The 121,896-nt window shown below is 35.3% G+C and overlaps 2 protein-coding genes across 2 annotated transcripts; both read left to right on the forward strand.

Moving 5' to 3' along the window:
• Positions 1-23,267: 23,267 nt before the first annotated feature.
• INTU (inturned planar cell polarity protein) lies at positions 23,268-79,321 on the forward strand. Its single transcript, XM_069493429.1, has 16 exons — positions 23,268-23,413; positions 28,508-29,046; positions 32,006-32,091; positions 36,994-37,197; positions 44,934-45,052; positions 47,665-47,754; positions 51,690-51,767; positions 54,996-55,185; positions 62,684-62,737; positions 66,582-66,644; positions 67,846-68,067; positions 68,705-69,184; positions 70,550-70,647; positions 74,147-74,336; positions 76,720-76,877; positions 79,210-79,321. The coding sequence occupies exons 1-16, from the start codon at positions 23,268-23,270 to the stop codon at positions 79,319-79,321; spliced, it is 2,829 nt and encodes a 942-aa protein (XP_069349530.1).
• A 5,762-nt stretch (positions 79,322-85,083) lies between these two features.
• SLC25A31 (solute carrier family 25 member 31) lies at positions 85,084-117,718 on the forward strand. Its single transcript, XM_069493348.1, has 6 exons — positions 85,084-85,327; positions 98,047-98,174; positions 107,405-107,522; positions 110,049-110,203; positions 111,624-111,749; positions 117,518-117,718. The coding sequence occupies exons 1-6, from the start codon at positions 85,084-85,086 to the stop codon at positions 117,716-117,718; spliced, it is 972 nt and encodes a 323-aa protein (XP_069349449.1).
• The last annotated feature ends 4,178 nt before the right edge of the window (positions 117,719-121,896 follow it).

The following is a 121,896-nucleotide window of genomic DNA, read 5'->3' on the forward strand; positions in this document are numbered from 1 at the left end:
GCCCTATGACCCACTTAGCTATTTTTGGTTATTTGGTTTTTTTAGTATTTAGTAATAGGCTGAAATATTTTAGAAAATGAAAATTTTCATATTTAATTTTTCAAACACATGAACAAATTGGGTTGCATATGAACAATTGCATGTAAAAATGGTGTACCAATGTCTTTGAACAGAGCAGTGAATGCCCTCTAGTGTTCCTTGCTAGAATATGTTTTAATAACAAAGATAAATTATATATTTAAATGGTATTTTCATAACTATTTTAAAAATAAACTCATTAAAAAATAGAATCTGAATGTGTAAAATGTTTTAAATGTTACTAAAAACTGAAAGTAGCAAGACACATTGTCCTAACTACATAATAGATATTATTGTAACATATACACAATAGTGTTAGAAATCAGAGCTGTTGTGAGAATTTTCCAGACGTAAAACACACATCTTGCCTCAAGCAGTTATAGAAGTCATTCTTAAAATAGCAATATGCACATAATTTGTCCCAGAAGCCTATGCTCTTTCCATGGGCACGCATACACAGGCCTTCTATCTCTGGAAGATAAAACACTATTCCCATGGGCACCTGCTGCCTCTGCCCAAGTCCTCCTGTCATAAAGGGCTATGGGGAAAAGAGAAAGCAGTAAAGAACACAACTTACCTGGACACAAGCCAAACCTGCAGTGTTCCAGTGTTCCTTGCCTTAACTTTACACAGTAGCAATCATTCCAAGAATATATAATACCAAGAATTTAAAAATATCAATGCCACAGTGGTCAAGAACCAATGCCTGGTTTATCTAATGCAGCATGTGCTTCGAGAGAAGAAACAAGGACATCAAAAAGCATACTGGTGAATATCTGAACTTGTCATGACTTAACAGATTATTGCATGTCATCTCAGTAACAAGGAAAATGATTGTAACTGTAACAAACAAAAAACATCACTGGAAAAAATCTGAGTTGAATACATATCTGTTATTTTTTCCTGCCCAGCAGCTCTTCACCTTCTTTTGGGGGACCAGCCTTCTTCTATTTCATGGAATTGGTATTGCATGGAAGGTATTTTTTTTACCTTCTCAGGACTGAGAGATGGGCCCAGAGTGCAATGTTAGCCAAATCTTAAGGAATATGAATCTTGGGCAGAGCAAAGATAAGATGAAAAGTTGCTCCTCAGACCTCCAGAGCTATCTGTTCCTGCATTTCCCAAAGCCTAGAGATGTTCGATTTTTCCTTAGAATCTGTGTGAGATATTAGTATATTCTTTTTTCTCTTTTTGCTTAAGTTAACCAGAATAAGGGTGCCTAATTAAACTACTTCATAATAATAATGTTATACCTATCACAGTTATGGTTGCATAAAGCATGAAGAACAAAATTAAGTGGTATAATTATTTTGTGTTTTAATTATAAATGAATACTTTATGGAGACTATAATATAATAACATTGTCAGTGACAGTTTTAAAACAGAATTGGTAGCAATAAGTTACATTATTAATGTCCTTTCATAAAAACCTACAAAAGAACACAATAAAAAAAGTATTAAAGCAAAAATATTATTCATTGCTCAGGTTTATGAATAAGCAAAGATGTCTTCTTTCATTCTTTACTTTGTCAGATGGTGTAAAAATGTCTCCCCTCCACCACTGCCCCAAAAATTGAAGGGAGAGAATTGATTCTCTGTCTTTTCCAGATCTTTCATTCAATTGAAATGTATGCTTATTTTTATTCCTTTTTTTCTGAGACAGAGTCTCGTTCTGTCACACCACTAGAATGCAGTGGCCTCACTCACTGCAACCTCAAACTCCTGTGCTTACATGATCCTGCTGCCTCAGCCTCCTCTGGAGTAGCCACCATGCTAATTTTTCTATTTTTAGTAGAGTAAGGTCTTGCTCTTGCTCAGGCTGGTCTCAAACTCCTGACCTCAAGTGATCCTCCTGCCTCGGACTCACAGAGTGCTAGGATTACAGGCCTGAGCCACCTGCCCCGTCTTGTTCTCATTTTTAACATATCAAAGGGTAGTTAAATGATAAAATATTTTTCGTTATAATCTATATATTTTACATCAGAGAAGCAAAGCAAAATAAGGCCTATTTAAAATCATATTTGTTTATTTAAATAGCTGTTTTCAGAAAAATGTTTATTTAAGAAATATCTTAGGCCAGGTCCAGTGGCTCATGCCTGTAATCTCAGCACTTTGGGAGGCTGAGGCAGAAGGATTGCTTGAGGTCAGTAGTTCAAGACCAGCCTGGTCAATATAGCAAGACCCTTCTACAAAAAATTAAAAATTAGCCAGGCATTCTACCTCCCAGGATATGGTTCTTTCCACTCTATCACACTACAAAGTAATGTGAAGTTTATTTTCCTAGAGTTGTATTACCTTTTAGTGTAAGTATCAATGAGATAGAAGCAAACCAAGAGCCTTAGGCAGTTTCCAGAAGGTGTAGGTTACTGATGATGTTCATAGCCTTTCTATCAAGAACTGCAAAATGTCTTTCATTACACATTGATAATCTCTAGGATATTCCAATAATGTATATCCCATTTCAATGATAAAGTCAAACAAATTTGAATTTGCCCTTGAATCATCACCAGCACTTAATATTGAAATATAAAGCTCAACATAAGTTGTTGTGTGAATACAAAGGTGACACAGAAGTCCCTCCTTTCCTAAGTAAAAAAAGTCATGCAGGTATTTTTCTAGAAGAGGTGTAGGATTTGCGTTGATTCATCATCACTCTTGCCCAAATGCCTCTGTGACTGTTACAAACAATAACACAATTGTATAAGTCCAACCTGTGTCCCTGGAGCATCAAAGAGCCAAGTGGTCCCACAAGACACGGGCCCTTTTCCACACCATGCACTAGTCAGCAAAGCTAGAAAAGCCTCAGATCTGAGTTTAATATGTCAAAATCTAATTTAACACATAAGAACCAGATATTAGACCACCCAGATATTGGAAAATAAAACCAATGTTTCCACTTTATCATTTTTCATAAAACTTCTGGGAAGGAAATTGTATTAGTCCAGGATCTCAGAGAAACAGAAACAAAGAATCAAATATGCAAGGACTTTATAGGAGGAAAATGCCTGTGTAAAAAGAAATAGAGAGGGAGCCACGGAAGGCTGGGAGAACTGTCAGACTGCATCCACATCTAACCCCAGAGTAGGAGAGAAGGAGAGAAGGTTGAATGGAAGCATACACACTGCTGTGAAATCTGAGAGTGGTTTATTGAAACCATGGAAAAGTCCACCAGCCTAAGTGGGCAGACAAAGGAGCCTCACCTGTCTTCCAGAACAGAATTGGCCTCAGTATCTCCCCTGTACTCATGGGGGCAAACCAAAAAATGGATGGATTTCAAAGCACAGCAGCTAGGCCCTCAGTCTGTGAGATACATTCTCATACCCGCCAAAGATAGTATAAAAGGAAGGTGTAGGAAAAAAATTTGTCTAAAACCCTTTAAAATGTTAAAGGAAAGGCCTATTTCTATCAGAAATACGTTAGTTATTTCATAAAAAACCAATTCCATATAATTTGGAAATAATATTAATAACATTACTGTAAATAGAATAGAATACCGAGAAAAATATTTTGAATTATAATTTTTAGAATAAATTATAGTCAAATAAAAATCAGTCAATTGTTTTGTTCAACACCAGGTGGAGCTCTTTTGCTTTTTTAAAAACAGTGAAAGAATTTTTTTTCTTAATTTAATATAGTTTGAAGCTAATTATTTCATAGCTCTTAAGTCATCTTTCAAAATCATTTTAGGACTTTCACACCATATTTATTGCCATTATAAACCTGATATTATTTTCAAATGCTATGGACTAGATAAAACTGCAATATTAATATAAAGCCACCATTCTAAAAGTATTGTTAAATCTCTAGAAAAAAGTTTTAAATACTACTTTAGATGTCTACATTCTTCTAAAGGAAAGAGCTAAAATCTAATTTAAATTTCATATTTAATTCTTAAGCAAATAAATAACTACTGAAAATGCTCTCTCAAATCCCCAATTTGTTAATCATTCTCTTTTTATCCAAATTACCTTTTCTATAGGAAATGTATTGCTTTAAAGCAGATTTCAGTCTGTAAAGTATAATATTTTTAATGATTTTTCTATGCCAATCCCCAGAGAAGGTACAAGATAAAATTAACAATGTTTATAATGTAGACATTTTTTTAATAAGTAAATTGTGACCACAAGGAGGCATTATTTATTCTGTACTTATGCTTCAGAATTTTTTCATTCTCATTGCAGGGAAATAGATACACATACAAAGAAATATTTTTTTTTAATAAAAAAGGCTTTTTTAATGATATGGTTGACAAACCCTTTAATGATAGGGTTAAAAGCCCACATTTTTTAAAATGGTAGAGTTGACAAAAAATATATTAAAATATATACTTAATGGAATAGTTTGTATATCCAAAACCACATCAGGGAAATAATACATTGTGCTCAAATGAAATTTAGTAACACAAGAATAATTCAACATTAGGAAACCCATTATTGTAATTTACCATAGTGATGTAACTAAGGACAAAAATTATTGTCTCCATCAATGCTAAAAAAGCTTCTGACAAAATTTTAGACCCATTCCTGATATCCTCCTTTTATGGGCTAAATTGTGTTCCCTCCCCAAAAATCCATATGTTGAAGTCCTAATCTGTAGGACCTCAAAACATGATGGAGTAAAATTCATGGAGAGGAGAGGCCTAGGCAGTTAGAGTATACCAGAGAACTGAAGAGGATCCTCTGGAGTCTTAGCTAAGTACCCATAAGCACACACACGTGAATAGGAACCTAAATACCCATTTATAGGAATCTGGTTGAATAAACTATTAAAGTTCACGTGATGGAGTATGATGCAGCTCTAAAACTGAATTTTAATAAAAACAAATGAATCTAACTATGTATCAAACTGGTAACATAATCAAAGAAAAAGAGAATTAAAGCATCTTTATGGTACATTAATTGACTGTATCTTTAGTACGATATACTCTAAGGACAAAAAGAACTACAAACATATATTGAAATTTACTTAGAAGATTTGGCTTTGATAGTGGCCTTGGCATAATAATCATAATCCTAATTTGTATGAAATTCAGGAAAGAACAAATGAGTGAATTCATTGATATTTTTAGGAACTGGGTTCTCTCTGTGGGAGAAGGGAGGTGTAAATATGGATTAGGGGAAGGGGAGGAAGAACCTAGTGACGTTGCTTTGAAATAGGTGTTAGTATGAATTCATGATTTTTAAAAAATATATTTCCTAGTTCTCGCCATTTAAAAAGCATAGAAGCAATGACACATCAGCAGCAGTAAACATTTCTATTCTCCAGTGTCAAGAAACTGTACAGAGTCTGAGATGTTATCCTATTTGCAACCTAACAAGCTAGCTTGCCACAGTTTCACGAATGCTGGCAGAACGCAAGGAACTCCTAGGTCAGCAACAAAGGACTTTGTTAGTCATGGAAATAGAGTTGCCAGAGTATTAGCGTTTGCTCCAGTTCCCCAATCTCAATTTCCACAGAACAACGTGAAAAGGGCCAGGTGACGTCTGCACACACAATGGGTTCTATTACAGGACACAAACCCTGAACTTAGCTGAACCTTGTAGAATAGGAAGGCTATCTGACATTTTCCCCGGAGAGAGACATTATCTTTATTACACTGGACAGTAAACAAACCTGCCCTTTGCTCTGGAGGAAAACATTATCTCTCTCTTCCAAGGCTATTCACTACACAGACATCCTTGAAAAAAGAGTCCAAAACAAAAGGCAGTTACTGCCTCACTCACAAGATGTACAGAAACATGAGAGATTCAAAGAGAATTGTCTCCCAGCACCCAGATCTTAGTGTCTAAATACTATTCCCGACTTTTAAATAAATAATTTTTAAAGTGGACTCCTTTGTAAATGGTTGATTATAAATTTAGGACAGAAAAAGTTCAAGACAAGTTTGGAATTTCTTGTGTCAGAAAGCAAGGAAATCCTGAAAAATTGATGGAGATGTTCAGAAGAACACAGGAGTCAGAATAATTTGAGCATCAAAAAGAATAATTATGGAATGGATTATAACACATTAAATATAAAAAGAATCCACAAGGCCATAGTGATCCTTTAAAAAGGTAGAAAGAGCCCATCCTTAGAGAAGAATTGCCAGCTAGTAAGTGTAAAAGCAATGAAAGAATGAGAAAATAGGTATGAATCATCAGTGGACACCAAAACTGTTGGTTAAAAAGTTGTTGAAGAATACAGCCTCAAAGTATCACTGCAAAGATTGTTTATTGCTTATAAATGGAAAAAGTTACTTTTACAGCAGAGAAATCTGGCAGGTTCCACTTTAATAAAATGATTAAACTTAGCATCACCAGTGATAAGGCAAATTGACATTGGATGCCTCCTGGTGGGACCCACTGTAAGCAATATCACTGTGCATGCAGTACTGATGTCAAAAAATGTTTAACCTGAAACCAAACAGCTGGCCTGGACTCTTCATAAATGTCAATGCTAAGACCTAAAGAAAAAAAACCTTAGTAAGTTCATGTGCAAGATGAAAGATTAGAGACATGGCAACTAAATGCACAAATAATTGTTGATTGGCTTCTATTTTTTTTTAAATGACTGAAATATTATTGAAAAATTTGGAAATTTGAAAAGATAGACCATTTATTAGATAGCACTAGTGTATTAGTAATATTGTGATAATGGTATTGTGGTTATGTAAGAAAATGTCCTTTTTCTTTGGAAACACATGCTAAAGTATTAGGAATAAAACAATGTTATCTACAACTTGCCTTCAAATGATTTGGAAAAACAAAGAGTATGACTGTAGAAAAATGCTAATTGATGAATTCCAGGTGAAGTTGAAAGAACAGTACATGGGTGTTCGTTGTACTGTTCTTTCAATTTCTGTATAGGTTTGCAAGTTTTCAAAATAAAAAATTAAGAAAAAATTAATAAATCACATTCCCTGGCCGTAGTCCTGATCTCTTACAAACTTTCAATTCACCCATTTTTTGGGATCATTTAAATTGCTTTTTGGAAACACTTTCTGATTTATTTATGATTTTATTATGCTAAGCAAAACTGTGCATGGAATTCTACTATAAGAGTGCCATGACTTTGACATAGGGTAGATAACCCCTTTATTTTGAATCCAGTATCAACATTTTGTTTAAAATCTTGAATTTCTAGACTACACACATTGAGATTATACCTTAATTGACTCTCAGGTTCTTGGCCTGGTTTGTAACTGATACACATAGGTATATCTAATTTATATTAATTTTTCATGCATTTTCCATCACTGAAATTAATATGCCTTTTTCGTCTGTTCATATAATTATCAGTTTATTCCATAGTCATTAGAATTTCCAAAATAGCTTAGTGACAGGTGATATCTTCAAATATGTCTCTGCCTACACCTGCTTTCTATCATTAATAAATTGTTAAACCTATTCAGCTCTACCTTTGCTTTTGGAGGCCCTTACTGATCACAATTCTCTTCCCAAAGACTTTTTGTTTTGTATCTCTAAGACTTTTTATGCCTATGAAATTGTCTACCCCCCACATCTTCTTTTTCTATAGTCCCATTGATGGGAACTTTCATGAAAGGCTCTTCAAATGATAAACAAATGATGTCTATTATGTCTGTGTATCCTCATTCATATGTCTCCCAAAAAATTAATATATGAGCCAGACATGATAACCTTAAGTAAACTATGCTGACTTTCCCTCATAAAAAGCATTTGCTTAAGTGTTTTAAAATTCCATTTAGTCCACTAAAAGTCAGAACACTAACATTTTGTGCAGTCATTGGTTTATTTCCTTTTAGATTTCCTCTCATTTCCTTAATTCTCAGTTATGTGAATACCTCATACTTATTTTTGCCACTTCACTTTGCCATTAATTATATTTGGACCATGACAGAATAAAAGATACTTAACAAAAACTCAGCATCTTTGCAGCACTTCTCTGTCTGTTCCCACCTTCCACACAAGTTCTTATGGCTCACCTCACTTTCATCTGTGTGAGGCCCTTATAAGTAGAGTGAAGGGTGGTACAGTCTATAATGAAACAGCATTACTGTTAGCAGCTCACAAAAACACACAGATTCCAAGAGAGTGTTCAAAACACATTCCTGTATTCTAAGACTGAGTTGTATCTTCCAACACAAGAAGTTAGACATGTTGCCATTGGTGTCCTATGCCCCAGCCTCTGAAGGGGGAGGTACATGCCAGGCCCCAGAGAGGAGAAGGCAAAGAGCGAGCCCTTTGTACCTATTTTGTTTTAAGGGTTTGCACAAAGAAAGGATTTGGATCTCGGCAAATAAAACTTTATTCACCTATATGGCTATCATGCTATTTATCACTCCACACACATATTAAATGTTTAGGATGAAAAAGCCTGAATATGGGTTTAGTGATGCAGAAAATGGCATAGATGTATCAATAGGATATCAGATGGTGTCGATATAGATGCTCCTGCTATGTTCCAGTGTGACAGTAGTGGGAACAGCCTGAGACACAGCAGAGCTTGGTGTGTCAGAACTGAAAGCCAACTCCCAAGGAAGTGACCAGGATCCCTAGCCCTGTGAGGGGCTGGTAATCAAAGAAGATGCCTTCTCTGGTTAGGAAGATAGAACAGGAACCAAGTGATAGAGGGTGAATTTTTAAAGAATAATACAGTGATTTGCACTTAAGAATATTCATTAAATATTTGTTAAATTATATGCATGAGAAAAAGTCAGAAATGCTAAATTGTTATACTTTGCCATTATGCCTTTCAATGTCTGGAAGAGTATACAGGTACAATACAATACATTAGCAGAAAGGGCAGTATTACCAGAAACCAATCATGAACACTCTTTTGGTTCAGAAGATATAAAACATTTCTTTACTGTCTACATGACATAGACTGGCATATACCTGGAAGCTCTGTCTATCGTCTTTATTCCTTCTCAGCCTCCCACTTATTCCATCCTAGATCAAGATTTCTCTATAATTTTTAAAATCTGGGCATCCTATGTGAAAAGCAGATTACTGTGCACTAGTAATATTACTTCAGCCCACCGCATCTTGGGCTGCGCTCCTACTACTTGCTGGAGAGCAGCGAGACAGAACACTCATATACACAACAAGTTACATGAAGTTGGTTTATTACTTACAGATAGGCAGCAAGGGACAACAGAAGCCTAGGATTCACGATAAGCAAGTCTCCCAAGGCTCAAGAAAACTGCCCACAGCTGCTGGAGTCTCCTTTGCATGTTGCCTCATTGAAGCCCCATATCACCCCAGAAAGCAACCCACCCTGGGTTTTATACCCTGGTAGCTTCAGGACTCACTGTGCTAAAGTGTTAGAGGACATCCTGCTTTTATGGGGGACTTGACCAGAGGCTGAACTCTTCCAGCCAATTCCTCCTTATCTCAGGATGTTGCATTCCCAGCAAATTCTTCAGCTATTCTTGAGAACTACAAGTAAAAACGCATGGAGAACTGGGCAAGTCCAAGGCCACCTGGAGAACTGATCTGCTCTATGTATGTATTGTCCTGAGGGTAGAAGAACACAATTATGTTTAATGTGTCGAGGGTAGTCAATTATTAATACTGCACTCCATACTTTGACCCATGTTGTGTGTTCTGCCTCAGGCACAGCATACCCGAATGGTCACTACATTAAAGCTGCAAAGGTGAGACAGTGTTGGCATGAACAACTGAAGCAACCAGAAATGCCAGAGAATAGGAAGATTTTTAGAAATTCTCCAAGAACTCACACTCCACTTGACTTTTCTGTTGATTACTAGATTCCACTTTGCAACATTCTTGCCAGGGGTCCTACAACCTCTGTTGATAAACCCCTCCAGTGATATAGAGCCCTATCACACTAGTGAGTCTTTTATATTGTATTAGATGCTGTGAAGCATCACGTTTATTTCCACCCCTCCCACTTCCACTTTTAGGAGGGAAGCATTCATTCTTCTACCCTTCTGGGAATGTTGATAGCTGAGATTCCCAGCTGAGTACCTCTCCAGTAACTGCCTTCAGCTGAAGATAGTCACCTTGCCCAGGTTATGCCACTTTTCTGGTTTGAATGATAGGCTAAGAGGCTATAGAGATCAGTCCCTCTTGCCTCAGTTCAGGACAATTCTGCAGGGCCATTTCATCGGGAATTCACAGGATCAGCTGAGGCCTTTGTTGAGACTGTATTACAACTCAACCTGCTCCTTCTGCCCATGCCTTCCTTCACTCTCCCAAGTTTATTGGGATCAATAAACTTCCCAATAAATTTATCATATGGAAATCTCCATCTCAGAGTCAGCCTCTAAAAAAACCCAACTTATAGTATATAAGTATAAATCTGCCTTCATATAAAGTCTACTTGTCCTAATTCTAACTTCTAATTCAGAAGGTATACTGAATAAGACAATCTCTGTTCCACATGATGATCTTTCAGACATTTGAAGTCAGCTGTTATATATGTGTCTTGAGGGGATAGCTCCAACTTTTAGAGTTTGGGAGAAGGAAGAAGAACCAGGCAATGCAAAAGGACTGAATTCAGGAGACTGTAGTGTCTTGGAAACCATGTCTGCATCAGAGCCGCCAAGCACTGCTAGAGATACTCCCACCCACAAGGCCTACTGGTTGGGAATTGTTCCATAGACCATTTGCTATCACCATTCCTGAAAACACCCTGTATTCACTTTCCATTGCTACATTAAAATAATTGCCACAAACTTAGCCATCTTAACACTCATTTACTAGCACACAGTACTGTAGATCAGAAATCCAGTCAAGCTCGATGAGGTCCTCTGCTTATGGTCTCACAGAACAAAATCAAAGTCTCAGAAGGACTAAGCTCTTATTTGAAGGGTCTGGGGAAAAATCCTCCTCCAAGCTCATTCAACTTGTTGGCAGAATGTAGTTCCTTATAGTTGAAGGACTAAGGTCCCTGTTTCCTTGCTGGTAGTCAGCCAGAGTGCACTCTCTCTGCTTCTAGAAGCCACCCACATTCCTTCTCCTGTACCCCTCCATCTCCAAACCAACAATGCCCCGTAGAACGGTGGTTCCCACCCTTTTTGGCACCAGGGGCCAATTTCACAGAAGACAATTTTCAGGAAGGGGATGGTTTGGAGATGATTCAAGCACATTACATTTATTGTGCACTTTATTTATATTATTATTACATTGTCATTTGCCACTCACTGATTGGGTTTTGATATGAGTCTTCAAGCAATTGATTTATTATGGTCTCTGTGGAGTCAAACCTCTCTGCTAATGATAATCTGTATTTGCACCCTCTCCCCAGCACTAGCATCACTGCCTCAGCTCCACTTCAGATCACCAGGCTTTAGGTTCTCACAAAGAGCCTGCAACCTAGCTCCCTAACATGTGCAGTTCAGTTTGCATTCTAAATGCTGCTGCTAATCTGACAGCAGGGGGAGCTCAGGCAGTGATGTACCCAGCAATGGGGAGAGGCTGTAAATACACACGAAGCTTCCCTGGCTTGTGTGCCACTCACCTCTTGCTGTACCTAACAGCCCACAGATGGGTATCATGTGGGTTGGGGACCACAGCTGTAGAGTTCTTCTCATGAGCATCTCTCTAACTTCCTCTTTTTCCATCAGCAAGAGAAAGCTCTCTGCTTTTCAGGGCTCATGTGATTAGATCTTTCCCACCCAGATATTCTCCCTATCTTGCTATCAACTGTGCCATATAACATAATCGTGAGAGTGATATCTCATCACATTCTCAGGTTCCCAGGATTAGGGTAGAATGTCTTTAGGCGGCCATTTTAGAAATTCTGCCTACCATAACCCTCAACATGCCAGGGAAGCTCTCTACATTCATTATTCTGGTCAACCCCATCTTCCTTGCACCTGCCCTCTCCTGTTCGGTGAATGATCTTATCTCCCACAAAAAAATAGAAGCCAGCTGTCTTAGTTTCCCAGGGTTGCCATACCAAATTACTATAAACTGGGTAGCTTAAAACAACTGAAATTTATCTTTTCACAGTTTAGGGAGGGTAGAAGCCCAAATCAAGGTGTTGGAAGGGTCATGCTCTCTCTCTGGGGGTTTTAGGGAACAATGTGTTCTATACCCTTCTCCTAGCCTCTGTTGACAGCAATCTTTGGCATTCCTTGGCTTATAGATGCATCACTTCAATATCTGTCTCTGCTATCTTATGATGCTCTCTCTGTGTCTTCACATCAACTTCCCCCGTGTGTCTTCTTCTCTTCTTACGAGGACACCAATTATATTGGATTAGGGACTACCCTAATTCAGTGTGATCTCATCTTAACTTGATTACCTCTGCCAAGACCCTATTTCCAAAAAAGGTCACAACTGGGTACCAGGGTTTAGGACTTCCACATATATTTTGGGGGGACAGAAACCAACCCATAACACCCCTGACTAGAAGACCTCATTTTCTACTTTTTAACTTACAAACCCTCTCATCTGCCCTAACTTCTTTCCCTCCTGATATCGGAGAGCAGCATCTCATCTTCTCTATAAGGCAACTCATTTTCCTCTTTTATGTTTAGACTCTTCTGAGTCTGAAAAGATTATTCTTATTATCTTTTTAAACTTGCTCAAATCTCTGATATTATTAACATAACTAAGGAAGGGAGGGAGGGATGGGAGAAGGAAAGAAGAAAACTGTGTCAATGCACATCCACTTCTAACTAATTCTCTTCTGAGGCAAACTTTGCAAAAGAGCTATCTCTGCTGTCTGCCTCTATTTCCTCCCCTCCCACTCACTCTTCTAGCTGTCTCAGTTTATCTCCCCAACACCCCTATGCCATATAATCAATGCTATAACTAATGACCATCCTGTGCCTAAATTCAAAAGATGTATTTTAGTCTTAATTCTCCTTGATTTTCCAGCAGAAACATTAGGTTCCCTTTGCTTCCACGATTTAAGTCTTTAATTTCACTGGTCACTTGTTTGTTTGCTTTGCAGGTATACTTTCCTCTATTCTACCATTAAATATTGCTGCTCTTCAAGACTCACTCCATTCAGAAAGGCAACAACAACTAAGACTCATTCTTGGCCATCTATTCTTTATAGAGCAAACCAGTGTGAATTTTTCAAAATAATATCTCATTATGTCATCATGTCAGTTCCCTACTTAAAACTCTTCAATGTCTTTGTACCATTGTGCTTAGGGTTAGGGCCATAATCCTTAAGATGGTGTGTATTATTTCACCCCTGCTTGCCACATGTATACTTAGAGATGGAAGTGGGGTGCAAAGAATTTTTAAAGATGTGCCAGGAATTCTTAGACAATCCTGCTGAAACAGTTCCTTTTTTCTTAACCACCTTTTATGAGGCAATGCTTGAGTATTTGCAAGATGGTGATGGACCATGAAAGAAAGTAAAAACAGGAGATGGAAGAGATATTGGTGATATTTTAAGAATATAATAAAGAATGCTATAATGGTTACAACTGAAACATTAATCCAATTAATATGTAAACATAAAGATGTGGCAAGAATTTTTTAATGGTAAAAGTTTCCATGTGAACTCAGTTATTCTGTTATGAGGTATAAATTTTTATTGTCTAGAATAAATCTGAACCTATAGAATATTTTCTTGCTAACAAGTAGCTATAGAGAAGTTTCTCTTTAAGAAAAGATGATATATGTAAACTTAGATTTATTTTGAACACATAATTGATAGTAATCTATAACATCATGGACTTTTCACAAAATTTAAAGTCAGAAGGAAAAGTTATCTAATAGTTTCAAACAAAAGATAAATTAGTAAAAAACTTAAAGTAGCAATTTTCTAATTTACAAAATAACTATTCCCTATATGAAAGATTTGTGATGGCCTCTCTCTAAAATGCAGGCTACCCATATACCCTTAAATAATACAATATTTTGTAAAACTAGTTATGTATATCTGATAATGGTAATATAACATAGATAATAATTGGAAATTTTCACCTGTGAATTCAGTTGTCAGCTACTCTTCAAATCAACCATTTTTTTTCTTTAGAAGCAGGGTCTCCCTATATTGCCCAGGCTGGCCTCAAACTCGTGTCCTCAAGGGATCCACCCACCTCAGCCTCAGGAGTAGCTGGGATTACAGGCACACCCTACTTCAAAGGGCCGAAATCATTCTTTTTACATATTTACATTTGAATACATTCTGATTCTAAAAATAACAAATGCTTATTGCAAAAACAATTAAATGTAGACAAGTATAAGGAAGAAAATAAAAATCACTCATAATTCTACTTCTAGATACAATCATTTTTAAGATTCGGTGAATGTTCATCCAATCAATTTCCTAATTTTTACATAGTAACAAAGGACTGGATATACTGTTTTGTCTCCTAAATATTTGCTAAAGTTTAAATCATAAATATTTTCTCGTGCCAGTAAGCTTTATATTTAAATTTCCTTTAATAAATATATACTAGTTCATTGTATGAATGAATCTTAACCTATTTAAGTATTATACCAATTTTGGATATTTATACTTTTCATATTTTTGCCATGATAACATACTTCAATAAACATCATGAGCTTCATTTTGTATCATTTCCTTAGGATTAATTTCTGAATCAAAAGATGTGAACATTTTCAGATTCTTGATGCATTGGACTCAAGAAACACATGGAGAATGTTGGTCAGAGGTAAGGCAACTTACTGAAAACAGAGGAAGTAAAAGTCTATATACTAAGAGATGAGGCCTCCATCATTCACCCTCTTCACCACCTGCAGCCAGGAAGCCATTCCTGATTGGAGAAACTGACCCAAGAGAAAAGATCTACAGCTAATGACATTTGGAGGCCCTACAGTGAATACTCCAGTCCAAACTAATTAATCTATTATAGTTTATAAATAAACTGTAATCTATAATCAGTAGTATCTCCCATTTAAAACTACCAGTTTCCAGTTTCTCCCTTTATTCTCCTTCAACAGCTTCCCTTACCATTCTGGCTGATTCTGACTTGAGATCAGTTCAGGGCCAGAAGTCACACATGGGCCATTGTTCCACGATGGATTGTCCTCCTCTATCCCTCCCCCATCCTCCCCCTACCACAGGAGATATATATATATATATATATATATATATATTAGTCCATTGAAACAGCTAATGCCCTGAAGTGAAGAGTCAAGTATATTTTAAAGCAAATAGATCCCCCCAAAAAGAATAAAGAGTCCACACTAGACAAGTTCGAGAACACCTTTTATTCATTCTTGTATTTACAAGGGACTAGAACTCAGCCTGGCACATAGCAGGTGATCAGTATACGTTTACATGTAAGGATGAACGCATATGGCTTCTTTAGGCTGAGTTTAAATTCCCACCAAGAAACATCTAATTTGTCTCTTTCCCATTCGTTTTCGGATCTTCTGCAGTGCAACCAGAGCCTCCTCGGAGGCCATTCAGAGCTTCCTCCATTCCTCCCTAGTTCTTGGCCCTCAACACTGCAGGTGGTAGCTTCCTTCGCTGGGGGCGGCGCCTGGACACCGGTCCCTCGCAGGGAGCAGCGTTGCTGTCCAGGAAGGGAGGGTGAAAAGCTGAATCCCGCACTAGGCGGCGAAAGAGCGCAGCTCTGCGCCGCCGCTTCCCGAGGCGCTGGACGGCTCGCCCCCGGAGCAAGCGACCTGCCGTGCGGCTGGGCAAGTGAAGAGACCCAGGAGCCCAGGCGTGGAAGAGGGGGCACCCCGGGCTTGGCGAGCTCTGGTGGAGGTGGCAGCCAACACAGTGCCCACCTGCCCCACTTTCCCCAGAGTGAGGAGCGGCCGCGCCACCCGCTCGCGGGGCTCCAAGATCCGCGTGGGTTAGCAAGCGGGCGAAGGAGGGGACAGCCGTCGCTTACACCGCTGCCTTCAGCCCCAGGTTTCGGTGCTTCAGAAGTCTGTCAGCCTTTTCCCTCAGCCCTCGGTTTCCCGGCGGCGGCCGGAACTGTGCGGGAGACAGGCGGCGCCGCGAGTGCAGAGTGCGAGCCCTCGCCGCCCCCTCAGCCTTCGCTCTGTTACCTGTTGTACGTCCTCGCAGCGAGTGTCGAGTGGGCATGTTTCAGGTGGGCAGGTCCAGCATCCCCAAACCTGTTCCCCGGAACCTGGAGGACCTGGACTCTGTGCAGCGCGTCCTGTTACACAGGTCAGTGCGGGGCCAGGGATGGGGGGAGACTGCCCTCGGTCCCCGGGGATTACAGCGAGGGGAGGAGCAACTCTTCTTTCAGGGGTCTTTCAGGCGGCGTCTACTTGGGGTCCTCCTTAGTGCGGCGCTCGCGGCGGGAGGGACGTTGGCACCCGCACCCCACCTTTCCAGAATCAGATGCTAGCGATCCACCCGGTCCCGCCGCTCAGACGGGCCCCGCGCGGGTCCGGGTTACACAAGTCCTCCAGAAAACACTATCTTGTAAAGAAGCGAAAGAACAATTAAGCGAAGTTGCCCTTTCATCACCTCTAGACTTCCTGCGGGAAGCTGAGAGTTTTGTTTGGACTTTGGTTGTGACTGGAATTAGCAGGAGCCTCTTTTTTAATAAATCTAATTCTACCCCCACCTCACCCCTCACACGCACGCGCATGCGCTTGCGCCCACACACGAACAACTACACAAAAGAAATTTAAGAGTTTCTCTAGGAAGGATGAGAACCCGAACTTTCCGTTAACTGTTAGGGTATTAATTAACTGCCGGTGCCTTTATCCTGCCTTATCCTTTATGCCAAATAGACTAACAAATATTAACTCCCATGGTAATGGAGACGAGTTTTTAGAAGAGACAGAAATAAGAATCTACAAGGATAGCAAATTCACTTTCCGTTGTAAGAGGGGACAGATGAAATGTTAGGCGGTTAATGCTGCTTTAACTCTAGGAAGGCCTGGCCTTCATAAAACATGATATGGAAAAAACTCTTTTAAAATATATCGGAAGTATCTCTTGAATACATTTGTGGTGAGAAAGAGTAAGTGGTGCTTAGTAAATATCTGCTGGGAGAGATTTATGTGCGTTCTCTCATCTGTAAACGTTTCCAGTGACCCTTTTAAGTCTTTGTACGAAACCATATGAGGGGTAGAAATCCTGTTCTATTGGTGTGAGTAAAAAAGAAAAGACATTGTGCAAAAGAGAAACCGGGTTTCTTGGACTTAAGAGCTGTCTTTTGAAACCCGCAATTTTCTACAGTTGGTTTCCTCCTCCCTCCCCCCAAGAGAACCCCTGCCATATAAAATAAAATATTATCAAATGAGCAGCGAAAAGGGTATTCTGCTAAATTCCCAACGACAATTCCCCCTGCATTTGATAAAATTACAGTCCAGGAATAATCCCAAGAATCCTTAACTAAAAACCCATTCACAGCATGATTTTGGTAAAGGTGGGACGGGTGTTAGTTTTAAATGCTTAAGACGCTGCTACAACAGAATTTCTTCATACCTTTCATATTTTAAATGTCAACTGCCAAAAAATTCCGAAGTGATTAACACTACAGAGTTTCAGATCCAAAGCACAAACCTGTCTGAATGAAGCAGAGCAAAAGAATATGTTTAAACTATAGTCATCAAGACTGAGATGATTATTTCAGAAGTAAGTAGTGGACTATTTCTGGAATAAACCTGCTCAATATTAGAATGAAAAGCTACTTCATCTGAATTACAAATAACTGCTCCCATATGCTGGAGGAACTGATGGAATCTGAAACCATAAATGTGTTTGTGAGTATCATGGCTAACAGTGCTTTCTAATATTATATGAAAATCTTTTTGCTTTTGCAAGGCATTATTTTTATTAGTGGTTATTTATTATTTAATGTTTTCAAACACATGTATTAAAAAAGCTTGAGACATCTGTGGAGGTTTCTCTTTCATTTAATGAAGCTATATTTCACACAAGTTCATATTTAATCAAATGGTTTTGCTTATACAGCATATCTAAATATTTGTTTAGACATAATGTAATAGAAATTAGAGAGATCAGATATCCTTTAGATCATACTCATCTACTTATAGTTTTCATAAACTATTAATATACCAGTGCATGGCCTATTTTTAAAATATCAGTTGTATAAAATTTTTATGTTTTCCCTTTAAATAAAACATCCCTTGAAAATTATCCACAAAATATCAGCAATTGCATTAAAGAGACCAGTAGCCTTGGGCCATAGAAAATTCATAAATAAGAGAAAATAGCAGACTATGCTATTTTATTTTTACATCTTACTTTAAGGGGTAAGTCTTCTGAGTGTTTATTTTTTTAATTACTTGTATATTTTCCATTGCAAATATAGTTTTCAAAATGTAAAGCATTAAATTGCTGTGCTTTTGAAAAAGATACTTCAGCCAAACCAAAACTGAAGCAGAGTTACAAACTTTTCTCAGCATGAGGTGTCAACTTCAAAATGTCAATACTAAAATAACAAATAGCTCAGCAAAAAATATTTAGCTAGTCTGCTTTTTGAAAAAAGTTGCATATAGGTTGTCTGAGTCAGGGAAAAGCTTCAGATGTGCATTTCTCCGTAACTTTTACTTAAGTAAGTTAACATATTTTTGTGTCATCTTGATTATAAGAAGTAACCAAATATATTAATGCTCACTAGTATTTTGCAAAGATGTTTTTTTTTTAAAGCACAAGGCTATTGCAAATTAATCATTCCCTTGGAGTCCTATTTCTGTTGCATGCTAGTTGAGTTGTGTGACTTGGCAAGACTTTTAACTTGTCTATGTTTTCCCCTGTTCTTTCTGTAATATAAGAGGTAGCATACAATCCACAGTGTGGTGGTGTGAATTCCTGATGATATGGAAGTGCTTTATAAAACTACAGTTGTGTCAAATATAATGGATTTTGTTAACGATTGTCCTAATAAAACTAAAAACACGAAAAGATTAGCTATTCTTAAAGGCTCTAAGAAGATTCAGCTAAGTGACTTTGCCCAAGGCCTAACGTAACGGCCAATGAATGGCGCTAGTCCAGACTAGAGGCAAGTCCTTGAAAATGTTTGATGACCCAAATTTCATACTTGTGCCAACAGTGAAAATATGCACATTCAAAACCTCAAATATCCAGAATTCTCAAGGGTAAAGGTGTGTCCAATTAAGTAATATTTTTGTTATTAAAAGAGTATATAATATTTTTTAAACTCTAAAAATAAAAACTAAAATAAATAATAATATCAATAGCTTTTTAAAATATAGCATAAAACACACACTGCTCTATTTCTTAAAGCATAAGGCATTGGATTTCAAGGGTTATCTCATTTGATTTTCAACAACCCTGTAGAGGAAGCAGGGATTATTATTGCTGCTTGCAGACGAGGAAACTGATTTTGTCTATGTTCACCTGGTTATTAATGCCAAAATCAGGATGAGAACTTGGATCCTCTGGGGAATGCATGGCACTTACGGATTATCAAGAATTTTCACAGTTCATATCAAATTATTGTAGGGTCTGACAAGGCTGTGTTTTTTTTTAATTATTGTTACTTAGGGCATTTGGCACTCATTTATAAGCTTTGGTTTTTTTCTAATTCTTTTGTCTGCTTTTTGTTTCTACTTTCCTCTTCATCAGCAGGTTATCTCAGCCATCAACAATTTCTGGGGCTGTTATATTCCTGCTTTAAAGAGGACCTCTTTTCCTTCTGGTTGGCAACTACTGACCTATGGTGGTAAACAGTTCACCAAATTTGTTATAATTTGTAAATGAAGATATAAAATGAAGATAAGTAGGAGTAAATGAATTGAATTTTGGGCTTGAGCTTTGTGCCATCTACTGTAGTTATGTTTCCTCCTGGATACTCATCTGTATTCTATTATTATTTAAATGTAGAATACATAATCTTACAACAGGTAAGTTCCATATATTTTAACAAGTAATTCAATTTTTACATAGGAAAATTACAATTTTGGACCATAATGCAATTTTATAAATTTTAAGGTTGCTGAAATGTTATTTTTATATATTATGACTCTATCTTAAATTTGAAAAATTCTACATTATGAAGTGTCAATTTTGAAAATGCTATTTTGTTGGTCTACCAAGTTATCTATTCATGATTTTAAAAATAATTATAGTTTTCATTGTTAACGCACAGTTTATAAAGTAGTATTTCTATGTTAACAATTAAGGCAATATTAATTAGCTCTTAACAAGACTCCATTACATGAATTTTTACCTTGCAGTTTAAAATTTTTTGATATACATGACTTCCCATGGCCCTATTTTCATTTACTTCTCATTGCTAGCTTCTGTTACTACTAGGGAAAGAGCTCCTGAACCTGCTAAAGATACTAAATGTTTAATTATGTTCTTATCTGTTGTATTTTATATCAGAATTGTATTGTTTGTCTAAGATGGTAATCTATGGAAATAAAGACCTTATGACCAAACATATTTGGGCCTCAGAAGATGGCTGGCCATTTGTGTGATAGAAAGTAGGAAATGAAAATATACCCCAGTCTAAATCTTTGAAGTCTTCTTGCAATTGCTAATTATGAAACAGACGAAGAGTATTCTTACAAAGGCCTTTAAAAATAGGCCTATAAAAAATGGCATCTTATTATTTTCCTTTCTTAATCTTTTCTACTATATCTAAAATTATTAAATATTAGTAAGTTTAGTAGAGATATAATACATAAAGTTAGAAATATGACTAGCTGATGCCACAACCTGGAAATTAAAATAAGAATAAAAAATGATTGCTATTTATTTCTTCTTTTATGGAAGATCAAGCAAGGTGGTAACGTTTTTGTTATTTTTTGTTCATTAAACTAACACAAGGAAGTAAGTTAGCCAGGAAAGTTGACATAAGCCAGGGACATATCTAGTGGAAGGAACATTTCTTAGAAGATATACTTTTATATATTATTACTATTATTTGCGCTCCACTTCAACCCTGTGAAAGGTAAAAGATAGAAGAAGAAAAACAGACCCGGTCATGTCCTCCAGGAGATTGTCATTTGGTGGCAAAGATAGATATTTTCCTAAATAATTTAGATGTAAGACAGATTGATATTAGTTTTAACAGAACTTTATGGAATATATTATGAGGAGAAGGTAGTAAAAGGAATTCTTACTAAAGTAAGAGAGGTATCGGTCGAGGAAGGCTTTACGGAAAAGGTGCTGTTTGAACTGAGTCTTAAAGGAAGATGTAATATTTCAAGTAAATTTTGGATAAATATCATTCCACAGTAAGAGAACTGTGTGAGTAAATAATATAAAATAGCTAAGTTTTATTGACACTTTATGCGCTAAGTATTTCACATGCATTAACTCCTTGCATTTCAAACAGTCCTGTGAAGTACCACAATCTGAATTTACAGATAGGGAAAGTGAAGCTTGGAGAGGTTGGTTTGCTCAAGGCTATATAGATTATGGATTCTGGAGCAGGGATTCTGGAAAAGTCTTCCAGGCTCAAAATCAGGAGGTAGGAGAGTGGGTTTCATCCTATGCAGGAAATGGCAGAGGGACTGCAGGTATGAAGTACAGAACTTAGGGCAGTTTCCCAAGTTTATCCAATCACTGGGGGCACTTTTTTTTTTTTAAATAGAGAGTTCCAGGGGCCCTCCCTGGAGATTCTGATCCTGTTGATGTGGAGCAGGGCCTCAAAAATCTGTATATTTAACAAGCTCCAGGTGATTCTTTTGATCAGGCAAGTTGATCAACTTGATTAACTTGATTAAAATATACCAGCAAATAAAGCATCTAACTCCTAAATCATGCTCAATTGTTTGTAGAATTGGAAAAAACTTTTAAAAAGAGTTTATACAGTTTGGATTTTATTCTCTATTTAAGGAAGTGCCATTGAAGGTTTATGAAGCAGGGTAGGAAATTATTGGATGTTTATAGAAAAAAATGGAGGAAAACTTTGTAGGAAGAAAATGGTATTTTAATAAAATTTAAAATGTCCTTTTCTTTTTTTCTACTTTTGATAAGCTGCTTTAAAATGAGGAAAGGCTAATTTATTAAAGATGTGCCTAAAGCATTTTTTATTTTGGAATGGGATATTAAGTAATTTTAATGTTTGAGATTATGGTGAGAGTAAGTGCATATGTTTTACCGTAAAACATAAAATAAGTATTGTAGTGACTCCAACTTTTAAAAATAATATTGTTTCTCTGATTTTAATAGTAATACATTTTTATTGGATCTCAATGCTGATGGAAATATTTGTTTCCCTTCCTTCCTGGCTCCAATCTCTTCAAACTGCTGACCTCATTACTTCCTCCATCACTTTCAGCTGGCAAGGGCTGGCAAGGGCCAAAGACAATAAACACCATCACATGGAGACTGCCTCAGCTTCCTGCCTAAAACTGGCAAGCCAGGATCCACACCAGCATCCTCCTTTGGCCCTTCTCTCTCGCTTTAAGGAAGAGGTGTCCAGGGAGGTCATCTCCCACCATCTGTGCCTTGGGTGCTATCCCCTCCTGCCATTCAGGGACCTTCCTTTGCCCATTATCCCTTTATTAACTAATCTCCTGTTCTCCAATTTGAGTAATATATATCTTTTAAGGAAAAAACTCTTGTAGATTTCCAGGAATGACTTAAACTATTTATTATTTATTTATTTCTTCATTCATTTATTTATGGTGTAGCTCAGTGCAACTCCCAACTCCTGGGCTCAAGTGATCCTCCTGTCTGAGCTTCCCAAGCAGCTGGGATTATAGATGTGTACCACCATACCAGCTAGTTTTTTTTATTTTTTTGTAGAGATGGGGGTCTTGCTACATTGCCCAGGCTGGTCTCAAACTCCTAGGCTCAAGAGATCCTCCTGCCGTGGCCTCCCAAAGTGCTGGGATTATTGGTATGAGTTATCACACCTAGCCCCTATTATAATTTTTAGTAAATGAAGTGTAAACTGTACTTTGTATCTCTTGTATAAGATAAAAATTTTATGAATACAAATAAACTAAAAAGTAAAAGTCAAAAGCTCCTATAAAACTAAAGCGCAAAGTGGAAAATATCCATCACCAGAAGACAAAGGGAAAAAAACAGTGGTTCTCCGCCTGTTATAGTAAATTATGCTGCTCTAAGGTAGAGCGTTTAGGGAAACGTAAGCGCTGAAGTTTAAGCGGCTTCCATTCTTCCAACTGAGACGCCCTCATCAAAGTTTCATCTCATTGGCTCCTTTCCGTTCTCTCTGGGAAGCTTCCCCGTCTCCCTGGCAACCCGGGCTGCCACCAATTGCAGCTAAGGATTGGTGGTCTCGTGGCCTCTGTCTCTTCCCAAGCAGAGGCAATATGGCGGCCCTGGCTTGCCGGCCCTGCGAGATTTGAGTTACTGGAGTTGTAGCTGCTGTTTCCCTAACGATGGCTTCTCCGGCTTTGTGCGATTCACATCCGAGCCCAGAAGAGCTTCCTGGAGACCCTTCTTCACAAGAAGAAGATCAGTATTGTGATTCTGAAGATCGGGCCAGCCACTCGGATTCATACTCCTCAGCGAGTAGCGATTATGAGTAAGGTTCTCAAAGAGGGACAATTGAATACATCCCTTCAATCTGGAGTGTATACACGTGGGCTGGAGGGACTGTAAGGGTGTTGGCGGTTGGAATTGAGTATTGGAGGTTCTATAAAAGGGGTTTATTTACACCACGTTTCAGATGTATGGTGTTGTGAGAAGTAACGATGCCATTCTTTGCATAAAAAAACTAGTTTTTTTATTTTTCTCGGATGAGAAAGGTCTCTTCCTTGTGATGGGCTCTATACTATATGAGGATCTATTTGTTAGGTTGTTCATAAACTCTTTCTTCCTATTGCAGTGTCTTCTTGCTTCTCTGGTGTTATGATCTTTGTGACTTAACCTCCTTAATATTGAGTGGAGGGACACTCCATACATTTTATAAGGCCATTATAAAAATTATGTAGATTTTTTTACTATTATGGAAATGAATAGCTATATAACAGAAAGAATGTCCACCCATAGTCTTACCATCAGGGACAACCTCTCAGCATTTTTGGATATTTCTGCTATATTTTTCTGTAAATCCCCATGGCTTTCTTTTTTTCTATTTTATGTCATAATTTAATTTTTAAAATACAAATATCTAAGTGTTATTTCCATTTTGTAGAAACCTGCTTCATACATGCCAGGAACTTAATTGTATTTTTGAAGACTTGAACAAATTTAAGAATATCAAATATTTTTTGTAATCTGCTGTGGTCATTTAAAAAATAATTTAAAAATTCATGATTATTTAAAAAAAACTGCTGGAAGGAAATATGAGTTACATAGAACCTTATTTGGTCTTGATATGGGAAGTCACACGCAGTATAAAACTCAAACTCTTGGCTTCTCACATGTTTGAGTAATACACTTTCGCCCAGAGAGAATCTATAATGTGCACATGGTCACACAACTGAGTGTTGTCAGTGTAGAAATTCAAGATACCTGATTTCTAATGGAGCACCCTAATTTTGATGAGATGAAAATAAATGAGCTAATTCTGTTTCGTAGGACCAGTATGAGGACTTTGGTGATAGAAAAACTTGTTGCTTCAAATATTTCATAATCCACAATATGTGTATGTATGTATGTTTTAATTTTTAAAAAATAATCATTAAGCTTTCTACATCAGTCACTCACTAATCACTCCAAGTACCTTTATCCTCCTAAAAGTAAAAGTATGGTAAATCCCTGTTGTAAAATGTTTTACTGGTCTAAATTTCAAGTCTTCTCATGATTCAGATTTTATGTCCACCCCTTCTTGATTTGTAGAACATGAGGGTTGATTTGTTGATCTGACTAGGAAGGCTTAAATTGTGTTCCTCCCTTATGGTATTAGGTGTTTACCTCGCTAAGCTGCAGTCACCAATGCAAAAGGTGGCCTTCCTGGCTTGGAGAGAATCACTCTTTAATCAAATACTTAAGGATGTGAACCTTAATCTTTCTCATCAAAGCAAAGAGATAAGAATTATCTGTTATATTTCATGGCTTACATGAAGCTTACTAAGGAAGTTATACTACATATCAATTCATATGAAATACCCTGAACTTTTAAGGTTCTAGTTAGTTAACTATCTGCATGTTCTTTTTTCAAAGTTATTGTTTCATACATGCTTCATAACTGAACTGCATGTGGTTGTTAGTACAGAATTTAAAAGTTTATCATTTTTGAGGTAAACTTACATTAGGGTACGTTCTGGTAGAGCTGTTTTAATAGTTTGTTTTAGGTTTGTTAAAGGTTTTAGATTGGTGCAGAATGTCTTAACCTGGCACGTGGAATCATCCCCTGGGAGGCTTCAGAGCTAATACTGGTGAGTGGGTTGGGTTGAAGGAGCCATTGATTAGCATTTTAGCTATTTGATTAGCTCTCTGTCTGATCCGACATCTTTAAAGGTACAATAAAGCCCTATCACAAAATATTTCGCTAGTCTATGATTTTTGTTCTGCCAGGGTTAGATCGTATGCCTAACTTAGTGATGTATAAGAATGCCCCAATTAGCTGAGGGGGCTGGGGGTGGGAAATGTGGTCCAGTGAATGAGATCATTTTTAGCATAGTGCCAGTGAAGATAGATGTGTCCTACATCAGGAACACATCTTGAATGATTTTGATACATGTGTACCTTGTGTAGTGATCAAATCAGGATATTTAATATATTCATCACCTCATACATTTATCATTTTTTAGTGCTGAAAACATCTAAAATCCTCTCTTTTAGTTATGTTGAAATATACAATACAGTATTATTAACTATAGTCTCTCCTGCTGTGCAACAGAACAAAAGAGCTTATGTCTCGTATCTAACTGTAACTTTGTACCCATTGACCAATGTCTTGTGCTTATCTAACTAAGAATTAATCTTCTGGAGTAGGAATAAGGAACCTTCCAGGAATACTGAACTGTAGGGGCCTTAAAGGCAGTGCCTAGTTTTGCTTCTTGGGTCACTAGCACCTAGCCTGGAACCTGGCAAACTGTCTTTAGAGACATCTTCGTTTAATGCCAGTTAGAAAAATGCAGAAACACAAGAGCTGCATCTAATAAAGGCAGGAAGAAGAGAACTGACATTTATTTGGCAATACCATGCCAGGACTCAACATTATTTTATTTGCTGTTGGTAACCCTGTGAGGTAGCTATAATCTGTTTTCGAGCAGAGGAAAACTCAAGCTTAGAATCAATCAATCTTAGAAAGCTTAAAACATGATAGAACAGAATATGAATCCAACTCTTCCTTGAATCTTCATTTTTTTTCAGGATACATGTAGTTTCTCTGTGTGGGATCTCTTTTGTACATTCCCTTGTCTTTATTTCTGTCTTTCTTATCTTCCTTTTAATTTCTTCTTAAAGTGAAATATTTTAAAAAATCTAGATGTTAAGAAAGTGGATCTATACATTGATAGTGAAAATATGAATTAGTATAATCTTTTGGGTAAAGACCTACATAAGCAAATGTATATTAGGATGGTTCTTAAAACTTTGTAGGGGAAAAAAAAACAAAAAACTGAACACAAAGCTTATCAGTAGGTGAATGACCGAATGTGCTGTATCCCTGATAGGGAATATTATATAGCCATTAGATATTTCTAAACTGTATTGTTAAGTGAGAAATTATAAAGTTAAGTATATGCCTTTAAGTAATATATATAAAATTCTGTTTTTTCAAAACAATGACAGAATAACCATATATATGTTTTTATATGATTATAAAAGCATAGATTTTTAACAGTGTTTATGTCAGAGAGAGGTAAGAAGGGAAAATGACTTGTATGGATAATTATGTTCCTATTTATATAAAATGAGTCTGTGCACGTGTATGCATAAAAGGCATGAAAGTATGGTCACCAACTAGAAATATAATCAACATTAATCTCTTCCTCTCTGTCTCATCTTCTCACCTAATCATTCTCAAAATCCTGGTGTTTTTTTAAGTGTTTCTCAAATATTTTTCCTACACATTCAAAGTTTAGACATTGGGATGAACCATCTTCGTGTTTAGCAAGTGGGAAAAGTTTCTTTGGGGTCACATAACTAATACAAATAACATACCAGATTAAAGGGGTAAGATTAAAAAACAGATAAACTTTATTCATTGTTTAAATCCATAATATCGATCTTGATAAGTAACTTATGTATAGTCATGTTATTTATATTGTGACAATTAAAATTAGGGTACTTTTGTTATCTAAATGTTTATGGTGGGGACACACTTATTTAGACTTTCAAGAGTAAAACTGCAGAGTTATATAAATATTGATCTATCTGGGTGCAGATAGGTATGGTTGAAACAACTATTACATGGTTAATAATCTGCAGTAAGTGGTACTTATTGCCTAAAATGAAGCCATGCACTGGGAACCAGTAAAGCCCCCCAAAAATGTTAGTTTTGATTTTTGAGCTTGCTATGCCTTTTTTTAAAAAAGTGACTCATATGTAGTTGAAAATTCTATATTAATGACCAGCGACAGACCAGGGCAGTGGTTAGTTTTCAGAGTTGAGTAATAGAATAGTACGTTTTGGTGACTAATTTTCAAAGTATTCAGAAAGAGACATTTGACTTGTAAATCAAAAGAACTGGAGTTGCTAATAAACATGTAGAAAACAGAAATTTCTCTAATCATGATTGAATGATTAGAATACAAATTATACCCTTTTGGGCCAGGACATTACAGCTCATGTTTCTGAAAAGATTCCCCACATGTTAATTTTTCCACTGTAACCAGTTTCGCTTTAAAGAATAGCAGTTTGAAAGGTAAACTGTTCATAACATGGGTAGAGTTTGTGATTAGTTTTGTCACCATGAGTATTTTTGTTTTTTAAGCTATTTCAATCCTTTTAATAGCAGTAATTTTGGTTTTTTTCAATGGCCTACTTCCCAGTTAAAACTTTTTTTTTACAATCACATGATGAATTATGTAATATGTGATTTACTTGTCCTACTATAATTATTCATAAAAGGAAGTTTTACAGAAATTATAGACTATAGAAGTGATCATTACTATATTAGCTGCAATCTTAAACAGGTTGTTTTCAGCAAAGATTTTAGTTCATGGTGAGGTGAATGTTTCTTTTTTGAAAATTTATTATATAAACAAAGTCTATTAATAGTGGTAGGCATTAACTTTCATTTTAACCTGACAGCCATGCTGAATAATTTCTATGCAAATAGTATGTTTTCATGTATAATTTCCATATGGCTTGCTTCTGTAGATATAATTGCATAATCAACTGCTAATGTAAATTATTGTCCAATATAAAAATGTCTAAAGTGAACAATAGCCACACAGTGGCTGGATTAATTTTTTTTTTTTAAAAACTCATAGATTCCAGAAGGAGACCCTCTCCTTTTTTACTGGTTTTTCTTTATATCACTGTGCCTTTTTGATTCCCTCTTCCCCAGCTCCCATTCTTCAAGGCTCAACAAAAACCATCCTATGGAAATAATGTTGATGCTCATAGTAAATTAGAAATAGTAAGGAGAATTTGAAATAAAGAAATTTCATTCCCTTTCACCTCCCTTCCCCTTAGCTTCCACCTTTACCCTCCTGCTGGGAAGACAAACATTTTTCTTATGTTGAGCTGCTATTCAGATTATGTTTTCTCTCTTTCATAGTGACCTTGAGCCTGAATGGCTGGACAGTGTGCAGAAAAATGGAGAGCTGTTTTATTTGGAACTGAGTGAAGATGAAGAGGAAAGCCTCCTTCCTGAGACACCAACTGTGAACCATGTCAGGTTCAGTGAAAATGAGATTATCATTGAAGAGGACAATTACAAAGAACGAAAAAAATATGAACCCAAACTCAAGCGTTTTACCAAAATTTTAAAAAGTAAAAGACTTTTACCCAAGCGCTACAATAAAAAAAATAGCAACGACAGTGGGCCAGTATCCATTCTAAAGCATCAATCCGATCAGAAGACAGGAGTCATTGTCCAACAGCGGTATAAAGATGTGAATGTTTATGTAAACCCCAAAAAGCTAACTGCCACCAAAGCCAAAGAGCAACTCAAACTTCTGGAAGTACTGGTTGGAATTATTCATCAGACCAAGTGGAGCTGGCGAAGAACAGGAAAGCAGGGTGATGGAGAGAGGCTTGTGGTCCACGGCCTACTGCCAGGAGGGTCTGCTATGAAGAGTGGTCAGATACTAGTTGGTAAGTGTTGCTGGTGAACATTGGTCCTTGTTTACAGAGATGCATGATTAATGATGATGCTTTGTGAGGGATGTGATAAAAAAACAGAATTATATATAGAGTCTCCACAGATTGATGACTGATTAATGATATTTGGTATGGTAGTGAAATGGTACAAAGGGTATACTGCAAGGCATGGCGTCCTTAAAAGAACCACTTCAGTGTATTGAATACATATCTGCCTTGTTCAGGCCAGGGAATAGCTTAACTAATCCTCAGGTTTTGAATTATGTAATTTTATTTCATCTTGGTTATATTTGCTGACAAGAAAAAGAAAATAAGTTGGTTATACGTTGATAATTTAGGTTTTAATAGCTATATTCAACAACATATAAAAATATATAATTTATGAATAAAAATACTTCTAAATTGTATGTTTGCACTTGAGAACACTAAATTCTTAGAGTGGTTTTAAATTGTTTCATTTGACATATTTAGCAACAGTAGTGTTTTACATAAATTTCCTTTTAAGGGTGCTTGTCATAAAATATCCCACCAATTTTGGGGGAAAAAAATTCACAAATTATTCTTAATATATATTAAGATGAGCATTTTGTGTTGCTAATAAATTATAAGCTGTTAGATACAATGTTTGAGTTAGTAGCAACCTTCTTAGTTAAATAAGATAAATTAATCAAATGTTAGGATATATTATTAATGAAACTTAAAAGTTATAACAAGTTATAAAAGCTGACAGTCCATTAAGTTGACCCAGCTTAAAGTGATTTAGATAGAGTAACTTTTATAGATACTTTACAAACATTTAAAAATATTTCTTTTTTTTTTTTAGACAGAGTCTCATTCTGTTGCCCGGGCTAGAGTGCTGTGGTTGTCAGCCTAGCTCACAGCAACCTCAAACTCCTGGGTTCAAGTGATCCTCCTGCCTCAGCCTCCCAAGTAGCTGGGACTACAGGCATGCATCACCATGCCCGGCTAATTTTTTCTATATATTTTTAGTTGTCTGGCTAATTTCCTTCTATTTTTTTAGTAGAGATGGGGTCTCACTCTTGCTCAGGCTGGTCTTGAACTCCTGACCTAGAGTGATCCTCCCGCCTCGGCCTCCCGGAGTACTAGGATTACAGGCGTGAGCCACCACGCCCTGCCGAAAATATTTCTGATTTAAATCTAAATTTCATTTATTTGTTCATTGATTCAACAGATTTTTTTTTTTTTTGAGCATCTACGAAGTACCAGGAATACAAAGATTACGCTAATGATGCGATTATTCCTCAAAAGGAGCTCGTACTATAGTGGAAGAGATGAGTCACACATAGGCAGTTTCTTACCACGTGATAAGTGTCATGATAGGGGTTTACAAGGAGGATCCTGTGGAATGGCACCTGTGGCAAAGTATGTGTTCCAAAATGGTCTTAACAAGATCACATTCTCTTCTTACAATGTAGTGTTCATACTCTTCCCATGGAGACTTAATGATCTGTGTCATTGAATCTGGGTGGGATAGTGACTACAGTTTAAATGGTGCTCTGTGACATAAGAGTTGAATCACAAAAGGTCATGCAGCTTCTGCCTGAGTCTTTTGGGGATGATACTCTTGGAACCCAGGTACCATTCTGAGGAAGGCTACCTGGAGAGGCCATGAGTAGTGAGTGATCTGGCTATTAGCCACCAGACATGATTGAAGAAGCCTTGGAGATAAATCCAGCCGCAACTCCCATCTGGCTGTAATTGCATGAGCAACCCCAAGTGAGAACCTCAGCAGAGCCCGGTTAACCCCAGAATTAGGAGAGATAATAAATGATTGATATTGTTTTAAGCCACTGAATTTTTTGGATGATTTGTTATGCAGCAATAGATAAGTGGAACAGGAGCTAATGCATACTTACATTCTGTTAGGTCCTCAGCTTTCTTTCATGTAAAATAATAGGACTGAACTGAAATATCCCTAAAAACCAAAAATCCAAAATGCTCTAATGAGCATTTCCTTTGAGCATCAGGTCGGCACTCAAAAAGTTTTGGATGTTGGGGCATTTCAGATTTGGGATTTTGGGATTTGGGATGCTCAGCCTGTATATATGTTTATTATCCATTTCCCCCAAACAATGTTGAGCTCCATGAGGATAGAGATTTTGCCTGTTTTGTTCAATTCTCTATCTGCAGTGCTTAGAACAGTGCTTGGTGCTCAGTAGATACTCAATAAATATTTGCTGAATGAATGAATTAATGAATATGAGTTATTTGATGAATTTCCTGATGACATTTAGGGATGATGAAAAGAATAACTTTGGTATGTTTATATTTCTATTACTATAGCTCATTGGTATTTTGACATTATCTTTAATTATGTTCTAAAAGTAAATTTCCATTCTAACACTGATTTCTATTTTATTATCAAATTTGATAAACATACATATTTTTTTAAAAGCCATGGAATAAGAGTTTTTACCGAAACATGCTGTGTATTTTGATATGGTTGGGGCCTTTGAAGCAAAGAACTATGTGTAAACACAGATCAGTTATAGCAGTGAATACCACAGCATATTGAGTTATGATGTACCACGTGGATTTAATTAAAATTTCAGCTGAATATTTTTACTGTGAGTCTAGGTGGTTAGATTGGATTTTGTTAAGTGCAAACCCAAAATTTCCATTTGACCTTTGAGTTTACATAATTCTTTCAGTTGTATCAAGAATGAGAATATTTGTCTCTGAAAATATACATAGGTTGTATTTAGTTATGGTGCAATGTTGGGTAGTATTATAGATTACAAAGAGTAAAGTTGGCAGATTAGCTCTGCCACCAATGAGCTGTATAGCCTTGGACAAGTCCCTGAATGTCTCTACCACATTTTTAATCGTACTTTGAGAAAGTCAGAATAGATAATTTTTAATTTTCCAATCCTAGAACTCTTAAGCTTTTGGATATTCACACGACTATCTTTTATTGTTATTCTGTTTTTAGGTGATGTCCTTGTTGCTGTGAATGATGTTGATGTGACCTCTGAAAACATAGAGAGAGTTCTGTCTTGCATTCCTGGACCTATGCAGGTATAAACATTCTTTTTCTATATTTTATGATGTTACATAAAATAAATATATCTTGTACAGACATATATAATTACCACCTTGCCATTAAAACTGCCATATGTGTTGATGACAATCTAGTTCCTAGAAGAGTCATTGTAAATAGTCATGGAATTTTCTGTTCTCTGACTTACTAAAATTACTATTGTTATAAAGTTTTTTTAATGTAATTTTATTTATTTAAAAACTATATTAAAATAAAGACTGGATAAAAATAAATTTCTTTTATAAGAAGTCATTTTGATACCATAAACATTGACATTTTTAATCATAGGTGACATTTTTAGGTTATTAGATGTCTTTTGAAAGTGCTATACCTTTTATTTATGAATAATCTGTTCTCGTTAGCATCAAGAATTAGCCTTTTCTTTTGGGGGATAGGGAATATGATATGCTTTAGATAGGTTCGAGGATCCAATAGGCAGTAAGAAGATGAAGTAATTTTTGTATTGGTCAGGATGAAGAACAGAATCCCTAATAAATCAAAATCTTTCCTGCATCTGATTTGAGATTCAGAAATAAGACCAATGATGAAATTCCTTCTTTTCTAGGAAATAAAATTTTCTTTATACCCACTTTTTTCTCTAACACACCCACATGTATGCACATGCACGTATGCTCTATAACTTTAGCTATCTTTGGAAATGTAAAATGAAAGAGGAGCAATGACTGTGGTAGCCAAGAACAGCAATGCCTAGGTATAGATAGAGAGATGTAGAGGGAGTGGTGTTCAAAATATTAACAATCAGGTGGGCACCAGCCAGCCATAGTGTTAGAGTAGGGAATGCTATTGTCCCCTTTAGTCACTAGGTGAGAGGAGGTCCTAGGGTGGGTGCTAGGGTGGGTGCTAGGGTACCTCAGGGGCTAAGACAGCAGCTACTTGTCAATCAATAATGAAGAATTGCAGTATTTTAACAATTGAACCAGCTTCCCCCAAATACAGTGGCTGTGTATCAGCCCTGAGTGAGGGCTCCCCTTTTCGTGCCTGTGTCGATTGCAGGTATTACTGCCAATATTGCCAGAGTTCAACCATGTCTCTTCTGTCTCTAAAAATAGAAAAGTTACATATACAGTGGAGTCACATTATATTTAATTAACATTTGCAAATTCAGCTGTACACACTTGGCAGAAGAAAGGAGAGAAAGAAATGATTTAAATATTTTGGACCAATTTGACCCACAATTAACATATCCTCACTAAACATGCAATAGGAGTCACGTATCTGCCATTTGCCCAATTTGCCTCTGCAGCATGAGCATCTTGCTGCATTAAGTGTGGTTCTGAGTTTAAAGAGACATATTTTTTTAATACAGCATGGCTCTTAAGTGCCAATACTTACATCTGGTGCCAGAATGAAGAACTAGAAGCTTGTTTTGAAGATGGAAGAACAACTGTGTGAGTTAGATTTATGATATTGAGAGAGTATGTTGTACTCCAACATGGCATTGCCTTCCTAATGTAATTTCAAGGGAATTTTGACAATATGCACTTTAGAATATAATCCTTTCATAAGTGTATATTATTAAATTCTTTTTATTATTTTAGAAAATAAGTGTAACTGTTTTTCTTATTATGAATAGGCCGGGCACAGTGGCTCACGCTTGAGGCCAAGGCAGGAGGATTGCTTGAGGCCAGGAGTTCAAGACCAGCCTGGGCAACATAACGAGACCCTATCTCTACAAAAAAAATTTTTTTTAATTTGCTGGGCATGGCGGTGCATACCTGTAGTCCTAGCGACTGGGGAGGCAGAGGCAGGAGGATCACTTAAGGAGTTTGAGGCTGTGGTGATCGGGCCGCTGCACTCCAGCCTACGTGACAGAGTGAGACCCTGTCTTTTTTAAAAAAAAATAAAAGCACTTAACTCTTAATTTGACTATCTGTCTTACTCTTTATCATTTTATCAAGGTAACCAGATTTCCTGACATTTATGGCTACTTAACATGTAAGCTTTTAAAAATGGCTTTCTAAATTATAATTTTCTTTGTGTTATGGAGCCAGCTTTACTTAAATCAGAAGAATGGTGGCTAAAATAACTCCTTAAAGAATTTTAATGGATGGTTCTGTGGTGTGTGTTTTTGTTTGGGTTTTGTCATGGCGAAGGGAAAAGGTCCTTGCACCATAGAAAAAAAGTGTTGTTATTTCCCAAGTATGACATTAAAAGTTAGTTTTCAAGTATGTCATTTTTTACCAAGCATAGTAAACCAATCTTAAATTTTTGGTTGTCGTTGCCACCTAAAGTAAATTTAGTGTATTTTTAAGTCTACCACCCATTTCCTTTTGTCATTTTTTGGTGAGTCACACCTTGTCTTTTGACCTCTCTACCCACAAGAATGCGAGCGGGAAGAGATGCCCTCCCTGTTCTGAGATGTGTTTCTTTCTCTGAGGACCCACCTTTTTGTCACCACTGGTTATGCACAGCTCTTACAGACTCTCCAACAGACCCAGGCTGTCCCTGTGACCCCTGCTTCCCTAGGCTGTCACTCATCTCATGCTCCCCCCCTCCCATCAGATTTTTCTACTCCACTCATACACCTCCACTCCTAGCTTCTCTCCAAAGCCCAGTGCCAGGGGACAATCTTCAAAGTTCCTGTCTATTTTGTCACAAAGTCTATACTGAGGAATTCCCCAAATTCTAAAGATTTCTCACATTTCTAGGAAGCACTACCGAAGGCTTCTATGTATTTGCTTTTGGATACTCCCAAATCCTCATTCTTAGATAAAAGGCCCTCTGATCACCAAGCCATTCATCAGACCCCATTCAAGGATTTATATATTTATGCTTATGTTTATATATATAGTTGTATTTATATTTGTCTATACATATACTGAGCCATCCCCACTAGAACAGGTGCCACCCTCAGAACATAGTTTTTCAGGCCACATAATGCTTATGTAGCTTGCTTTCTCACCTTAACCTTATATTAATTTTCATCAGATGATAACCCTTGATTGTTCACACATAAGTTGTCTAATTTTTTATGTTTTTGTTTAATTTGCTTAGTATTTTTCCCCCAAAGTATACTAATTTTATGCCCAGCCCTTTTTGATATACTGCTCTAATAACCAAGGGCCCATTTTTCAACATCAGGTTTCCAGAAAACATAAAAAGTTCAGAAAACGTTTATCTTTTCCATTTGAAATTATATTAAGTATTTTATAAAGTACCCGGATCATCAGGCCTCAGAAAAATTTCATGAAGAACTTCTTCCCTCTGTTCTCTATACAGATTACTGCTAGTCTTGACCTATTTCATCTTTACCTTGATATATACGTATACATAAATTGAGACCCCATGTCTCTTTTCTTTTTACTGATTTATTAAATAAAATCTAAGACTTAGAAAAGATGTGCATTTAACTTAATTCACTGTAGGTAGACAAAACTAACTTATGCCCCTGACATGCCTCAGGCAGCTACAGATAAGCAAAACTGAGTACAACCACAGTCACTCGTTGCCAACAAAAAAGGAGTATCTAGATTTTTTTCCTTTTTGAAGGTTTATTCATCAAGACAGATTTATTTTACAGTGAAATACTAACAGTAGTTGGATGGGCAAGTGAGGCTATGGGTGATCTTTTTTTAATATACTTAACATTTTTTTATGAAAATATATTAGTATGAATATGTAAAGCTTATTTTTAAAAAAAGCGACTGTACTGTGTTAGTATTTATCATATATTTAAAGTTGCCCTTGAAAATGATACCTCTTGTAATAAATTATCAAAAATAGGGATTGTTTATTATTGGGTCTTGATAATTTTAAAATATTTTCTGCCAAAACATAACTTACTACATATAAACAATTTTGTCTACTTTTAAATATTGGCTATGTTTATTTATTCATGATCAAGCATAAATTTATTTTTTAACTTTTAAAATGTAATCTTATTTTAAAAGAATCATTGGGCTTTAATGTTTAAATTTAAAACTTTATGGATTATTACCATTAGAATGTCCATTTTACTCATGTATTCTTATAAGATTTTAAACATTAGGAATACTTTGTACTTAGGTAGCTTATGATGATGTCCTCACTATACAAAATTAACTATATTTAGTGAAAACATCTTATAGTCAAGATATACACTGGTGTTTCTTCTAAACGAGTGAGTTGTCTTTGGCCAGCTGGCATCTAGATGAATATCTCCTTTTTCAAGGAAAGGTAAGTGAGAAGTAGAAGCTACCTTTCAATAACTGGAAAATGGCCACATTCCAGACTCTTACCAGTCTTGCCATCAGGCCATGAAATTAAAACTATCTTGATAAAACTCACAGATAATCTTCTTAGAGCCATGATCCAAGATCCAGCATGTTGATAGTTTTTACTGTCCTTGCCCTTGGTTTTAAAGAACGAGAAAGAATGTCTGAGAGAAGAATATTTTAAATATGACCTTATTTGGAAGGAGAGCTAACTCTGATTTACGTGAGGTCACTTGTAATGCTGAATCTCCTCCATTTATCTTCCTCAGATGAGTTAGTGCTATTAGCATTTATAATAGTGTTGCTCTTTCTTTATACTCTCAGATCATACTAATTTCTGTTTTTTTAATGGCATTTCTTGTTTTTGTACTCAGTAATTTAGGATGCAGTGATCAAGATTAAATAAGTGAATTTTTGTACAGTGCATTATACATGCTTGCTCAATAAATATTTGTAATGATATGTGTCAGACATTCTGCTAGGAGCTGGAGATACAAATATAAAAAGAATACACAGCCCCCGCCATCAGGAAGGAGCCCTTGCTCTAGGATGATTTAAACGTACCGTATGTGCCTGAGTATATGCGCATGCACATATCCTTCTTTGTGAAAATTGCAGGTGATTTTCCCTTGTTGAAAAATTAACACATTGTTTTAATTTTTAAAGGTAAAACTGACACTTGAAAATGCATATGCTGTGAAAAAGGAGACAAGCCAACCAAGACAAAAAAAGACACAGTCAAACACGAGTGATTTAGTCAAACTTCTATGGGGAGAAGAGGTTGAAGGTATCCAGCAGAATATCCTAAACACTCCTCATATCATTATGTATCTCACCCTACAGCTCGACTCAGAAACATCAAAAGAAGAGGTGAGTGTCTTCTCGAAAGTGCAAAGGAAAGAGTAAGGACCTTTTATTTTATCGTCTTGTCAGTGAGTAGTAAGCCTTTTTGATTTAAGGAAGAAACAAAAGTGAATTAATCATGTTCTATTGTTATTCTTTAAAATTATCTGTATATTTTATACTCTATCATAAATATGAATATTTCATACTACAAATGCCTTAAAAATAAAAGCAATTTAACTATTCACTTATTTTAAGCAGTAGGAAAAGGAGAAAGGGGAGGAAGGTATTATTGCAATATCTTCTAACTTAGAAGCTAAGGTCCTGTTAGTGTTTTTTTTTAAGTAAGCTTTATTGAGTTGTTGTTTATATATAATAAAATTCAGCAGTTTGAAGTATACAATTTGATGAGTTTTGACAAAGACATATAGTGGTGTAGCCATTATCACAATCATAATACTGAACATTTTTGTCACCCCAAAAAAGTTCCTTTGTGCCCTGTTTTAATCAATATCCTCCTGCTAGCTTTTAATTCAAGGAGATGTATTAATAGCATTAATAGATGGTAAATAGTTTTTATTTTTTACATATTCTTTTTTCATTCACTCATTTTTCAGTGTTTATTGAGTACCTGTTTTATGCCTGGCATAGTATTAGACATTGGGTATTTTTATTTGCAGGTAAGGAAATAATCCTAGTAAAGGTAAATAAAATGCTCAAGTTCACATAGCTAGTAACTGACAGAATTTCTACTTAAACCAAGGTGGTTTGCTTTCCAAATTCTGTGTCTGTTCTAAACCAGTTTGCTTTTCAGCATAGATGTTTTCAGGCTGTTAATTGTTTTGTTCCAGTTTTCTTTATCTTTTACCAATTTTTTGTCAGCTTGTCCTTTTCATAATTAAGAGAGGTATGGGGCCGGGAGCGGTGGCTCACGCCTGTAATCCTAGCACTCTGGGAGGCCGAGACAGGTGGATCGCTCGAGGTCAGGAGTTCGAGACCAGCCTGAGCAAGAGTGAGACCCCCGTCTCTACTAAAAAAAATAGAAAGAAATTATCTGGCCAACTAAAAATATATATAGAAAAAAATTAGCCGGGCATGGTGGTGCATGCCTGTAGTCCCAGCTACTCGGGAGGCTGAGGCAGGAGGATTGCTTGAGCCCAGGAGTTTGAGGTTGCTATGAGCTAGGCTGACGCCACGGCACTCACTCTAGCCCAGACAACAGAGTGAGACTCTGTCTCAAAAAACAAAAGAGGTATGGAAACCTCCTACTCTGATGGGGATTTATGCATTTTTCCCTCTGGTTCTGAATATTTTTGGTTTGTGTATTTTGAAACAATTTTATTAGATGCATTAAGGTTTAGAATTACTAAATCTTCTTGGAGAATTGAATCTTTTATCATTATGATGTAACACTCCCTACCCTAATAATGCTTTTGTTGTTGTCTTTTTAAGATTAGCATTTAAAAATATTTTTTACTATTTAATATTAGTAGAACTTTATTATATAAGTATTTGAATATTTTTTTTTCTTTCTTTTTCTGACTCTGTGTCTATGTTTTTGATACATCTCTTACAAGCAGCATATTTCCCATCTGGAAATCTCTATATTCTGACTGACAAACTAAATGAGTCCATATATAGAGATTACTGATATATTTAAATTTGTTTCTGCCATCTTTAGAAATTTCTATTTGAACTGCTTTCTCTGTGATGTTTTTCTTACCTGTTTTTGGTTGCTTATCAATCATTATTATTCTTGCTATAAACTCTGTTTCTTCAGTAATTACTCTTAAAATTTTATCATGAAAAATTTATCTTAACAAATTCTAAAGTTAAACACTATCTTAACCCCTTTTCAAATAATTCAAGGCCCTTACTACACCTTAACTCCAATTACCCCCTCTTCACCTACATATTGTTGACATTAATATTTTAGTGCTATTCTTCTTCCATAAGTTGTGCATAATTATACTATAACTACTAATTATTTATTATATTATAAAATGTATAAATTATAACTATGTGTTATAAATGTACAAATTATATATTATAAAATGATACAAAATATATAATATGATTATATATTATATATAATCATGATTTAATTTGTATTATATAATTTATATAATAATAAAATATATTTCATACAGATGAACCTAGTTTAAATTTACAATTATGCTTAATATTTCCTTTATTCACCATTCTTTCTTACATCTCAAACTGTCCTTACCAGATTTATTTTTTCTTCCTAAAAATATATTTAAGTAGGACCTCTCTTTTTAGTTAAAGTTTGTTGGTGATAAATTCTTTTTGTTGTTATTTTCTGATGATTTTTTCTTACCCTTCTTGAAAGGTAGCTTTATAATTTTAGATTGTATTAATCAGGGTAGACTGTCTTAATCTGGGCAGGCTGATTGCTATAACAAACAACCCTAACATCTCAGTGGTATAGGATGATGAAAGTTTATTTCTCATTTCATGTAAATGTTTCTGGTCATGTGGCTCAGTGACTGTAGCCCCATTATTCCAAAGAGCTTCAGAGTCCTCTGTTGGATCTTTTGCATCTAGCTGGCCAATGAGAGAAAAGAGAAAGCATGCAATATCACATGGGACATTTTGGAGGCCTGGCTTGAAAGTAGAAATAAAATTCTGTTGGCTAGAACTAGTTTCTTGGTCTCTCCAGGTACAAGGAGGTGACAAATGTAGTCTTCGTGTGTGGCCAGAAAGAAGATAAACTGAATGTATGGCATTGCTTATGCCACCTAAGTAGATAGTTATTTTCTCTAATGTGTTTGAAGATAGTATTCCTTTGTCCTCTGACCTCTGAAGTCTACTGTCAGTCATTTGTTCCTTTGTAAGGAATGTGCCTTTTCTTTTGTTCTGTTTCTTACTTCTGCTATGTCCAGACTGTTGTTTAACCTCTCCATTGTGTTTTTGATTCAAACAATTATATATATTTTTTAAATTTTCTACTTTTTAATCTATTTTTTAAATTTTTAATTCTTATGGATACATATTAACTGTACATATTTCTAGGGTACATGTGATATTTTGATACAAGCATAAAATGTGTAATAATTAAATCAGAATAATTAAAATATCTATCACCTTAGCCATTTATAATTTCTCTGTGTTAGGAACATTCTAATTTTACTCTTTCCTTATTTTGAAATAGACAATAAATTATTGTTAACTATAGTTGCCCTATTGTGCTATTGAACACTAGATCTTTTTCCTTCTATCTAACTTTATTTTTGTACCTATCAGCTATCCCTACTTCCACCACCCCCCAATACCCTTACCAGCCTCTGGTAACCCATTCTACTCTCTTATCTTCATGAGTTCAATTTTTTTGAAACTCCCACATATGAGTAAGATCATGAAATATTTGTCTTTCTGTGCCTGGCTTATTTCACTTAACATAACGTCCATCCACATTGTTGTAAATGACAGGATTTCATTCCTTTTATGGCTTAATAATATTCCATTTTATATATATATATATATATATATATACACACACACACCACATATATATACATATACACACACACACACACAAATATCCCACATACATATATACATATATACATACACAACGTTTTCTTTATCCATTTTATCCATTGATGAACACTTAGGTTGATTCCATATCTTGGCTGTTGTGAATAGTGCTGCCAAAAACATGGGAGTGCAGGCATCACTTATGTATATTGATCTCCTTTCTTTTAAATATATACCCAGCAGTGGAATTGCTGGATCATATGGTAGTTCTATTTTAGTATTTTGAGGAACCTCCATACTATTCTCCATAGTGACTGTACATTCCAACTAACAGTGTATGAGCATATTCTGACCAGCATTCATTATTTCCTGTCTTTTTGATAAGAGCCATTTTAGCTAGGGTGAGTTGATTATCTCATTGTAGTGTTGATTTGCATTTCTCTGATGATTAGTGATGTTGAGCATTTTTTTAAATACATATTGGCCATTTGTATGTCTTCTTCTGAGAAATGTCTATTCAGATTTTTTGCCCATTTTTTTAAATTTAAAAAATGTTAGATGGTACATGTGTTTTTTCTTACTTGGGTGACTTGTATCATGCTGAAATCTGGGCTTTCATCACCAGAATAATGTACATTGTACCTAATGGGTAGATTGATTTTTATTCCTCACCTCCTCCTATTCTCCTCCCTTCTTAGTTTCCAGTGTCCATTACACCTCTTTATGACCATATATATCCCCGGTTTAGCTCCCACTTAAAAATGAGAACATGTGGTATTTGTTTTTGCTTTCCTGAGACACTTCACTTGGGCACCCCAAGTTTACTGCCTCTGAGACCAGGGCAGCACCGGGGCTTGCCCAAGAACTGTAGTCCTTGTAGCCTGACTACCAGAGCCCCAGGCTACTTTAGTCAGCTGGTGGTGAATCCAGCTGGGACTTGGGTTCCTCCTGCTGGATCTAAGTATTCCCCTCTGGCTGGGGCTGGTCTAAATGCAGCCTTTGTGGGCACTGGCAGAATTCTGCCCTGCGTTGTGTCTGTTGTGATAGGGCAGCACTGAATTCCATTGCGAAGTCTCACACTCACTTCACTCTCCCTCCCCCAAGCACACAGATTCTTTCTTTATGCTGGACTTCCTGGGGTTAGGGAAGTGTAGTGTAGACAATGCAAGACTATTTTCTACCCTGTTCAATGCTCACTTCTTTGTTATGTTAAAACTAGGTACTGTGGTCACTCACCTCCTTTTTTGGTTCATATTATGTGCTTTCTTGTGTGGATAGATGTTCAATTTGGTGTTCCTGCAGGGGGATGATTGCTGGAGGGTTCTATTTGGCCATCTTACACCATTTCCTCCCCTAAACAATTACATTTTTGTTTTTAGAAGTTCCTGAAAATTGTTTAACTAATATACATTTCAAATCTGCCATGATATTTTTAGTGGTCTCTTTCGCTTGCTTGTTTTGATTCTATACTTTATTTCTCTAAGTGTTTCGCATATATCTCTTCTCTGTTCTGTACCTGCCCTTTCTACTTATCTCTAGTCCTGAGGGAACTCTCATGTGTTGTGGCTTGCCTTCTTACGTGCTTGGGGATCTTTGACTAAACTTATTGCTTGATTTTATTTTTGAGAAAGCTTCCTCTAGAAAGAATTTGCTGCTACCTCTTCTGCCACTGACTGACTTAGGGCACTTCAGCCTTACTTGAGGGTCTGAGCTTAACAAGGTTGTTCTGGACTCAGCTCACCTACCTTGTTATTAGCCCAGTGCTCAGTGTCCTGATTGAAGCTGTTGGAGGCATCAGCCCTCAGAACAACCCTGCCTGTTCTACTCATCACTCACCATGCCTAGCTCAGGCCCCAGCTTGCTTTGCAGCAATGGGGAAGGAGGTGGAAAGGAGGATGTCCTTGGAAACCTCTCTACTTCTTGCATGCCAAGAATTCAACAAGTATATTTTGGCCATGCATCTAGTTTTACAGCATGAGTTTCTCAAAGCATCTAGTCTGCCATAATGCTTTCAGCAGAAGTGAGATCTCAAAAATTATTTAACTGATCTACATTTCTTTGTTTTTGAAATCCTTTCAGACTGTGTTCTCAATGCTGAAGCCATTTTTATCCAAGTGACAAATTTCCTTGTGTTGCTTCCTATATTAAAATTTAGTAAACAATTAAAATGACAAAGCAGGGATTTACTTTACATATTTTTGTTATTTTCTGTGTTCAGAAAAATACATAGAGGCCTAGAGTTAATAATTCTAATTTCTTATGTATGTTACTAGTCCCTTGTATCTTTACAACAAATGAGATGCTTAAGCATTTATTATATGTAACACACAACAAATTTTTGTTGTGTGTTATGTAACATCCTGAATCTTTCTAGGTCATTTTGGAGTAGGTTACCACTTTTGTCATCTTTGCCTTTCTTTCCATGGGAAAGTATGTAGATGTTTCTCAAGTGAACAGGTTTCTATCTGTTGCCAGCCGTGTATCAACACTGTAATTAGGAGAGGCTTTTTACTCTTCTTGAACAGAGTAGAAGCTGCTGCAAATGTGTGCTACTAACAAGTGCTTAAAAATACAGCTAATTATAATAAATTGGTCAGGAACTGTAGAGCTTGCCTGGTCTTTAATCGTGAGCCTTTATGACTGGAATAGAGACTTTCTCAAATGAACTTTTTTTTCGTGCTGTTATGACTTATTTTATAATAAAATGTCATAGGGTCATTTTGTTTTCTTTGAGTTAGGTATTTAATGAAAGCTTCTCTTCTTCAAGTTACAAGATTTGAAAATGTAAAGACCATAAACTGGGAGATTTAAAAAAACTAATCAAAGAGTATTTAGTTATTTATTTAAAGTAGTGTTTGGTATTTTGGCTAAATATAATGAAATTTTTTTGGCAAAGGTTTAAATTTATTAAGTGTAGACATAATAAGATCTTAACTAATGTTTGATTTAATCTCTAGAGATAAGATATTTCAAAACTGTTTTTACACTAGAAATATTGCAAGAAAATTTGAGTTGTTAGGCAGAGTATATTTGACTAGCATATTCTATTGCAATTTGCATACATTGAATGTGCTTAGTAAGTATTAATATAAAAAGCAGATGTGTCCAGTTTATCATTATTTATATTTGTCATAATGTAGAAGTTCGCAAGACAAGCACTCTATATCACGTAATTATTTATTGTATGGGGAGACCAAAGCAAGGTATATAACACTCTTTAGAGACAGAAAGAGCCAGAGAAAAGATATGATAATATTTAGGGGGTTTGGGCTTTCAATAGAGGTTCTATTAATATTTATGAATACAGTCATTAAACAGCTACTCTGAATGCGTCATGGTTTCTATCTTGACATTGTTACTTTGCCTGCTTTTAATTTGCCTTGTGAGAAAAATAGATGTTGCTTTAAGTAACAACAAAAAAGTAAGGTACAGAATGGTTTGTCTCTTTGTATAAAAGTATTAGTGCACATCCTGATTTTAAAATTTCTTATTTTATTTTGTGTAAACTGTTTCTTAGGAGTATGCTCTTCTTAAAAATAGAAAAATATTAAGCATTTGGTAAATTATCTTATAGATCTGGTATTTTCCATAATTTAAAATAAAATGTGCTTTCTTTTAAAGTATGAATTCAGATTAATTTATGGTATGCAAACCCTTTCAAATTTAAGACAATAAGATTTTATATTGTCATGATACTTTTTTCTTCGTGTCTGTACTACTTTAATTTTGTATTCTCACTTTATAAGTTTAATTGCAATCTTGTCTTGAGTTTAAATAAATGTTTACTGATTTCGCCAAATATGATGAAGATTATCTTTTAAAAGTCAGTATGAAAGTGACTTAAAGATTTTGAAAAGTTACATGTAACCACAGGGTACAAGGACAAGAATATCTCTAGAGTGTAATTAAATATAATAAAATATTACTATTTACAATTATCATTAAGGAGATTAAAGTTTAAAACAACATTTGAAATTAATTGTAATTCAATCAATATCCTACTTAGTATATTATTTGGTATCATGACCAGTATTGACAGTCTCTAACTTATTTTCAAGTATAGTATTTTAAATGCTAATGAGTTAAAAATTCCAGACTTAGTTCTCTCCTTGTGTTTGAATAAAATTCCTGAAACTGAAAGGTTTCACTTTTTTTTGTTGTTGTTGTTCTTTTCTTAATACAAACTTTGAACTTTCCATGACAAAAATAATGGTTGGAAAATTTGGGCATTTTGATGGTTTCTGTTTCTTTTCATTTAACAGCAGGAAATTCTTTATCATTATCCAATGTCTGAAGCTTCTCAGAAACTTAAAAGTGTGAGAGGAATTTTTCTCACACTCTGTGACATGCTAGAAAATGTAACTGGGACACAAGTTACTAGGTAATAACTTTTATTTTGCTTTAACTCTGTTTCTTTTAAGTCCTTTTCAGTTATGGATATCCACCCTGACTTTGAAATGCAAAAGTTAACTTTTGGGAGGAGGATGCTCAAAGCTTTTAATTTGTTTTTGTTTTTTTCATAAAATAAATCTAAGAATTATAATGTGTGTGTGTGTGATATATATATATAATTATAAACAAATTTTCTTTCTTAATATTTCAACAATTTTAGAGTCTCCAAAGAAATTTTATCTCAAATTTTAAGAACCCCCATAAATACTGGTAAAATATCGAGTTGGGTTTTTTAAGCTTTAACTTTTTTCCACCCATCTTCTGGTAAAAATGACACTTCTAGTATTTTAAAAGATGTAAGATCTGCAAGACAACAGAAGAATTTCCTTAATTAACTGGGTAAAAGTCATGTTTAACTCTGTGACTGTTAATATAGTATATATAGAAAATATTGATTCATTTTCAAGACAAGAGTACCTGAGGTTCCATTTAGGGTATAAATTTACATTCATAATGGAAATATTGCAGGCCTCTTTTTATTTTTTAACAGCTTTACTGAGATACATAGTTCATAAATAATGCAAACATAAATTCACCCATTTAAAGTGTACGTGTAGGCCGGGCGTGGTGGCTCACGCCTGTAATCCTAGCACTCTGGGAGGCCGAGGCGGGTGGATTGCTCAAGGTCAGGAGTTCGAGACCAGCCTGAGCGAGACCCCCGTCTCTACTAATAATAGAAAGACATTATATGGACACCTAAAAATCTATATAGAAAAAATTAGCCGGGCATAGTGGCGCATGCCTGTAGTCCCAGCTACTCGGGAGGCTGAGGCAGTAGGATCGCTTGAGCCCAGGAGTTTGAGGTTGCTGTGAGCTAAGCTGACGCCACGGCACTCACTCTAGCCTGGGCAACAAAGTGAGACTCTGTCTCAACAAAAAAAAAAAATAATAAATAAAGTGTACGTGTAAATGTACAACCACCTAGAGATGTGCAACCATCATCAAAATCAATTTTAAAACATTTTTCTCATCTCAAAAAGAAATCCTGTACCCTTTAGCTATCAACCCAGCCCAAGCCCTAGGCAGCTACTAATCTATTTTCCATCCCTGTAGATTCCCTGTTCTGGACATTTCATATGAATAGAATAATATAATATATGGCTATTTGTCATGAATTCTTTCATTTAGCATAATATTTTCATGGTTCAGGCCCCCTTTTAGTGTTACTAGAGAAAATGTTTCTCTTCAAATGTGGATTTGCTTTTTTTACCTTTTTTTTTTTTTACTGTAAAGGATAAGTGTTATTTAATATTTAGATCTTGTTACTACTAAGAAGGTATGGGTCAAACATGTAGGAAGTAGTAAATACAGTTAGAAAAACTTTTTTGAGGAAGAAGTAAATATGAAAATTATTATTTTGGGAGTTCCTTAGCAATGTATATATCTTTTGTTGCATATATACCATTTAAATTATAGTAATATAGTATAGTATTAAAAAGGCTGATATTATCTAAAAGTATGTGATTTTTAAACTTTACTAAGACAAAAGTATGTTCTTTTTGAAAAAAGTCTGTTTAATAATTCACATTTAAAATTCCACATACTTATATACTCTATATTTTTGTAGTTCACTATTATATCTCTTTTTAAAACATTTAATTTTTTTCAACTTCATTGAAGTATAATTGAAGTACAGTAAACTGTACATAACTAAAATGTACAATTTGATCAGTTTTCACATAGGTGTATACCCTGAAACCATCACTGCAATGAATATATTTATTGCCCCAAAAGTTTCCTTGAGAACACATTTAAATCTGATTTATGTTTTAGTTACTTGTTTATATATTTGTGTCATGTATTGAATTGTCATCTTCTGAACTGAAACCACATCATCCTTTCTTTGTAATCTCGTTAGCAAATCATGTTCATAGGTAGGCAATCACAAAACATTTGTTAAATTAACCAACTGGGATGGATGCTTTGTTTAAAAAAGAAATTATATATATTCACTTAGCAAAAGAATTTCAAGTTTTTTTTCTTTTGTTGTTTTGTTTTTTTAGAGATAGGGTCTGGCTCTGTTGCCCAGGCTGGAGTGCAGTGCAGTGGCACATTCATAGCTCACTGTTACCTCAAATTCCTGAGCTCAAATGACTCTTCCACCTCAGCCTCCTGAGTAGCTAGGACTACAGGCACACACCACCAGGCTCAGCTAACTTTTTTTTCCATCTTTTGTAGAGACAGGGTTTTGCAATGTTGCCCAAACTTGTCTTAAACTCTTAGCCTCAAGCAGTCCTCCTACCTCAGCCTCCCAAAGTGCTATGAGCCACTGTGCCTGGTCTACATGTATTTTTCTATAATGGGTCTACTTTTATTTGGCTGGGTTTTTTTGGATTGTTTTTGTTTTTTTAATATTTTAGAATATATTTTAATTGTGCAATTCCTTGCCTTTTCTGTGTGGCAGTTAGGTATATGAAAAGAAATTTGCTTATTGAGTATTCAGTTCTTAAGCATATTATATGCAATCTTTTATGAATGATTTTTATAAATTTATGACATTTAAATGTATTCTAATCTTATTTTTAATTTATTTTTTCTTAGCTCATCCCTCCTTTTAAATGGGAAACAAGTTCATGTGGCTTACTGGAAAGAATCTGACAAGTTATTGTTAATTGGCCTGCCTGCTGAAGAGTAAGCTGATTTTTGTAAGCTTAAAATCATTTCTCAAATAATGTTAACAAAGTCTGTTTCATTAAAATTATAATATTTTGGTCAAAAGGCAAACTCCTTAACTTTTTACAATTCAAAGGCCTGTTGCACTAGTGAAATAGTTACCTTTGTTTATTGTTATGAATCATGCAGAAAGGTGCCACCAAGGCTCAGCTGGACCAATTAGTAAGGGTGGAGGCTGTCAACACACTTTCCTTTTTTGTGGAAAGTACAGAGGTAGCTGAGAGATGAGCTTGTCCTCTGCTTAAACTTGACAATACTGTGATTTGGATTTTGCGTCTTTACAGTTTTTTTTGAATTTTTACTATTGGAAATTTTGGAGAGTTAAGGGTCAGCAGAAGGGTATTTTGTCCTGATGTTGAGCACTTTTAATGAAATAAGGAATATGTAACCCTAAAGTGACTCTTCTAATGGTACATCTTATATTATCATGGTCTCCCATTTAACTTATTTGCAAATATTTTGAAATATATCTTATTTTAATCATTGAATGTAAAAGCAGTATTGTCATTTATAATGAACTGACCTTGAGGCCAGGAACTGTAGTAGGTACTTTACATTCATTTAAGCTCATTTAATCTTCAAAATCAGCTCCAGGTGTACTTAATGATTACCAGCTCCATTTTACAGATAAGGAAAGTAAAACCAAAAGAGGGTTAAATAACTTGCCAAAGATCACATAATCAGCAGGAGGCAGAATTAGAAATTCAATGAGGGTCTGTCTGAATTCTTTCTACTACATTGCTTCCCTAACATCATAGGACATTAAAAACTAGGGGAAAATAGAGTATATATATTGCGAATGATCCCAAGGAGATGGATTTAACTACCGTTAGAATAGTCTTCTGTCCCTGTTCATTGATTTTTAATACTTGTAATTTAGACTCTTCTACTTTAAAAAGTATTCGGGTAACTTTTATTAAACTATTAGATATTCTTTAGTTTTCCTCTTTGGTCCATAGAACCATGGCATATGGTCTACTGAATCATAGTCAAATATCAAAATAAATACTATAGTATGTGACTGACACAACTTTAGAGAATACTAGTTGAGATAAATTTTCTCTTGGCATTGCTTTAAGCTTCCTAAGAGAGAAAATGGTAGACCAGAAAAATGCATTATCCAGACAATGCAAACACAAATATGACTATTTTCTATTCCTAACGACTTTGTTTACCAGATTTCTTTCATTACACAGCAGTGTATTAGTTATCTATTGCTGTGTAACAAATTACCCCAAAAAACTTAGGGATAATCTAAACTTAAATAATAAACATTTATTATAAAAATTCAGAGGTATTATTGTGGTTCATGAATCCAGGAGCTACTTAGCTGGATGGTTCTGCCTCGGAGTCTCTCATAAGGTTGAAGTCCAATGTTGGCCAGGGATACAGTCATCTGAAGGCTTAACTGGCACTGGAGAATCTGCTTCCCAGATGGCTTACACACATGGCCACTGTCAGGAGGCCTTAGTTCCTTGCCGTGTGGACCTCTCCATAGAGCTGCTTGAGTATCCTCATAACATGTCAGCTGTATTCTCCCAAAACAGGTGATCCAAAAGAGAGAAAGAGGGAATCTTCAAGACCTTTTATTGTTTAGTCTTGGAAGTAATACACTGTCATTTCCATCATATACTATTTGTTAGAAATGAGTTGCTAAGTCCAGTTCATACTCAAGGGGAGAAGAATTAAACTCCATTTCTTGAGGGAAGAGTATCAGAGAAATTATGAACATGTTTTACTACCACAAACAGGAACTCTAAAGGTGGCTGTGGTGAAAAATATCAAAATGATTATGTTTTGAAGGTGACTTTAATTTTGGACAGAAAGCGGTATAATATATTGTAAATGTGGGATCCAAATTTATTTATTTATTTGACAATAATAGTTGTGTATATATTCATGGGGTACATAGTGATGTTTCGATACATATAATGTATGGTGATCAGATCAGGATAATATTATGTCCATCATCTCAAACATTTATCTATTTCTTTGTATTGGGAACCTTCATTATCCTCCTTCTACCTGTTTGAACCTATATAATATATTATTGTTAACTATAGTTGTCCTACAGTTCTATGGAACACTGGAACTTATTTCTCCTATCTAGCTGTAATTTTATATCTTTTAACAAACATGAGGGGATAATGGTGCTGTGGCATATACTATATGATGTATATAGTATGTACATACATACCCTCTTTAACCAGCCACACAATAGAAAAATCTGCGTTTTTCTGTATAAAAGAGAGTTATAATGAATCCTGCTAGGAGACTGCCCTATGCCAATGGGTTGGATTATGAAGAACTAAGGAGTTGTTTTGAAATTATGGATTTACAAGAATTGAAGACCATCCAAAATAAGACAACTTAGGATGTAGTGGCAAACTAAAACATTTGTCTTTAAGACTTTTATAGCAGCCCAAAAGACAAAAGAGAAGAAACAGAGAAAGGTATTATAGCATGGGGAAAGGAAGGCCCAACCAAAGAGGGTTCAACCGTATTTTGATGGCACCTTCGGATTAGTTAGGCAGACAGAGCCAGTTTCCAGGAAGGTTTTATCCTGAAGCTAAAAAAGGACTGTCATTGCTGAGCTCTGGACCAAGTTTGTGCCACATGGGGGATGCTCTAGCCAATTTCTCAATCTTTATTACTCGTGACTTGGGGGGTGTCCTCCGTAAATATTTATGTCATTCCTATCCTAGAGAACTTGGCTTGATATAAGAATTCATTTGAAGATCGCCTTTATCCTCTACCCTGAACATCATATCTAAAAGAAGCCCTAGCAACTTCTTTACCTCTCTTAATGCGCACATCAACTACTCTGTTCCAGATTCTTTTTTTTTATTCCATCTCGTTTCACATAACCATGAAAGGCTGGTATTATTATTGTTCTCACTTATTCACACTGATAAATTGAGAGATTGTGCACAAGCACCTCCTCAGTGTCAATTTATATTTCTTTGCATTTCCAGCATTGTGCATGTAGCTTGTAATGGAATGACAGCCCTGGGATTATTCCCTCATCTGTCTTAATGCCACAGCCTGTGCATTCACCTCCTTACCTCTATGCCTTTTACAAGCACGGTGAGAAAAGTGCTGTCCCACAGAATTTAGGGTGGGGCACATGATCCAGAGACATGTGTTTTCAGATGGAAAGATCCTCCTGTGATGCTGCAGTGAATAGCAGAAACCTAACCAGTAATACAATGTGGGGTAGTGGAGAGAATAACTTTGGAGCTAAGAAGATGGATACTCACCAGCAGGCTCTACTCCCTTTGTGGCCTTGCACAGTTACTAAACTTCCTGGACTTCAGTTTATCAATTGTTATAATGGAAATAATAAAGACCTACCTTGTAGAATTCTTATAAGGCTTCAATGAGAAAATGTAAGTTCATTTCTTTCTCTCCTTTCTGCTACTTTCTTTTCTTTCTCCAATTCATTTAGGGTGTATTTTTGTCATAGGAGTTGGAGGTTCAGTTGAGATCTGGGTAATACTGAAAAGTGTTAGGAATTTAGCATTTCTCTCTGTGGACCTAGATACTACACTAACTACTTCATATATATTAATTTAATTTAATCCTCAAAATCAACCTGAGAAGGGCTTACTGATTATTGGCTCCTTTTACAGATGAAGAAATTAAACCCTAGAGAGGATTAAATAATTTACAGATAAATGGTGTTATGAAAAGTCCCTATTTGATTCATACTAGAACCACAAATCTAGACCTCAAGGTGATCAAGTACTAATGTAGCAAGCAACCATTTTACACAGCTCTACTCACAATAGACACATATACTTTTCACAGTGCTTAGATATAAAATGTAAGGATTCTTTTAGATATGTGTCATTTGATTATGTTATAGAATACATGTATTTTTGCTTTTTTAGAGTTCCTCTTCCTCGGCTAAGGAATATGATAAAAGATGTTGCCCGAACCTTAAAATTTATGTATGGTTCTTTAGATAGGTAAGTACTTCTTTGGATTGAATCTCAAGTTTTAAGCATATGATTTTAAATCACCTTTTGCCTTCAATACTGTTTTTTGCCTAGCAGGTTAGTTGTTTGGTGACACTGGCAGTGGCGATGACAGTGGCTTCTTGTCATCGTCGTCATCGACGTCGTCATCGTCGTCCTACTCTTCCTCTTCCTCCTCCTCCTCTTCTTCTCCTCATTTTCTTATCTTTTATTATTGGCTTTTATTTTACAACTCTAGGCAATTTTTCATTCATTCTATTTCTCTTTTTCTTTTTTTTTTTTTGATCTCATATATTACTTTAGTGAAATTTCTTTGTGAAAGTGATACAACCACAACTATATCCTGATTTGATATATTTCTGTAGGGGAAAATGTAAGAGTATTCATGACAGATACAGAAAAGAGTAAGATTTTAAATAAGTTTTTGTGGTTTTTTTTTTTTTCTGCTTATAAGACCGTTGTCAAATTCACTATCCTAAAACATGGTGCTTCTTTCTCAGTAAAAATTTTCTAGTAAAAAATGTGTGCACTATTATAAAAAAAAAAAAAAAGACATGTGGTAGAGAAGGTATTGAGTAGTTTCATTTGTATCTGTATTGACTAGTTTCATTTGTATCTTTCCATATATTTTCTATACAATATGAACACATATAGTCTCTTTTTTATACACGTGGGTTCATATTATGCATAGTTTTCTCACTTTTTTAAGCTTACAGTATAATGTAATGGATCTTTCTTTATCTAAAGCTCAACCTTTGAGCACACAAAATTATGGCTGGAAAATAGATTTTTGTAAGTGGAATTTTTGTATGTTCTAGTACTTCTGAGGGCTAAAATGATATCTTTGCTTTCAAAGCCTTAAGAATACATTAATATAAAAATCCAAAGACAGTTTATACATTTTACCAAACCACAGTGATATCAGTTCTCTGTGTATCTACAGTGGATCTTTGTTGTCATTGTTCTCAATGCCTCATAAAGGAATTTTGTGTGATTATGTCATCTGGGAAAATTATCTGCTTGCAGTGTTCTTCTCTAGGGGACCTCTGAGTAGGCACATCCCTCTCAAATCCAATTAAAATTACCAGCATTTTCCAATGAGCGAGCTACAAAAGGCTGGGCATCCATAAACAGTGCCTTTACCTTTTGCTGATTAGAAAACTTTTAACTAATGAAGAGTAAGGATGTGGTTATAAACTACCTCCTTAAATTTATACTTGAAAGCAAACTTTGCTGTATTTTGCCCTAACTGAAGCTTTCTGTTTCCATAAAACCAGAGATTATCAAAGATTAAATTTCTGACATGAATTTCATACCTGATAATAATCAATTGGAGTTGCTTTGCACATTCCAGTGGAGTAGGTTAGAGCAGAGGTACTCAATTTCTCTGAATTTCATCTTGAAATTTAGCTTCTATTATTTTGGAAGTATCTTCAAGATGGCAGCAAATTTACCTAGTTTCTTCTGGTTCAAGTGAAAATTTGAAGAGCAAACTAAGATAATAAATGTGAAGATCCATTGAGTTCTTAAAACCAAGAAACAATGTGGATATAAGATGTTATTAATAGATATTTTACAGTAATTTTTATGACATAGTTTTTTTCTGATTATGAAAGAGATTAAGGGCCCATTGTAAAAAATTATGAAAAGACCAAAAAGTCCAAAGAATTATCTTTTTAAAGTTGTGAGTTGGTTAGTTCCCTATGAGCCACAGAAAACTGATAATATATTAAAAGTTTATTGTTGTGAGCAAATTAAAGATATAACAGTGTCTTTCACCATTCCTAAACAATCCATCAGCAAGTCTTAATCATTCTGTCTCTAAAACATATCTCCAATCCATCCATTTCTCTCCATCTTCACTATTGCACTGTCCAGCCACTGCCCTTTCTCACACCACAGTGGCCTCCTAACTGGTTTCGTTACCTCCATTCTTGCCACTTTAACTATTAATAATTTTCATTCAGCAGTTAGAGTGATCTTTCTGCATTATTATCTAGCTCCTACCTACCTTTCTGACCTCAGATCACAATCCACACCTATTCCTCTGCACTGTGCTGCAGGCACACTGGCAAAGCTTTTCCCCGTACCTGGGCTTTTGTACTTTTTTTCCTCTTGCTGGATCTTCTTGACATTGAGATATCAGCTCGAGGCCCTTTCTCAGAGACTCTTTTCCAATCATTTAATCTAAAATAGTCAACCGCTCACACCACCCATTCACATCATCCTATTCTCTGTATGGTCCTTTGTATGAACTCATGTTTTTACTGTTTGTTCATTTGTCCTTCTCCACTAGAACATGAACTCCATGGGAGTTCATTGTCTTTTGTCTTGGCATTTTTACTGCTGTAACTCCAGCAGTGAGAACAATGCCTGGAGCACAGTAGGCACTCAAATCTTTGTTGTATGAATCAGTGAATATTATTCTGACATTCTAATAGCATATGTACCAGTTATTGTGTAATGCAGTAAGCTATTCCAATGAATGGTTGCAGTCAGTGCTGTATTACCTTTACATGGCTAAAACCAAATATTTAGTTTTTTCTCTTTTTTTTAATTTGAGTTCTTCAATGTTGTGCCTTCAGTAGTAAAAAAGGAGAAGAATAACTTATGCCTATTATATACTTATGCCTATTATATAAGTAGTAATAAGTAGTAAACATACTAAGAAATTATGTTTAATATGTACTAGGTATTTGGCAAGTGAGTTAAATTGTGTTAACCCCATTTTTACAGAGTTGGAAACCCAATTTCAGACAGAGGTTAAGTAATTTGCCGTAATAGCTACCTAGTAAGAACAGTGATAAGATTCAAAGCCAGACCTATTCTATTACAATATTCAAAATCTCTTTTTTATCCCATGTTGCCTGAAAGATATTGGGAGTTGTAAATGGGTGAAAGATAGTCAGAGGTAAAATCAATTTACATTTTCTTACAAACAGGGTTCTGTTGTAGATATGCCCCTCATGTTAGCCCTGTGGTTCTTCCTTAGCACCATCTACTCAATAAATTTGAGGGTAGGTTTTAGGGTAAAAAATATGGACAGGGTGAATTTCTTAACACACACCATCAGTAACATTATAGCAGTTATTCTTATTAAAGGGGCGGAGTGAGGAAGAGAGCGTATGTAGTTGGGAAAGATCCAGTCCCCTTAGGAACACACAAAAAGTGACCACCATTTCCTTATGTTGTTCTAACTTACAGCTCTTATTTCTTCAGTGCCTTTTGCCAGGTTGAGAATGTTCCTCGTTTGGATCATTTTTTTAACTTGTTCTTTCAAAGAGCACTTCAGCCTGCTATACTATGTTCCAACACCAGTCCCAGTGCTCAACAATATGGTGTTTCCAGTGCAGTACTTTTAGACAATCTCCCTGGAGTTCGGTGGCTCACACTTCCACCAGAAATCAAGGTAATCTTAGGTGTTATAAATAAGAATCAGAACCAGTTCCCTTATTATAATCTGTTATCTTCTTTTTTCTCAGGCTTTTTTGTTATTTTGGTGGATTATGGGTAAGAATTAAAGAGACAATTGCTTGATGAAGTAGAAGGTACAGTGCAGTAAACTTAGAAAGACAAATTATTCTTAATAAATAGAAATTAGCTCTCTCATCTTACTTTAAATTTAATCTTTGTCCAAACTTGTAATACTTTTCAGAAATCATAATTACATGGTGTGTCTTACTTTGGAATTTTGTGACTTGGATTTTATAATGCAAGGTTTTCAAGTTAGAATTATGTTTCTATATAAATTAAAAGTGGATGAAGGCCGGGCACGGTGGCTCACACCTGTAATCTAGCACTCTGGGAGGCCGAGGCGGGAGGATCGTTTGAGCTCAGGAGTTCAAGACCAGCCTGAGCAAGAGCGAGACCTTGTCTCTACTAAAAAAATAGAAAGCAATTAGCTGGACAACTAAAAATATATAGATATAAAAAATTAGTCGGGCATGGTGGCATGTGCCTGTAGTCCCAGCTACTCCGGAGGCTGAGGCAGGAGGATTGCTTGAACCCAGGAGTTTGAGGTTGCTGTGAGCTAGGCTGACGCCACGGCACTCTAGCTGGGGCAACAGAGTGAGACTCTGTCTCAAAAAAGAAAGTGGTTGAAATGATCGACTCACAAGCAGTATTCTCAATTAAAACAGAAAGTCCACTAGTGCAGCAAAATCTTTTTACGTGGACATATGTGATTAGCTTTTGGCTTGTCATATAGATAGCTTACCGAGGGTAAGACTTCATAATGGTTAAGTATTATCAATTTGACTTTAGTCTTATCTGTATACCCAGAATAACTTTACTATTAAAGGACTGACAAGATTATTTCAGACATTTTCATCAATGTAGATCACCATGTAATATATTTAGTTACAAGATCTGTATTAGTATTAAATGAGGTACTATGCCATAGTCACTTCTGCCCATTAAGAAACCCAGGCTATGTTGTAATAAAAACCTAATTCAAGTTTACTGTGTGAATTCTGGTATAAATATTTTTAATTTATGACCTCAAATCATAGCTGTCGCTTATCTCACCAATGCTTTGGTTACCTTTATTCTTGTTAAGTCTAACGCTAATGTGTGGAGATGAGTCAGTCTTCATTGTGCTAGCTGCTCAGGTTTGTGCTGTGCTTTGCAGAATCCAGAAAAGCCTCTAGACATTCACAGTCAAGTTGAGCAGGCAAGATTAATAGAGGAAACAATGGGGATATTGTGTAGATGTTTTCTCTATTTTGCAGTTAGGAGAATTAAAAGCAATACATTTAGAGAGAGAGATAGAGACCTTGTGATAAAGTGGTCTAAAGGTCTATTTGATTAAAGTAAAAGTCGAATAATATAATAACATTTGAAGCTTTTCTTTTTAAAGACTTCATTTTTTAGAGCAGTTTTAGGTTCACAGCAAAACTGAGAGAAAGGTATACATTTCCCACATACCCCCTACCCCTACATACCACACATGAATAGCTTCCCCTGTTGTCAACATCCCCCACCAGAGTAGTATAATTATTACAATTGATGAACCTACACTGACACATCATAATCACCAGGAGTCCATAGTTTATATATATATATGGGTTCATTCTTGGTGGCGTATATTCTTTGGGTTTGGACAAATGTATAATGACTTGTATCTATCATTATAATATCATACAGAGTAGCTTTACTGAGCTAAACATCTTCTGTGCTTTGCCTATCCCTCTATTTCATCCCTCCCATTCCTCTTAACCCTGGCAACAACTGATCCTTTCACTATCTCCGTAATTTTGCCTTTTCCAAAATGTTATATAGTTGTAATCATACAGTATGTAGCCTTTTCAGATGGGCTTTTTTTCTCATAGTAATATGCGTTTTAAGTTCCTCCATATCTTGTCTTTCCATGGGTTACTAGCTCATTTCTACGCAACAGAATGAGACCATGTCTCTACAAAAAAAAAATCATTTGACTGTATTTATGTGAGTCTATTTGTGAGCTATCTATTCTGTTCCATTGATCTATATGTTTGTTCTTTAGCCAATACCACACTGTCTTGATTACTAGCTTTATAATAAGTCTTGAAGTAAGGTAGTGTCAGTCCTCAAACTTTGTTCTTCTCATTCAACATTGTGTTGGCTATTCTGGGTCTTTTGCCTCTCCATATAAACTTTAGAATAACTTGCTAGGATTTTGATTGGGGTTGCATTAAATCTACAGACCACGTTTGGAAGAACTGACATCTTGACAATGTTGAGTCTACCCATGAACATGGAATATCTATCTCTCCATTTATTTAGTTCTCCTTTCATTTTGTTTATCAGAGTATTATAGTTTTCCTCATACAGATCTTGTACATACTTTGTTAGATTCCTAAGTGTTTTATTTTGGGGGGGTGCTAATATAAATGGTATTGTGTGTTTAATTTCAAATTCCACTTGTTCACTACTGTTATAAAGGAAAGCAATTGACTTTTGCATATTAACCTTGTATCTTTCAACCTTGCTGTAATCACTTATTAGTTCCAGGAGATATTTTTTGGTCAGTTCTTTCAGATTTTCTGTATAAATAATCATGTAAACAAAGACGGTTTTTTTTTTTCCTTCCTGTGTGCCTTTTATTTCATTTTCTTATCCTATTCCATTAGGTAGGACTTCCAGTATGATGTTGAAAAGGAGTGGTGACTGGGTACATCCTGACCTTGTTGCTGATCTTACTGAGGAAGTATCTAGTTTCTCACCATAAAATATGATGTTAGCAGTAGGTTTTTTGTAGCTATTCTTTATTAAAATGAGGAAGTTCTCCTCTATTCTTAGTATGCTGAGAGTTTTTATCATGAATGGGTGTTGGATTTTGTCAGATACTTTTTCTGCATCTATTGATATGATCATGTGATTTTTGTTTCTTAGCCTGTTGATGTGATGGATTACTCTAATTGGTTTTTGAATGTCAAATCAACATTGCATACCTGGGATAAATTCCACTTGGTTGTATTGTATAATTCTTTTTATACATTGTTGGATTCCATTTGCTAATATTTTGTTGAGGGTTTTGGCATCTATGTCCATGAGAGATATTGTTCTGTAGTTTTTTTGGTGTTTTTTTTTGTTTTTGTTTTTTTTTTTTTTTCTTTTCTTTCTTGTAATGTCTTTGTCTGGTTTTGGTATTGGGGTAATGCTGGCCTCATGGAATGAGTTAGTAAGTATCCCATCTGCTTCTATCTTCTGAAAGAGGTTCTAGAAAATTAGTATGATTTCTTCCTTGAATGTTAGGGAGAATTCACCAATAAGCTTACCTGGGCCTGGTTTTTTCTGGAGCTGGAGTGTTCTCATTTTATAAGTTGATTTTTGATTCATTTAATAAATATAAGCCTATTTAGATTGTTTCTTCTTGTATGAGTTTTGGCATATTGTGTCTTTCAAGGAATTGATTCATTCTATCTAGGTTATCAACTTGTGATCAGAGAGTTGCTCATAGTATGCTTTTCTCCCATCCAAGTACTAACCAGGCCCAACTCTGCTTAGCTTCTGAGATAAGACGCGATCAGGCACGTTCAGGGTAGTATGGCCATAGACTATTTTCTTATCCTTTTAATGTCCATGAAATCTGTAGTGATGTCTCTCTTCCATTTCTGATATTAATAATTTATGGCCTCTTTTTTTATTAGCCCGGCTTATCAATTTTATTGATCTTTTCAAAGAACCACTTTTGATTTTATTGATTTCTCTATGGCTTTTCTGCTTTCAATGTCATTGATTTCAGCTGTAATTTTTATTGTTTATTTTATTCTGCTTAGTTTGTATTTGATTTGCTCTTCTTTTCTAGCTTCCTAAGACAGAAACTTAGATTATTGATTTTAGATCTCTCTTTTCTAATATATGCATTCAATGTTATACTCAGACAGTGTATTTTTAAATTCTAGCTTGAACAGTTACGAGTTATGTGAGCTTAGGCAAGTTCTTTTTTTAACAGTTTTATTGAGATATAAGTCACATATCATACAATTCACCCATTTAAAATGTACAATCCAATGATTTTTAGTATGTTCACAGAGCTGTAAATCCATCATCACAATCACTTTTAGAACATTTTCATCATCCAGTAAAGAAATTCGGCCAGGCGCGGTGGCTCACGCCTGTAATCCTAGCACTCTGGGAGGCCGAGGCGGGTGGATCACTCGAGGTCAGGAGTTCGAGACCAGCCTGAGCAAGAGTGAGACCCTGTCTCTACTAAAAATAGAAAGAAATTATATGGACAACTAAAATATATATATACAAAAAATTAGCCGGGCATGGTGGCGCATGCCTGTAGTCCCAGCTACTCGGGAGGCTGAGGCAGTAGGATCGCTTAAGCCCAGGAGTTTGAGGTTGCTGTGAGCTAGGCTGACGCCACGGCACTCACTCTAGCCCGGGCAACAGAGTGAGACTCTGTCTCAAAAAAAAAAAAGAAATTCCACAACCGTTAGTAGTCATTCCCCATTTCTCTTCCCTCTCCCTGTCTTCTCCTGCCCAACCTCAGCCCCAGGCAATCACTTGTCTCATTTTTGTTTCTATGTTTCTATTCTGGACAATTTTTTTTTCATTTTTTCTCTTCTTATCTAATTGTGATTATATATCGTTTAATCAGCATCTCCCCATCCACTCTCTCCCCTAACCACCCCAAAAATTTGGTAACTACCATTCTAACTCTCTCATTCTTTGAGATCTGCTTTTTTAGGTTCCTTATGTGAGTGAGTTCATATAGTATTTGACTTTATGTACCTGACTTATTTCATTTAACGTATTGTTCTCCCAGTTTCATGACAGAAATCCTGTCACAAATAACAGGATTTCATTCTTTTTTTATTGTTCAATAGTATTTCATTGTGTGTATACACTATGTTTTCTTTATCCATTCATCTGTTGATATACACTTCCATTGATTTCATATTTTGGCTTTGTGAATAGTGCTGCAATAAACATGAGAGTGCAAATTCTTTTCGACATACTGATTTTAGGTCCTTTGGATATATATCTAGGAGTGGGGTTACTAGATCATATAGTAGTTCCATTTTTAATATTTGAGGAACTTCCATACTGTTTTCCATAGTGGTTGTACTAATTTACATTTCCACCAACAGTGTGTGAGTTCCCTTTTCTACACATCGTTTCCAAAACTTATCTTTTGTTGTTTTGATATTAGCCATTATCTTAAAAGGGATGAAGCAATATCTCATTGTGGTTTTGATTTGCATTTCCCCGATGATTAGTGATGTTGAGCAGTTTTTCATATACCTATTGGCCATTTGTATGTCTTCTTTTGAGAAGGGTCTGTTCAGGTCTTTTGCCTATTTTTTAAAGGTATTTCCCTTCTCTCAGGTGGAAGATGAAAGTGTTTTTCTTCTTCCACACAGAAGGCTGTTATTAGAGTTGGGTATTTCCCTTCCCCCAGGTAGTTATGCTCTGCTAGTACCCCAGCAGATTAAGTTATAGTTATATGAATTTCTGCTGAGGGACAGGCCTTGTTGAGAAAAGCAGAGTGCTCTGACATATTTCAAAATAGTTCTGTTTTCCTTCCCCCTGCCAGAAGAATGAGGAGATTTTTCTCCAATATTTTACTGTGACAATTTGGTTGAGCTCCTGGTGGTAAAACTCACAAAAGTGTTGGGGCCCCTGAAGACGGGGTCTTTTTGGATTTTAGCTCTCAGACTGGTCCACATAAAGCCTCCAGCAGTTCATCAAGGACAGCTCAGGTTTTCCTGTCCCCTTTCTGCTCAGGAGTTTCTTTTCTGGTAAGCCATGAGTTCTTGTATCCATCTGCTCTTCTGTCTGTTTGATTGAGTTATTGATTTTTTCAGTCAGTTCACCTTTTTATTTGGTAGGGCAGAGTAGTGACTTCAAGATTTTTATGTGTAGAACTGAAAACCAAAAGACCCCAGAGTTTTTGTTTTGCCTGCAAACTCAAAGAACTTAAATATACTTTCTTTTTCTCTTTGAGAGTTCTTACTGTATTAAAAATAGTAGGATTTATTGACTATATTATCTTCTGATGAAAAATATTAAGGAATTTAATGCCTTAAGAAATCTAGTTAAAGACATATGTGTGTGAGGTAACTTGTGTCTAGCAAATTTTAAGTGGAAATAATTATTTTTAACTTGGAAAAAATGTGTTTGTTCTGAGTTTAGTATATGATGAGGTCTCACTTCAGTTCTATTTCCCGGGTGTTTGAGAATTTCCTTATTTTGCTGATGTTCTTCTCTTTCAGTTATATTTTCCTAGGGCACACTGGAATAATAACAGAAAAGATATTCTACAGTTTCTCTTAAGGAATATGAAGAAACAGTTATAGTAATCTTGTACATTAGCCAGTAGAGTTTAGTTAGCAGGAATAGCAACACATTAAACAGTTTCTGAGATCAAAAATCACATTGGTAATTTTTTATCTTATAGTTTTTCACAAGACACTATAACCACAAAAAATGGAACATGAAATATTTGCTAGATGCACAAAAATATAGATCACAAATGATTAATAAGTCATGCTGTGTGAAAAGCATTGAAAGGCACGAATAATGTTTCAAAAGCTTTTGTCATCTCAGTAAGACACAGTTTGTGTGTGAAACAGTCCTGCAGAGAGTGCCTTGGCCTTTAAAATAAAAAAAAGAGGATTCTTATTCACAAATAGTTTGTATGCTATAAACTTCAGTTGCCCATAGTTTTCAATTTATATGTATGCATTACAGATTAAGTTACAGGGTAAATTTATTCTGTTTTTAAATTTTGAATGCTTCAGGACAGAACAAAGGTAATACATGAAAGAGTTCAGGCAATTTCCCTAGAACCAAAAGCCAAATCCTAAGTAAGAGATTTTTTTTAATAACTCTGCGGGGTAGTTTAACTGTGCCAGATTCCAGAGGAACACTTGCCTTCATGTTTTAATCTAGGAATAAAGATTGACAACCCTTTTGTATAAAACATTGTATCTAGGAGAGAGACAGGGAAGAATGTTGATAATTTCCAAACCTCCAGCTGTTGAGAAATATACAGAAAATGGAAAAACAAGAATAACTCAAAGTAGGTTGACTATGTTAAGATTGATTTTAATTTTCCTCTAAAAATTCTAAGGCGTTAATTTAATGGATTAAGTTAATCTTTAACTTAAAACTGGAAAGCAATTTTTTAACTTCGTAAATTGTTTTACATTGAATAAAAGGTGAAAACCATTTTGCATTAATTGAAATTTAGTTGAAATATACCCATATGTTAAATAAATAAATTTTTTGTAGTTACAAACCTTGAAAACAGTGTTCTATTTTGAGACATTTCTTAACACAGAGGAGAAAGATACTTACTCAATTTTTCAAGTAGTCATTAAGCACTTTTTATATGTCCATTACTAAAATTACTAACAACTAATGAGTCAAAAGGTTATGTTACTTTTTTTTTGTTTGTTTGTTTTACATAGATGGAATTAGACACGACATTAAGTGACTTGGAGGCTGCAGATTTTGCAGAACTGGTAAGAGAAGGAGTGAATTTTAGGAAAGGCTCAATGTTGAATTCTTATTTTGTGTATCTGTCATTATACTAAATATTTACCAAGTGGACATATAATAATCTTGAAATATGCAACATTAGGCCTCTGTTTTGACACTGAAAAAATCTACCTTGCTTCTCTTTTCTGCTTAGTTGAAATATTTGTTGCACAATGTATATTATGGTATTAAAAAATGATAATTACAATGGTATCATTAAGAATTGGGCTTTTTGAAGAAAAGGACCTATAGATGTAATATTGATTAAATAAGAACCCCTGTAGGTCTGAATTTAAATTGGAAATATCAGTATAGTTTTCAATCTTTTAAAAAATTATATTTCCTAGCTCTGGCCCATGAAAAGGCCTATAAATAGTGACTATCTCAGCAGTGATAAGCACCACTAACACCCAGGCTATTGTGTATAAATAACATTTCTCACCAAAGGAACCAGGGCTCCTCAAGAAATGGCTCATTCCAGATTTGGGACTGAAAATGTACAAGATAAGTCTCAGAACATCTTGTCATATCAGAAATATAGAAAGCTTAAAAAATTACTAGAGTTATAGTAGGGCTCACATTGTCAGAAGACAACTTGAAAAGGCTCTCTCTTGAGCATCTATAAGGATAGTAACTATAACAAAGTGAAACACATCAGATAAGTTTAAGTCCATGAGTTTATAATGATGCTAAGGAAAAAAAAAAAAACTGGTCAGTTTTGGAGAATGCTAGGGAACCAACTCATTTTTGTAAAAACTGGTAAGTGAGGAAGAATCAAACATTTATCCTGCCTTTCTTGTCTGAACCATATGTCAAGGTTACCAAATAGAGATGGGGGGGTTCTCTTTATGGAAGTAGTCTACCTGATGTATCAAAAAAGACTGACAGAATTGGACTATTACCATTTTGTAGTCCCTCGGTGAATTGATGGATCTTGGCAGTGGTCATCAGTAACTGTTAATATCACAAAAAGAAAGACAGCCAGGTTTGTGGTTCCTGATGGAAGCACACAAACCACCTATGAAATATGCTTGATGAGGCCTCAATATCTAACTACCAATTTATACAAAATACCATCAAAAAAGGGGCATGTTAAATAACCCCATTTGGGGGAGAGGGGTTGCAATCAGCAAAATCCAGACTGGGCAACACTACAGGACAGTTTCTTCAACAAATAAATTAGAAAAGGGCAGTGGGGTGGTGCAGGGGGAGAAGGGAGAGAAGTTGTGAGAGAACCTCTAAGTTACAAGAGACTTAACAGATCAACCAAGTGTAATGTATGGCCTTTCTTAGATCCTATTTAAACAAACTTTTAAAAAGCATCTATGAGACAATCAAGAAGATGTAAATGCTAATGATTGGATATTAGATGAGAATAACTCTTTAGATGTGGTAATGGTATTATGTTTTTTTAAAAAGATTTCAGCTGTTTTAGAGATACATTCTGAAGTGTTTACAGATGAAATGATACAATATCTGGGATTGGTTCTGAAATAGTTCAGCAGGGACAGGAGGAAGGAGAGAGGGACACAGATGAAACAAGATGGTCATAGTTAAATGGGTGATGATGGGTACATAGAAGCTAATTGTACTATTCTTTTTTTGTGTATGCTAGAATTTTCAGTGATAAAATTTCTTTTAAAAAGTAAACGGGAAGTGAAGAAGTAGAAGACAGAAGGGTTGGGTCATTGTCAAGAAGTTTGCTGGTGAAAGTGGAAAGAGAATGCCAGCTTGAAGAGGTAGATGAGTCTTAACTAAGATCCTGAACAAATGGAAGGAGGTTTTGTTTGTAAGAATAATGGAAATTTAAGCATGGTGAATTCTTCATAGGTCATAATTTTTTCACTGATGGAGAATGTGTAGATGGATACTAAATCAGTAGGAGAGTTTGGATATAAGGTATTAAAATATCTGGTTTTTGGAACTTACATCCAATAGGTTCAATTAAAAATCTAATTCCTGCCTTTATAGAACATTATTTTAATGAGCAGTAGAGCTAACAATATTTTCTGTGTTTAGAAAAGGATCTATTGGGATTCCTTAGATCCAACATCAAAAATACAATCCATGAAAGAAAAAAAATTGATAAATTGAGAATGTAAAATGATACAACTACTTTGGAAAATAATTTGGCAGTTTCTTAATAACCTAAACAACAAACAAACAAAAAATAAAAAAAAATAAAAAATAAATAACCTAAACATACATACCATATGGTTCAACCATTCTATAGCCATCTGTTTACCTAAAAGAAATGAAAGCATATGTATTACAAAGACCTGTATACAAAGCAGCTTTATCTGTAATAGCCAAAAACTAGAAGTAACTCAAATGTCCATCAACAGGTGAATCGACAAATTGTAGTATATCTAGGTAATGGGATAGAAAAAAACTGGGGGAGGGGAAGTGTTAATGGAACTGTTCTACATCCTGATTTTGCACAGCTGTATGCATTTGTCAAAACTCACAGTTCACAGTGAATTTTATCTTAAAAAAATGAAAATAAAGACCTATTCTAAACTTTTTGTGAAATCAGATTTAAAATTTAATCTTATAGCCTAACTTTGTATTCTTTTGTGTAGTTTTTTAAAATTACTGTTAAGGTATAATTTAGATTAAGTAAATTCTTCTGTGCCCCTTTATAGTCAACCCTTCTTTGTACCCTCAATACCTGGCAATCACTGATCTGTTTTCTGTCCTCATGATATTACCTTTTCTAGGATGTCATATAAAGTGCATCATAAAGTAGATGATTTTTTGTCTGACTTAGCATAATGGATTTGAGATTCATTCATGTTGTATCAGCAGTTCAGTCCTTCATATTGCTGAGTAGTATTCCATTGTATGGATGTATCACAATTTGTTCATCCATTCCCCAATTGAAGGATATTTAGGTTATTTCCAGTTTTTAGTTTTCTTTAGGTTTCTTTTTTTAAAAAATAATAATAGTAATACATGCCTATTGAGTAAAGATGCAAGCATAATTAAATATTAAAAGCAAAATGTACTCCCTCATCCCTCTCACCCACTTCCATCCCTAGGTGTAACTGCTTTTACAGTTACATTCCCATACACAAACCAACACACATGTGTGTAATTGGAGGGGGGCATTTTAAATAAAAATTAGATCATAGCGTATATTTTGTTCTGCAGCTTTCATTCTTTGCTGAGAATGCAAGCCTCAGAACAGAAACTTATGCCTGTTCATATAGATCAATCTTATTTTTAAACATCTGTGTGAGAGTCTGTGGTGTAACATATCTACTTTAGTTGACCATTCTTCCATTGTTGAACTTCACATTATCTCTAATTTTTGTGTGTTACAAATCATTCTAAAAAGTCTTAATTCTATTGATTGTTTGAGCATTTCCACAGATTTCTAGAAGTGGAATTACTCAAAGGGAGGGTATGTGTATTTAGATTTTTTTACATACCACTCAGTTGCCTGCAAATAGGCTGTACCAACTTGTGCTTTCAAAAAGAGTATATGATAGTATTGGATATTTTCAATGGTGTATAGTAGAAGTTTTTTGTCTCAAAAGACTTATTTTCAGAAATCCCTCATGGAGTAACAAATTTTATGTTCTATTCTTAGATGTCTCTAATCAACAGTGACTTACAAGAATCAAAAATAAGGTTGTTCTCAAATAAATATATAAGCATGTTATATTTCACCCTAATACTCTGCTATATTGATTTCTAAAGAAGGCACTATGAAAAGTTTAGTTACTAAAGAATTTCATTTCCATTTTAACTATAATAGCTTAAGTGGGATTTTGTATTACAAAAAAACCAAATATATAAATCTACCCTGAATTTTTCCCCCAGTCTGAGGATTACTATGACATGAGGCGGCTGTATGCAATTTTGGGGTCTTCTCTATTTTACAAGGTAAGTTGAAGCTTGAAATCTTTACAGATGTCCAACTGCTATGTAAACAGACCTAAAGTAAATTTTCTCAAACTTTTACAAACATGAAAAATACATTTATCTCTTTTCCTTTCAATGTAGGTACCATAAGATTAAGATCTTAAAACAAGACTTGTATCTCCATTTTTATAAATATAGTAAATATTTATAGTCTTATTGCATTCTACAGTATCTTTAAATGTGCAAAGGAGAAAGAATACTCAAAGAACCAAGTGCGTAAGAGACAAGAGCAATACTTCCTTGACTTCGTTTTGCAATAGTATGTTTTTTTATCCTATCTTCAGATGTAACCATGCATCTTTTAAGTAAATCTTTTAACATTTAGTTGACTTCCATGTAAAGCAAATTAAACATCAAAAGAATTTAAGTTATTTTTATTTTTAAAAATAAGATCCTTGGCCGGGCGCGGTGGCTCACGCCTGTAATCCTAGCACTCTGGGAGGCCGAGGCGGGTGGATTGCTCAAGGTCAGGAGTTCGAGACCAGCCTGAGCGAGACCCCGTCTCTACTAAAAATGGAAAGACATTATATGGACAACTAAAAATCTATATAGAAAAAATTAGCCGGGCATAGTGGCGCATGCCTGTAGTCCCAGCTACTCGGGAGGCTGAGGCAGTAGGATCGCTTAAGCCGAGGAGTCTGAGGTTGCTGTGAGCTAAGCTGACGCCACGGCACTCACTCTAGCCTGGGCAACAAAGTGAGACTCTGTCTCAACAACAAAAAAAAAAAAAAAAAAAAAAAAAAATTAAAAAAAAAAAAAAAAAAAAAATAAGATCCTTAAACATCATTTAAAACACATCTAACAAAGAATCAAACAGTACAGGATGGTACACAGTGAAAAGTCAATCTCTCCCTACCTTGACCCCTGCTTCTCCATTTTCCATCCTCAGAATTCACTTCTTTTCTAATTTTGCCAAATTCTCAACCAATTCTACACAAAAGTGGTCTTGCTTTGTGCCTAAGTCTATCTGTTTTGACCCTGAAATTATCATTTGATCCCTAGTTTGACTTAAGGAAAAAACACTTATTTTTGCTACATCTTCATTTGAAACTAGAATATTTTAAGCCAACTGAAGAAGTGTTTATAAAACTCTTAGAAATATATTATGGGATTACTGCTTTGTAGCACTAGTTGACTTTTGCTCTTTGTGGTTAAATTCAAGGGTTACTTGATATGCAGCCATTTGCCGAAGGATGATCTTATTGATATTGCTATATACTGTCGCCACTATTGCTTGCTGCCTTTAGCAGCAAAACAACGAATTGGTCAGTTGATAATATGGAGAGAAGTGTTTCCTCAGTCTCACCTCCAACCTTCTGCGGACTCAAACACTGAAGTCTTTCAGGAACCTGAAGGGAGACATTTTTTGTTAATGGTTGGCTTGGTAAGTTTACCTTGGTTTCTTGGGATTTTTCTTTCTTTTTCTTTTTTTGGCATCTATTGACTATCTAAATAAATACACAAACAAATATGCTCATTTAAAAGTATGAGTATGTCTAATATAAGTATTCAAGAACATATTATATGCCCCTTTACTCCTTTTTTTTTTTTTGCATTCACTTAATACTCATGGAGGAATATTAATAAAATCTAGGAAAAGATTCTAGCAAGTTCTTAAGATCTTTTGTTCTCTTTTCTATAGTGGTTTTATCTTTTGGCTTGTTTTGGAAAATAGAGGGAGACATGAAAAGAATATAGAATCAGGATCAAAATAAGTATGTAATTGTAAATGGAAGGACTTCCAATAATTAAGGCTTTTGATAGCTATCTTAGGGAATTCCATGCGCCAAGAGACGTGGTTGATGGTGTATCAAGATAAAGTAATGTGAGATTGTTTTCAACTGGGATTAAGAAGCATTAATAGTAACCAAGAAGGAAAAGGGTGGGAGGAATTTTTAATAATTATCACATAATTATGCCATATGCCCACATGTCTTTAGTATTCCTAAATTTATACATGTATATTATATATAAATCTTTTAATAGAAGCTAAACCTATATTAATAATTTTTTTCTTATAGAGACATTATTTGTTATGTGTACTGTTAGAAGCTGGAGGCTGTGCATCCAAAGCTATTGGGAATCCTGGACCAGACTGTATATATGTGGATCAGGTCAAAACAACTCTTCACCAGCTGGAAAGAGTAGATTCTCGCATAGATGAACGGCTAGCATCTCCTCCAAGCCCCTGTTTGTCTTGTGCTGACTGGTTTCTTGCTGGATCACGTGAAAAAACAGATACTTTGACCACTTCACCTATTCTCAGTAGGCTACAAAGTACTAAAGTAGCAACCTCCCCAACATGCAGAAGAACCCTTTTTGGTGACTATTCCTTAAAGACACGTAAGCTCAGTCCTTCCCGAAGCAGTGGAGGATCTGACAATGGTTGTGAAGGTGGAGAAGGTGTTGGCCTTACCCTCCATACTACACCAGATGCAATACAGAAGCAAAGAGAATCTCAGGGTGCTGATGGTTCAGAAGAAAGTGGGGCCTTGCTTAAGGTGTGTGTTTATTCACGTGTGTACATTCCGGGAGCTAAGCTGTCTCTCCAGTCCTTATTTTATAATTGTAAGAAAATGTTTTTAATGGCATATCATTCCTTATTTGAAATGGTGGTTGTTTCAGTCACTGTTGGTAAACCAATTATTTAGAACCTAAAAGAATGAAATATCAAGTAATAAGACAGGAGCCCCTTCATGTCCAGGATATCTGTTTAACAGTACTTACAGATAGGGAAACTCTTTAATCATACCGACCATGTTTATCTCTCTTCTTTCTCTATTTACAATGATATCAGAGAACATCCTAGCTGTGGGGCATTTAGGGGGCTGATCTGAGTAAATATCCAATAAACTCTTCTACAGAAACATAAAAGATAATCAGAACCTTAAACGTGTGTGTGTGTGTGTGTGTGTGTGTGTTTTATCCTATTTTTTATAGATGAGGTGTTGGTTTTTTTTTTTTATCTGCACCTGTGAAGTTCTGATGTCCATACTCAAAGATTCAAAATGTAACTAAAGCAAAGAGGATGTTCATTTTTCAGATTACTTATCATTTTTCTTGATTGTTTTCCACGAAAATACCATGAAGTATCCAAATGATTATCAAAATAATCGTTCTGGGAGGCTTTGTACTTACTCTAGTGATGTTGCTGTCTTTCAAAACATTTTGAAACTTGTCATTTGGGTGAAGGGAGGTGATGCCAGACAAGGCATGAAAGAGGAAGAATCTGAGAAAGGGCATAAATAAAATATGAGATTCTAAGTGGCATGGTGTAAATAACCACAGATTCAATCTCCTCCTTCCAAACAATAGAGTGTTCTTGGAGCCTTAAGTGGAATGTAGTTGGGAAGTACTCACATCAGTGCCATACCTATTACCCCAGTCAGTGAAATTGGTAGGAAATATAGTCAAAGAGGATTTGGATAGATTTAAGAATTACAAAGCCATGAACAACTGCCAAGAGAAACTGAGTTAACCTTTAAGATTCAACCATTCAACAAATGTTGCTTAAACACCTACTAAGTGCCAAAGGCTATGTTACACAAAGGAGGTACAGAGATGAATAAGACACAGCCCCTGACTTTGAGGAGTGCAGAGTCTAGAGAGGGAGACAAGTATACATACATACAAACTTGGCAGTGGCTCTGGTAGGAGGATTTCGGGGAACACCATCATGCCCTTCCATGACATGGCTCTGGGATGCCTGTTAGCAAAGGATAAGCCAAGAAGTCCAAGTTAGCATTGAAAATATTTAAAAGAAGCATTGCAAAATAGTATATAGTTCTTAGAAGGATTTTTAATTTTTAAATTATTTCTGCTGTTTGATTCCATTCTTAGATATAAACCTTAACTGTATTTTATAGGTCACTAAAAAGAAGTCAACCCTTCCAAATCCATTTCATTTGGGAAATTTGAAAAAGGACCTTCCAGAAAAAGAATTGGAAATATATAACACAATGAAGTAAGAAATTTCCTTATAATATTCTTTTTCACTTAAACTCTGTCTTTGGGGAAGTTTTACAATGACAAAGTACAATCCCATAACATATAGAGATTTTATTAAACAAATGGAATTATGCTGTATCTTACACATTAACAGTACAATCTATGGTATTTCTGTAATATTTCATTACACATTTAGGAAAATGACCATATTAGTATTATGAGAGATAAAAACACACAGTAATATTTCAGTGTCGTGCTGCCCAGTTACCCCTTAGCCCAGCACTTGGGAGTGATGACAGCTAGTGCCACCTGCATCCCTTGCCTGGCTATGTCCTCCCTGGAAGTTTGTTGACTCATCTAAAATTACACTCTTCTCTGGTAGTAGCCCACTTCTAATGACTGTTAGATAAGTGAGTACAAAGTCTTGGCCTGTTGCCTAAATTCAAGATAATTCTGAAAGGCCATCGAAGCTTCAGAGTTCCCAATGGTATCCCCCGAACCTCTGTTGCAACTGCAGCACAGTACAGCTTCTCCCTCCACCCGAGCCTGCTTCAGTCACACCAACCCCCCACGGCTGTTTTTCCTAAGAATCCTCCCTAATAAACTTCCTCTCTGCCTATCTCCCTTTCAGAGTTTTGGTCCCAGGGAACTGGTCCTATAACACCCTCTTTAGGAAACAGGTGAAGCCTCAAACTTACACTGAGTAGAGAATTCTGAAGCAAAAGGAACCGAGTGTGAAGAGAATGTTTATCAGCTTAAATTGTCTGTAATTATTACACCATGAAATGCTATGTATTCACTTCTTATGTAATTATTATGTGGTGACAAGCAAGTCTGCTTGACCTTTGCCCGGTATTTAATTACGATGTCATGTGTGGGAACCACTGTATAATAAATTCAATTGCATACTTTCATTAATATTTGAACAACTAGACACATACAAATAGAATTCACACACACACACACACACACACACATACACACAATTGTAGAGCTACCACCTTCTTGATCACTGAAACACTTTACAAGTTCAAATATATATGTCACAGAGTTGTGAGGAAATTCTTTTTTTCTGAAGTCAAGGCAAAAATAAGGTAACTTGTCTGCATAAAATATTGGAAATGTAATGTGTTAAAATTTGGTATTTAATGCCTCCAAATACAAATGTTTAATTTTTAGTTAAAAATGGTTTTTAAACAAATAAATCAGAACAAAACCTTTATGGAACCCTAAAGTACCTTCACGAAACCCTAGGCTTCCACTTAACAAAAACTACTGCTCTGAAATTTTATTACCTCCATATTAGAGTTTGTAAGTATGTATGTTATTTTGGCTTTATCTCTAGTAAAAGGAAACTCTTTTCAAGTGCAGTGGCTTAAGCATAAATTCACATGTGGTATATATTGTAGGCTCTCCTATTTTAAAAAATGCTACAAATGTATGTTTATTCTCATTATTGACATGGAAAGGTGTTTTCATACTACATAATTTATTTTGAAAGCATGATATAAAACAGGATAAATATATCCTAATTTATATGTACATATTTTTGTAAAGTCAAAATATATATTAAAAATAATACACACAAAACATTTCATTCAGTAACCAAATCCTATCCATTCTGCATTTTAATCTTTCATGAATCCATTCAGCTCCTATTGATACTGGCTTAGTTCAAAGTTCTATTTTTCTCTTAACTGACTTGATTGCTGCAGCCTCCCATCTCCCAGCCTACCCTGAATCTATTCTCTACCGCAAGGGTAACCTTACTGAAGAACAAATCTGACTTTATCTGCTTTTTTGTACAAATCTTTTGTTTGCCTACTGAACAATTTCTTTTTTAGTGATTTTTTAACTTTTAGTTAATACACACTGAGTAAGTTTATGGTTTTCAAGAGCTAAACTTGCTTGTTGTGGTTCATTTTTGAGAGAAAATTTTAAAAAGTAATAAATATGTAATTCTAAACCGCTTCATAAGGAAACTTATTAATAGTCTTTTGTAAAGAATAATTTCTGTTTTGTACCTTTTCTTGAATCTGAAGGCCTCCAGATTAAAACATATGTTTTAAATTATCTTCCTTTTTGAATAACCATAATTCCTTTCATCTTAAGTTTTTATTTCTAGAGAGATATCAGCTATCAGTTATTAATGAGCCAGATACCCTATGGAAAAGTGAGAGAAGAATTCATAGATGATCTCCTTCCGTCCCTATTCCTGGTCTCAAAAGAGAACACAAGGCCATAAATCAGTGATAAGAAGTTTATTTGGATCGTGTTGTCTAATTAACAGTTTAACAGGAATTTAATCAGCATGGATGATTTAGGCAGTATGTAAGCTAAGAGCTAAAATATGCCTTTTCCTTACCTTTGTGCTTATGGCTAGAAAAAAACAACTGAAGACATTTTTTAGTACAGACAGTCTTTATCATAGAAGGATTAGAATGGTGCAGCTTCAGTGTATGAGATGCTGGTGGGGGATTTTTGTCCATATATTTAAAGGCTGCCAATCAGAAGAGAGAAAAAAGCAAGATACTGTAGAGCAAGCTTCAGAGTCAGCTAGGCTCTGCCACTCGGCTATGTGACCTCTCAAGCAAGTTAATCCATATCTTCTGAACACTGATTTTCTCATGGTTAAAATGAGGATATTAATAGATAATATCTTGCAAGGTCATTATGAGAATGAAGACTAAGGTATTTTAAAGCACCTTCCCTGGCACATAGAGGGCATTCAGTATATGGTAACTATTATTATTATCTTGTTGTTGCTGTTACTGTTGTTCTTTAGCTCTCCTTACTACTGGTAGAAATTAACAGTATTTAAAGGTTCTACTGGCCCATTTGAAATTAAATAGAGGAGGAAAGGATAGGGAGTAAAGGAAAAATGAAAATAGTAAGAGAACATAGGAGAAAAGGAAAATTGTAATGATGAGAGGTAGTAGAATACTACCAGTAATTGCCATGGTATTATAAAATATTAATCCAACTTTGCAGTTGATAATAGTAATTTTATTTTTCTTCAGAGTCATCAGTTTGACTATGATGGTGAAACACATTAATGCTACTAACTTAAATGTGTTTAGTTTGTTGGAAGTTATTTTTATATGAGGTCCACGCTAGAGTGATATCTTGTTTATGGCTTGTAGTTATCTGGGCCAAACATGAGCTGTTATTCATTACCAACTGTGGAAAAAGAAGAGTTTAGCCAATTTTGGTTGTTTAGCAAAGGGATGATTAGGTTACTTGCAAATGAATTGGTGTTTATTTATCCTTGTATAACATGTAGTATTTGCCTCCATTAAGGGAATTAATAACTTTCACGTTAGCCTGTACTTCAATTAAGGACAAAGAGGGAATTAAATGTTTGGCCCAGTTCCCCATTCATAATTGTACTGCTTATACTATATTCTAGATAAAAGATTATAAGAAGTCTACAAAATTCAAAATGAAGCAATATTTTTAAATTTACTTATATTTCTTTTTTCTTCTCTCTTTTTTTTTTTTCTTTTCTTTTCAAGATTGACATCTGGTCCTGAAAACACGCTTTTCCACTATGTTGCCTTGGAAACAGTGCAAGGAATCTTCATTACTCCTACCCATGAAGAGGTGGCACAGCTAAGTGGCTCTGTTCACCCTCAGCTAATAAAGAATTTCCATCAATGTTGTCTTTCCATTCGTGCAGTTTTCCAACAGACATTGATGGAAGAGGTAGAGCACTGCTGTAAATATAGTTTTCTGTCAGCTTAATATCCATATCCCTAAGCATTCTCTCTACTCTCTAATCAATATGTCCAGCAATGTCTTTGTATAATTAGGTTTTTTTTATGTTCACCCAATCTAACTTGGGTGCCAAAAGAATTATACTCACAATACTTCAAAGCTTTGTTTCATAATATTGAATTTGATGTCTTGAATTACTATTTCAGGAAATGGGGGACCTGTATTTTCTATAGAAAAGTAGAATAGGGTAGTTTGCAGTGTAAATTAACCCCCTACGTTTGATTTCTAATGACTCAACCATTGCTTAGTCAATAATATCTACCAATTGGTTCCTAAAGTAACTCTGATAATTCTTTAAGTATTCAGCCAACAGTATAAGGTATTTTGGAACATAATGGGTTAAGATACAGCTATAGACACATGCTATTTCAAATGTTTTAGCACTTTTAGCACTTTAGCACTTGGCTGGTTGCTTGCTTGCTTGCTTGCTTTTCAACTCCAGATGCAGTTTTATTTAATACTGTACCTGCTGGGTAAGTAGTAATGCTATATACAATTACAAGATCAATTAGATTGTTTTAATGGCAGGAAAAGATATATGTTGACTTCTTGAAAAGGATAAATGTACAGAGGTTTACTTCTGACATCATATAACCAAAATACTCTCCAAAAATTGTTATAATATATATAGCAATACATGTGTTAAAGATGCCAAATTTGGGAAGAACTTGGGTTTAAAAGAAGATTGGGCTGGGAATAAAGAATACTGGACTGAGCCTCAACTCTTCCTATTTCTTCAGCTCTAAAGTGAGTGAGCTGAATTATGTCATCTGTCAGAGCTCATTCAGCAGTAAAATTCTGTCTTGTAGAATTTCAAGTTCCCAGAAGTTGTTATTTGGAAAAATGTTATATTTGACTACATATTCTTATGTGCTTTTGGTTCGTTTGCTGCTTTTTCCCTAGTTAACATAACTGATAGATTCTATAAGGGAATATTTCATTAACTTATTTGGTAATATTTAATAATATAAATTAGTTTTCACCATATTATTTAAATATTGAGGTATCTACTCAGCACCAAATACTATTCTAGGAGTTGGGAATACAACGGTGGACAAAACAGACAAAGTCTGTTCCCTTATGAAGTCTGTTTTCTAATGGGGGAGACAAATGAATTAGTAAATAGTATGTCAGGAAGGATGCATGTCAAGCGGAATAATAAAACATGGTAAGGATGAGAGGTGGGAGTTACCATTTTAAAAGGTCTCTCTGATCATGTCAAGTAATATTTGAACAGAGACCTGAATGAAGTGAGGAAGCATGCCTTGTGCCTCTCTGGAGATAGAGCTTCGAGAAGACAGGAATAGCAAGTGCAAAACCACAGAGGTAGGAATGTCTGGGAGAGCACTGGAGTGGCCTGAGTAGGCAGGAGAGTGGAAGGAGATGAGATCACAAAGGTAGCAGGGCTAGAGCATGCATGGCCTAACAAACTATGATAAGGACTTTGGGCTTTGTTCTGAAAGATGGAAAGTTCTTGCACAGTCCTGAGCAGGGGAGGGTCATGATCCTTAATTTTTTTTTAAAGGATCTCTTGGGCTACTATGGGAAGAACAGGCTGTAGGGCAGCAAGGGTGGAGGCAGGGACCAGTTAGGAGTTTCTTGAAATTCTCAAAGCAAGAAATGATTATGGCTTCTGGTTTCAGATTATATTTTGGAGGGTGAACCAAAATGATTTGTTGATTTATTGGGTAAGGGTTATGAGAGAAAGAGAAGAATCAAGGATGACTCCACTGTTTTGGCCTGAGCCTTATGAAGTCTTTATATTTTAAATGAGTCATTGTTTTACTAATGCTTTGATCACTAGAAAATTTAGAGATTATACATCAAAGGAAGAAAAAATACTGCTTTAAATATATGTTTTAAATTTATGACAGAATCATCTATTCATTTAGAATACATTTGTTAAGTACCTACTATGTACCAGGCACTGCTGGTTTTAAAAAATACAAAGATGAATAGTATATTGTCTCTGTCCTGGAAAAAAAAAAAAAAAAAGCTTATAATTCTCTATCTTCTGGGGAAGACAGACCTATAAACTGCTGCTATAATATGATATAAATACTAACAATATAGGACTGTGGGTAAAGTGTTTCCTGAAAGAGTCAAGGGACACTTTATCCATGAAGTCTCATTTAGGGAGATGATATTTAAACTAAGTATTAAGGAAGAATAGAAATTTTCCTGCAGGTAAGAAGAATGTCATTGCAGGCACTTAAGTATTAGGATCAGCCAATTCAAATCAATATGTGAAAACATTTTAAAGTAACACTAATAATGCTAGCTAATATTAATAATACCTATTAATTTACAGAAAAAGAAAGCACTAAATGGTGGAAACCATTCAGATTCAATAAATTCAGTGTCATCTTTTAACCTTGTGAAAGAACATGGTGTGTTGTTTGAATGCTCACCTGAAAACTGGACTGATCAGAAAAAAGGACCACCAGTTATGGCTTACTGGGTAGTGGGGTAAGTGGGAAGAAAAGTATTTGAATGTAAAGTAAAATGTTAGAAAAGTGAAAGAAAAGTAGTAAAGGAGATTAACATTTTAAAATGTAGGCACAGAAGTTAATCTAGCTCTTGAATTTTAATTTTACTTGCTAAGAATTTTATTTGCTAAGTATCTCCTTTAAATCCTTCCCAAAGACTTTTTCTACTAAAAAAAAAAAATTGTTCTATTCCAAAATTATATTAGTAATACACTAAAAGAATAAAACTACTATTTTTCTATTTCTTTCCATCCTTTATTAGTTCCTTCTTTTCTTCCCTCTCTCTCCTTGCTTTTTCTCTTTCCTTCCTCTTCTCTCTTTCTTTCCTTACCCCCTCCCAGTCCCCCACCACAACACCATGCCCAATCAGGCCCCTGCCCTTCTGTTTCCACCTCCTATCAACCTCCTCCTCCATCCTCTGAGCACCAGCTGCACTGGCACCAGTCAAATCTTGTTTCTGCTGTTCCTTGTGTGTGGGATATTCTACCTGTTAACCTTTTCATATCTAGCTCCTTGATATATACCAGTAGTAATGGGTCATCTCCTTAGAGAGGATCTATGATCTCTTTCCCCCATTAAAGTGGCTACTCAGTTATTCTCTATATCATCCTATTATTGTTTATTTTCTTGTCTTTCCCCCTTCAGTAGAATGTCAGCTTCATGAGGTCAGAAATTGTATCTGTCTTGTCCACCACTGGCACCTGCAACAGCACCTGGCACATAATAGTCACTTGATAAATATGCGATCGTTTAGTAGATGGAGTTGTGCTTGGCAAAATGTGATGGTGGGTGGATAGGTGGGTGGTATGGCAAACACAAAGATAAAGACATGGTCATTGCCTCCAAGGGCCTTACATCTAGCCTTAGAAATAGGAATTATGCTCAAATATCTATATATTTATAGATCTATATTATAGAGATAGAGATATATATAAATATATGTGTATACTATATGTAAATATGTATGTAAAATGAATTAGGTGATAAAACCAAATGCTATAGGAATTCGGGGGGGGGGCGCACAGGTTTAAACAAGGATTGCAAAGAAAGGCTTAGAGATTTCCTTTGATCTGTTTAGAAAATGAATTGGATTTGGATAGACCATTCTAGGAAAGGAGAATGAGATGAACAAAGATCCAACAGTGGAAATCACAAATCACAAGGCATGGCAGTGAGTAGACTGGTTTGCCAGGATGTTAAAGGAATGAAATATACAAAGATAAAGTGAAAGATCAAGATGGACCACTGCAGAGAGCCTTCACTGAAGGTTCTTTGAGTTACAGTAATATTTGGTGGAGGAAAGGGCACAGAGTTGGGTAGGACTAAGATTATTGGATACCTATGATGTAGTATTAAGCTGTATGAAAAACACTTTACAAGTCCCTTTTGTAAAGAGATTTAGAATCTCTGTTAAAATCAGAGATGCTTGGGGTCCACCTCAGACCTACTGAATCAGAATCTATGGAAGTAGGAATCTGTATTTTTAGTAAGCTTCCTTGTGATATGGTGTGTAACAACCAGGCTTGGGAACATCAGCATAAGCTTAACTCCATGCAGTGTGATCAGAGTTGTACTGTTGGAAGATTAAGCTGGGAGCAGTGAATGGAATGCTGTGGACACAAGATTGAGACTAGAGATGAAAAGAGCAGTTAGGCATAATGCAGGTATACAGTGGAGCATTAACTATGTTCACAACAGTTGGAACAAAAGAAACAAACGGTGTTGAATTATCATGATGCAGATGTATATAGAAGAGGAATGTTAAGAAAGTGAGGCAGAACTGTCCCCAGTTTAAATACTTCAATTTATATATATTAGTACTGATTAAATAGATTAAAATTTTAATTCTTTAAGAAAACCAAATAAAATTTTAATGTTAATCCCAATTCAGTACTATCTGCAAAAAGAGCCATCATATCTTTAATAAAATAAAGCATTAGAATGCAAATGGCAATAAAATATTTAATAACTATTGTGCTTAAAGTGATGCTGATACTATTGGCTTTATTGTAATAATAATGATTGGACTTAATATTTAAACACTGAGCAGTATGGTAATACATACTGATAAAATAGGATTTTTATTCTCTGGAACAATAAAAATAATTGACATAAGGCATGTATGATTTATTAATATTTAGAAATCAATCTAGCTGCATTCCCCCTACCATAGATTTAGATTAGTGGTTTTTCAATTTACTACTGATTCTTTCAGGAACAAAAATAATAAAATAAATTGAAGGGTTAGGGTTTTCTTTTTTTAATTTTTTTTGTTTTAATTTCTGAAATGAATGTGTTTTTTTCTTCTGCAGGAGACTCTTTCTTCATCCAAAACCTCAAGAACTTTATGTCTGTTTTCATGACTCAGTAACAGAAATTGCCGTTGAAATGGCTTTTAAGTTGTTCTTTGGATTAACCTTGTAGCTGTGTTTTCTTGATGCACAGAAACACATGCATAGAACATCAAACTAAATTGCTGTTTGAATTGTTAGAATTGCCAAGAGCGATACACAAAGAGATAAGGTTTAGCTTCTTTTCACCTTTCAATATTGAACATAACATTGTTAAGTATTGAGATGAAATGCTGTTGGAATTGATGCATTAAATCTTAATGTAATATTGTTAGACTTTTGAGAAGATACTTGATCAAACTATAAAAAGGGGATTCTTAACTTATTGCTATTTTGCTATATAGTTAATTTATTGACTAGTTTGAAATAATGTGAAGTGTTTTTTATAAAATTAATATAGGAAGTGTTTATTTTGGAAAAATGCCCAATTTATTATTTTTCTCAAAACTAATATTGATGTCTGGTGAAGGAATCATGAAATTGGAAGGAGGTGACCAGGTTCTGTCACTAATTATTGCTGTGACCATGAGCAAGTTTTATACCTCTCTGAGCTCAGCGTTTTCATGTACAAATGAGATGATACTGTTGAGGTTTTAAAAGTCCCTATTGAGTAAAGTAAAATGTACTGCTTTTTTTTCTCTTGCATATTGGTCAATACCTAAATTTGTAATGTCCAAGTACTGATTCCTTATCAGAACCTTATCAAACTACTTTTCATTAGTTTAAGTATTTTAGTACATACCTCACTGTGGGAAAAGAGGGGAAAAATGAAAATTAAACTTAATTTTTATTTATTTGATTCTGTTTACTCTTTCGGGTATGCTCAATTTTGACTAGGATATATTTTTAAAACTACTTGTCCTGTAAACTGTCATTGTTCTTTTTTTGTTAAAATATATTCAGGTATACTACATGTACATTTTATACAGTTCATGATTTTCAGGAAAGTTGTATGTAAATTTTTTTTAAAAACCAAATCATGTTAAAAAAAACTGAAAAAGTTGGCTAAAGAAATCCTATGGTGACTTCTTTTGTAAAATACAAATTTTTGTCTTACAAATATGGATCAATATGTATTGGGTTTTCCCAAAGGGGGAATACTTTAGTGAACAATAGTTTACTTGATCTTTAGTAGGAAAAGAAAAGTAATGGTATAAGAATTTTCTTTGGCTGAGAGAATTTGGTAGATTGAGAGAAAGAAAAAACATAAATACTGCATTTTTAATTGACATTTACCCAGTTGATCTTCCTGGAGGTTCAGTGCCTCCAACACTTTACAATACTGGGCTGTTTCTTCTTTAGGACTTAAGCTTTGGAAGACAAGTTATACCAGCACATCTAAAATCAGTCTCTGCATTTCCTTACCCCAAATGTGAGCCACCCAGCTTAGTCAGAACTAATTGCAAAACATAGCCAGGACACTGGGATACTATTTGTGTCATTTGGTCTTAAAAGAAACACATTATCACTCTGTCATTAGTTTAAGAGATTTTCACCTAGGCATTTAAGACATAAACCACAGCATATCTGTCCCATTGGTGACTAGTGGGCCTTAACTTTGGTATTCACATTAGGGTTATAAACCTTGGTTCTTGAAATGTTGTAGAAAATAGCTTGATATATCCTCCCCTTAAAATCACAATATTGAGTCAAGTGGTAGACTCTTAACTACTGTCTGAGGATGGCTTGTGTACATATATGTATTAAGGCACTTTGTTTAAAAGTATTTATTAAATGTCCTAAATTTCTGGATATGTCCCTCAAAACACCATGAGCTATTTCTAATACTGATAATTATTAATAAATGCAATTATTGATCATTTCAGGTTTTCAGGCAGACTGAACTAAGGCTTGGGCTTTTATCATTGGGTACTTTTTTGTTTCATCTAATGAAATTTTGATCTGTTGAATTGCTTTCCTGATGGAAAAGAATTGGGAGACCATCTCTCAATAACTGAAATAAAAGGCAAAGCATACTGCTGATGTTAATAAAAGGAAAATCTTTGCTATATTGTAGATGTGCACTATAATTTCGATGTTACAGAACCACTGCAGTTTTAAGAAATAAAACCAAACATCATCTTGTTTTTCATCTCCAAATAGATATTGAAGTAATAAGCATTATAGGTAAACTTAGTTGCCTATTTTTCCAAATATGTTCAGAGTCACATGTGAAAGTAGGTCAATCTGATAATTGGATAATAATGTGCCCATGAGTATTAAATAAAGGGGAACAAGGTGACAGTGCAGACACCTCAGAGGTATACTTTAGCAGATATAGAAACATTAAGTTAGATTTATTAGTATCATGCAAATGTACCCTTCCACCAAAGACTATTAATGTGAAAAACTATATAACTGGCATTTAAAAAATAACAAATACTGTCTTATCATCTGTTTTTTAGCCCCCTGAAATGATGTTTTAGACTCTCTCTCTTTCTCCCTCCTTCACTCTCTCCTTTACTCTCTCTCTCTCCCCTTTCTTCAGCTCTTTTTTGTTTGTTTTTGTCATGTCAGAGAACTGTACTTAGCAAGGGAATGTTTATTTGTGCCAAGGGACTATTGATGATGATGCATAATGGCAAGATAGTAATTTTGCAGTGTCTCCTTTTTTTTATATTTCTAATACAAATGGGCAAAGCTATGAAACCAATTTACTAGGTTTTTCTGCTTTGAACATTATTTGTTGAATGTGTTAATTCTCTCTAAATAGTGCCTGGCACATATTTTGTGCTATAAAAATGTTAGCTGCTACTACTGTCATTTATTATTATTATTAAATATCCATTGGTTGAAAGCCAAGGAGTCAGTTAAATCATACCTGGTACTGTACAAAATGTTGGACAGAAGCTGAGAAAAATTCATCAATAAACAGTTTTAAGAACAAAGATTTATACTTTGGATCTTTTTAAATATAGTACTAAATGTTATTAAAACTTTATACATCAAACTGTATGAAATGTCTTAATTTGCAGAGTTGTATTTCTACATTCTATATAATTAAAACTATTTTTATACTATATTGATAGTTTTAAATAAAAATGGTCTGGAGGTTTGTTTGCAATTGTGTTGCCTTTCCATCCGATAAATACTTGTTGAATTTTCTACCCTGTGCCAAGTACTGTTCTGGATACTGGGAGTATAGCAGTAACAAAACAGCTTAAAAATGCCTGCCCTTATGCAGTTTATGTTCCAATGGGAGAGGCAGAACACAGACAAGTAAGTAAAATATGTTGATAAATGCTAAGAATAAAAATACTGAAGCAAGAAAAAAGGATATGTAACACAGCAGATAGGGTGGCTAGGAAAGTTTGCTCAGGTGACCCCAGACCTGAAGAAAGTGAGGAAACTAACCATGCTGGTTTCTAAGGAGAGCAGAGAGAACAGTACAAAGGTTCTAAGATTCTATACTTTTAATTAACATAAGTCACTAGAACTTTTTTCCTTCCCTAAATCAGTAAATAAAATCAATACAACAAATTAAACATTTTTAGCTCCAATCTATTGAAAGGAATTGATTCAGTGCTCTTAATAAGGTAAAAAAAAAAAGCTACATTTCTAAGTAGTTGCTTTCACTTTTGTCTGTCTTCTATCAATAAATACATGTCAGAAATAAACTTTATATCATAAAGGAATATGTGATAGACATTGTCAACTATCAATTCAAATGTCTCAAGGGGAGAGAGTGGGAGAAGAGGAGAAAATTGCCCTGGGAGCAGCAAACTCTTCCTTTCTGTCCTCTGTGATACTTACATTCCCTTTGACCAGAGATGATTCCTTTGACTTTAACCTTCTTTGGGATCTTAAAAAAGTCTTACCTGGAGTGTGATTCAAGTAATTTCCCCCTTCACTTTCTCCCTATGTGCCCATTAATGCTTCAGATTCCTTTAAAGGAGACTGAAACTTTTAATTTTTCAGATTTTTTCTAATAAAAATGCAATTGTTTCTTGAATTTACAATGGATTTCATAAGAAGACTCAATTTTTTAAAGTCTAGAAATATGATTAATGCAATTCCTTCAGAAAGATGAATCTGGCAAGCAGCACGTCAAATGGTGGGGGAGAGACTCAGGTTGGAAAGCCCACTTAAGAGTTGAATAAGCTGCTATGGAAAGGAAGTAGCACCAAACATATACCAGTAGGACTTGCCAACTGCTTTTATGTAAAGTATGCAAAAGATTAACAACATTCCTGGTTTGGAGTCCTTCTGGCCTAAATGGTTTTGACCAGTGACAAGTGATACTAGGAAGGTTACAACATACTTAAAATAATGAAAAAATCACAACCTAAATTTCAAAAAAAGCTAAAAATTCATCTCAGATGTGTTTCAAGGCTCTGCAGGACCTACAGAATAAGAGATGGTAAGGTGGGATCTCTATTTATTAAAAACCATCAAACAAGCTATAGAAACAAATCAGGAATATATCATATACCACTACAGAAGGACCTCCAGGATATATTAAGTGAAAAAGACAAAGTGGAAGAAAATAAAGACATGTTATGTGCAGGATAGATGTACCTCTACTGAGTATTCTTGCCAAAGGAAGTCAAACCTGAATCTGATTATCAGCCTCTAGATAAGTTCTCAAGATGTGGTATGGGGACTCCTCCCTATGACTGAGGCTCTTTCAGGGGTTCCTTGAGGTCAAAACTATTTTCTTAATAATAGCAACACATTATTTGCCTTTTTCACTTTAATTCTGTCCTGAATGGACAATAGAGTTTTCGAATTGCTACATGTGTGATATTGCAATAGACAGAATGTAAAAGCAGTAATGTGAATCCAACTGTTACTAAGCTGGACATTAGAGTTTCAAAAATATAAAATAATGCTATTCTTCTCACTCCATTTTTTGTTTTGAAAATTTTTTATTTAAAAGTGTTACTTATGTTTCCTATGATGGATTTGTTATTCTAAATGAATGAATACATATTTTTTAAATTTGTTTTAATTTTTGATATAGCAAATGTCAATATAACAAAAACAAGTTTCACCGTGTCTTCAATAATTTTTAAGAGTAAAAAAAGGGATCCTGCAATCTAACAGTTTGTGAACTACTCTTCTAAAATAGGTCATTGGTTCTCAACCCTGCACACTAGACTTATCCTGGGAATTTAAATACTGAGGCCCCCACTTCCAGAGGTTCTAATTTACCCGTCAGAGCCTAATTCCAAGCATAAATTTAAAAAAAAAAAAAACCAAAAAAAAAAAACCCATCCTCTTTGAATGTGCAGTCTGGACCCAGAACCACGACTCTAGATAGAATTATCCATTTAAATACAATACGGAAAAGAGGAATATCTTTAATTATGCTGTGAGGGGTGCAGACAGCAAAGACATGCAATGAGAAAGTGACTTACAAACGATCCCTGCTTAAAGGAACAGAGTAAATCAATTTCTAAGATGAAAGTAAAGGGGATAACCCTGAGACCTAAAACTCATAATCCCACACTCTTGGCCTACTCCTCTGCCCTAGTTTCGGCTGCTAAATTTCCCTAAAACAAATCTGGCCCTCCTGGGTCCTTTTCTGTGCTTTTCCTGCCCAGAACCCACCGCCTCCACACCCCGCCCTCCGCAAGCAGAGCCCAGGCTTAGACTTGAGGAGGCGGCACCGAGCGCCCGGGAGCCACGTGTCAGGTGGCGGGAGGCGGTTGGAGGCGCCTGCGCAGCTTTTCGTGGGCCCCGCCCTGCGTGCGTATCTCCCGTCATCCTGAGCGCAGTCCTGAGCGCTGCTTTCCCGCCAGGACGAGGCTGAAGCGATTTTCCTTCCCTTCTTCGTCGCCTCTGCCCTCGATTTGAGCCACAGCTGCCAGTTTTTACGTCCATCACCCTATCATGCAGCGTGAGCCTGCGAAAAAGAAGCCAGAGAAGAGGGCCGAAAAGCGGCTGTTTGACGCCGCGTCCTTCGGGAAGGACCTGCTGGCTGGCGGGGTCGCAGCGGCTGTGTCCAAGACGGCCGTGGCGCCCATCGAGCGGGTGAAGCTGCTGCTGCAGGTGCAGGCCTCTTCGAAGCAGATCAGCCCCGAGGCTCAGTACAAAGGCATGGTGGACTGCCTGGTGCGGATTCCCCGAGAGCAGGGTGGGTAAAGTGGTGCCTGCCTCTCCCGGCTCCCCGTCAGCTTCCTAGAGAGGGAGGTGGCTGGGAGGGGGATGATTGCAGGCCTAACAGCCACGTCTGTCGGTGATGGATTTGTTTTTTAACCTTCCAGAATTTAGTTTCTTAATCTAACAAGCTCTGTTTTTCTAGGGCCAAGAAGGCCTATACATGACTAGTCCTGCTGCAGGGAGACCACCGCAGTCTCTTTCTCTAAATTTCTCTGCTGCAGTATGATTTACACCTCCGCGCACTTTGCGCCTGGCCCAGAAGGAAAGTGGTGGATCTCTCAGGATTGAGGTAGATGCCATTAGGGACTCTGCTGTAACTAGTTAAGTTGCTTAAATTTTTGTTGAAGTAGTATGCTTAAGAAAAGTACACATATGGAAGACTTGGAGCCTCTCAGTACTCTGATATCAGTGAAAAGAGGTTCTGTTCATTTTTGAGAATTATTAAAGACCAGGACTGAGACTAATGAGGCATTTACCTCTGCACAAAATTTAAGGGGTCGCCCAAAACTCAGTAATCAAGATAAACGGTTTTTCAATACAATCTTTTAAAGAAATTATGCAAAAATTCCGTGATGAACAAAATATAAAAATTTTAAATAAATACAGAATCAGTATTACTAATTTTTCTTTTTGCATCAGGCCCTGCCTTTATTTAAAATTTTATTTTTGTTCATCATGATTTTTTTCCCATTAATATTGAAATGATTTGAATGAGTAAATAATGAAAGTGCTTTGTAACCATTGCTGCAGAATGGCTCTCAGGTTAGCTAAGGGGTAAGTTTATCAGGAATTTTATATAATCACCCATAGAGTTGGATTCAATTGAAAACTCTATACAAACTTTCAAAAAGAAATAGGCCTATTTATTGTGTGTTCTGAACACGAAATGAGACGCCTTCAACTCCAATACAGTCCTTTCTTCCATTCTTAGGTATAGGGCAGAATACCATAAAAAAGCACTCTGTTCCTAGATATGTGGTTACAACTCTTCCTGACCTGTTGAGTAGGATATATGGGGTCATAGGTAGAATCTTAAGCCATCATCTAATGTGCCACTTGGAATGCCTGTCTGGAAACTGAACCCAGATCTTTCATAGATCAACTTCTCCCATTCTCATTCTTTTTATCAAAGCAAGCTTCCCATTTCCCACAAGGTTTTTACAGGAACCTATCCTTGGCTTGTATTCTAAGCCCTCTCCAGAGAAGTAGGGGCCTCTTTATTATTAGTTTTTCTGCTTTAAATATTTAGCCAAGTGAAATGAAGTACTCTGGTCAAGTTGTAATGACCAATGCTAATTTATATTTTAAATGTGTTTTGCAATATTTAAACCTAAACACATTCAATACAGCTCTTTTAAATTGAGATCATTCTGGTCCCTGCTTTCTTTACCTTCCAAGATAGGACAACCATAAACAGAACTCTAAGAAGATGCTCTCTATTCTTACGTACAAGGCATTGTTACAAGTACACTGTGGTATATCCTGTGCTAAGGGATCAGTAATTCACAACTGGGATACTATTGCCATCTAGAGGCATTTTTGGAAACTTGTGGGGGAATTTTTTGTTTAATACAAAAATAGAGAGGTGTAATCCTAAATTGCAGTGATATGAAAGGCAAGGACCAGGGATGTTAAACAACCTGCTGCTATACACATGCCAGTCCTATACAATAAAGACTTAACTCTGCAACCTGAATGACTTTTAGATCTTCCATTGATGTAGCAGTAAAACATGTTTATAATTAAACCTACAACCTAACTGTGATTCGCCTCTCCACACAAACTGTCTGGGGCTTGCTTTTAGTATACACTGATCCCAGTAATGCACCTACCATGTAAGGAAATAGAGGGAAAATTGTACTTTCATTTGTTCAGAATTTTACTGAGTTCTTCATCATTGTGAAAACTCATGTCAGCAACTCTGCTGGTGGTATTTGGTTACCACTTGTACAGATTGAGTATCCCTTATTTGAAATGGTTGGGCCAGAGATGTTTTAGATTTCATATTTTTTGGCTTTTGGAATATTTTCATTATATGTACGGGTTGAGCATCCCTAATCTGAAATCCAGAATGCTCCAGTGAGCATTTCCTTTGAGCATCATGTCAATACTCAGTAAGTTTTGGATTTTGGAGCATTTCGGATTTTGGATTTGGGGATTAGGGATCCTCAACCTGTATCATCTGTATTTGCAACTATTGCATTCATGATTGTGTGTATATATACACAAATATATTGTGTAAATATATATATACACAAATATATACACACAAATATATTTATTAAGCCCTTTTTCAAAATGTCAGTGTGTAGCTTAATTCCAACTGATTCATTTTAAATAGAGGCAAGCATATGACTATTATATCTATGGCATGGTCATGGCCCACAAATTTACTTATTAAAAACATTATAAATTCCTTTATCTTTTTATAAATAGCAGTTAAGGCATTATATTGATTTTTTCATTGGAGAAGAGATCGTTATCTTTGACTTTTATTTCTGGATAGTAAAGGGAATATTGTAAGGTATTTAAAATATTAGAGGACTTGAGCCTGGTAGGATTGAGAATCACCATGCTCAATCATTCTGGAATTTTACTGGGCAGTCAGACCCTGAGATTGTACTTTATGGATTTTGCCTTCTCTTTTGAAAGTCAAAACACATACCCATCTCAAGTGTTCTGAAGTTTTTGTAATTTTACTGTTTTCTCTAATTTTACTGATAACTTTCCTTTCTTTAGGCAACATGAAATGAGCCTAAGACATGAACTTGGAAGGTACTACAACTAGATGCACTTTCTCTTACCTTATCTTTGCTTTCTTTCCATTACAAGGATAGATCTGTTCATTCTTGCTCTGAATATAGCTTTAGACATGTCTTTGACTGTCTTTGATACTTTCTGTAAGCTTTTTTTGGCTCATAAAAGCTTCTGGATTTATCCTGACTGTTATTCTTAAAGATTTAGTCTATTCTTTAGTTGCTTTTATCACCTTCCAACTTTGTGTGTGTACTTTAGCACCGCTTACACCTTTATTATATAAATAGTGCATGTTTATTGTAGTAAATTAGATATAGAAGCAAAAAGTAAAATCCTTTAACATTTCAGTGTCTATCTTATGCTTTCTTACTGAGCAAAATATGCATATGTAAATATATTTTAATTAACATAACTGTCCTGTTATTGTAAACATAGCCTTTTAAAGATATGATTTGATCTCATTTTTAAGTCTCAAATATATTGTAAACATAGCCTTTTAAAGATCTGATCTGATCTTATTTTTAAGTCTCATTTTTAAGAGCCTACCAGAACTCTTCTCTTTTAAGAGTTCTTGGCTATGAGTTTAGCAGCCATCTTTCATCTGGACTTTTCCAAAGACTAGAACAATGAGGTTTTTAAAAATACCCTAGAGTAGTTCACCTTGAAGATGATATTTTTGGGTATGGAAACAAAATATTAGGTATTTTATTTATATGTACTTTAAGTAAAATGGGACAATGAATTTTACTGGAATTTAATGTAAGAATTGGCACTGGCACCTGTGCTTAGGCCAATGTCAGTTACAACTAACAGGACACTGAGGCATCCTGAAAAAAAGAGTGGGAGTTACACATGGTAGAATGACAGGCACTCTGCCTCAACTATTATATAATAAACACGTTATAGTTTATGTTTTCCCAAGTAAGTGGTCTTATAGTTTCTGTTATCAGGTTTTAACTAAATCTTAAAAGCATGGACATTTTTAAAAAATTCTGCCATAAAAGTCAAATCAAGAATAATACTGATTTCAAATGAATCACAAGAAAATGACACAACTGATACCATTTACTCCAAGAAATGACATATTAGTTCATCAGTCACATTACATTCAATATTGAAACAATAGCAACCTGATCAGACCTGAGATAAGAAGACAATTTAAAATGATCAAGAAGTCTATTTGAAATATAGATTCATATACATTATTTTTTGAAGATTTAATATTTTATTCAGTATACTTGAAACAAAATTTTGCTTATCAGCAATGCAAGTTGCTTACAACTCTTTAGTCTCCTTAATATTTATCTAGTTAGGATGTTAACCCTTTGTCTTCCAAGATAGATATCAAACTGTGTTTCAACTGATCTCATTTTCCTGTTTGAGATATAGTAAACTATTGGCAATATTCCTTGCATCTGAGTATAGATAAATTTTTAAAAATTTTTTATTTCAAAATATTAATGGGGTACAGATGTTTTTGTTACCTGAATTCCTTGTATATGGTTTAAATTGGGACTTTTAGTGTGTCCATCACCAGAGTAGTGTTCATTATACCCAATAGGTAAGTTTTTACTCCTCACCTTCTCCCACCCTACCCCTTTCTTCTTTTCTGATGTCCATTACATCTCTTTGTGCCCATATGTGCCCATAGTTTAGTTCCCAGTTATTAGAGAGTACATGTGGTATGTGTTTTTCTGTTCCTGAGACACTTCACTTAGGGTAATAGTCTCTAGTTCCATCCAAGTTGCTGCAAAAGACATTATTTCATTCCTTTTATAGCTGAGTAGTACTACATGCTATGTATATATCACATTTTCTTAATCCACTCATGAATTGATGGGCGTTTAGATTGATTCCACATCTTTGCAATTATGAATTGTGCTGCAGTAAACATTTCAGTGCAGGTGTCTTTTTGATAAAATGACTTCTTTTCCATAGGGTAGATACCCAGCAGTGGGATTACTGTATCAAATGGTAAGTCTACATTTATTTCTTTGAGGACTCTCCACACTGTTTTCTATAGAGGCTGCACTAACCTGCAGTTCCACCAACAGTATGTAAGCGTTCCTTTCTCTCTCCATCCAGGCTAGCATCTATTGTTTTTTGACTATTTAATAATAGCCATTCTGACAGGAGTAAGGTGTTACATCATTGTAGCTTTAATTTGCATTTCCCTGATGACTAGTGATGTTGAGCATTTTTTAATATATTTTTTGGCCATTTGTCTATCTTCTTTTGAAAAACTGTTTGGGTCTTCTACCCATTTTTAATGGGCTTGTTTCTTTTTTTCTTGCTGATTTGAGTTCTTTGTAGATTCTGGATATTAGCCATTTATAGTATGTATAGTTGGCAAATATTTTCTCCTATTCTGTAGATTATCTATTAACGTGATTATTTCCTTTGCTATGAAGAAGCTTTTTAATTTAATTAAGTCTCATCTGTTTATTTTTGTAGTTGCTGTATTTGCCTTTGGGTCTTAGTCATAAATTCTCTGCCTAGGCCTATGTCTAGAAGAGTTTCTCTATATTTTATTCTAGAATTTTTTAGGGTTTCATGCCTTACATTTAAGTCTTTTATCCATCTTGAATTAATTTTTGTGAGTGGTGAGAGATAGGGATCCTGTTTCATCCTTTTGCATGTGGCTATCCATTTTTCCCAGCACCATTTATTGAATAGGGCTTCTATTCCCCACTGTATGTTGTTGTCTCCTTTGTCAAATATCAGCTGGTTGAAGGTAGACAGTTTTATTTCTGGTTTCTCTATTCTTTTCCATTGGTCTGTGTCTCTACATTTGTACCAATACCATGCTGTTTTGGTTACTATTGCCTTGTAATATAATTTGAAGTCAGGTAATGTGATGCCTCCAGATTTGGGAGGGGGGGGGGTTGTGTATGTGCTTAAGATTGATTTGGCTATTTGGGCTCTCCTCTGGTTCCAAATGAAGCATAGAATTATTTTTTCTAGATCTGTGAAAAATGACATTAGTATTTTGATGGGGATTGTGTTGAATCTGTAAATTGCTTTAGGCAATATGGACATTTTAACAATGCTGATTGTACTGATCCATGACCATGGGATGTTTTTTGGTTTCTTTCTTCCATCTGTGATTTCTTTCATCAATATTTTGTAGTTCTCCATGTAGAGATCTTTCACCTCCTTGATTAAATATATTCCTAGGTATTTTATTTTCTTTGCAGCTATTGCAAATGATAATGAGTCCTTGATGTGCCTCTCACCTTTATGTTTATTCATATATAGAAATGCTATTGATTTCTGTACATTGATTTTGTGACCTGAAACTTTGCTAGATGTATTTATCAATTTCAGGAATCTTTTGGTGGATTTTTTTATGGTTTTCTATTAATAGATACAGGGTCATATCCATCACAAACAGAGATAGTTCAACCTCCTCTCTCCTAATTTGGATAACCTTTATTCTTTCTTTTGCCCGATTCTTCTGGCTAGACTTCCAGTACTGTGTTGAATAGAAGTGGTGACAGTGGGCACCCTTGTATTGTTCCAATTCTTAGTGGGAGTGCTTTCAACTTTTCTCCATTCAGTATGATGTTAGCTGTGGGTTTGTTGTGTATGGCCTCTATAATTTTGAGGTATGTTCCTTCTGTGCCTGCTTTGTTGAGGGTTTTCATCATGAAAGGATACTGGATTTTATCAAATGCTTTTTCTGCATCTATTGAGATGATCATATGGTCTTTGTTTTTGCTTCTGTTTATGTGGTGAAATCACATTTATTTATATGCGTATGTTGAACCATCCTTGTATCCCTGGGATGGAACTCATTGATCATGGTGAATTATCTTTTTGATGTGCTGTTGAATTTGGTTTTCGAGTGTTTTGTTGAGGATTTTTGCATCTTTGTTCACTAGGGATATTGGTCTATAGTTTTCTTATATTGTTGTGTCCTTTCCTGGCTTTGGTATCAAGGAGATACTGGGTTCATAGAATGAGTTAGGGAGGATTCCCTCCTTCTCAATGCTATGGAATAATTTCTATAGTATAGATACCAGTTCTTCTTTGTAGGTCTGGTATAATTTGGCTATCCATCCAGTCCAGGGCTTTTTTTGGTTGTAATATTTTTTATTATTGCTTCAGTCTGGCTACTCATTACTGAGCTGTTTAGTATTTCTTTTCCTTCCTGATTGAGGCTTGAGAGGTTTTATTTCCAGGAATTTATCCATTTCCTCTATGTTTTCTAGTTTGTGGCATAGAAGTGTTGGTAGTATTCACGGATGTTTTTCTTTGGTATCAGTTGTAATGTCTCCTTTATCATTTCAGACTGAGCTTGAGTCCTTTCTCTTCTGTTTCTGGTTAATCTGGCTGGTAGTGTATCAAATTTTATCTTTTCAAAGAACCAGCTTTTTGTTTCATTGATTTTTGGGGGTGGGGAAGGGGATTCCATTTCATTTAGTTCTGCTGTGAGCTTTGTTACTTGTTTCCTTCTTCTGGCTTTGGGTTTGGTTTGCTCTTCTTTTTCTAGTTCCTTGAAATGGAAATTAGGTTGCTAATTTGTGATCTGTCTTTTTGATGTAGGGATTTAAGGCTATGGATTTTTCCCCTTAGGACTGATTTTACTGTATCCTATAGATTTTGTAAGCTTATGTCTCCGTTGTCATTTAGTTCGAGGAATCTTTTGATTTCCATCTTAATTTCATCATTGACCCAAGGATCATTCAGCAGAAAGTTGTTTAATTTCCATGATTTTGTGTAGATTTGAGTGTTTCCCTTGGAAATGATTTCTAGTTTTATTCCACTGTTGTCCGAAGAGGTATGTGGTATGATTTTGATCTTTTTGAATTTGCTGACATTTGTTTTATGGCCTAAGATATTATCAATCTGGGAAAATTTCCCATGTGCTGATGAAAAGAATGTATATTCAATAGTTTTGGGGTAGAATGTTCTGTAAATGTCTGTTAGGTCCATTTGTTTTAGAGTCCTATTTAAGTGCAGTGTTTCTTTGTTGATTTTCTGCTTCAGTGTTTTGTCCAATTCAATCCGTGGGGTGTTGAAGTCCCTGGCAATTACCATGCTACTGTTTATTCCTTTACTTCTAGTAGAATTTGCTTTATAAATCTGGGAGCTCCTGGATCAGGTGCATGTATATTTAGGATAGTTATATCTTCTTGTTGAATTGCTCCCTTTACCATTATATAATGACCATCTTTTCTTTTTTTAACCATTGTTGGTTTAAAGTCTATTTTATCTGATATGAAAGTGGCTACACCTGCTCACTTTTCATTTCCATTCACATGGAATATTTTTTTCTATTCCTTTACCTTGAATTTGTGTAAGTCCTTGTGAGTTAGATGCATTTATTGGAAACAGCATATGTTGGGGTGTGTTTTTTCATCCATTCAGCCAGTCTATATTTTTTAAGTGAGGCATTCAGACCGTTCATGTTTAGTGTTAGTATTGATTTGTGGGATACTGTTCTGTTCATCATGTTGGATGATACTTTGTTTTGTTTTCTCTCTTGTGCTGTTCTTTTGTCAGAGCTGTGAGCTTTAAATTTTGGGTGTTTTTATACTGGTAGGTGTCTGTTGTACTGTTCCTTGTATAATGCAGTTTTGAGTATTTCCTGTAGGGCAGGTCTAGAAGTGACAAATTCCCTTAGTGTTTGCTTCCCTGGAAAAGTATTTATTTCTCCATCACGTAGGAAACTTAGTTTTGCATGATACAAAATTTTTGGCTGGCAGTTGTTCTGTTTAAAGAGACTAAAAATGGGGCCCTAATCCCTTCTGGTTTATAAATTCTTTGCCGAGAAGTCTGCTGCTAGCCTGATGGGTTTTCCTTTGTGGGGTAGTTGTTGCTTTCTTCTTGTAGCTTGTAAAATTTTCTCCTTCATTTTGAATTTGGCTGGGTTGATGACTGTGTGTCTTACAGATGTCCTATTTGCTATGAATCTTCCAGGTGTTCAGTGACCATCTCATATCTGGGTATCTGTATCTCTGGCATTATTAGGGAAGTTTTCCTCAATAATTCCCCCAAATAGGCTTTCCATGCTTTTTGCTTTTTCTTCTCCCTCAGGGATGCAGTAGTTCTTATATTGGGCTGCTTTGCATAATCCTGTACTTCTCTGAGTGATTGTTCATTCTTCTTTATTTTTTTTGCATCTTTGACTGACTAGGTTAATTCAAAAGCCTTGTCTTCAAGCTCTGAAATTCTTTCTTCTGCTTGACTGTTATTGACATTTTCTGCTGTATTTTGAAATTCCCTAAATGACTTTCATTTCTTTAAGCTCTGTTATATCTTTTATTATGTTGTCTATCTCTTTAGCAAGTCTTTCATTTTTTTCATTCTTGTTCTGAAACATTTTTTTGACTTGTTTGTGTTAGTTTTCAACTGTCTCTTCAATCCCATTCATCTTATTTGCCATCCATATTCTGAATTCCATCTCTTGACACTTCCACAATTTCCTGTAGGTTGGGGTCCATTGCTGGAGACCTATTGTGATCCTCTGGGAATGTTGAAACAGCTTGTTTTTTTCGTGTTGCCAGAGTTTTTATTCTAGTTCCTTCTCATATGAAATCTCTTCTGTCAACTCAAGATATCTAGATAAGCTTGTAGTGCACCTGTTCTGCTCTGCTAGGAACTCTCCTACTTAGTGCAAAGAAGGAGAGTCCTTGGATGACGCACTTGTACCCTACCCTGGAGGATTGACCCAGTCCTAGATGAGCAGATGTACTGTAAGCATTTAACACTTGCTTTCCTACATCTTCTGCCTCACCATTCCCCTGTGGTTGTCGCTGGTGGTACTGCACTGCAGAGTGAGTGAATACCCCAACTCATCTGTCAGCAGCATTGTCAGCCCAAGCCAGCTTGAGAGCTCCTTCACTCAGATCTGCAGGCAGCAATGTTTGTCAGCCTGCACCAGCTTGAGCACAGCCCCAACCACGCCTGTGGGTGGCAACGATTGATTGTTCATCTGTACTGGCTTGGGAGCTGCCCACTCTGATCCATGGGTGTCACCATTTCTTGCCCTATGTGGGTTGAGTGTAGGCCTGCTTGTGTCCTCTGGCAGCACCCATTGACAGCCTGTGCTGGCTTGAGGGCTGCATGTTCAGATCCAATGTTTGTCCTGTGTGCTGGCCCCAGGGCAGCTCCACCCACACCTGCAGGTCATGGTGTTTGTCAGGTTATGCTGGCTTGAGAACTGCCCGAGTTAGGCTTGTGGGCAGCGGTCTTTTTTGGCCTTTGTGGCTTGAACATAGTTGCATGCATGCCTTTGGGCAGCAGTGGTTATCAGCCTGCTTGGCTTGAGAGCTGCCCTGTTCCAGTCCTCTGGCTACAGCATTTGTCAGCCAGGCAGTAGCTTAAGCCCAGCCCTGCCCACATCAGCAGGCTACAGAGATTATCAGTCTACCCAGGTCCCCCACCTGCAGTTGGGGTGCATGGCACCTACCCCTGGGACTCACAAGAGTGCCCAGCCTCCCTGCTGCCACCCAGACTTGCAGGGGTAATGGGGAGGCAGCAGCTACAGGTCTGACACCTGGGTAGGGGCAGTGTTTTGAAGACCATAGCTTTGAAGTATATTTTGAAATAAAGTAGTATGATGTCTCTCACTTTGTTCTGATTGCTCAAGATTGCTTTGGCTATTTGGGGTCTTTGGTGGTTCCATATGAATTTTATTAATAATATTTTTTCTATTTCTGTGAAAAATGCCATTGGAATTTTGATAGGGACTGAATTGAATCTGTAGATCATTTTGTGTAGTATGGACATTTTAGCAATATTCTTCGAACCCGTGAACATGAGATTTTTTTTCATTTATTTGTGTCTTTAATCAGTCCTTTAAACTTTTCTGTGTATAGATCTTTCACCTCCTGGGTTAAATTTATTCCTAAGGGTCTTTTGTTTTGTTTATGCTATCTTAAATCATATTGATTCCTTTTTCAGATAGTTTGTTGTTATTATATAGAAATGTCATTGATTTTTGTATATTGATTTTGTATCCTGCATCTTTACTGAATTTGTTTACTAGTCCTAATGGTTTATTGATGGCATTTTTAGAGTTTTCTATATACATGAGATCATGTTATCTGCAGAGACAACAGCTTAACTTCTTCATTTCTGATTAGGATGCTTTTTATTTCTTTTTCTTGTTGAATTGCTCTAAGACTTCAAGTACTGTATTGAATAGAAGTAACAAGAGTGGGTATCTTTGTCTCGTTCCTGATATTAGAAGGAAAGCTTTCAACTTTTCACCATTGAGGATGATATTAACTATGAGCTTGTCACATGTGGCCTTTATTATGTTGTAGTACATTGCTTCTATTCCTAGTTTGTTGAGAGTTTTTATTACAAAAAGATGAACTTTGTCAAATGATTTTCTGCATCTGTTAAGATGCTCATATAGGTTTTTTTTTTTTCTTTTTTTTTTTTTTTTTGAGACAGTCTCACTTTGTTGCCCAGGCTAGAGTGAGTGCCGTGGCGTCAGCCTAGCTCACAGCAACCTCAAACTCCTGGGCTCAAGCGATCCTCCTGCCTCAGCCTCCCGAGTAGCTGGGACTACAGGCATGCGCCACTATGCCCGGCTAATTTTTCTATATATATATTTTTAGTTGTCCATATAATTTCTTTCTATTTTTAGTAGAGACGGGGTCTCGCTCTTGCTCAGGCTGGTCGCGAACTCCTGACCTTGAGCGATCCACCCGCCTCGGCCTCCCAGAGTGCTAGGATTACAGGCGTGAGCCACCGCGCCTGGCCGAGATGCTCATATAGTTTTTATCCTTCATTCTGTTATGGTGGTGTGTCACATTTACTGATTTGTGCATATGGAATCCTTGTATCCCAGGGATGAATTCCATTTGATCATGGTAAATGATCCTTTTAATGTTCTGTTGAATTCAGTTTACTATCAATAGCATTTTGTTGAGGATTTCTGCATGTTTGTTCATCAGGGATATTGGCAAGTAATTTTCTTTTCTTATGGTGTCTTTTTCTGGCTCTAGTATCAGGGTAATACTGGACTCAGAAAATGAGTTTGAAGGTGTTCTCTCTTCAGTTTTTTTGAAAGAGTTTTAAAAGGATTGGTGTTAATTCTTACTTAAATGTTTGGCAGAATTCAGCTGTGAAGTGATCAAATCCTGGGATTTTCTTAAGTCTTCTCGCTTTTTTTTTTTTTTTTTGTCTAGCTTAAGTTTTGTCAATCTTGTTTATCCTCTTAAAATATCAACTCATAGTTTCATTGATCTTTTCTAATTTTTGTAGTCTCTGATTCATTTATTTCTGATCTTATTTTTATTGTTTCCTTTCTTCTGCTAACTTTGGACTTAGTTATTTTTTTTAGTTCCTTTAGATACAATATGAGGTTGTTTATTTGAGATCTTTCTTTTTTGATGGAGGCATGGATTGTTATAAACCTCCCTATTAAGAACTGCTCTTGCTGCATCCCATAAGTTTTGGTATATTTTGTTTCCATTTTAATTTGTCTCAAGATATTTTTTAATTTTCCTTTTGATTTCTTTTTTGACCCATTCACTGTTCAGGAGTATGTCATTTAATTTTCACATATCTGTCAATTTTCTAATTTTCTCCCTGTTCAAAAATTTTTATGGTAATGTTTCCTTTTTTATAATGTTTTTATCTGCCATACTTAAATAATTTTATAACTTTTCTGTGATTTGTTTTTCCAGAAACCCAAATCCAGAGTAGAGCTTTGGAGTTAGACAGAAAACCTGATTTTCAGTCCTAATTTGGCTATTTATTAACCATGTCCTTAGACAGTTTTTAAACTGTTTAAAGTTTTACCTTGTACATCTTTTTTCTTCAATGGAAACATGCATAGTTTAGAAAACTATTTTTCTCATGAGAAGGGATATGTTTTAGATAGTTCATATATAGCTAAATTTGTTAAAACTATGGCAATTATTTAATCATAATGTCATATAGGTTTATATATTCGTATGTTTTCTTTTGTAGGTTTCTTCAGTTATTGGCGTGGCAATTTGGCAAATGTTATCCGGTATTTTCCAACGCAAGCTCTAAACTTTGCTTTTAAGGACAAATACAAACAACTATTCATGTCTGGAGTTAATAAAGAAAAACAGGTAATTATATTTCAATATCTCTAAAATTTTCTTTAAAAATGGTTAGATTTGTCTTACCTGTGATGGTTTATTTGGGAAGGAGGTTCTCAAATGGAAGAAAACATAATTTCAACAGAACATATTAACTGTTAACATTATAGTATGTATTAAGTTATAGAAAGTATGTATGAAGAACAGAATTATATTAACTTCTACATCTTTTACTAAACCTCTTTTTTTGTTGTTGTTGTTAGAGACAGGATCTGCTTTGTCACCCAGGATGGAGTACAGTGGCTCAATCATAGCTCACTGCGTAACCTTAAATTCCTGGGCTCAAGTGATCCTCCTGCCTTGGCCTCCCAAGTAGCTGGGATTACAGGCACATGCCACTGCACCCAGCCTTAACATAACTTTAATACCTAAGGGATCTTTTTTGTCTCAAGGCAGTATTTCTCTGAATAAATATTAGATTTAATGTAATTTATATGTTATAGTCACTGTACTGCAGTGGGGAAATTCAGCATTACATCTGCTTTTTTTAAACAAAAAGTAGTCAACAAATAATATATTTCCCACCACTAAGATAATTTATTTCCTAAAGAAGTAAATTATTTCTTCATTATGACTAAAGGTCTATTTAGATGAAGCATATGGAAAGACCAAATCAAACAAACCAAGAAAATGATAAATTTAAGTTATAGAATTCTCTTTTTTAAAAACGTACTTTTTGTTTTTCAAAGTAATCAGTTACTCCCTTGGTTACAAAATCTCAATTTCAAAATTTCCTCCTTATATGAATTACATCTCATTTGTCCTGATTTCTGTTTGTTTTGTTTCATCCAATACATTGAACCACTTACATTACTCCCAAGGTCTTCTTTTCCTCCTTATAAAATCTCTCTTCTCCTTCACCCTTTCTCTTTTTCCCTCCTTCCCACTCCTCATCTCTTAGCCCTGTCCCAACCAACCAATAAAGCTGTCATAGCAGGTTTTTAAAAGCAAATGTTTGTGGAAGATTTCTTTGTTGCTATCTCCTTTAATTGTTTTAACATTTCTTATTCCCTTCTTTTCACAATTTTATTTTGTTAACAAATGTTTATTGAATGCTTTTTCCTGTCTTTTCTGTTGTGGGGGTATAAAGGTAACTAAGGAAATTCTCTGGACTTAGAATCAGAAGATTTGGATTTGGATCTGGATCTTGGCCTTCTGTTTATTTAGCTGTGTGAGTTTTTGAAAGTCATTTTACTTCTCTGATCCCTAGTTTCCTCATCTAAAAATAGGACATAATAATACCTATATTATAGTTTTATTGTGAGGTTTAGATGAGATTACATGTACAGTGCTTAGCAGAGTGCCTTGCTTTATGTTAGGCAGTCAGAAAAGCATTCCTCTCTTTTTTAGCTAAAAAGTCTAAAACTTGAAACTTTCTATGACTCAGAATCTTCATTCCTCTGTGTTGGGGGTCCTGGAGACTACCCTCAGGTTCAGTGATTCACAAGAAGGATTCATAGAACTCAGAAAAGCTGTTATACTGTAATGTATTACAGCAAAAGGATTCAAATTAAAATCAGCAAAGGGAAAAGGTGCACAGGGCAGAGTACAGGAGAAACCAGGTGCAAACTTCCAGTTGTCCTCTCCTAATGGAGTTAACGTGGGTAGAGCACTTACTTCTCCCAACAATATGTAACCATACATGTGACATGTTGCTAGCAAGCAGAGTTTATCCAAGCCCTAGTGTCCAGGGTTTTTATTCAGGGTCAGTTGCATAGGCATGGAATATGACTGACCTTGGCTACACAGTTTCCAGCCCCCTCTGGAGATGAAATGATACAGCTTACCCCAAGGCCCCAGGCATACACAAACAAGTATTTATCATAAATAAAAATGTTAGTATGAACTATCTCAGCTGACTCATACACCTTGGTCCTTTTGTAAATATTGAAACAGCCCTGTGAATTGGCTCCATCCCTTCTCAATGACGGTCTGAGAGCAAGTCTGCCCACCCTGGAACCCTCCAGGAGATACACCTGTCTGTATTAAGTTGATATCACTTAAATTAAAATATTATACCTCTAAGGTACTTTATGTGAGTCACATGGTAACCACAAAGAAAAAAAAAAACCTCTAGTACATACATAAAATAGAAAGGAATCAAAGCTTACCACTGTAGAAATACAACAAGTCACATAGGAAACAGCAAGCTTGGAAGAAACAAAGAAATGAACTATAGAACAGTCAGTAAACAATTATCAAAAGGGCAATGGTAAGTCCTTACCTATCAATAATTACTTCAGGTGTAAATGAATTAAATTCTTCAATCAGAAGACTGAGAATGACTGAATGGATTTATTAAAAAAACCCAACAATGTGCTTCCCACAAGAGGCTCACTTTGCTCTTAAGGACATAGTACATAGAATGAAAGTGAAAGGATAGAAAAAGATATTCCAGGCAAATGGAAACCAAAAAATTAACAGTGTAGCTATAGTTATATCAAACAAAATAGACTTTAAGTCAGAAACTGTAAAAACAGACCAAAAGTGTCATCACATAATAATAAAGGAGTCAGTTCATCAAGAGGACATAACAATTATATATGTACCCCACATTGGATCACCTAAATATATAAAACAAATACTAGTAGATCTGAAGGCAGAGAGAGACTGCAGTGCAGTAATAGTAGGAGACTTCAGTACCCCACTTTAAACAATGGGCAGATCACCCAGACAGAAAATCGGTAAGGAAACACTGGACTTGAACTACACTTTAGACTAAGTAGATCTAAGAGAAATATGTAAAACATTCCATCCAGCAGCAACAGAATACACATTCTTTGCAAGTACACTTACAAGTCCTAACAAATTTAAGGAGACTGAAATCATATAATGTATCTTTTCTGACCATAATGGAATGAAACTAGAAATCAATAACAGGAAGAATTTGAGGAAAACCAAAAATATGTGGAAATTAAATGATAGATTCCTGAACAACGAATGGGTCAAAGAATAAATCAAAAGGAAAAATGTTAAATGTCTTGAGACAAATTAAAATGGAAACACAACATACCAAAACTTACAGGATGCAGCAAAAGCAGTTCTAGGGGTAAGTTCATGGCAACAGAAGGAAGATCTCAAATAACCTAATGTAACACCTTACAGAACTAGAAAAAGAAGAATAAGCCCAAATCAGCTGAAAGAAGCAAAAAATAAACATCGAAACAGAAATAGATGGTAGCGAGAAAATAGAAAAGATCAATAAAACTAGGAGATGGTTCTTTGAACAGATTAACAAAATAGACAAACCCTTAGCCAGACTAAGAAGACGACTCATATAAATCTGCAAGACGGTACAATTCAACTGATAACCCAGAAATGTAAAGGATTATAAGACAGTACTATGAAAAATTATATGCCAAGAAATTGGATAACTTGGAAGACAAATGCTGCATGATCTCACTAATATGTGGAATCTAAAAGAGTTGAACTCATAGAAGCAAGGAGTAGAATGGTGATTATCAGAAGTGGTGGAGTGATTTGGAATGGCAAGATATTGTTCAACAAGTACCAAGTTTCAGTTAGGAGGAATAAGTTTTAGAGCTCTGTTGTACAGCATGGGATTATAGTTAACACATTGACTGCCACGCTAGAAAACAAACAATTTTCCTTGGGGCCATGATGTTTTATTATGAAAATAAAAACTTTGAAAACAAAATGATCCTTTCTATTTTAATGAGGAATTTATTATTTTTTAATTGTTTTCTGAGCGTGAGTTTTATGCGGTGCAATCCAGGTTTTTAGAATTAAGTTGTCAATATTAATGGTAACAATAAGAACATCAACAAGTAAGATTTTCATGAACCAACTACAGAGTTTTGCTTCACAAGGTGCTGGGCTCAAAGCTAGCATGGGTTACATACAAGTTACATGGTAGTTAATGTGTTAATAATATGTTTCAAAATTGCTGAAAGAGTAGATTTTAAAATTTCTCACCAAAAAATATAACTGTGCGATGGTTATGTTAGCTAGCTTGATTTATTCATTCCACAATGTAAACATACATCAAAACATCACATTGTGTCCCATAAATATATAAAATTATTATTTCTCAATTAAAAACTTTTGAAAAATCGTTGGTATACCACAATGAGATATCACTAAACACATATCAGAATGGCTAAAATAGTGACAACACTAAATTGCCACAGTGCAGAGAAGCCAGATCATTCTTGTATTGCTGGTGGAAGTGTAAAATGATACTGCCACTCTGGAAAAGAATATGGCAGTTTCTTATAAACTAACATGCACTTACCATATGACCCTTGTTCACACTCTTGGACATTTATGCCAGAGAAATGAAAATTTGTTTTCACATGAAAACCAATATATGCAGCTTTTTTCATAATAGCCAAATCTAGAAAGAACTCGGATGTCCTTCAACAGGTGAATGGTTAAAATATGGTGAATTATATCATGCAATACTGCTCAACAGTAGAAGGGAACAAATTTTTGATAAGACAAATATTGTGTGATTCTATTTGGGTATTTAGAATAGGCAAATTCATAGATACAGAAAGTATTAATAGAATAGAGGTTGACAGGTGATGAGGAGAGGGAAAATGAATTAATGATTTTTAATAGGTATAGATTTCTATGTAGGATGATGAAAAACTGTAAATAGTGGTGATGTTTATAAATATTGTGAATATACTTAATGTCATTGAATTGTGCACTCAAAATGGTAAATCTTATATAAATTTTATAACTATAAAAAAGGGAACAAGCTTTTGATAATGTGCACCAACTTTGGATGTTAAGTTAAAAAAAACTATCTAAAAGGTTATGTGCTTTCTGTTTCCATTTATATAACATTCTTGAAATGACAAAATTATAGTGATGGAAAACAAAATAATGGCTGCCAGGAGGAAGAGAAGTTGCTGTAGTTATATAGCATGAGGGATCCTTATGGAACTGTTGACCATGGTCACATGGAATCTTGAACATGTGCTAGAACTACATATAACTAAATTGACACACAAACGAATACTTCTAAAACTGGTGAGATCTGAATAGAGTAGATTTTATCAATGTCAATTTCCTGTACTATGGATAATGCTACATCTTACCATTGGGGGAAATTGGTTGAAGGGTTTATATCCTATCTCTGTATTCTTATAGTGCATGTTAGTGTGAAATTACCTGAGAATGAAATGTTTTTTAAAAATAACCATGGTAAGGTAAGCATGTGCCTACCATATATTGTTTCACTGAATTTTCACTTCATTCTTTGAGGTAGTTACTTTATTCCAAATGTACAGAAAAAGAAAGTAGGACTCAGAGTTTAAAGCATTTGCTCAAGTAATTTGTTCTGAACTTTCTAAGTCCCAAACTCAGCTCAGGAGACTAGATTGAAAGCCTCAGCTGGGCCTGGGCATAAACTTTTTATCAGCCACCCCTCAACAGGGAAGACTAGAACTTCACCCACCTCTCTCCCCTGCCTGGTCAAGTTGTTAGTAACAACTTTGGTCCCAGGGCATTTGTTCTTTGATGCATTATTGAGTCTCTTCACATGGTATCTAGTTGTCAACAGTTGAAAATAAACAGGATTATTTTTCTTCAGAATCAGATGGTTTCATCCTCTTCCCCCTTGCCGATTCCTCTCCATGCCTCTTCCTTTTACAGTACAGTCATACTTTAAATTATTAACATAACAACCCAAGCCCATTTATTCTGATGCACATACTAGCTCTACTGAGTCTGTTTTGTTTTCAGGCTTATTTGTGGAGGGACAATTTTATGTATTACACAAATGCAGGATCATTATTCAGCATTGGTAGATTCTCACTGCCTTTATTCTTCTCCTTCCTTCCTACCATCTCACGTTGGCCATACTATTTATACATGTGTTTCTGCTAGTGTCATTTTTTCATAGCTCTCCCTACCACTGCCAGAATTTTCCTAGTTTGAATATATAATTATTCACCAAAAAGTCATTGATCTGCTTTCTTTCTCTTATTTAGAAAGGGGAAAAAGATTAAATGGAACTTAGAATCTGCTTTGTAAACCTTTTATGCTGCATATCATGTTTAGTTGACTTACTTGGTTTTAAGAAGCAGAGATTGACTGTACCCCAGGAAAAAGGATTTATTGTAATGATACACTGGCACCTGAATTTGAGTAAAAGGCAGCTTTAGGGACCAAACTATAGTCTATCTTTATCTCCCAAGTCACCTCTCTTTCTCTCTAATTACCTGTTCTTTGGGTGTGTTTGCTATTTTCTCATTATTGCCTACCTTTTTTTACTTTTTCTTATTTCTTTAATCAGTGTTAATATCATAGTGATCCTTTCTGGCCTTTCTATAGGTCATAGGCTCTTAACCTTGGAATCATGGATGCTTCAGGAATACCTTAAATGCACTAAAAGCATATATCTATACATATGTGATGTTTATTGGGAAAGGGTCTATAGCTTTCAAAGAAGTCTGAGACTTTTTTAAAAAGTTACTTTATAACTTTACCATTTCTACCCTGTGAACAAAAATGAAATGCTAAGTCCCCACCTGACTAAATGGACCCCCCTCTTGGCCAAGGAGACCCTAGAGAAACCTTAATACTGAGTGAGTTCCTGTCCATAATGGGATGGATGGTCAGACATGCTTCATTATACCTCCTCCCCTCTTAACTGCCATTAGGCTTTCTTCCCTAAGAATGAAATAAGCAGCCTTTGGAATGACTGGCCCCATTACTGATTTCAATCAACCTTCTAACGCTGGTCCTCCTTTTCACAATCTCAGCACAATAACTGACCAGTATTCTTTCCTGATAAGAGGCCACCGACCATGAAGTGGTTCTGCCAGTCTACAGAGGATACACAGAGAGGGTTTTCATGTCCTCTGCTTCACTGTTTGATGTCAGAGGGCTGAAAACTTCACCCTCGGATCATGCTAAGGCCACCATTTTCTGAACATGGATCCCATGGAAGCTGCATAAAGAACAATTGCACGTGTTCATGTTTCTCCGTCCAAAAATATTCATGACTCCTCCTATAGTTTGTTAAATATGTATATTCAGCCACTCTGCTCAGCATAAATTCTTGTTCTGGTCGTCCATTCCTCCAAGTACATGTTCTTAGTTTCTGCCCAAGGCTTTTGCTTCCCAGCCTGTCAGTATGGCCACCCTGCAGGCTGTAATCCTTTATGAGAAATAAAGTTCTCCTTTCCAAATGTATGAACCTCATCATTTTCTTCAGTTGACAATTATTGCTAACTGGCATTGAATCTCTAAAGTCAAATTCTCAAGAAAGAGACTCTGGTCCAGCTCATCTTTTTCTGCCAGGTTACAGATTATCTGCTACGTTGTGGATTAGTTATCCTGGTGTCAGATGCAATTTCCTGATCTGCTTATCTCTGTATAATTATAAAACATGGCTGCTTACACAATAGAACTGATGAGTTTCACATAAAGGATCCGTGGGAGCCTGGAAACATTAAGTGGCGTTACTAGTACACTTCACTAAACAAATATTTATTGAATGCATATCTCTGGGCAAGGCCCCATGACTTGGTGTGTGAAATAAACCGATGAATTAAGAACCCTGGCCTCAAGAAAATGGAAACAATTCAAATGTCTATCATTGATGAGTGTATAAATAAAATGTTATATATCTATATAACAATATTACTTGGCAATAAAAAGGAATGAAGTATTAATATACGATGCAACATGGATAAGCCTTCAAAACATAATACATGGAAGAAGCCAGTCACAAAAGACTATGTATTGTGTGATTCCATTTATATGAAATGTCCAGAACTGGAAAATTTATAGAGACAAAGTAGTTTAGTGGTCACCTAGGGCTCAGAGAAGTAGGGAGGACATAAAGTGACTTTTGTAACAGGTACAAGGTTTTTTGGGGGAGTGGTGAATATACTCTAAAACAATGGTGATGGTTGTCTAACTCTGTGAATATGCTAACAATTGTGTACTTTACATGGGGGAATTGTATGATGTGTGAATAGTATCTCAATAAAGCTGTTAAGTAAAAATAATCCTAGCCTCAAGAAATTTATATCCTGTAGGAGTATAAATGTGTATAAATAATGATAAATTGAAAGTACAAAGTGTTTGTAAATACTTTTTTAAAAATGAGATTCTGGAATATGTTGATACATTTTATATATTGGTCATGTAATTCACCTTTAATTCTCTGATAGAAATGAAGTATTAATGTTTATGGGAAGAGGGTGTGATTACATATAGTTTTAGGTGGGTTGGAGGTGAGAGATTTCATGAGAGTGGTAGAATTTCAATTAGAGCAAGAAACAATAACTATTTTTGGTTTAAAAAAAATGTAAGGGCATTTCAGGCCAAGAGAAAATTGAGAATTCCAAAGCTGAGACTTAAAACTATTGTTAGAAACAAGAGCCAGAGATTAAAGCAAGAAATTGAGCTCGACTGGGATATTATTCTCTTTCATGTATTCAATGGTTACAATGACCTCGTACCCTAGATTTTTCATAACAGCTCCAATTCATATATTCTTTTCTTCTCCCATAAGCTCTAGATGTTGAAAAGCAGCTTGCCGAACCTGAGGAGGACACATTTTAAATGTTAATCAAAAAGAATTAATACTTCCTCAACACCTCATGTAAACCGATAGACCTGTAAGGGCACTCAATTACATTATAATTGATGTCTGCCAATTTCCATGACAGCATTTTAACATAATTTTATATATATATGTGTATATATATATATATATATATAAAGAGAAAAGAGAGCATGCTGTTTAAATTTAATTCTGCTCAAATTACAAAGTAAAATTGGGGCATTGTAAAGTACTACTTTACTACTTCCTCTGAAAAAAAGGACGTAACTAAAGCCTCCATATGTGCCTGACATTTTAATCATAGTAAACGCTATTACTAACAAAAAATGTATTCAGTGTAAGGAGATAATTATGTGACCTCTTTTGCTAATTTGGGCTGCGTTTGGTAGAGGACATTAAAATATCCTGGGATTTCAGTATGTCAGCATCTTAAACTATATCTCCCAAACTGCCTGATGAGAAACAAAGGCTAAATGGTTATGAAGAGAACTATTTTAGATAATGTGGTATGTGTTATTATAGATGTTTACCTTATAAAAGCAGCTCATAAATCTTGTTTTTTAACATTTATAAAAATAAAAACTTACTGGCTATTTTCAACAGTTAGAATCTGTAGTTTAAAAACCACTTTTTAATTAATATATTTCAGTTCTGGAGGTGGTTTTTGGCAAACCTGGCTTCTGGTGGAGCTGCTGGAGCAACATCCTTATGTGTAGTATATCCTCTAGATTTTGCCCGAACCCGATTAGGTGTCGATATTGGAAAAGGTACGGGATTTTTAGAAATACTAACTTTATCTCTTTGTGTTTTGAACCATGAATTATTAATTGTAGAATTATTCTGTAACAGTGTTACTAAAGTCTACACATTTTATTCTTAACCAGATGGTAGAGTCACAGGGCCTAAATTATTACTTTTTTCTTTTTCCATAAAAGAGGGAACGGGAAGGCCTGTTGTAGCAAAAGAATGAACACAAAGACTGGTTGTAACTTATTTCCATTTTTTTTCCTAGAGAGCCCCTCTTAGATCTCTCCGGGTACTTATTCCTATCTCAGCTATGGTTCCTCTCTAGATTAAATGTATAAATTTCATCCTAGAGAATCCCTTTACCTCTATCCTTACTTAAACATCCCATCTTCCTTTTTTGTTGTTACACCCTTGTTTTCATAGAGTATGTTCTCTGGTACCTGTGTTTTGGTTTGGTTTGGTTTTTTTAGAGACGATGTCTCACTCTGTCACCCAGGTTGAAGTGCAGTGGCCCCATCATAGCTCACTACAACCTCAAATTCCTGGGCTCAAGTGATCCTGCCACCCTAGTCTCCCAAATAGGACTTTAGGCACACAGGTAGCTAGGACTACAATTTACTGTGACTGTTAGAGCATATAGCTTGAGCCTATGTAAAAGCCCAGCTATTGTTGGGTGAGACGGGGTTTACTTGGGAAAACCACACCTGGCTAGGTTTTTTTTATTTTTATCTTTCGCAGAGACGGGGTCTTGCTATATTGCTCAGGCTGGTCTTGACCTCCTGGGCTCAAGCAGTCCTCCCACCTCAGTCTCCCAAAGTGCTGGGATTATGGGAGTGACCCACCTGTCCTCCACCTGGCTGGTAGCCATTTGAGAAAGAGGGAATAAGAGATAAATTGAGATCTTGCATGTCTAAAAATACTTCTTTTACCCACTCACTTTATTTATATTTGGCCATATATAAAACTCTGAAAGTTATTTCCCTTCACAATTATGAAAATATTACCCTGGCTTCTATGAATAGTTTCTAATGTTGCTCCTAAGAAATTTGATCTTTTACTCCAGATCCTTTAGAATGTGATGGGATTTTTTTTCTTTTTAGTTATTTTCTATCCCTGATGACCTTACATTTCACAGCCACATACCTTATGTGAGTCTTTTTTTCAGTAATTGTGGAGGTTACTCAATTGGCCCCATTAAATCTGGAGCTTTGGGTTCAGCTCTAAGGATGGCAGCACAGTAAGTCATTTGGCAGCTCAGGGTGAGGTGGATTTTGAGTATCCAGTTGCTCCTCTGTTTTCACTCTAGGAATAGTACTTAGTTCCTCTGATTTCTAAGTCTTTCTGAGGTTATTGGGGTCCAGTGGTTTGCTCGTAAACATCAACAGCATCTTCCTCTGTACAAAAACAGGCTTCAGATTTCTCTGCTCTACTTAGTGAACTACCACTCCTTCCTCTCCTTTCCATCTTGCAAAATTCTATGGATTTCATTCTCTGTCAGGTACTCTTCTTTGCCTATATGGCTTTAAACCTATTTTTTTCTTTATTATCATTGTAATAGGGTTTCTTCAAGGAGCAGCCATTCATTCAACAAACATTTATTGAGTGCCTGCTGTGAACCAGGCCCTGCTGCAGATATAGTGTGCGTGTGCATGTGTGTGTGTGTGTGTGTGTATGGATGTGTATATATGTGCACGCATACACATTCACACACCCCCATATAAGACATGGAGCTCATGCCTCATGTACCTAATAGGCTAGTGGAGGACAGAAGTAATAAAAAAAAATTGAATAAATGGCTAAAATATACTGTCACTTAATGATAAATGCTAGGAAAAAATTAGAAGAACGTGATACCAATTTTAGATAAATAATCAGAAAATGTCTTGGGAAGGGGTGGCATTTTGAGAAGAGATGAAAATATGAGTTCCATCTATTTAACTGGGAGTCCAAATTTGTTTTCATTGCTAGGATGGTGAAAATAACTCATTGTAACTAGTTTTAAGTTCCATAGTTCTCTCTCAAAATTAGGAGAGTTTAGTTTATTTTGGAAGATTGTATTGTGCATAAAGTAGTTTGAAAATATTGTTGAGGAATTCCAGGTCAAGGGAAAATAAAAACAAAACCAGCAAACACTAGAAAAATGTGACACCTCATCTGAAATGCTGACTGTCCTAAACTTACTAGTTTTTAGCTTTGTCTTTTTGCTTTTCAACAGTCCTAGAATTTTTCAGTTCTCAGTATTTTCTGAACGCCAGCTAGTAACTTCTGGTAATTTTAATGAAATGTTTTAAGTCAGACTGCTTGAATTAGATTGATTTTTATAAGAGATTAATATTTTTAGTTAATTTCTTTTTAAATGTTACTTGAAATCTTGATATTAGATGAATGGGAGGATTTTGTGCCTTCTTTGTTAGAAACATTTCTAAGTGGCAGTTCCAGCTAATTTAAATCTGTAAATATTTAATTTACATTGGTTAAAGTGTTTATTTGATGTACAATGTTGTCAAATAAACGTTGCTAATAGATTTTAAATGGTTTTATTTTAGGTCCTGAAGAGAGACAATTCAAGGGTCTAGGAGACTGTATTATGAAAATTGCACGATCAGATGGAATTGTTGGTTTATACCAAGGGTTTGGTGTTTCAGTTCAGGGTATCATTGTATACCGAGCCTCTTATTTTGGAGCTTATGACACAGTTAAGGTAATTTGAGGGCATTAACTTAGATATATTAAATAAATGGTTTGTTTTTTTGTATTCTAATTAGTAATGTTTTCAGTAGATATGTTACTTTTAATTATAGAAATCAAAATAAATGATGAAATAAGAGAGACATGAAATTCTGTTTAATGATGACTTTGCCATAACTAATTAAATTATAACTATATTATGGATCTGACTTTAAAACATCAATCAAAACATTATGCTTTTGTGGTATTTGTACTATATATCATATTGCAAGCAAATGATGTTAATTAGGCTTACACCATAATCAGATCTTTGGCATACAGAAAGCCATCTTCTAACAGTTTTTCTGATTTCACATTAACTCTATAATCACATTTCTACACACAAATAGTCAACTTACCATCATTATTTTGGGAAGTAGGCAAGGCATAATTACTTAAATGCTACTATAGCTTGGTTATCTACTAGATACTATTAGATTCTGTGTTGTATTCTCCACATTGTTCTGCAATTTGCCTTTTCATTTTAGATTTTAATAGCATCTCCATAAGGTAGGAAAAAGAAAAATTGTTATAATATCTGCCATTTTTTTTAGCTATTACTTAGTTCTAACAACCTTGTTTAGTACTTCACACCCTCACAGTGTTCGGGGATGGCTTTTAAAATCCCCATGTTTAAGATAAATGGCCTAGGAATGGTTAAGTAATGTACTTGTTAAATGTCAAGCAAAAAGGCCATGCTCTTAATCACCACATTAGATGCTTCCAAAAGGAAGCAATGAAATTAATATCGGTATTATTAGTTAAATAAGATTAAAACTTGAGGGAAATTTTAAATTTGATTTATATGTCATCTATGCTTTCCCTCATTAGAATAAATGTACTTAAATGTCATTACTACACATTACTTTTAGTTTTTAGTGTATTTTTTAGACCGATAAGTTCATGGAAGTTACAGGATCTCATGTACATTTATTTAATCACAGAAAAATTTATGTGTACTTTCTCTCTGCCTTTCTCTATTATCAACTACAGTAGTTGTGAAATTTAGGAGTGTTTCTTCACTAGCTTGGAGCTTTAAAGCTGCTCATCAGATATCATCTGTTGATAATAGGCACTCTTTTACTTTTTTTCATTCTGCAGGTAAGAACCATAGAAGTTTTTTTAGTTAATGGCTTCTGTCTTCCCTAGTTTTAAGTACTGTTAATAACAAATCTCTTATGATAGCAAATATGTTTTATTTTTTCAAATATGCCTTTCAAGTGTAGTCATGTGTGTCATTCCCCTTTTTTGTTGATCTACTAAATCCAACTTTTTTACTGCATTTTAAGTATAATTGTGTCTTCTTTCATAAATTCATAAAAATTGTCTTTGACTTAAGGAGTTAAGATATTTTGGAGATTTGGCTGTTTACTTGCTACATTTTTCTTTTCTAGGGCTTACTGCCAAAACCAAAGGAAACCCCATTTCTTGTCTCCTTTTTCATTGCTCAAGTTGTGACTACATGCTCTGGAATACTTTCTTATCCCTTTGACACAGTTAGAAGACGTATGATGATGCAGGTATTTTATTTTATTTGTAAGCTTAATTGAGATTTTCAGCACCTCTGATAACCAAGTATAATTTATTCAAATTTTAGAGACATTTTGGCTGAAATGCATAAGTTTTGTTTTACTTAAGTAAAATAAATACTTGATGTATTCTGTCATATATTCTTTTTTTAATGATCTTATTCTTTTTAAAAAAAATTTCAGCGTATTATTGGGGTACAAATGTTTAGGTTACATATATTGCCTTTGCCCCGCCCAAGTCAGAGCTTCAAGCATGTCCATCCTCTAGACAGTGCACCCCACACCCCTTAGGTGTGATTATATCCATTCCCTCCTCCCCCCTTCCACCTGCCCCACACCCAGTGAATGTTACTACTATATGTGCACAAAACTGTTGACCAGTTAATACCAATTTGATGGTGGGTACATGTGCTTGTTTTTCCATTATGATACTTCACTTAGTAGAATGGGCTCCAGCTCTACCCAGAATAATACAAGAGGTGCTAGATCACCATTGTGTTTTGTGGCTGAGTAGAATTCTATGGTATACATATACCACATGTTACTAATCCACTCATGTATTGATGGGCACTTGGATTGTTTCTACATCTTTGCAATTGTGAATTGTGCTGCTATAAACATTCTAGTGCAGATGTCTTTTTTATAGAATGTCTTTTTTTCTTTTGGGTAGATTCCCAGTAATGGGATTACTGGATCAAATGGTATTTTTACTTCTAGCTCTTTGAAGTATCTCCATATTACTTTACACAGAGGTTTTACTAGTTTGTAGTCCCACCAGCAGTGTATGAGTGTTCCTATCTCTCCACATCCAGGTCAACATTTATTGTTTTGGGACTTTTTGATAAAGGTCATTCTCACTGGAATTAAGTGATATCTCATTGTGGTTTTGATTTGCATTTCCCTGATGATTAGAGATGTTGAGCATTTTTTCATGTTTGTTGGCCATTATTCTGTCTTCTGTTGAAAAGTTTCTGTTCATTTCCTTTGCCCACTTTTTGGTGGGGTTGTTTGATTTTTTTTCTTGCTGATTGTCCTGAGTTCTATATAAATTCTAGTTACCAGCCCTTTATCATATCTGTAGCATGCGAATATTTTCTACCATTCTGTAGGTTGCCTATTTGCTCTCATGGCTGTGCAGAAACTTTTTAATTTGATCAGGTCCCATTTATTTATTTTTGTTGTTGCTATGATTGCCTTTGGGGTCTTTTTCATAATTATTTTCTCTAGGCCAATGTATAATAGTTTTTCCAACATTTTCTTCTAGAATTCTTACAGTTTCATGCCTTAAATTTAAGTCTGTTATCTACCATGAGTTGATTTTTGTGAGTGGTGAGAGATGCAGATCCTGTTTCAGTCTTCTCCATGTGGCTATCCAGTTTTCCCAGCACCATTTATTGAATAAGGATCCTTTCCTCCAGTGTATGTTTTTGTTTGCTTTCTCAAAGATTAGATGGCTGTATGAGGATGGTTTTATATCTGCGTTCTCAGTTCTGTTCCATTGGTCTATGTCTCTGTTTTTGTGCCAGTACCATGCTGTTTTAGTTACTATAGCTTTGTAGTATAGCTTAAAGTCCGGTAAATTGATGCTTCCCAATTTGTTCTTTTCACTTAAGATTGCTTTTTCTATACAGGCTCTTCTCTGTTTCCATACGTAAGCATAGAATTATTTTTTCTAGATCTTCAAAAAATGATATTGGTATTTTAATAGTGGTTGTATTTAATCTATAGATCACTTTGGATAGTATAGATTTTTTAACAATGTTGATTCTACTGACCCATAAGTGTGGTATGGTTTTCCACCTGTTTATGTCCTCTCCTATTTCCTTCCTCAGTGTTTCATAGTTCTCCCTGTGGAGATCTTTCACCTCCTTAGTTAAATATAATCCTAGGTATTTTATTTTCTTTGTTGCTATTGTGAAGGGTATTGAGTCTTTGATTTCGTTCTCAGTTTGACTTTTGTTGGCGTATAGGAATGCTAACTGATTTCTGTACATTGATTTTGTAACCCGAGACTTTGCTGAATTTGTTTATCAATTCTAGTAGTCTTATGGCAGAATCTTTGGAGTTTTCTAGATACAGTATTATACTGTCAGCAAGAGCAATAGTTTGACGTCTTCTTCCCCCATTTGGATGCCCTTGATTTCCTTCTCTTGTCTGATTGCCCTGGCCAGGACTTCTAGCACTATGTTGGATAGAAGTAGTGACAGAAGGCAACTTTGGTTCCAGTTCTAAGCGGGAATGCTTTCAGTTTTTCCCTGTTAAGTATGATGTTGGCTGTGGGTTTGTCATATATGGCTTTTATCATTTTTGGATAAGTCCCGTCTACACATATTTTGGTAAAAGGGTGCTGAATTTTGTTGAATGCTTTTTCTGCATCTATTGAGAGAATCATATGGTCTTTGTTTTTGCTTCTATTTATGTGGTGAATTACATTTATAGATCTGCATATGTTGAACCATCCCTGCATTCTTTTCTATCCTAAAATAGCCATCAGCCAACAAAGTTTATTCTTCATCTGCCATCAGAACAGAAATGCCTTCTACTCCTGTAGCATATATTGCTTGGAGGGTAGAGGGAGATGGCAGAAATTGGATGTCTTTCTTCACTGAAATACTACTAAGTAGAATAATTCCAGTCATAAGTCATTGAAATATGCCATTGTTTGTTGTAGCATGTTTTGATAAAAATAAACAATTTTTAACTCCAAGGATGAAAACTTGTTTATCATGATGAATGTTCTAAATATGAATCTCTAAACCAAAACTTTTATACATTTGATTTCCATAGCTATTAACCAGTCGAGCATCCCACATCTGAAAATCTGAAATCCAAAACGCTCCAAAATCTGATATGTTTTGAGTGCCAACATGATGCTCAAAGGAAATGCTCAGTGGAGCATTTCAGATTTTGGATTTTTGGATTTGGGATGCTTAACTCATAAGTATATAATGTGAATATTCAAAAATACAAAAAAAATTCAAAACACTTCTGGTCCCAAGCATTTCAGATAAGGGATACTCAACCTTTAGTTATTATATTCATTCTTTCAGCAAATATTTGAGTGCTTAATCTATGTTAAATTATAGTGACAACAACCAAATAAGGCAGAACTTGCACCCAAACTCATAATCTAGTATTGAAGACATACAGTTAATGGTTTAAATAGAAATGTGCCTAGGTTCCAGGAATGCATACAGGAATGGTGCCCAAATGCTTAAATTGATCAGATGTGGCCTCTTGGAGAGCTAAATCTCCGTGAATACACTTTCTCCAGACAGTGAGAGAACATTCCAAGCATAGGGGAAAAAACATACATACAGGTATGGCTTGAGAAGTAGTTCAGTATAGTCAGATCATAGATTTCATGAGGGCAAGTCAAAATAATGAGGCCAGAATGCTAGAATAGTAATATGGTGCCTTCTATGTGCTTACTATCCTAAGCATTTTACACTTTAACTTATTAAATTCTCAAAACAATGCTATGAGGTATAGTTACTATCATCATCCTAATTTTTATTATCTATTTGGAAAGGTAAAGGCTAACCTATTACTTCACTCATGAACTATCCTTAGAGTTATTCCTTTTACATCTGTGTTTCCTTTTTCTATAGCTAGCTCTAGTTTAATACATTGAGAAATTTCTAAAAATGGAAAATTTACTTGTATATAGACCATGGATTAGGTAAACGGTATTGTATCAATGTCAAATTTCCCGAATTTGATAATTGTACTTTGGGTATATAAGAAAATATCCTTGTTTTTAGAAAATACACACTGAAGTGTTTAAGGATAAGGAGCATTATGTCTGTAACTTAATCTGAAAATACTATGGAAGAAACCTGTGGGAATGTGGCTTTATCAGCAGGGTTGGTTTCTTCTCAGGACCTCTTCTCCTTGGCTTGTAGATGGCCATATTCTTCCTATGTCTTCAAATGGTTCTTCCTCCGTTCCTCTTCTTATAAGGACAGTAATACTAGATTAGGGCTCACTCAAGTGATTTCACCTAACCTTAATTACTTTTAAAGACCCTGTCTCCAAACGCAGTCTCATTCTGAGGTACTGGGCATTAGGACTTGAAACATATGATTTTGGGGGGACACAATTCAGCCCATAATAGTACTGTTTAATTTTTGTATTTTCATTTTATTTCCCACTTTGTTAATCCCATTACAAACTCTAATAATCTATATGTATACACTTTGAGGGTTTTTATTTACCTAGACAGGTATATAATCTGCAAATATTATCAGTTTTTTTCCCTTCCTTATCAATTCTTATACTTTTTATTTCCTTTTCTTGCCTTTCTATATTCACGGAGACCTCTGATTCAGTGTTATATTAAAGAAGTAGTAACTGGAAACTTTGTCTTTTTTGCTAATCTTACAGGGAATGCCTTCAATGTTATATAATTTAATGTTAGCTGTGGGGTTTTTGTTGTTATCCTTCATCACGTTAATGACAGTGCCTTTCTGTTCCTGGGTTCAACAATTTTTTAATTATGAATGTAGGTCATGTTTTTCTATATCTATTGAGATAATCATATCATTTTTACTCTTTTAATACATGTCCATAATTGTGTTATCTTAACCTGTTTTCTAGAGCTATACTGACCTTGCATGCCTGGGATAAGCCCACGTTGGTCATGATGTGTTTTATTTTGTATCGTTTGCTGGGTTTGATTTGTTGGGTTTTGTTCAGATTTTCACATTGATGTTTCAGTGACATTGGCTTGAATTTTTCCTTCTTGTATTGTCCTAGTCTGACTTTTGTATCAGGACTATGCAAGCCTCATAAAATATGTTGGGAAGTCTTCCCACATTATCTCTTCTCTAGAAGTAAATGTTCAATGAATGTTTAGCGGAACTCACATGGTAAAGCCCTCTGGACATGTGATTTTCTTTATGAGAAGATTTCTAATCACTGATTGAATTTCTTTAACAATTACAGCATTATTCCAATTCTTTCAAATCTGTTGTTGAAATATACTTTTCTAGAAATTTATCCATTTCTTTTGAGTTTTAAAAATAGTTGTCATGAAGTTTTTCATAATGTCATCTTGTTCTTAATCTCTGGATCACCTGCATTTTTGTTACCTTTGTCATTTCTGATAATCTTGGGACGTTTTCTTTTTTTCCTGAAGCAATATTTGTAGAAATTTTTCAACAAAGTATTTCAAAGGACTAACTTTGAACTCATTTTATACTCTCTGTTGTATTTGTTTTCTGTTTCCCTTATTTCTGCTGATTATTTTCTTACTTCTAGTTCCTTTAGGTTTATACTTTTTCTTAAAATGTTCAGATTGCCCATTAATTTTCAGTCTTTCTAATACTTCAAGGTCATTAATTTCCTTATAAATTTTTACTCAAGCTGAATCTTACAAATTTAGTTAAGAAGTTCTGTGGTTATCATTTGGTATCAGTATTTTTTAAGAAGTGTTTTTCTTAATACCCAAACGTATGATATTTTTCTAATTATCTTTTTTGCTATTGATTTCTCACTTAATTACAGTGTGGTGAGAGGCTAAATCATGGTCTGTATGACGATGAGTCCTTTGACATTCGATAAGCCTAGTCAGCTTTCAAGTGTGCCTGAAGTGTATATTCACCAACTGCTAGGTATAATAGTTAAGCATATGCCCATTAACTCAACAGTGTTGCTCCACACAGTGTTTATTCTATCTATCTTTACTGCTGATAGAAAACTATTGTCAGATAAAAGATATTAAAATAATGGAAAATTATTAATTTCTCTTTATATAGAGTGGTGAGACTGAACGACAATATAAAGGAACCTTAGATTGCTTTGTGAAGATATACCAACATGAGGGAATTGGTGCATTTTTTCGTGGTGCCTTCTCCAATATCCTTCGTGGTACAGGGGGTGCTTTGGTGTTGGTATTATATGATAAAATTAAAGAATTATTTAATATTGATATTGGAGGTGGTTCATCAGGAGATTAAATTGAGAAATGCATGTATTTAACTTAAACATATAAATTACATAGCTGCCCTTTATATACTTTTTGATAGTGTGTTATAACTGTCAGTATTTTGTTAAAGTGCTAATTCTGCAATAAAAGCATAGGCTTTTTTCAAGGATTTAAATACTAAAAATCAGATAAATGTGGTTTTTTTCCCACTTAGACTCAAACTCACTTTGATGAGACGTTTTACTTATAAGTTGTATATTTTATCCCTATTAGTTTAAAATTTTTTTCTTGAGCCTTCTGAGAAATAAATTCTTTTATGATGAAAAATTAAAATGTATGATGCTGAAATCTAAGAAGTGAAAATACCTTCTTTTAAATTCCTATTCTTTTAATATACCTGTTTTTCCCATCTTCTAAAATCACATGGTATGACATATTTCTTAAAAACTTATCAAGAGACGTCATCATTATATCCATAGGCATAAATAACCTTTCTTCTACAACATCTTTTCTAAGACAGCTCAAATATTACTGTGTATAGTATTTACGGTATCATATAGCTTTTGATAGCACAGATTATACATCTGATCTTTAAAAATTTGATGATGACTTATAATGACAATATAAAACTTATTGGAAAATAAAAAATATAAAATAGTTTATCTGCTAATCTTATCTTTAAAAATAAATATAATTTTGCTAGTATGAATATGTCTTGGAAAAAAAATCCCCTTGAAAATTAGTTTGTGTATTCTGTATTAATAATAAAGGAAGTTTGAAACTGTTAATAAATGAGTCTCTTTTTCCTGACTCTAACTTTATTACTAAGCAAAGGATAACAGAATTTTTATCAGAGTTAGGAACTAGCTTAAAGACAGGAAACAAAAGATACTTCTCAATGAAGCAATATAAACAGCATTTCCAAAGTTTCATGCAGGAGTTTGTCTTGTTTTTCAGAGATGTTGTAGAAGACAGTATATTTGAAATCCCAAAGATTTTAAAGTTTTAGTGGGTAAAGGAATGTTAAGCTAGTGAGGATAAACTACAGAAAGATTTGGTGAGGCTGTGAGTGGGCAAAATGGGTTAGGGGAATTTCCTGGTAACTACGGGCAAAGTATATTTCAAGAGAAATAATCTAAACTATACATCTTAATATATTGATGTTATTGCTCAAGGAAAAAAATAACTCTTGAAAACGCTAAACATTTCTTGCAGCAGTCAGCATAACACAGAAGTTACAGAAACAAAATAGAAAATATTTTCCTTTCCTTACACTATCAGGTGGTTCAAAGACAGACCATTAAAATAACCAATTATTGGACAGGCACTGTGGCTTATGTCTGTGATCTCAGCACTTTGGGAGGCTGAAGCAGGAGGATTTTGAGCTGAGGAGTTCAAGGCTACAGTGAGCTATAATTGCCCCACTGCACTTCACACTGGGCAACAGAATGAGACCCTGTCTCTACAAAAATAAATAAATCAAAAATAACCAAATATTAGGGATATTTCCCATATGAAGATTAAGATAATATAAAAGTTTTCAATGTGTACAGAAACATGCTTAGAGGAATGAAGTTTTTAAAATTCTGAATGGCAGGGATTAAAAATTGCTAGACTAAAATCCTATCCTTTGAAGCCTAGAAGATACATAGTTAGAACAAAAGAAAGTAAAATATTACTTCAGTGTAAAGTCAAAGAGGCTCCCTATTAATTCAAAGGAACATCTTTGTCAAGTCTAGTAAAGGGTCCAGTCCTATGCTCTTTTCATACTTTACATATGCCCCCACCCCAGCTCGTTTCTTCTATACGTTTACATGCAGATGCAATCTGTGTGCCAGTGACACTCAAATTTCTCTCTAGCCTGGTACATATTCCTTTTTGTTTCCAAATGTATATTCCTGTCTCTTGCATCTTTTTCTCTACATGTATCACAGGCTTCTCTAACCAACATATCTAAAACCTAACTCATCTTAATTCACAGACTTCTCTTTCCATAACCCTTATCTAATTACATACCCCTCTATCCAGTCACCCACACTGGAAACCCGGGAGTTATTCTTGCTTTCCTTCTACCTCAATTCACATAGCAAATAGATCACCAACTCTTGTAAATTCTACCTCGTAGAATTTTCCTCTCATTTTTTTCTTTTCTTTCAATTTTAATAAAAATACTAATAAATAAGACAAACTCATGACTTAGAAACCGTATTTAAACTTATCAGTAATAGATGCCAAAAGATAGGGGAAAATACTGCCAATCAAATTCTACACTCAGCTCTATTATTCAAAAATCAGGTGAATGTAAGATTTTCAGGCAAAAACAAAAAAAGTTCACCATTCAGAGACCTTTGCTGAATTAAAGAAATTGAACCCAAAAGGAAGGAGTGGGATCTAAGAAGCAACAAAGTAAACAAACTAGTAAACATGTTGGTAAACCTAGATAAATAATGGCTGTAAAAGGAAAAATACAGACTTTGGGACAGTGGGGGGAATGTGACTTGGTGAATTTAGGAATAATTTAGTTAGCCTCTTTCTCATTCCTCTTTGGAACCTACACACATTCTAGTTTCTTCCTCCTTGGTGTAAGTTTTATAGGGGAATGCCTCAATGGAGCATTAGTATGTATTACTCTAGGTAGGTGAGTCAATTCTGAAATAATCATAAGCCCATAGGCAACTAAGTAATTTCTCTGATGTCAGTGTTATCAGTAATAAAGCTGATATTTTTATCTTCATTGCCTCCTCTCCTATCTCAATTCTTGGAAAACTCGGGTAGGAATATAGTTAAAATGGTATCTAAAAGGAAATCTATGGCTTCAACTGTATGTGTTAGAAAACAAGGGAGACTGAAAATTAATGCGGTAGGTGTTCAACTTAGGAGATTACAAAAAGAATAAACATAAAAATATAGAAGGAAATAATAATAAAGAACAGGTAAAATAAGACAGACATAATAAAGAAGTGAAGAAAACCAAAAGCTGGTTCTTTAACAAACCATAAATCATAAGAACCAAGAAAAAGAAGAGACTAAAATAAACTATATTAAAAATGAAAAAGATGGACATATAGCTACAGAAGAGATTTTTAAAATTAATAATTAACTTTGTGCCAACAAATGACAACCTAGATGAAATAGTAAATTTTCAATAAGAACATAAATAACCGTATTGATTCAAGAATAATAGAAAACATAGCCTATAACCACTAAAGAAATTTAATCAGTGGTCATAAATCTACTCATAAACTCCAGTCCAAGATGGTTTACAGGTTTGTCTTACCAATACTCAGAGAAAAGAGAGGAAACCCTTTTGGCTTCTTCTATGAGGGTAGTATAATCTTGATGCCAACAAAAAGAGTAAAGAAAGGAAAATTAAAGGCTAGTCTCACAAATATAGATGCAAATATCCTACATAAAATAATCACAAGCCAAATCCAGTGTATGTTAAAACAATCAGAACCACCATGGCCTAGCTGGTTTATCCCAGGGATACAAGAATGTTAAAAAAAAAAAAAATCTAGGCCGGGCGCGGTAGCTCACGCCTGTAACCCTAGCACTCTGGGAGGCCGAGGCGGGTGGATCGCTCAAGGTCAGGAGTTCGAGACCAGCCTGAGCAAGAGCGAGACCCCGTCTCTACTAAAAATAGAAAGAAATTATATGGACAACTAAAATATATATAGAAAAAATTAGCCGGGCATGGTGGCGCATGCCTGTAGTCCCAGCTACTTGGGAGGCTGAGGCAGTAGGATCGCTTGAGCCCAGGAGTTTGAGGTTGCTGTGAGCTAGACTGACGCCACGGCACTCACTCTAGCCCGGGCAAGAAAGTGAGACTCTGTCTCAAAAAAAAAAAAAAATCTATTAACATTGACTGCATTAACAGATAAGGGGAACAAAAAGATCATTTCATTAGATGATGAACATTTAAGTTTCATTATCCACTTGAGAGAAAATCTCCTAGCAAACTAGAGAAAGAAGATAATTTTTTAAGTTTCTTACATCATAAACAAAACTTTAATGTTAGGGACAAGACAAGGATGTTTATCACTACTGCTTAATATTTAACATTTTCCTGGAGAGCTTAAGCAACATAGTTAAGAAAAAAAAATAGAATTAAAAACGAAAAAAAATAGTTATTTTCCAGGCCGTGTGGTTCTGTACACAGGAAATCCAAGAAACTCTACAAATACTAGAATTTCTGTAAAAGAGTACAGC

Source organism: Eulemur rufifrons, chromosome 18 (assembly GCF_041146395.1).
Source record: "Eulemur rufifrons isolate Redbay chromosome 18, OSU_ERuf_1, whole genome shotgun sequence".
Classification (NCBI taxonomy): domain Eukaryota; kingdom Metazoa; phylum Chordata; class Mammalia; order Primates; family Lemuridae; genus Eulemur; species Eulemur rufifrons.

Bases quoted from the DNA above. Each gene is read 5' to 3' on its own strand.
- SLC25A31 (XM_069493348.1), top strand. From the start codon at position 85,084: ATGCAGCGTGAGCCTGCGAAAAAGAAGCCAGAGAAGAGGGCCGAAAAG. The intron at 85,328-98,046 runs GTGGGTAAAGTG...TTTCTTTTGTAG, and splicing joins GCGGATTCCCCGAGAGCAGG to GTTTCTTCAGTTATTGGCGT. The intron at 98,175-107,404 runs GTAATTATATTT...AATATATTTCAG, and splicing joins GAGTTAATAAAGAAAAACAG to TTCTGGAGGTGGTTTTTGGC.
- INTU (XM_069493429.1), top strand. From the start codon at position 23,268: ATGGCTTCTCCGGCTTTGTGCGATTCACATCCGAGCCCAGAAGAGCTT. The intron at 62,738-66,581 runs GTAAGAGAAGGA...TTTTTCCCCCAG, and splicing joins CTGCAGATTTTGCAGAACTG to TCTGAGGATTACTATGACAT. The intron at 70,648-74,146 runs GTAAGAAATTTC...TTTCTTTTCAAG, and splicing joins GAAATATATAACACAATGAA to ATTGACATCTGGTCCTGAAA.